Source organism: Lissotriton vulgaris, chromosome 5, assembly GCF_964263255.1.
Source record: "Lissotriton vulgaris chromosome 5, aLisVul1.2, whole genome shotgun sequence".
Lineage (NCBI taxonomy): Eukaryota > Metazoa > Chordata > Amphibia > Caudata > Salamandridae > Lissotriton > Lissotriton vulgaris.
In genome coordinates, this window is record NC_141693.1 from 1953063052 (window position 1) to 1953207230 (window position 144179).

General features: G+C 45.8%; 1 long non-coding RNA gene across 1 annotated transcript; it reads left to right on the forward strand.

Annotated features, from left to right (window-relative positions):
• Positions 1–23012: 23012 nt before the first annotated feature.
• Positions 23013–118058, forward strand: LOC147717848 (uncharacterized). Its single transcript, XR_015295824.1, has 3 exons — positions 23013–23427; positions 95788–95904; positions 117293–118058. It is a non-coding gene; the product is annotated as an uncharacterized LOC147717848 (long non-coding RNA).
• Positions 118059–144179: the final 26121 nt, after the last annotated feature.

Sequence of the window (144179 nt, forward strand, 5' to 3'; positions counted from 1 at the left end):
GGGTCAGACCGGATTCCTTGATCCTTTGGAGGACTCCACTCAATCTCTGGTGATGATCTTCTACTGATGACGCGTAGATAAGTAGATCATCGCTCACATTTAAAACTCCGGGGAGCCCGCTGAGGACTTCACGGATGGTGTTTTGGAACACCTCAGCGGCACTCGAGATCCCAAAATTGAGGCGTCGGTATCTTCTGAGGCCCACATGCGTGGAGAAGGTGGTTATGCACCGAGAGTCTGGGTGTAGCGGTAGCTGGTGATAACCGGACCGGAGGTCCATCTTCGAGAACCACCTTGCGCCATTCAACTCTCCCAATATGTCATCGATGGTTGGGGTTAGGTGACGTTCCCTCTTCACCGCTGCATTTGGGAGACGCATGTCCACACAGATGCGGACTTGTCAAGGCTGCTTTGGCTTTCGGGCCACTACAATTGGGGACACCCATGGGGTGGGCCCACTGACTTTCTCGATAATACCTTGTTTCTCCAGCGCCTCCAGCTCTTCTTCGACTTTCTTCCTCAAGTGGAAGGCGTTGCGCCTATGTCTCAGGGCCACTGGCTGGACCGACGGGTCAATGTGGAGGGAGACTTCCTTCCCTTTCAGGCATCCAATGCCCTTGAAGATGTCCCCGAATTCTTCTAGGATGGCCTCTAGTTCCTCTTATAGTACTGCCATGGCGAATGATATGAGTCTCAGCTCTTCCGCTGATTGACCGCTTATTAGCATGCCGCTGCCTTCTTTCGTGACGTGCACAGTGGTGGGTACTTTGAGGCCCTGGTGTAGCTATTCGGTTTTGAAACATCCTATGAGCGGAATGGGGGTCTTCTGGCCATACGCGAATACTCTGATCTTTGCTTCGTGCATGGGGGGCGGCTGCTCAGCTGGTTGTACACGTTGGCCGCCATCAGCTCTATGGACGCTCCCGTGTCGATGGTGGCCCTCACCTCTTGCTGGTGAATTTTGATTCGGCATATTGGCAGACGTCGCTTCTTCCGTCGTGGCTGGTCAATTGCGAACACATAGTGGACCGGGTACTCACTCGTGTCATCATCCATGTCATCGCTGTCTCGTTCCTCCACTACTGCCTGAGCGACTTCTTTCTTTGACTTCGTTGACCGGTATACCGCTGCGTAGTGGTTCATCCACCCACACGCACTGCACCGGTTCCCTTTCGCCGGGCAGTCTGGCATGCGGTGGGGGGTGCCTCCGCAATATCTGCACTCCTTCCGCTTGTCTTGCTGTTTCTTTCTGAAATTCGGCCTACTTTTGGTCTTACAAAGAATTATTTGCCTGCGCACACCCTTTTTGAATGCCAAGTACTCTGTTAATGAAAAAAGTTTAAACTGTGTGTGTGTGCTGTTTGGTTGGAAGGCAGCCAGCCCAATTCAATGATCAACCACTGGTGAAAACTCCACTAGTATACCAAACGCACTACTGTAGTTAAAGTATAACAGTGATAGAAACTTAATCTATTGTTGATTAAACAGCAAGTAATCACTCAGAAATCTCTTTGCAAAAAATGGTTGTGTATTATTTAAATCTATGCATTTTCATTGCAATTTCAAAAATCTCTCAAATGGAAAGAGAATCAACAATCATGAAATTATAGAACACAACTTAGAAAAGCCTTTTCTAAGTTGTGTTATATAATTTCATGATTGTTGATTCTCTTTCCATAATTAATTCAGCATGACAATCATGTGACAATGTTTTTATAATAGTTATATGACAATGTTTTTGTTTCTGGATTTATTCATAATCATGTATGAACTTGTTTTTGAGGGATTTTTGAAATTGCAATGAAAATGCATAGATTTAAATAATACACGACCATTTTTTGCAAAGAGATTTCTGAGTGATTACTTGGTGTTTAATCAACAATAGATTAAGTTTCTACTTTTGGTCTTACCACATTCACTTTTTCCGCCATGTTGACTTGTTCCGTTTTGACAGGTCGGTGAAGGGCTGCTTCCATGTGGGAGGCTCTGGCCTGCGACAACTCTTTGGAGCGGCCCAAGGTAAGGATGTCCGCTAGTGGCTTGCCATCCTCCTGAAGGATGGTGACTCGCTGTGGCAACTTCTGTTAAACATACGTAACGGACAATGTAGGCCATTGTTACCGAACTCTGCGCCGGGACACTCTGGGGCAGATTTACAAGCCCCTTGCGCCACATTTGCGTCACTTTCAACATGGGAAAAGTGACGCAAAGTGGTGCAAGGAGCTTGTAAATCTGCCCCTCTCTGTGGAAGCTGTGCGCAATATAAGTGCTGTATCATATCATACTTTTTTATTTTTTAAAAGGGTGACCAGTTCTCCTCATCACACTTCTCTCTGTTTCACCTGCACGGGGGCTTGCTTGTGAACTGTTCTACTTGCTAATGTTCCTTTGCTTCTCTTTCTGATGTGTGATCGCCGTTTGCTGTACTCCCGACGTAACTAGAAAATGTATTCGTTTCATGAAGAGAAGTGACGGTGAAGCTAAAAATAAACATTGTGCTCCCAGCCCAGCCCTTGCCATTCTCACTCCTTCCTTTGGGATTTCAATGGTTAGTTTGATAGTCCTCCAGGGACATGCCCGCAGGCTGCCAGTTGTTTTGTGCCCCGACTCTATTTTGCAGATGCTTGGAAAGCGCACGGCACTAGATGGGCGTGCGGGGAATCCTTTGTCACGCATAGCCTTGCAGAGCTGCTTGCTTCTATTTTTCGGCATTTGTGGTTCTGCGTTGCTCGATTCTAAAGGATTATTCTGGCTGGGAACCCATTCTGAGGCTCTCGAGGGCACCCGCTGGGCCCTGCTCTCAGGTACCCGCACGCAAGGCTCTTTGTTGGCAGGCGTGTTTGGGTTTCATTTCTTTCTCTACTCCAGACAATGACCTAAGGATTCGAATAATGGCTTCCTAAATGCTGTTGGCAGATTGCCAGGCTATAAATATTCCTGCCACTTGCTCTGGCTCCTTGTCTTAGCACGATCGAAAGGAGTTGGTGGGATGTATGTAAACAAACGCATAGAAAAGAGAATCCGTGACTGTTTCATAATGGGGGGGGGGGGGATATGAACTTTTTTTCTAAGAGGGCAGCAGTCTGCACTGCATTTATCTAAGTCGTCTTCAAACTTTTTTATGTCGTGCCCCCCCAGTATAAAATAAAAAATCACTTGAACCCCCCCAAACATTTTCACAATTATTCTATGAAAGTGGCAATGCTTCAATATGTCTAGACTTATTAAAACATTACAGTTAAGTTCTGTTAAGCCTTTAAAAATGCTCCAAACATACTATTCTGCTTATCTAGGCCATACTGACGTGTAAAAGTATCCACAGAGTGTGATTATTAGAAATGGGGGCGGGTAGGTTTGAAGAATATTTGGAGACATTTCCCTTTTGAAACATACTCCTTGCCAGATATAAATTACAAAATATGTTAGCAATGGCCCATTACAAAGTGGCTTACTGAGCATTTTTTAATCAGCTTTAAACAAAGCACTACTGTCAGCATGATGCATCTTTTAGCCAGAACAAGGAGCCCCCCCATGCCCCCCTTCGCATCAGTTAAACTCCCCCTAGCCCCCTCCCTCAGTTTCACGACCCCGGATTTAGCTTGTATAGTTCTGTATTCCAAAATATTTAAATGGCATCCCACTTATTTCGAGTACTTTTTCCATATCTTTATTTTGCTAGCATTTCCTGTAGGTGTCATTACTTAAGTCTACGTGCAAGACACGTTATGAAAAAAAACAAGGGGGCAGATTTACAATAACTGGCGCATCCCCAGGGATGCGCCAGTTATTGTGCGCCGCAGCTCCGCCACCCATGGTGCGCCACATTTACAATGTGGCGCTCCATGGTGCAAAAACGGCACAGATGCGTGACGCATCTGTGCCGTAAAGGTGACGCATTGCTGGAGTTGCGTTGCAAGCGCGACGCAGCTCCAGCAAGGCTCGGGGGTGCCCTATCTGTCCAATGCTGCATCAAGCAGGCGCAGGGTTTTGACGCAGAATTGGCCTAAAAGCGACTGAGTGAAATCTTGTAGATTTCACTCAGCCACTTTTGCGAGGCACACCTGCCCCGGAACGCCCACCCTGCGCCGCAACGCCCACATGTGGCGCAGGGTTTTACAACGTGACGCATCTGCCTAGATGCGGCACGTTGTAAATAGGTCGCAGGGATGCGCCACGTTTACGCCTCCATTGCATGATGCAAACGTGGCGCAAGTCCAACATAAATCTGCCCCAAGTTGTGTACGGGAAAAATACAGAGAAGTGTTCCTGGGAGTGCATCCTCAGGCCCGGCGCTCTTCTTGGGATGCGATTCCTAGAAATGCTGTCACGTAAGGAATACGCGGCCAAGCGTAGTTCTGCCTCTCAACCTCCTGCTCTCAGAAACAGTCTCGCTGAGGGGCATAAATGATTGTGAGAAGAATCGCTGAATTCACACCGACTAACAGCACTTTATTTTTTTTCTTTTAATGCTAGGCTTCTAGGTCTTCAATGTAGACGAGACTTCTGCACGAGAGAATGCAGAAGTGCATGTTTTCACACAACAGGGGTTAAAGTTAACCAACTTGCCTTTATACACCTATTTTTCTTTTACATAGATTTTTTTCACCCACAACACCCTTTCGTGTACTTTTATTTTTTTGTTTACTTATTGGAAGCAAAGTCCATTAGTCCGTCTGTAAAAGATGCTTTATCCCTTGAAAAAGAATGACCTACTCAAAAAGCAGTGCGGCCCAAAAATGTCGCAACTATATTAACCCGGCTTTTAACTTACACAGTTTGTATCTGATACGTTTTCAGTAATTCTGATTAATCAGCACTTAGGGCCTTATTACAAGGTTGGCGGGGTAGTAGTGTGCCAAAGTCAACCACCCTCCGGATTAGGAGTTTTCATATGTGAGCCTTAGCACGACATCGCCGTGGGACCGCCAAAACGCATTCCTGCATCGGATGGACTGTTAAATCCATGTTGTGCATGATCTGGGGGTGCATGCATACAGGGGGGTACACCATGCGCCCCCCCTGCATGCATCCCCTGGCCCTGCAGCACCAGGGGTCCTGTAGGCCTCCCTTAGTTTCCTCATTGTCACTTTTCATGGCAGGCTCACCGCCATGAAAACTGTGGTGGTGAGGAAACTCAGAATATGCTTGGCGATGATTGCGGAACTCTGGTGGTAGGAGCGGTCACATGGCGGTCCAACCGCCCAACTCATAATAGGGAACGTCGGACCGCCGGTGAAACAGTATACGCATTGCCACCGTGGGTTTGGTGGTCCATCAGACCGTCAAACTTATAATCAGGCCTTTAGTCATTTCTAGTTCATTAATACAATTAAGAAGCCTTCTCACAGAATCCCATTTAACCTGTTGGCTGCTGCAGTCGGCCAACAGTCGTCGCATGCACTACCTTGGTAGTGCTGCGCACGTCCGTTGGCCGACTGTGCCCCACCCGTTTTTCGAACGTTCAGCACTGACGCAGCCAACGGGTTAAATGGGATATGTATAAAAAGTCACAAAATGCCACCAAGAGCATATTATTGAACACTCGGATAAAACCTTGAGTTATTTCCAGTGTGTAGTCATTTAGGATCTGTAAAACGGTCCAAAACGTGGTATGATGATTTATATAGCGCTTAATATCCCTGAAGAGGTGGTGAGCACTTTGTATATGGGTAGCACTCTACTTTTCGGAAACCATGGATGTACACATCCAACAGGGCCAGTTTTCTGTTCGTCATTCTTGATCACATTTAATGCGAGTGCTGCTTTTTGCACAATCGACAATAATATTTACACAGTAATGCACTAATAAGAAGTACGGCTCCACCCATTTTTAATAATGCTTCATATGGCCACCCTCTTTCTACGCAGCCACGAGCTAGTTTTTACAAGTCGTTCACAAGGATCAACAAAAATATATTGTAAACTATGAGCAACTAAAAACAATCTTGTTAAAATAAAGTCCTGTCTTTGGCATGCTTCTTCTCAGTCTATTAAAAATGCAAAATCTTTGTAATTTTTAACAATTGTATTAAAAAGAAACTATTAAAAACCTAGATGTACTGGTACTTCAGTGTTTTAATGAAAGCCCAATGTCATAAATAAAGAGTAAGTACCTTATAAAGTATTTAATATCATTGAATATTATGTTATGAAACCGCCTCTCTATACGGTGTACTAAAATGAAGTACACTATGTAGAGAGTGCGGGAAATTCCCGAAGGGCAAGCAGAGGTTAAAGTAGATAATACTAACTCTGATTTTGTGGTAGTGTGGTTGAACAGTTAGGCTTGTGAGAGGGTAGTGTTAAGCATTTGTTGTATTCACTGAGGCAATAAATGAGACACACACTTAAGAATAAATCCAAGACCAATTTGTAAAAATAACATTGATTTTTATATAACTTTTAAGACCATAAACACAGTTCTAAGATAAATACTTTTCAAGTTATGAAATTTCAAAGTTTGATAAATATATCACTTCTATGCGCAGTGAAGCACCTTAGGAAGCAATGGGGAAAAAGCAGAGAAATGCATGGAAATTCAGGCAATGCTTTCACAAAGGTCACCTTCTCATTTTAGGTCGATGTCAGGACCAGGTCCAAAGTTCCAGCAGGAGACATCCAGGACCGTTCCAAATCAGCCAGGAGCAGAGTGCTGAGATCTTGGAAGTTGGTGCGTAAAGACGAAGGAGGCCACTTGAAAAAACACTGCACAGAGGGACTTACAGGTGGGTCTGGTGGGTCTCTTTAGAGGGGGGAGGTTCCAAGGGCCTGGGAACCAAAGAATCAGGGCTGGTTGGTCGTTGCTGGGGCTGGCGAGGCCGGGTGCAGAGCAAACAGGTTGTTGTGCATCTCGAGGTCCTTGCAGTCAGGAGCTGGCAACTCGGAGATGTGATCTTGCCACAGCTGTGCCACTCAGGGAGTGGGTCTCAGGTGTCTCAACGCCCCTCAGCGGGTGGTTTTTCTGGTACTTCGGGAGTCTGGTGGGAACTCTTCTTCTTGGTTTTTGCCATTGGGGGTCCGGTACCACCGGGTATTGCTACGCTGTGGCTCCGGTAGGTCCTGATGCCTCCAAACTAGGTGGAGAGACAGATTTGACCCTCTGGAGCTGTTGTACTTTTTCTTGCTGTGGTGCTGCTTCAAGGTTGTCGTGGAGCAGCAAGCCATAAAACCAGACTACACGAGACTGGTGCCTGTGGAGTGCAGAGGAGTGATACCCTGACTCCAAGGGAGCTTCTTGGTGATTTTCTTGTAGGCTGGAGGTGCTCCTGGGTTCTTGGATTCCTTTCAGGTTGACCCAAGAGCACTGACTATTGAGTCCTTGGAGCAGCTGCCAGAGTTTGGCACCTTTTTCTTCTGCAGCAGGGTTTCATTTCTCGTGCAGAGGGTCTTCTTTATCCTGGTCTTCTCGTGCCCATCAAATTTAATGTTAAGGTCTTGGGTGCAACCTAAATACTGAATTTAGAGGCATTACAAGGGGAGACAGGTAGTAGCCAATGGACTTCTTATCTTAAGGTTATCTACGCCCTCTAGTGACAACTTCACAAGGGAAGAGGCACTACCCTAGCCCTGATTGGACATTTTCTCACCATCTCAAGATGGTGGAATTTCAGGAGAGGGGTTCACATTGCCTAGTCCGCCCTAAATGTGGTGCAGGCCAAGTGGGGACCCTCCTCCTAATCTAACTAATTTTCCTGCCTTTCCACCTGCCAAACGTGTGGCAGGAAAGGGGGGCTGCCCCCCCCACTATCTGAAAGTTCCTGGGTTGGATTTCAAGGGCAGCATTGCCTTTGAGGCTTCTCATCCAGGAAGGCCATCCTGTCCTGGAGGAGGTGTGAAGCACCTCCGCCCAGAGCATGCCTTGTCTCTATCCTCTGAGAGCGCTCGCTCTCACTCCTTGAGGTCAGAAACATGTCTGGTAGTGGAAGGCTGGCAAAAAAAGGCCATGAACCACACCAGTGCTTGGTAGGTTTTCAGGGTCCCTCTAAAAGGGACTCTTGTGTGTATGTATTATTAATGGCATCCCTGGCATCAGTGAGGAATTATTAAGAAAAGTTGTTTGGTACCAAACACTTTAAAAATCAGTGAAGCTTCCCTGTTCACTTACTACATCACAGAATAGACTAGACTTCTTAGGAGCATAGCTGCTCGTGCTGATATGCCCACACATAGGATATAGCGCACCCTGCCTTAGGGCTAAAGACCTGCAGTAGGGGTGACTTACCTATATCCCATGCAGTGTATGAGAGGCATGGCACAGCAGACTGTGTGCTATGTCAACTCTGTGGATGTCTCTGCACCAAGACACGAAGCCTGAAATAGCAGAATGCATAGCCTTGGTGAGGGGTCCCTGGGTTGGCACAATCTGTGCTGAAGCACCAGAGGACCCTCTCCAGTACCCATGCCCTAGGTACAAGGGGTACCACTTACTAGGTGTTCTACGACCAGTCGTATCCTCAGGGTTGGTTCGATGCTCAAATAGTGCCATCTCTAAACCGCCCCAAATCTGCTATGTATAGTACGCAGACTAAAGGATGGTTAAGCGAGGGAAAAATGGATATAGCCAGGAAGGAAAGGATGGGAACAGCGGGGAGGGAGACCTTTGAAGACACAAGGAGAGAGAAGAACAAACAATTACTAACCACTCTAAGCGTGTTCTTTCTTAGTGACAATGTGTATATATTGGAGCTACCACTAACCTGTAAGAAAAAATAAATTGGAATTCACATAGGAGTTGTGTATCAGAAGTCTTCCAACTTCGGGATGCTGTAACAACAATGAGGGGTATCAAATTGCGCTCTACACATTATACAATATCACCTTGAAACATAGAGTAAGCAACTACCTGTCTAACATAGACGCCTCTCTTAATTCATACACAACTCCTGTAAAGAAAAGAGAAAAGCATGTAGTGCATGAACATCATATGTTGAGCCAGGCATTTTCCATAATCCAAAGTATATAACACGAGTACTCCATGTAATGACTGAATGTTAATCTGAGAGTTACGTCACTCTCCACCACAGGTCCATGGAGAATATAAATCACACAAAACTTCTACGAATTGACAATCACCAAAGAAGTCAGGAATAGCTGAACAATCCGGGACAATGCAATTCACTCCTTGCCCCCAGCTATCAACTTGTAAATCCGGCAACAGAATCCCAATAACCAAGGGAGAGATCCCCTTGTCTTCTCTGCTCAAACACAAACTCGAACAGTACCAGGGTATCACAGATTCAAAGCACGATCCCGTGCAAACAAAAGGAAAGCGCCGTTTGTTAACCCCACAAACGCGCTGAAACGAAGCTTAGGCAAGTACTCCGAAGGTGGTGCCACAGGCACCCTTACCAGCCGCCAACAACTCTGGATATCCAAACTCCAGCCTCCGGTGCACAAAATAATCGGCAGCGTCCTGCCCGATCTCCGTGCAGATATGCTCCGTAATCACGTGACCCGGAAGTGTTCCGATCACGTCGCGCATGGCGCTACTGCTGCTGGGCAATGTAGTCTGTGGCGGCTGTGCCCTCTATAGCTCAATGCCCCCTAACACTAGGGACTTATAGGGGTAACTGAAGTGGTGCCAATTGTGGTTTAGTTTTAGGGAAAGAACAATGGTGCTGGAGACCTGGACAGCAGGGACCCAGTACTCTACAGTCATAGTTGCATCAAAAGCCAGGCAAAAAAGTGGTGGTGGGGAGTACTGCAACAGAAACTCACTTTCCTACAATCTACAATCATTCTTTGATGCAGTTTGATATTCAATAATTGGTTTGTTGACTAATATTAGCTGGTATAGACATTTACCATTCCATTCCATGCTTTTCTCTTTCTTTATTTGAGAACATTCTGCTGTCAGTAAGTGGATTTTTTAATAGACAGCATTATAGCCCTTCTGCCGCAGGCTATTCTGGGTGTTCAACGCCCTTGCCCTCATTATAGTCCCTAGCAAGGAGTCAGACCTGTAACTCCGGGAGAGGGCCTTTAGCCCTCGGCAGTGGGCTATGGTTCTATTATTGCTACAACAGCTCTTACCAGCCCATCAACACATTCAATATTTCAGCAGAAATATCAAACATAAATTCAAAATCTTCTTTAAGGTACATAACACAAAAGAAAACACCCTACTCAGGAACGGTGTTATCAACTTATACCCAGCACAAGAGGAACCTGCTGAAAATGTATACTATTAACTATATACCTTGTAACCTCAGGGGCAGAAAACACGCATACCAACTTTTTGTTTTTGTTGTATGTATATGAAATTACAAAAATAAAAATAAATGAGATCTAAAGGGAAAAAAAACAACAGAAAAAACTGCATGTGGGTTAAGATGCGTGCCCTATACAACAATGAGCCCCGCCACACACACAACACAGGCCTGATTCACAGAGGTAAATGCACCTTTTTGTGTATGTTTTCTACTTTTAGGTATTCACAAACTAAGTGAGCAGTTTTATGACTGCGCTCCCTATAGTAATGCCTGCTTAGCTCCCCCTAACAGGAGACTCCGCAATAAGACTGGAGAACTCTGCACACATAAGAATAGGTAAGATAAAGTCATAAAACTCCACACAAAGTTTGTACCTAAAAGTAGGAAAGGCCCAGACATCATTCTTAAGTAGAACTGTATATGAAGTTGGTGCAGCGCGGCTCCTGAAATTTTCCATAAACCATCACCCTAAGGAGCTATTCACAAATGACTCATCAGTTGGCCCATAACACTGCAATTCATTCATACACACATTTACTCTACTCTGAGGATTCAGTGAAGACCAAAGGAGAGCCGCTGGATTATAGTGGAGTGTCTAAAGCTAATATGTTATACATTATTTACATCTGCAGTTTAATCCTGATACCATGATTTTTTTAAAGAAAACATTAAAACACCCCACCTCTCATTGCGTCACTGGCAAGGGCGCCCTCTCATCGCGTCACACCATAGTGCCCGGAGGCGCTTAAAAGAACTCAGCGCCTTCCGCAGCGCGGGCTGTTTTTCATTTTGCCGGGCGAACTCTGCTGACATTGCTACCACGGACCTACCTGCCCCGAGCACACCTCACAGTCACCGGAGCGGCTCCCTGCTCATTACGCCGCAGCTGGGGGTAGTCTTGTGTGACTAGGGCACTTCAGTTCCCGGCATCCCTGCAAGGGCGCCCTCTCGTCGCATCACACCATAGCGCCCGGAGGCGCTTAAAAGAACTCGGCGCCTCCCACAGCGCGGGACGCACGCAGGCGTCGCCCGGGCCAAGGGCGGGCCCATTTGAGCCTGTTCGAGACTGTGAGAGGCTGGGCTGGGCCTCCTCTCTTAGCCCTCCAAGAGTAACGGACATCTCGGCTCGCTAGTAAGTGAATATTTGTTTTATTTAGCGGGCACTTTGCGATTTTAACTATATTGTGAGCAAAAATTGGCATCACGTAAGGGGCGTACAAGGAAAGCTGCTGGAGTGGGCTATGTTGCAGGAACATTAGATCAGTTCATCACGTGGGCATCATCTGTTCTAACCCACGAGATAGCTATCACCGAACGAAGACTCTCGATGGATCCTACATTCTCGAAGCGGTCGTCACTGGGGGGGATAATGAATGCTTGTTCACCTCAAAATGCTCCTCAGCCCCTGCTTCCCCCTGTTACGCAGGTGTTGAGTCCAGGTTTGCAGCAGAATGAGATTTTGACTACCACTAAGGAGGGAGATGTACTACACTCTACGGTGCTCCGTAGCGAAGCACCGCAAAACCCCACCAATAACATAGTCTCATGTACTGCTTTGGTTCATAATCAGCCCGTTAAACCCAAGGAATGTGTACAGGGGACAATTTCCAAAAGGAACCGAGGAGGAACCCTGCAGAAGGGGAAGAACCCCAAGGTATCCATATGGAGGAAACAGGATGAAAGCTCAAAGGTGGGCCCGGAAATTACTGAGGCTCCACCTTTACCATCTCCAGTGGTAAATGATGGTAACCTAGATGACAGTGTTATCGGACTGCCAAGGACTGATGACGAATACTGGCTAAAAAGAGGTGCCCTATTGAAATTATATTTGGATCCTATATTAACGAGAGTCTCGTCGATTGAGAATAGGCTTATGGAACTTGAGTCTTCATTAACCAATGTTGCTAATGATGTCAAGAGTGTTATAGCGGGGGGTGTACAGGATAGCGACCCCTTGGTGGAGGGGAGGATGAGGCCCCAATAGGTACCAATTCAGCCATAGCTGCTGGCTTGGGACCCGGGCAAAAGCCCATAAACACTTTGAGGCCGGCAACAATTACTAGAGAAATATTGCCAGCTGGAGAGTGACAGGGTGGGTGTAGTTCCTCCTTTGGAGAATCCCAGGGCCACTCCCGGACAACTGGATCTATTCATAGGGGGATGCAGAAGGATAAAGATGCAAAAGATGTACACCAACATTTAGATCTTCCCCCAGAGTGTACACCCTATGTCACTGTTTTGACTGGCATCCCAGAACTTAAGCAAGGGCAATCTGAAACATATGAACATCTAAAAAATAAGACCATACACTGGTTAAATATTAATAGACCACCTCCCTGCAAGGCACAGTTTAAAATCTTATTTGTAAGAAGCGTGACCTGGGTAGGATCTAAACAAAAAAATATACCAGGAGATTATATTGTCATTAATTTCAATGATTCGAGGGCCGTTGAATATGTTTGCTGGGGTGCATTGGTAAACCAGCAAACTCTTATACAGGCTAGGGACCTGAGCTACTTTTATACCCCCCAGACTCCATGTTTAATCATGGGTACTACGAGCTCGTGAAGGGTAGGCGGGGTCAACCAGCGAGGTCGAGAATTTGCCCAAGCAGGGAAAATGGTGGCCAACTACCAACAGTTCCTCTGTATAATAGATTTAGTCTACTGGATACAGCGGATTGACTGACCCAGGGCGATATTGATCAGGCTCCAACCTTGGGAGAACAGCGGAGATGCAGACCAGCCACCTAGTATATTGAGTGTAGAAGAGTGCAACAAGACTTTAGTGCTTAGACCTGGGGGAAAAGGGGGGGATTTTTTAGATGCCACTTGTGTAAAGACAAGAGATCACAACAGTGGAGAAGTTGTCTGTCATGTGACAGGAACCATGCCTATTACCCCTGGATATAGCAATTTTCGGATTACCTCTAAATTTAGCAACTCTGGGAAATCATGTTAAAAATAATTTGTTAATGTTATGTTATGTTAAAAATAATTTGTTAAGCACACTGCCACCGATTGGTTTCCTGGCGCTGATAATAGACAGAGAGCGAAGCCTGAGGTCATGAAATATGCTGGGATTACTGGTATGCTTGTCTGAAGAGCCAGGTTTTTAATGCTTTCCTAAATGACATGAGATCCGGACAAGTCTGAAAATAGTAATCCTGGGGTCACTGGTAGTTCCTTGGTAGAGGGAGCGGGCAGGCCAATTGTACAACCAACTATTGGTGGCTCTAGAATACTATCATGGAACATTGTGGGCCTTGTTTCTAAACTAGACCATGTAGACTGGGGGGAATATATTGATTCCCATGAAATATGCTTGTTCCAGGAGACTTGGGCGGTAGAGCCACAATATAGGGCAGGCTATGTAGCATATTGTGAGGGGGCGGTGAAGGGATCCAAAGGGAGACCATCAGGGGGTCTATGTATATGGGTTGCTTCACATCTAGAATGCAAGGTTAAACAAATTGAGACAAATTCTCCAGACATAAACTGCATCCTTTTGTCACATAAGAATTTATCAAAACTCGCCATTATTAACATTTACTCCCGTCCGGTCCAGCATGGTGGGACATCCCCAACGATTGATAGCTTAACAAACCTTTTAAATAGATTGGCAGGGAACCTAAGTTTCATAATCTGTGGAGACTTTAGCTGCCATTATGAGCCACTGAATGGAGTTATGTATACAATTACTGGTGAGGAGGACTCCATTTGGTCAATTCCCCCTCCCAATATGTATCCTATTAATCAATGGACTCCTTTAGTCCTACAGTTGACCTCCTTGACATTGTGTTTCTCATTAAGGGCTTGTAATGGCCGGTTTTCTGGTGACAACCCCGGGTGCCCGACCTTTAAGAGGCCTGGACAGGCCACGGTTATTGATTATATTTTAACCAGCATAGAGCTGTGGCACAATGTTGTGGACTTTGCTGTAGGGGAACGATGGGAAAGTGACCACAATCCCATACTCATGGTATGGGACTTTCAGTGGTCCGGCCCAAGAGGAGATAGTGATGAGCCATTCCAAAACGATCTGGCGATTGTAGAGGGAGGGAGGCGGATCAGATGGTCCAAGTTAAAGCAATCGGAGGAACTAATGTCCAAACTTTATGCCAGTATTATACCTTTACTAGAGAGAACGAGTGCTGTAGTGGCAAAACTAACATACCTCGGCTTTGATAGTGACTTAGGTGCACTGCATCTAGAATAGACTGAGGCCTTGGATGCCTATTTTTACAAAAACAGTACTCCCAAACGCAAGCTGGCGGTCCCAGGAATCCTTGGTATTCAAAAGCTTGAAAGGTAGCAAAACTAACCTTGTTGTCTGCTTTAAAAGGGGGCAATTCTTCCCGTATTAGGGAGGCTAGGGCGGCCTATATGGTATAATTTTAACTGCAAAAACTGAGTGGGAAATGGAAAGATGGTATGAGATTAAGATGGCTTTGGACCGAAAAGATAGTAAAAGCTTTTGGAATTTGGTCCATTTTGGGAAAGTGAAAGGTAGAACCACACTTGACCCCAACATTGATGAGGGAGCTTGTCTCTCGTATTTTAAGGAATTATATTACAGTTCCCATTCAGATGCAAGTCTTAATAACTCTCCAGTGTATAATTTTAACCTTCAAAACCTATGTGATGCACCGCCATTCGTTATGGGAGAGCTGATATCTGCTCTAGCTAAATTGCAGCCTAACAAAGCCCCAGGATAGGATAGAATTCCAGGTGACTTATTTAAAAGTGAGCAGTCAATTTGGGCCCCATACCTTTTCTCTTTATTTAATGCAATCCAATATGGCCTCCCTGCACCGCCAACGTGGGCGGGCGCAGGGATTGTTCCAATCTATAAAAAGGATCCCCATTGGAACCGTCAAATTATAGGCCTATCAGCCTCATTGACGTTCCTTTGAAACTGTATATGAGATTGAGAGAGATTGCAGGATTGGATGGAAGATTGTGATATACTTACTCCATTACAAGCTGGTTTTAGAGCTAAGATGTCTACGGTGGACCAGTTGTTTAGGTTACAGCTGATTTACTGGAAGCATGTGGTCTTGGAACAGGGGAGTCTCTATCTTACTTTTGTGGATTTGAAATCTGCGTTTGACTTGGTTGATCGGGACCAGTTATGGGTTATCCTACTATCCATGGGGGTACCACCCTATCTTCGTTTACAACTTCAAAGTCTCCACGAGGGCACTTATGCCAGAGTAAGATATGGGAAAGATGTAAGATTGACGGCCCCTTTTCCTGTTGATAAGGGGGTTAGGCAGGGCTGTGTGCTTGCGCAAACCCTCTTTTCACTTTTTTTCAATGGATTAATTGAAGATCTGCTCCTTGTAAAAGACCTGGATTCCCCAAAAATAGCATCACGCAAATTCCCCGCATTAATGTTTGCGGATGATACCCTGCTCCTCTCAAAGTCACCGATTGGGATGCAGCGAGTATTAAGGGAATTTACCCAGTTCTGTAAAAGGAGAAAACTCTTAGTTAATATTAGCAAAACAAAATATATGGTATTTAGTGCCAAACCTTCCACCTATCCACACCCAGTAATGGACAATATTCCGCTAGAGCGAGTACACATTTTTGACTATCTGGGATTGACCTTGAATGATAAAATGACCTGGGGCCCACAAATTGACAAGGCGAATTTGAAGCTCACCCAGGCAATAGTGGGATTACGGAAAGTGCCGAATGGCTGTGCCCGGAAGGCAATTAGCCCTCCCCTGGAAATGTATAAAGTGCAAGCACGCTCAGCTTCCATGTATGGGGCGGAACTCTGGGGGCATAGCAAAGCAGCGACTCTGACCCTCACTGAAAATACATTTCTCAGAAGTATTACAGCTCTGCCAATTAGGATGGACCTCTGTATCCTCCTGGTAGCGGACATAATCTCGAGCCAACCACTGTTATATCGGCGTCGGCTATGGAGTACAGTCGAGTTGAGACACTACAGGGAGGAACTCAAGGCATTGCTACTGTTACCAGTGGGGGCTGTTGGTAGTATTCCATGGCTTTCCTTTGTGAGGGATTCGTTTCGTGCCATTTGCAGGGAGGATCTATGGGTCTCCCCGGAGGAGGCATGCCTAGCTACCCCCAAACATTTTTTAGCAAAAGAGTTGAGAGATTTTAAACTAGCAAGTCTAAATCAAATGGCTAGTCCTACGAGTCTGATTTACGGGTTTTTGAATTTTAAATCACATTATTAATTTGAACAGGTTTTGGATACAATTCATCCCTTGTCTACAAGGAGACTTTACCTTCAATTCAGATATGGGACCCTCCCACTTTTTGTAACAACTAATAAGCGGTCGGATGAAGCTTCCTATCTCTGTCCTGGATGCCGTGTGACGGAGGAAACTGAAATCCATGTATTCTTCTTCTGCCCGGCCGATAAACAGGCTAGGTCCAAATGGATTATACAACTGTGTAGGAATTTGGGCATTAGGGATTACTTCGCTTTCTTCAGAATTTTTAAATCTGACATGGACACATTGTATGCAATTGTAATTGTAACCTCTAAATTTCTCCAGACAATGTCGCTGAAACGAAGGCATCTTCTGGAAATTTATATCTAGTTAATTATGATTGTGTTACTTAGTTGTAACCACTCTGGAGCTTTTTTCAACAAATCCTTTGAAATGTTTAATACTTGTCTTAATGTTTTTTATTCTAATTTATTTTTTTTTAAATGGGACTTATACTCAAAGGTGTTTTATTCTTTTGAAAATCCTAGGAAGTTTTGTATCTTACAATTGTCAATGCCATCACCGGAATTCATGCTATTTGTGTATAAAATTGTACTGCTGTTTCTTATTAATTTCTGTGCTTTTATGACTGTAATAGTCGCAATAAAGTTATGATGATGATGATGTGATGAAAACACCCCACCATTATTTGACGATGGATCAGCTAGTAAAAGTTAACTAAAGGACAACAAGACCTGCTTAATTCTCCATTTATTTAACTTTTATTTAGAGATTAAATCTCCTAGCATGACCTCTATGTTTTATTTCAAGGGAAAAATTAAATTATGCATTAATAACCGGAAAGAAAAGTTAAATTTAAAACATTCATTTATTAGCATGACAGTTTAGAAAATAAGCAAAGACCATATTAGCAAGATGTAGAAACGCAGACACCAGCATAAGACAGAATAGTTCCCAAAGAATACCTCTCTATCTCTCTCGATGTTCCCCTCTCATAGGACTTCGCACCCATTCAAAAGTTAATGTTCAGAAAAATGTCAAAGTCCCTGCGCCGTAGGAAAATTGCGCAGACCGACAGCATCTCAGGGTGCAAAGATTAAGTCGAAAAGCAAGCTAATTTCATCATCCCAAATGTCCTCTTTCATACCCTTTTTCACTAACTTATCTATCTAAATTCGTAACTCTTATGTCCTACAGTGTCCGTGATTGGTCAATTTAGGGGTGGATGAGCATCACCTTACTGTTCAATTTCCGCAGAGTCATCGTTCTAATTGAAAACAATAGTAAGCCCATTGTTCACGTCATGCTTCTTCCGGTGTGTCCTTTAATTTGTTATTCGAAGCCCCATTCACACGTTTAAGACGCTGACATTCGAAAAAGTTGGCATCCGTACCAAGTGGCACGCCACACTGTCCTTGACCCATACTGTACAGGCACAGGCAGCTCGTGCTTCTGCTCGGCGCATGCATTCTTAGACCGCCACCTCAGAGTCACAGTCAGCTTCCATTTTCTTTGGCCACATAGGCCTCAATTTAGGAACTATTATAGAAACAAATACAAATAAACGTAAATTTTAGAAGTAAAGCCCTTCTGTTTACCTCCCCCCTTTATAATAGTATCCCAGTTAGTATTTGCCTAACTTTAAACAACACATATGCGTGATTTCACTTACCAATCTTCCTGATATATGCCACAAATAAACAGACAAAAAAGCACATTCATGCAGTTTCTGATTAATATACGACAAATGTGTACTTTTTATGACGAGATGCATAACAAATTAGTAAATTACGCTTGGCTATTACATGCAATTTAGTATCCCACGTGTATTTGTGTAGGTGCATTCTATTCTATGTTGGTTAATTTCAAAACCACGCGATTGATATAGGTTACTGTTATGGAGAATTGGTTTCACAAGGGGTATACAAAAATGTTTGTTTCCACCTTGCTCCATCAAAGTCCTCTCTGTTTATTCTTAACATGGCCTCGCTGTCTTTGTTTATCAGTCAGTATTAATTAAGACAGCTGTAGAAAACACTTTAAAGTGTTTTCTTCTAGCATTTACTGTTTAAAGTGTGCACTGATAAGGGGAACAAATACCTGCTTCAGGTGATTTTTCTATTTTTCATAAATGCAGGCATAAGCAAATGATGATATAAACCGTCCAGATGGCTACCCTAGTGCCACCCCACACAGGTGAAGTGTGCAGCTCGCACCCCACCTTTCAGAGGGCCGTCACTCCTTTGAAGACCCCTGTCTGTCCATGAGTCGGTAGAAATGAAAGAGCTCCTTACTGCATTTGGCAAATTTGCAGGTTGGGGGTAGTGGAGGGGGGGGGGGAGGGGGAGAGGTTCATTTTGATTTCCACCCAGGTGTGTTACTGCAAAAGGAACACAGCTGAAACATGCACTGGTAAACCACTCAGTCTTGCCTTGCCAGTGCTTTTTGACTGATGCTTTGGGCTTTGCCACTGCTGACGCTATTCAAAAATATTGTCCACAGTCCAACTCACTAGTAGTAGCCGTCTTGAAAGTGTATTTTGTATACTTTCAAGATGGTCACTACATTGCGGCTGCCCAAGGCCACCCTGTGGCCATCAGGAGGGCTGGCCCTTAGTCCCAGAGGGCTTCCCCCGCCCCCCCACCTACTCTGGTTCCACTCCTTCCCGGGCAGGAGGCGCCCAGCTGGAGGGTGGGCGGGCTCGTGACGCGTGTCCGGGGCGGCAGGCAAGGCGAGGGGTATATATCCTCCCCTCGCCATTTTTCTAGCCTCTTTGCCGCTCCGGATGTCGCGCGTCGGGTCTCGGGACACTCTTTTCCCCTCCCTACCTCTTACCCTGAGTGCCAGCGAAGGGGGGAGTACCTGGGGGAACTTTAATGTGTCCTTTTTCGTTGCAGGCAGAGTTACAGGGCGATCCGGAAGCAGAGAGGTGCAGCACTGTACTTCAGCTGGCACATAGGGGTGCCAGAGCCTAACCTGGAACCTCATGGGAGGCCGGGAACCCGTGTCGGCGCCCCAGTGGTCCTTCGGACGGTTGTGTGCCTGTGCAACTGGGGGTTTGCCTAAATACGCCCCGCAAGGGGCGTGAGTAGAGTAATTACCATAACGGCGCAGCAGATGGGTGGTTCGCCACTGTGCTGCTTGGCTCATCAGGCGGGCAGGTGGCGAGAATGCGGCCTGCCCTTGGATCACCCGTAAGATAACCCACCGTGATCAATCAATCAATCAAGACATTTATAGAGCGCACTACCTACCCGTAGGGTCTCAAGGCGCTGGGGGGAAGGGGGTGCCGCTACTGCTCGAACAGCCAGGTTTACGGCTTCTTCCGGAAGGAGAGGTGGTCTTGGGTCAGGCGTAGGTCGGTCAAGAGGGAGTTCCAGGTCTTGGCGGCCAGGTAGGAGAAGGACCTTCCTCCTGTTCTTGCTCTTCGGATGCGGGGGACGGCGGCGAGGGCGTGGTTGGCTGAGCGGAGGTGGCGTTTGGGAGCGTAGAAGTTGATTTGGTTGTTGAGGTAGCTCGGGCCTTGGTCGTGTAGGGCTTTGTGTGCGTGGGTGAGGAGGCGGAAGGTGATTCTTTTGTTGACGGGGAGCCAGTGCAGGTCTCTGAGATGTCCGGAGATGTGGTTGGTTCGTGGGATGTCGAGGATGAGTCTGGCTGAGGCGTTCTGGATCCGCTGGAGTCTCTTCTGGAGCTTGGCGGTGGTCCCGGCGTAGAGGGCGTTGCCGTAGTCCAGTCGACTGGCGACGAGGGCCTGGGTGACGGTCTTCCTGGTCTCGGTGGGGATCCACCAGAAGATCTTCCGTAGCATGCGGAGGATGTTGAAGCACGCCGAGGAGATGGTGTTGACTTGCCTGGTCATGGAGAGGGAGGAGTCCAGGATGAAGCCCAGGTTGCTTGCGTGGTCTGTCGGTATGGGTGCGGTGCCCAGGGCGGGAGGCCACCAGGAGTCGTCCCAGGCGGAGGGCGAAGAGCCTAGGATGAGGACCTCCGTCTTGTCTGAGTTCAGTTTCAGGCGGCTGGTCGTCATCCACTCGGCTACCTCTTTCATCCCTTCGTGCAGATTGGCTCTGGCGGCGGCAGGGTCGTCGGTCAGGGAGAGGATCAGCTGGGTGTCGTCGGCGTAGGAGATTATGTTGAGGTTGTGTTGGCGTGCGATGGCCGCGAGGGGGCTCATGTAGACGTTGAAGAGGGTGGGGCTCAGTGAGGATCCTTGAGGGACGCCGCAGATGACTTCGGTGGCCTCTGACTTGTACGGTGGTAGGCGGACTCTCTGTGTTCTTCCGTCGAGGAAGGAGATGATCCATTCCAGAGCCTTCTCCTATATTCCGACGTTGTTGAGGCGCTGTACTAGGGTACGGTGGCAGACAGTGTCGAATGCCGCGGAGAGGTCTAGGAGGATGAGGGCCGCTATTTCTCCGTTGTCCATCAGGGCTCGGATGTCATCGGTGGCGGCGATGAGGGCGGTCTCGGTGCTGTGGTTGGCTCGGAAGCCAGACTGTGAGGGGTCGAGGGATCCATTTGTCTCAAGGAAGGCGGACAGCTGCTTGTTGACGGTCTTCTCGATGACTTTGGCTGGAAACGGGAGGAGCGAGATGGGGCGGTAATTCTTGAGTTCGGTGGGGTCCGCTGTGGGTTTCTTGAGTAGAGCGCTGAGTTCGGCGTGCTTCCAGCTCTCAGGGAAGATGGCGGTGTCGAAGGATGAGTTGATGATGTCTCGCAGGCGGGGTGCGATGACAGCGTCGGCTTTGTTGAAGACGTGGTGGGGGCAGGGGTCGGTCGGAGATCCTGAGTGGATGGAGTTCATTGTGCGGACGGTGTCGTCGGTGCTGATCGGGGTCCAGGCGCGGAGGGTGGTGGTGGGTGGTGGTGGTTCGGTCGTGGTGTGCGTTGGTTGGTTGTTGAAGCTGTTGTGTATGTCCGCGATCTTGTTGTGGAAGTATGAGGCGAAGGAGTTGCAGAGGTCTTGCGATGGGGTGATGTCGTTGTTTCCTGCGCTGGGGTTGGAGAGCTCTTTCACGATGTTGAAGAGTTCCTTGCAGTTGTGTGCGTTGTTGTCCAGCCGGTCCTTGAATGCAGTTTTCTTGGCCGCGCGGATCAGCTGGTGGTGGTTCCGGGTGGCAAGCTTGAAGGTGGTCCTGTTGTCCGGTGTTGGTTCCCTTCTCCAGACTTTCTCGAGGGCTCGGCAGTTCTTCTTGGAGCTTTTGAGTTCGTCGGTGAACCATGGGGCTTTCTTGCTGCCGGGTCTGCTGGGCGGGGTCCTCAGTGGGGCGAGCTCGTCCGCGCAGTTGCTGATCCACTTTGTGAGGTTGTCTGCGGCCTGGCTGGGGTTCGCTGAGCTGGCCGGAGGGTGCTGGCTCAAGGAGGTGGCGAGCTGGTCGGCTGTGATCTTGTTCCAGCTTCTGCGGGCAACCTGTTGCTGGTGGTGGTGGGTCGTCGTTCTTTTGAAGGTGAAGTGGACACAGCTGTGGTCCGTCCATTGAAGCTCTGTGGCGTGGCTGAAGGCGATGTCTGTGCTGGATGAGAAGACGGCGTCAAGTGTGTGTCCGGCGAGGTGGGTGGGGGTGGGTGGGGGTGGACACCAGCTGTGATTACATAATGTTGTATGTAATAAACCTGCAGCAACTTTTCTCAATCTAACACTGGTGTCTGTGTGTTATTTGCGGGATGTTGGGTATGTTGGGGCGGGGTGTTCCGTTGACCTGATGGGACTATGTATCAGGTTATACAGCGGGCAGCCATCTTGAGATGATGAAAATGTATTTTTCTAATTCTTTCATGGTGGCTGGCACGTTGCTTCATGTGTTTGGGTGTGTGTAAGGTTGGGTAGGATGAGTGAGTGTTCTGTTTTGTGAGGGAAGATGCAGTTGGGGCTTGTGCTAAAGGCGAATGTAGAAAGGATCACATCTGAAGCAGTATCGTAGATGGAAACAACTATTCAGGTCAAGTTCACGATGACCCACGGCAAGGAAACAGCTGATTAGGTGAAGCCCTCACCAGGCAACGGGAGCGAACGTTCCAATGCACAGGAATACTCATTTACATACACAGATTCAATTTCCAATTTAAAGTGACAGTACACATACTACAGGGGTGGAGTGAGTTCAGAGGGCCTGAATGAGCTCTGAGGGAGGAGTAGGGTTGGTGGTAGGGTGGCTGTGGTTGGGGCCAGGGAGATGATCGGGGTGAGAGTGAGTTCTGGGCTGGGGTTTGAATGGGAGTGTTGTGGTTTAGATATGGGTTGTGGAAGAGTAGCATTTTTAGATTAAAGTCAGTTATAGCAGGATTGCTCAGCGCCCCCTTCCCCCCCCCCCCCCCCCCCCCCCCCCCCCACACACACACCTCTCCCTCGTTGTACTGTGGATGGTGGCGGGGTGGGTTCCCCTCTCTGGAGATCCCATTATGTCTTTTTGTATTCTGGCTGATTTCCAGCCTTCCCTGATGGGAAACCTGAAACGAAACCTCAGCTGAGGCGGCTCCTCGTGCGTGCCAAGCCTGCCCAGGTGTGAGGGAGGGGGTGGCTCCTCCACGGGGGCGCGGGTATAACTCTGTGCCCAGCTACTCGCGGAGATAGATGCCCTCTGGACTCCACTGCTGCACTGACTGCGCCCCGAAATCCTCGCTGACATCGGTACTGCCCCCCAGCTCGAGAGACTATGACCCTAGATTCTGAATGCCCCCCAGGGAATATTAACAACTCCCGATCACCGCTATAACACTTATTTCCACAGCACTCCCCCCCCCCCCCCCCGTATAAAGACTGACCCCAGGTTTCACGCCCCGCCCGATTATTGCACGTGTGCGTCCCCACGTTCGCTGACAGCACCCCCTCTTTTTTAGACTGCACCCCCGATCTGAAGACTGCACCCTCGATTTTAAGACTGCACCCCCAGGCGGGTGACATCCCCCCCACCCCCATCTCGATCCCTGGGGGACATCCGGAGCCGAGGATGGACCGGGGGCTCCTGGTCGGACTCTGCCTCCTCTTTTACTTCTCAGCCGGTAAGTGGGGTACACCCCCCCCCCCTCCCCGCACACGGGGTGCTTTGCGAGCTGAAGCCCGTTTCTTCAGATTTCTAAATGTTTCTTACGTTTTTCCATGTGTTTCCTCTATATTTCACCCAAAGCCCCTACATGTTCGTGGTGGGCGATTCCGCAGTTCCTGCATGGACTGGGCACGCGCGCACACACATTCTCACGCAGACATATGATATTATGTGAACTTTTTCTCAAGTTGTTTATCACGCACACGGCTCTCTTAACACACGCACCTAAGTTCTTTCACGCACGCATTTCTCTCTCATACTCATTTCTCCAAAACACATTTCTTTCTCACACACACATGCTTCCAGACACCCTCCCTTATAAGTTATCTCACAGAGACTGTTTCACCCTCGCACTCTCCCTCGCTCGGACTCTCCTCTCTCTCGCACACTCTCAGCTTGCCCTATCTGATGCGTTGCATCCCGTGTGACCCTGGACATTTTGAACAGGGGCTGCTTCAATTACCAATGACCTGCTAGGTAAGGGCGACGTCTCGGTGCTCGGAAAACCAAAGAATAAACACGAGCCCCAGGATTTTGTATAAGGTGCCCACATTTCATTTCCCCCAGTTTCCCGATTAAATATCAAATTGATTTTGAAATCATCATTGCATTGATTTTGTGCAGATTTGTATTTTCAGATCTTATCATCAGGGCCGCTAACCCTGTTGCCAAGTCGTGGGTCCTAGAATGTAAAAAAAAAAACAACTGACCGTTCAGGATTCAAGCAGCTGATAAGAAACATAAAAACACAGCCATCCATGAGTGTCTGCATTTGCATAAGAAAGAGAACAAAAAACTGAAAGTGTTTGTGAGAAACGGGAGAGGATGTGGTGTAATGGCCAGCGCTGTCTCTGGAACTCCCGAACCAGTTTCGAGTCTCAGACAGTGTCCCTTAACATCCTGTGTTTCTGGGCAAATCACTATGGGGTAGTTTTACAAACATTTTGCGCTGGATTAGTGTCACAAAAGTGACATTTACTTCACAAAATGTTTTTTTCCTAGTTTACTTTCCACACAAAACTGGAAGGTACCCTAAAAGTAACACAAAGCAGCGAGAAGCACTGCTGTGAGTCACCTAGCACCCCTATCTACAAACAATAGCAGGCAGGGTTTAGCGCCAAAAGATAACTTCATTTGAAAGGAGGTGTTAAAAGAAGAGATGTTTTTATTTCTCGTTTCTTTCCCGACTTTGCATGCATGCTGCACTCTGCAGTGCACACAAAGAAGGAACAGTTTTAAAGTGTGTCCAAGCATGGTATTTTGTGCTGGAAGGCTACCCTTTCAGTCCTAAACCTATGATAGACTCACGCACACACCCGCCAGCTCCGCTTCGCCGACCTCACCACAGTCCCCCGCTTCCGAGGAGCGACCTCCGGCGGCAGATCGTTCTCCCACCTCGCCGCCAAGACCGGGAACACCCTCCCCATCCACCTAGGGCAGACCCAAGCCCTGCTGACCTTCAGGTAGCAGCATTCCCCACCCCAGCGCCTTGAGACCCTCACAGGTGTGCGCTTTACAAATGATATGATTGATTGATTGATAGCACTATGGCGCAAAGGAGTGTGCCTGGAGCACAGCAGCTCAAATCTGAGCCGGTGCTTTGGAGGGGGGAGGATATACAGTGCACTCCCGCACCCTCCCTGTCACACAACGCAGGACAGCATTTTTGGCTGCTGCACTGTGTACCATGTCTGTTTTGAAAATGTGGGCCTTAGGGCCGTATTCATGGGCAAGTCATGCTGTGCTGCGTGACAGGGAAAGAGCACGAATGCTTATTTAAGTCAGTACAGCGCATTCCTGCCTTTCCCCCTGCACGCTACCCTTTCTTTCCACAGGTGGCCCGCCCGGGGCATCAGCAGTCCACGCTACCCTTTCTTACAGAACAGGGCCATCAGGAAAATGCAAGATTCTGTCCTGCACAGTGGGATGTGCCAGCTGAACACCCAGCTGCGGGCACATCTGACCACAGTTCACGACTTACACAGCTGCCGATGCCGTGCATTCTGGGATTGCGTCACATAGAGCAGGCCCATTACAATTACTATGGCGTGTCGGAGCCAAACCAGTCAAGATGTTTCTTTTAGCATTTTAGATATTTGTTGGACCTGCGATGGGCAAGCCCAGCACAAACGGGGGTAGCTTGGCTCAAGGGTCAAGGCAGTGAAGGCTGTAGTGCTAAGCCGGCTCTGACCCAATAATAACCCCCTGCACAGTTACACTAAAAAGAAGGACACCACACCACTGCTGTAGAAAAATACGATTCCTTTATGTAAAAGTTTTCTGCTTGTGAATAGGGATCAATTGGAAAGCACAGTTACATTTCACTTTTCACCAAACTCTGGGATTTAGGTTAAGAATAAATACATGGAATAAATACAATACATAGGAATTCAGGAATACTGGAATTGCATGAATATTGAGAATAGCTTAAATAACAGGCTCAACTGTCACCATTACATGAATTAAATACCACTTGTACATAGCGCATTACTTTCTAGTTCATTTAGTCTTCCAAGCCACATTTCCAATTTAATAACGCTGCCACCAATTAGAGAAAGTCATACAGTTAACTCTGGTAAATAACACACTTTTAGTAAATAGTTGTTTACAGTACTTGTGGAGTTCTGAGGTCTGCCTGCGGTCACACAGTGAGCGGGGACTCCTTTTAGTTCACTCGGGAGCTATGCGCGTATGACTGGAAAGACAAGAAAACCCAGTAAGTCCTTCATTCGGCCCTACGCGGCTACCAGGGAAGGATGTCCGCTGTCGGTGAGGGGTTGACTCGAGCCTGCAGTGCTACTGCGGGCTCCTAGGTGGCTCAATTCAACGTTGCTGGATGGACGAACGGCTGCACACAGGGGTTCTTGCCACTGCAACAGTTTCCCAGGTCTCGGGAAGGGCAGGGACGCAGATCCCGCCCAGTAAAGGCCGGCCTCTCCCCGCCCCGGCGCACCACCTCACCTTCTCACTTTGGGCACCAACCAGGAAGCGCGCAACCCCGGTGGGGCTCGGAGACGTCCGAGTCCCCCGCGCTTGGCGCTACACGTGAAGGGGGCACAGGATGAGGTCACGGTCACGGGGATCGGGCACACGCCTAGCGACCCGACTTCTTCCTCAGTCTGATGCCACCGGGGGGTGGGGGGGCGAGGAGGCACACAAACTCGGCCACAGTCTTCTGGGGCACAGAGGCGCTAGCTGGGCAGGCGCTGTAGGCGCAAGGGTTCAAAATTACGCCTGACTGGAACGCCAGTCAGTATCCACAATATTAACCCTTGCCACACTACTGCCTGTACTCTCAGCCACCTCAAGGGTAAGCAGGGCAGGTGTCTTCTCTGGTGTCAAGTCAGGAATAGGGGTCACACCTCTTCAGCAGCTATCAGCATCTAGGTGTAGTAGTCTAATCAACTCCCCTGTATTGGCATTTATATAGCGCACTACTTACCCGTAGGGTCCCAAGGCGCTTCGACCGCTGCGAAACCCTTGTTGGCTTCCCTGAGAGATGGTCCCTTAATGGGTATCTCCAGGGTGAGACCAGGCATCCCCGGCGGTCTGGTGGGGCCGTTAGTGAAGATGAGGCAAGCTAATGCCCAGAGTTGCCGAGTGTGATCGCTGATCAGAGTGGGCACCGAGGCGAGAGAATTATCGAGTCCGCTGACCCTGGTCCAGAAACCTGCCGCGCCGGGAATCGAACCCTGGTCCCGGGCCGTCCTCTGCTCTCGGGTCTGCCGCCTCTAACCAGTGAGCCACACTACTTCACTTCAATAAAATGGCCACCAGGTTCTGGACTTTATATAGCCAGAGCCCTGAGGTACTGGTACCAGCCAGAAGGTTCTGGAACCTTCCTTGGCTGTGCCAATGGGTTGACACATTCTAAGGTGTCTTATGGTCACTCACAGCCACAGTACTGGGGCTCTGGAGCGGCCATTTTGTGTACCTGAAGAAATCTTAAGAATTCCTGTCAGGAAAGCGCGCCAAAACCTCAGAAGGTCAGGGTTCAAGGAGGCTCCAATGGGAGTCACTCTCATGAGGAAAATATGTGTCCACCATTTTAAGGTTAAACACACACAGGTTGCCAACCTCAGTTTTAATGGCCACAGGTTTCGCCAGGCGCCTTGTACATAGGTGCCAGAAACCTTGCGAGCAACTGGGTGTCAAGGAACACCTAGCCCCATGAAACAACACACAAAAAGGTCCTGGTAGACAAATAAAAAGCGATAAATTTTGGGAGGTACAGGGGAACAAAAGAAATTATAGTGGTGAGGGGACTCTCAGAAGCAGACGGGTCCAACAATATTAATAACAAGCTGATTACATTGGTCAGGCCCGAGCCAGGTGGGGGAGGCCTATTTACAGTGTGTGAAACTCACGGTGCATTCACCACGCTGATTCACCACACTGGTTTGGGATTTTAGGCACAGAGTCAAATGTATTAGACTTGTGTGGACGATGATACGTGTTTGGCAACATTTGGTAACAGAAAATAGGGAGTTTTAAAAAGCATTCAAAAAATAAATGTCCCAGTTGACTTGCTTTGAAGTGGGGGATTTTCTAAGCGGAAGAAAGCTGACATAAAACTATTAATGGGTACATAAATCCAGAACCTCCCACGTAAATTAGGGTGTAGGCTTGTCTACCACCCTTTGGCATCAGATCAGAAGAAACCTGTGGAAAATAATCAAGTTGATAGGTTTTCCCCATTGTCTTCAATGGAGTACTTTTTTGACAAAAGAAAACTAAAATGAAGCCTTTTCTGCTTATAAACCAGTGACTCTCCTACCTATATTGGGGAAGTACAGCTATTCATGTGCTTGAGTAGACATCTTAGGGTCAGGCAGGTCTGGGTTTGTTAGCGAATTGAGCTTGTACTGGAAATAAAGGCTGAATTTCATGTAAGACAACTGAATCTTTTGTATGCCTTATTACCAACTTTATAGAGCTCACTCTTGGTGGTGAGATAGTAAGATCTTGCATCATTTTCTGTCAATGAATGTTTTTCTCCTTTTTATTTGCTATCTGACATCCTATTCACGGATCAAATATCATTTTATATTGTGCCTCTAGATCTCTAGGTCAGCCAGGGACTCAACCTTTCATGTCAGTCCTTCCTCTTACCCATGGTGCGGTACCAGAACATCCTGGCCTAAGTATCGTTGGATAAACATGTTATGGCCCATATATTGATACAAAAATATCACCCATTGCGGTTTATAGTAGAGAATATACACCCAGCAGAGCAAAACTATATTTATGTCAGATAATATTTTATTATTGATATTCTGATACAACTTTTATCCGTTATCCTAGAATTGTCCTTCACTCGCACTTTTGTTGTAGAGGCTCCCCTCTAACACTACCCCCAATACATACTTTTAACCTCTTCCGTGCACACTACGAGACCAGCTCGTCATGCGTCACAGTGGAGCTGTGCTCATGACGAGCTGGTCTCATCATAACGGCTCCGCGCCACCCACGCGCGATCGATTCCCCGCCTGTGCGGGCAAATTAATCAGACTGAAGTCCTTATCCTCGGTACCTCCCCCTCCGCCTGGGATGACTCTTGGTGGCTAGAGGCCCTTGGAAAAGCACCCATCCCGACGGACCACGCACGGAACTTAGGTGTCATCCTGGACTCCTCACTCTCTATGAACAAACAAGTCAACGCCGTCTCATCTTCTTGCTTCAATATTCTTCGCATGCTCAAAAAAACATTTCGCTGGATCCCCACCGAAACTAGAAAAACAGTCACCCACGCACTGGTCACGAGCCGCCTGGACTACGGAAACACCCTATACGCCGGTACCACCGCAAAACTCCAGAAAAAACTCCAACGCATCCAGAACGCCTCAGCCAGACTCATACTAGACATCCCGCGTAAAGACCACATCTCTGGACACCTGAAAAACCTCCACTGGCTCCCCGTTAACAAGAGAATTACTTTCCGCCTCCTAACCCACGCACACAAAGCACTCTACGAACTTGGACCCGAATGCCTCAACTCACGACTTTCCTTCTACACCCCCTCCCGCCACCTACGATCCTCCAACCAAGCCCTTGCAACTGTACCTCGCATCAACAAAACCACCATGGGAGGCAGATCCTTCTACCTGGCAGCTAAAACCTGGAACTCACTTCCCACTCACCTTCGCCTCACTCAGAACCACCTTACATTCAGAAAGCAACTTAAAACCTGGATATTCGACAAATAATTCCCCACCCTTCCTCAAGCGCCTTGAGACCCTCTAGGTATGTAGCGCGCTATATAAATCACTTGACTTGACTTGACTTGACAGTGTGCGGGGTCGTGACGAGACCAGCTCGTCATGAGCACAGTTCCACTGTGAGTCATGATGAGCTGTTTTTCTCGTGAGCATCAAGGCACCTCGCTCACCCCTGCCTCCTCTGCACCGTGGGGGAATTACCCCCGCAGGGAAGGGGTTAAAAGTATGAAAAATAAAACCTGTTTCATTATCGTTTTATTATTACTTGTGCTGAGGCTTGGGGGCGGGGCCAGGGGGTGACAGGCTGAGGGGGGTGCTGGGCACTTCCTTCACTGCACATGTCTCAGGCTGGCCAAACCCATATGCATAGTGACCTCTCTCCAACCCCAGCTACATGGCTGGGGTTGGAGAGAGCAGCCACAGGCTCCCAGTCTGCCCTGGAGTGCAAATCATCGGTGCTCAGGCCAATCCTGAAGTTGCTCTCATGAGGAGAGCAGCTTCAGGATTGGCTGCAGGGCAGGATGGGAGCCTATGCGTGCCTGGCAGTGGAAAGGAGAGATCAGCAGACGAGAACGACGTGATCATGGGGGGGTCCAGGTAAGTTCTTTTTTCATTGTGTTCCATTTGTCTCCGTGGTCTCTCATTCCCCCTTTTACTGCCCGCCTCTTTTCCCCGATACGAGCCACGCCTGCCCCAATACTGCTGTTAAAATGTTTAGTTTGAGGACCATTGTTCTTCTATATTGAATGCTACCCCACAAACTCGTAACGGGATACCCCTTACCTGTAATGGCTGCCCCAATACTGCTGTCACCTGGTTTGCCATAAAGTAGAGATCCTTGTGAATTGATGTATGAATCAATAAATGTTTCACTACTGTTCTATCCTTTAGTTCTCACAAGTCTAATCTCCACCCATCCGACTCCCCCACATTGTTTTCCAATGTCATTCAAAGCATAGAGTGACCCAAAATGGCCCCCACCAAAATAACTCTCTTCTAGAATCTATGTCCCATATTTAGAAATGAAAAGTGATCCAATCTAGAGAAGGAATGCTGCACCCCTGAGTACAACGAGCACTGCTATGCACTAACCTCCAGGGAATACTTCTGTACACCTCTGAGACCCAGAGCTTCTACAAGCGCCCTTAGGTTTGTCAGACACGTGATCCGGGAGGAGGATCACCAGAAAGGGCAGCACAGATGGGGTTCACACACGTGCTGCTCGGCTCATCAGGCGGGCAGGTGGGGAGAATGCTGCCTGCCTTTGAATCGTCCGTAAGACAACCCACCATATTACATAACATTGTTTGTAATAAACCTGCAGCATACAAAATCTGTATGGTGTCTACTTATTTGCATGCATTCTATGTGTTTGGGGGTGGGGAGTGTTGCCATAATGGTACTATACTTCTGTACACCCGTGAGACCCAGAGCTTCTACAAGTGCCCTTAGGTTTGTCGGACTTCCGGCCTTATAAACAATAGTCCTACACGCTTCCATAGCCAATTTAAAGCCCCCTCCCTTCATTCTCCCCTTTTCTGCTTCTTGCCCCTCCTAATATGCCTTTTCTGGTCTGCCTTCCCACACACCCAAGATCCCCCTGCCTGCTGTATTAAAGGTTTGCCTTGCAGCATCTGTTGGCAGCTCTGGTGTAGTGCTCATATTGCCTTGTGACAATGACTGCCACACATGTGAGTTTTAGCACCTGCTCTTCCATGCATCCTGGAGAATGTGTTATTTTTAATGTTAGAAACACTCCGAGGGATGAGGGCTTCCTCATTTGACTACGGCAAAATTGGACAACGTAAGGAGTGGGTTGGTGGGTTTGACACTCCATTCCTTTGCCTTGCACGGACTGCCACAAAATGATCTTTCTTCTGTGCATTTTTAATTTATTTCTGGCAGCTACAGAGGCCCACACACATGCCAAAGATCACACAATGTGAATAAAAGATGAAGCTATGATTAGAACTCAATGCTACGTAACAGCAGGGTGCCTGGAATATGGTGGTTGTGGGGATCCAAACTATGCACCAGGGTTGGCTCAAATATGCAGGTTCTTTTGCCATTAAAACAGCTCTGCAGACCAATATAGTATATTTCCTACCATGTACGTGTTTCCCGAGGAGGAAATTTAGAATTCAAGACATGTGTCCTTACAAATATGCAATACATTTGTGATTCTTCTAAAGTCTGAGTACCTGGTGAAGTAAATGCATCTTTGAACAAGCATTGGCATAGCCAATAGGTCTCACTTTTGGGACCTTATAAGTGTTTATCTATGCAACGGTTGATGTTGTTGCAGCAAGGATATTGTGCTTCATAACTCAATACTTATAATGCCCCAAATGCGAGACCTATTGGCTATGAGAATGGATAGTTAATAGGTCAGGCTTTGAAACCACGTTGTATCCAAAGCACACTGATTTATCAAAAACAATGGGTGCTGCATAAAAATGGCATTCGTTTACAGTGGGACAGGAGAATGTTCATTGGAAATACTGGTGTGGTGCACAAGGAGAAGAGACAAACTGGGTGGTGTATTTATTTATACATGGAGCCATTAGCCAGGAGGTAGGGTCATTTCAGGAGACTGCTCAAGAGAATGGTAGATTCCAGTAAAGGAGAGATTACTAGAAAAATGGCAGAGGTCAACAAAGGCGTGTGGTCAGCTGTTTCCTCCATAACAAAGGAATGTCTTCAACTTTGCGCTCAACACAGCTGCCAGATGGTACAGAACAGATGTCTTAAATCATATGTCAAAAAGTCCCACAGTTCCAAAGGCGACAGATATAGAGTCGCTCCATTAAGTCGAGCACCAAGAATGTCACTGCTGGAGTGCTAGCAGGAGAGAAAACCATGTCCAGGGGTTGGGGAGGGGGGCATGTTGGAGTGGAGACTGAAGGCTGTGTCGCGACTATATGGCAGCTAAGTAGCTCCCTGCCAAGGGGCAACTAGGCAGAAAGACATATCACCTGTTCCAGAATGGTGGGAGAGAAGGTTAGGGCTCCATGTCTAGAAGGGAGGAGTTCGCAGCTCTAGGGCTTGTAGTCAAAACATCACATCTCTAGGACTATTAGAGAACGAGGTAAAAGTTCTGGGTATAGTAAGTTGAAGGTCACAGCTACAGTGCCATTAGGAGGTAAAGTCTTGATTCCATGGCTGTAAGGCTGTAAGGCTGAAGGTGGTAGCTCTGGGTCTTGTAAGGAGAATGCCACAGCTACAGGATTAGTAGGAGACAAAACCAAAGCTACAAGGACACAGCTCTGGGGCGAATAAGGAGAAAACAATAGCTACAAGGCAATTAGGAGGCAAGGTCACAGCTCCATGGATCGGAGGCTAAAGCTCTGGGTCTAGTAAGGAGAGAGTCTCAGCTACAGGATTTATAATTAAGAGGTAGCTGAAGATGACAGCTGTGTTGCTAGTTACGGAGAAAGTCTTAGCTAGAAAGCAGTTTGGAGACAGAATCACAGTTCCACGGCTTGAAGGCTGAGGCTTTGGGGACAGTTTTGTAAAAGTCACATCTCTAGGGTCATTAGGAGACAAGGTTATAGCTCGGGGGTTAGAGGCTTGAGGTCTGGAGATAGGGTAGATAGAGAAAGTCACAGCTACAGGACAATTAGGAGGCAAGATCACAGTTCTGTGACTGGGATGCCAAAGGTCAGAACTCCTGGGAAACAAGATGAAAATCAGAGCTGGAAGACTTTAGTAGGCAGGGTCAGTGCTCCGGGGCCTGGAGGAAGGAGGGCACAGCTCTGGGGTTAGTAAGGAGCAAATCACAGTTACAGAACTGTTGGCCGAAAATGTGACACTTCCCTTGTACGTAGGCTAAAGATCGGCGCTCTGGGACGAGTAAGGAAAAAGTCGCAGGCAAAGACATGGCTACGGGGCTGGGAGGATGAGGTTCACGGCACTGGGGCTAGTGAGGAGAAAGTCACAGTTACAGAACTATTAGGAGGAAATTTCAAAGCACTGGAAATGAAAAGCTGAAGGCCACAGCACCGGGACTAACAGGCTGAAGGTCACTGCTCTGGGGCGAGTAAGGAGAAAGTCACAGGTAGAACATTTTAGAGACAAGGACACGGGTGCGGGGCTGAGAGGTGGAGGTTCACAGCACTAGGGCTAGTAAGCAGAACGTTACAGCCCAGTCCTGGTGGATCTCACGCTGCACCGGGTCCTCTTGATTTAACATCTTCTCTCTCCGACTGCTTCTGTTTTGCGACTGGGCGCAGCAGACAAGAGGAAGTACTAGCAACGGCACAGAACTCGACACACTGCCATCTGTTGTCCAATACCCGGAAGCGATACCAGTGAGCAGTGCTCGTACAACGGTGGCAGCAGCTGGCGAGATAGCAAAATCTATACAGAGCTCTCAAAACAGCACTCTCTGCTGTTACTGGAGGGCCCACGTAGTACATTTCGGCGTTTGTTTACTCGGGCCTGCCCAGTTGACATGAAAGGTGGACAATACATTATGTAATGACTACAGAGTGCAAGAAAGACTGGCAAAACAAACATCAACACGGAGAAAGGGCCGAAAGGAATCTTGCGGGAATAATACAGAACTCTGGCAGACAGTTTTACATGGCTCATCGACCATTTGGTACTTTACCTCGCTGTTTAAATGTATTTACGTACTTGGTTTGAAAAATAAAGGAGTGGCATTGAAAGATTCGGGTGTTAGAATATGTAAGGAAAGTCCATTTTCTAGAATGTTGCATTGCTTTTGGAGAAAGAAGAGAATGAAACAAGTGCCAAGACGCCTGAGGGTATTCGTGCGCTGTACAAATTTTATTAACATTAACATTAAAAAAACGCAACTGGTGACGTGAGTTGTGCGCATGCGCGCGCGTAATTGGGGGAAAAGTGTTGTGCACATCGCGCGCGCTTGTGCGTGTTCTAGCAAGCTGGTGGCCGGCAAGGTAGTTCTTTTTGAAGCAGCTACTAAATGTCTTGCCAGAGCAGCGCATGCGCTGGATCAGGCGAGACCTAAAAAGCATCTGTGACATGGACATAAATCTGCAGCCGCGGTCCGTGCAGGTAAGAGTGGTGGGGTGGTGCGGCCCGGTGGAGGAAATTTTGACATAAGACCGCAAGGTAACATAAATTATTTATTTTATTTTCCCTCGCAGTCGTATGTTGAAATACCCCCTGACCCAGCCCCACGGCTCTTACCTGCACGGGCCGCTGCTGTAAATCTGTGATACCCGTGAATTTTAAAAAAAACATAACAATGAGAGGAACCATTTAGCCATCCTGTTTGAATCATGTTTAATTAGCTAAGGCTTTTGAATGCTGCTGCTGACAAAAGTCCTGGGTCAGCCAAAGAGTGAACACCTAACTCAGACAAAAGTATCTCAAAGCTAGTCAGCTTATTTTGTACTTATTTTGTATTTTTTATTTCTCATGATTTATTATTATTATTATTTGTTCTTTTCTTGAAATTCAATAATTGAAATTTAAAAAAAAGCTTTCTTTATCTTGAGAGGTTTGAATACTTAGGACCAGAGGATTATGATCTGACACTATTCTGGGAAGCCATTCTATTCTGGAACTACCTACGAGTGAGCTAGAAATGAAGAAGTAGTCCAATCTCGCTATCGACTTGTGTGGGGCAGAATAAAAGGTGCTACCTGTACCCAATGGATTCATTTCCGCCCACATATCGCTTAATGCATTATGACGAGCAAGGTTTTGTACTGATCTGCATATCTTTTTCTTCCTTCCAGCGTATCTCCCCCTTTCCTATCGAGCAGACCATTTAAACCGTTAATGTTAAAATCCCCGCAACATATCACAGGTTCTGGCCATAATGCTAGTTCTCTATCCACAAATTCAAAAACCTCAGGTTCATCGTCGTTTGGGCCATACAATGAAATAAGTGTGCAACTTCCTGCAGATGTTTCCAGCTCAAGCGTTACCCATCTCCCATCACTGTCCTCCTTTTTCTTTTTAACTTTTGTGCTACCTTTCCTTGCCAACACTGCAACTCCCTTACATCTTTCTTCCTGACCTGTGTAGGCAAGAACCTCAAAACCCATTTGCTCCAACAGATACTTCTCCTTAACGGCTACATGCGTTTCCTGTAAACAAATTATATCGATTTTCCAGAAACGCAGTAGTGCCCCCAGCTTTTGCCTTTTTTCCCTGTTATTTAGGCCACATATATTCAACGTAATTATCCTAGTTTCCATATAACATTTTTTCCTTTTTCCAGCATTTCAATTGTCCGCGCCCAATGCTTCCCGCATTTCCTCTCATCATTTTTACAAAGCTGTACTGTATTACTGCTCCAACCAACAACCGTGTCCCCCCCCACCACCACCCTCCCCTTTTGTAGCCCCCCTCCCCAACTGCTGTCCCACCCCCCCTATGACAGGCAAATAGGTCACTCCTGACCTATGCGTGTCCACTGTGCATTGCAGCGTCGCCCCCCTCTCCTCCCTTTCCAAAACAAAAGAAACTACTACTCCTGATAAATCCTACCGCCCAGGCACTTATGTGACTTCTCCACTTTCTCTTTACCACTCTTTACATTTTTAATCTTCTTTTTATCTTCTTTACCCTTTCCCCCCCCCACTTTACTAGTACACCCCTTAATACTACATTCTAGCTCCCCCTTTCCCTTTTAGCTCTTTTAGCTCTTCTAGATATTCTCCAGCCTCAATCTCTGAGAAAAACATTCTGACTCTGCCACCAAAAATGACTTTTAGTTTTGCTGGGAACATCAAATATGCCTCAGCGCCTTGACTCTGAAATGCTGATATCAATTGTCTGAGTCTCCACCGCCTCTCCACCGTGACGTGGCAGAAGTCAGGTCTTGCGAAGAATGTGATTCCATCCACCGTCTTCTTAGAGTCAGGTCTGGCTTTGTCCATCAGATCTTGTCTCGCCAGGAAGTTTCCAAAGAATACTAGCATAGCCCTTGGCAGTACACCCTCGCCTCTTTTTTTCTTTGTCGTAAGCGGAAACCTGTGTGCTCTCTGCACCTCGTGCTCCCATTGCCATGGTGCCTCTGGAAAGGCGCCCTTTAACAGCTTAATGACGAAGCCTCTGGGGTCTTGCCCCTCTGCCCCTTCCTCTATTCCAAGGAGTCTGGCATTATTGCGCCTCTGGCGATTCTCCAAATCCTCCACCTTCCATTGTAAGTCCTCCATTACTTTCAACTGCTCCTCTCTGCTTGCCTGCCAGTCCGTAACTTCCTCCTCTATTCTGCCCGTCCTTTCTTCAACTTCCGTGACTCTTTCTTCCACTTCCTCACATTTTTTGTTTATTTTCCTGATAGAAGCCTGGATTTTTTTGGTGTCATGCCTGGCCCTTCTACTTTCAGTTCTAGCTTCCGTTTGAATTTGCTTTAATGTTGCAAATATCATATCTAGTTTCCCGTCCTCAGCTTGGGTGTCTTGCCCGTCTTCCTTATAAAGATTGGAGGTAGCAGAGTAGTCCCATATCAACTTTTTGTGAGTGCTCTTATGCGAACTTATGGGAGAGCCTAATTTCCTGCCTGTCAGCTTGCGCTTTTTTTGTGTTCCTCTCCCTTTGGAACCTCCTGTGTCGCCAGAACTAGAGCATGAATCTACTGATTCTCTCTCATCTTCGCTGCTTGTTATCGTAGAATCTGATTCTTCTGGGACTGAGAAAAACCTATCCCCCTCAGCCCCCTCAGCCCCCTCAGCACCCTCTGCACCTTCTGTGGGATCAATGTCTAGCTGTTCCTTTTGCCCTTGCCGTGGTCTAGGGCTCATAGCAATATCCTTTTGTGTATTTTTCCCAGCTTGCTCTTGCTCCTCTAAGATTTCAGCCTCCACCTCCTGAAGCGCTTCTAACATTGGGTCTGTGCGCAATGCCTCTGATATTCCAGCCCCACCAGCATCTCTCACCTCTTTTTCCGCGTCAATGTGTTCCTTTTCCCTCTCGGCGGTAGTAGACCAGCTTGCCGCTTGATGTTCCGCGGGAAGCGTGAGCTCTGTTTGTGCTGTTTGTGCCGGTTGCCTGGTAACGCTTCCGCTTGCGTCCTCGAGGACGCTGCTCCCAGGGCCGGCTGCCGGCAAGCTTACTGTGTTTGGAAATGCCGCTGTGCCTTCTATTGAAGCCGCTGAAACGACTGTGCCTGCTCCAGAAGCCCCCGGGGGTGCTTTGATGCTGAAAACTTCTATCACCGAAGGCTGACGGAAGGTGAGGTCGCCTTTCTTTTTCTCCGTTGTGGTTCTTCCCGTTTGGCTGGCTTGATTGTTGTTACCGCCGCGAGTGTCCACATTTGATTTAGGCTCTTTGTCTTTCTCGGCGGCTCTCTCACTCTTCTCGATTTTCCGCTGCTGAGCCCTGGAAGCCGTCGATATCGTGGGTGTAGAGCGTTTGCTGGGGGGTGGCATTTTAGTTTTGGGAATAGTGCCAATCCTTCCTGGGTCCTTTTGACACGTTTCTTTAACTAATCCGAAGCTCGAGGTCTGTTTGTCTTTCCCTCGATTTGCCATCTCTGTCTCAATAGCTTTTCGAAGTGCATAGAACAAAGTCTTCACTTTATCAGAAACTCGTTTCAGGCTGTAGGATCCGTCACTTTGTTCCTCGAATCTCAGCCAACAAAACCTCTGTCGCATACTGTCTTTCTGAAGCCGATCAGGTGCCTGGCCCATCCATAGGTCGGAGAGGGGTCTAGATGCGACTTGCACCTACAATGCTACAGCGGCCATCTTGCCTTGCTGCCCTTCCCCTACATGGACATTTGAAAGAGGGTTGCTAAAAGATGAGGAATATATTATAAGAATGAATGCATGGATAACACAATTTTGGGATATCAATAGATATTCAGCCTCGGCGGATGTGGTATGGGATAGTTTTAAGGCAGGCATAAGGGGGGAGACATTAAGCTATACAATTGCAAGAAATAGAGGAGAAAAGGAGAAAACGGAAGAAGAGATCAGAACCCTGTGGGCACTGGAAGAGGCTCTAGTAGAGGCAATAAGCAAGCATGAACCTTTTGAACAGATATTACTGGATTTGGAAACTCAAAAAGCAGAAACAGGTGTTATTTTAGCGCAGAAGCTAGCTAGGAATTACCTAGCAAAGAAGGAGAAGTGCTACGAATTTAATGAAAGGGTTGGGCACCTTCTGGAAATTAGAACCAGACACACGTTAGCAGCAGGGGAAATAAAAGAGGTCAGGGATAGCACTGGGACAATTGTAAATAAGGTGGAGGATGTACAGGAGGTGTTTAGGAGGTTTTATGAGGTTTTATACGAACAAGATACAAGTACGGGAGCTACTGAGGAAGAAAGTATGGATTATCTAACACCAAGACCACAGACAGAGCTTAGTATAGACGAGAGGGATAAATTATACGAGTTGCTAACATTTCAGGAGCTAAGAGATGCAGTAGCTAATCTGCCATCGGGCAAAGCAACAGGACAGGACCAGATACCTGTAGAGTTTTATAAAACCTTCTGGGATGTCATAGGTAAAGATTTGTGGGCAATCTGTTGTCTAGCACAGGGAGGTAGAATTGTTCCACAGTCATGGGCCAAAGCGGACATTATTGTGATCTTAAAAAAGGATAAACCGCCAACAGAGCCAGGCTCATATAGGCCAATTACTTTACTAAATGCTGATGTTAAGATATTTGCCAAGGCCTTAGCTAATAGGCTGAGTAAGGTCATAGAGAAAGTGGTATCCCCGGAACAACATGGGTTTATACCCGGTAAAGGGACCACCCAACATACCAGGCAGATGATTACTATCTTAGATGCAGCAGAGGCCTCTGGAGATCCTGTCGCAGCGATCTTTCTGGACGCCGAGAAGGCCTTCGACAGGGTCTCTTGGGCTTACTTATGGAAAGCGATGGAATGGGCAGGAATAGGTAAGGGATTCATTGTAGCAATACAGGCACTTTATAGACAACCTACTGCTAGGATAAGAATTAATAAATCCTATTCAAAAACGGTACAGATCGGGCGGGGGACGAGACAGGGATGCCCAGCCTCCCCCCTGCTGTTTGCCATTTATCTGGACCCGTACCTGAGAAGGCTATCAGCTAATTGTAAGATCATGCCAGTTGCATTGCATGAGAAAGATTTCAAATTATTTGCTTACGCAGATGACGTGGCTATTATAACATCAGTACCGGCGCGAGCATTGTCTGAAATTGAACAGGAGGCGAGGAAATTTGGCATGTTCTCAGGGTATTCAATAAATAGAGGGAAGACACAGATAGTGCAGAATAGATACTCTACTTTTGTAGATGCAAGATTAGTCCCGGAAGCAACATATTTGGGAGTTAGGGTGACTGCTGAGCTAGGAAAATTGGTAGAGATAAACATGGAGCCATTGCTAGGGAAGGTTAAGAGAAATTTGGAGAGGGTTAACAATTTACATCTGACACTAATGGGTCGTATTAATTTCATCAAAATGGTTACTTTTCCTAAATTTTTATATTTGTTTCGGGCAATCCCTCTATTATTTGATGGCATATGGTTTAACAAGATAGAAGCAACACTGAATAGATTAATTTGGGCACAAGGGAAGACACGTAGAGCCTATAGATTTTTGACACTACCAAGGGAGAAGGGAGGATGGGGGGCACCAGATTTCAGATTTTACTATTGGGCGGCAGTTTTGCAGTATTCCAAAGGACTTTTAGGAGGCAGCGATCATCAAGAGGAGGGGGTAGGTATAGAGAATGTTTATAAAGCACTGCTGGGGGAAAGGGCAGAGAATGCTCTAGTCAATACAGTAGATTTCGCCTATTTTAAACATACTAGATTTAAGACCTTGGGCGCAGTATACAAAATTTGGAGGGTTATTATGAAGAAGGTAGGATTAGGAAGATATAATAGATATCTGAGGTTATACTTGAATGTCGATCTGCCAACAGAAATTTTTTGGGATGCTGTTAAGAAAGAGTGGAATGATAGAGGAGTTAAGAAATTAGGAGACTTGCTGGATGTGGAAGGGGGGTTCCTACTATTTCAAGAAATTCAACATAGATTTAAAGTACCTGGGAACAATTTCTTCAAATATCTACAAATTAGAAGTTATTTTCATACAAAACAGGGGGGTCCAGTAGGAATGACAAGCTGCAGGATTATGGATTATTTGGGGAGCAGTTTAAGGGGATCAATTAGGCAATTGTATATAGAATTACAGGCATATAAAACTGATGATAGAGAGAAATATAGCAACAAATGGGTCGAACAAGTAGGGGCCCACCCGGAAGCTGTGCAAGCTTCATTAGACTTAGGAAGAACCATACTTTGTTCAGCTACCTTACAAACCCAACATTATAAGACCATCTTTTCATTATACCACACACCAGCTAGAATTGCACAATGGGGGGGGGGGGGGTAGCACTGGAATAACTTGTCCACGTTGTAACTCATCGAGCGCTAATATCACGCATATGTTTTCACAGTGCCCACAGCTTTGTACCTTAAAGGTGGCAATAGAGTTATTTCTGGAGAAATCTTTGGGGCTAAAAGTGAAATTAACGGACGATCTGATAATATTAGGCATCAGTATAGGTGATAATAATATCCATCCAGAATTTCTGTTTGTGGTCACAGCAGTTTTCAGACTTATTATTGCGAAAGCCTGGAAAGACAATTCTGCACCGACATTCCAGATATGGATGGCAGGGATTTTACACATATATAATCTGGAGAAAGCCATTTACGATAGGAAAGGCAGAAGGGCAAGATCGCTGGGCGGAAAGATTTGGCGCCCTATTGAAGAGTGGAAGAATAGTAAGGCATAAAAACTCTTTTCTGAGTTATGTTAGAATATGACTTACTCTGTTTTGATTTTCAGCCTTTGTGTTTTTCATTTTGTTTTCTTTTTTTTTTCTCATAATCTTGGTTTTGTTATGGGTATTTAGTTGATGGTATTGTATATGAATGTATAATGGTGTGAAAATCCTGTACTGTAAATACTGCATCGTAATTAACAGAAAAAGTGAAAGAAAATAAAAAATATTTAAAAAAAAAAAAGAAATTTAAAAAAAAGCTAGTTAGCATTGCAGTCTGTCATCCCAGCCGCCACAGTTTGATCTTCCAAAGTTTTCAGTTCCTTCTCCACTAGAACCTGTGTGTGTGGGTCTGTAAGTGTAAGTGTGTTTGTGTGTGTGAGTATGAATGTAGGTACTGAGAGTGTGGTAGAATCTGCTTCCACTCTGCATATTTCACATAGTTCTTACCCTGAGTCCTGGCTCTCACATCTGGAGCCTAACTTAATACATGTTTTGAGAAGCAGCTGTAGGCTAGTTGTGAAAATGAACTGAACACATTCATCCAATTCAAATGTTGAATTTAACACTGTGTGGGTCCGCTGCCAGTGTCCCTTGTAAAAGATGGGCCCATCCTCAGAGTGCTCAAATTTAAGACACTTCTCAGTGCTTACTTGCATGCCTAAAAGGGTCACCTTGACTGATATGCTACATGTGGAGCTGCAGTTTGCCTAAACACGTTAGAGCTTGCAATTTCCATTGTAAAACAGATAAGAAAGTACTTTTGCTACATATAAATAATGAAAATAAAATTCAGTCGTCAACATGAAGTTTTATTCAAAATGTCATAAGACTGACATTAATAAGATTGTCTAGTTCTAAGCTATTAAAATTTTAGTTTGGCCGAGTGACTTATCAGTCGTGCCTCTAGCTGTTCCCCTACAGTTCACCTGATACAGGTCTTGTTCATATCTTCTTCTTCAAGAACCGGCTTTGTGCTCCTCAGCCCCGTCTGTTTGGCAGCCAACTGTCAAAGGAAGCTTGCAACTAAGGGCCTGATTCTGATGCGGGTTGGAAAGCTTCCCGACGGAATCAGTTTGGAAATGGTTTCTGACCCACTCGGATCGGTAGAGTCCGGACTACGGAGTACGATGCGTCCTGATGCTTCCAGATATGATTTGGTTGGACTCCTATTGACTTTAATGGGAGCATATGTTCTTAACCGCATCATAATTGGGCCTTGGGTCGCTCCCGATCCTATTTGGAAGGAGCAAATGCCATAAGGATGCCTTCCTAACCGCATCAGAATCGGCCCTGGGTGGGAATGCTTTCCTAACTGCATCAGAATCAGGTCCTAAGTAAAGCCTTGATCAGAATATTGTCATAAGGGCTGTTTTATGCTTGGACGTTTTATTGAAATAACTTTCCGAAGTGAACAGATTCTCTGACTAAGGTCTGCCTCTTGTCAGCGACTTTCAAGGAAATGTTGACATTATTGAAGTATAGTTTCAACAAAGACTTTCATGAGCCTCTTGTCACTTGCCTTATGCTTCGACAACTATGGGTCAAAAGGAAGGCTCTTTTGAGTCTCCTAGACTGGAAGCACCCCCATTCCCTAAGTCAGAGGAGGCAGGGGTACAAGACTGGGTGAGTGTTGCTTTGATGTTAGCAGAGCTGTTGAAAATGAACTTTGAGACCGTTCGAAAGAGAGAGAGATAAAAACTTGGGACCTCATTTATGAGAAGAATTGCATCGCTGCAACACTTCTCAGTGCGCCCTCCTTGCGACACCAAGGATGCGCTGTATTTACAGTATGGCGCATCATGTTGCAAGGAGTTACAGATACGTCAGTATTACTGATATATCTGTAGGCACAAAAGTGGCGCATTGCTGGGATGTGTCTGAAAAAAAGATGCAACTCCAACAATGTGTCCTTCCAAATGGGGAAAGCCCCATGTGAAAGGGCCTGCGTCACCCTTACGCCTGCCATGAGGCATGCATAAGGTTTTGACACAATGCAGTCCTAGAAGTGGCACACTAAAATCTTATAGATTTCATGGCGCCACTTCTACTAGGCTTTGATGCCGGGGAATGCCCACCCAGCATACATTGGTGCACAGACAGAACATCAAGTTTTAAATCTTGACATACATAAATATTGAGTTGGAAATATTGTGATACAGAAATATCAACAGCAAGAATATCGTGGTCAAGAATATCGACTTTAAGGTAAGAAAAATTGTTTTTGAAAATATCTGAGTTAGTAAAATCATTTGCAAAAATTTAGTTGATTAAAATATCGATTTTTAAATTAGTGTTATGTATTTTAGTATGTATTTTAAAAGTAAGTGATCTATTTTTTGTATAAGTATTGCTTTTGCTTTTTAATATATGTGTTACATTTTTAGTAATGATTCATTTTATGTTAATTACATTTTGCGTTTTTTAGTTCTGCAGCGGGTTGTGGGTTTATAGGGAAAGAGGGTGGAAAGTGATTTATTTCTAATAAATTAATATTTTTATTTATTAGTATTTAATTAATTCAGATTTCATATTGTTAATTGTGGGAATTATTTTACATTAATTAATTCTTAATTGGTTGTTAATTATTATTAATTAATTGGTAATTATGTTAATTGTGTTATTTTTGTAGGAGCGGGTTGTGGGTTTTTAGGGGAATAGAGTGGGAAGTACATGAATTTGAATGAATGTAATAATAATTTTGATATATTAATATTTACTTAAATTATCATTTATAGTGTTAATTGTGGGAATTAACTTATTAATGCTTATTTATATATGGTGTGTTAACTAATATTAATTAGTATTAATTAATTGGTAATAATCTTTTAGGAATGGGTGGTGGGGTTTATAGGGGAATAGGTTGGGAAGTAATTTATTTAAAATTAATTAATAATTAATTGTTAATTAATGGTAATTAATTAAAAATTAAATATGCCAATTGTGTAATTATTTTGAGATGTGAGTTGTGGGGTTTATAGTGGTAAAGGGTGGGTTGTAAAATCTTTTCCATTAATTAATAAATTGTTGTTAATTTATAATAATGTAATAATGTAAAATGAGTTATGGAAATTCTGTAAAGATTTTTATGTGTGTGTTGTGGTGTTTATTGGGGTCGAGGGTGGAGAGTATTTTAGATTTTATTAATTAATAATTAGTTGCTCATTATTATTCATTCATTCATTCGTTCATTGATAAATATTTATGGTAATTGTTTACTTTTATTTTGTGTGTGGATTTTTGTTTTATAGGTTTGATGAGTAAATACATTTTTATAAGTTTTAATTTGTTTTTTAATCAACATTATTTGTTTAGTTGATAATTAATTATGTTAATTATGGAGGTACATTTTTTTAGAAATTTAGATGTCTTTTGTGAATCGTGTGGTGTTATAGGGTTGGAAATAAGAAATATAAATGTTATGTAACAATTAATGTTTTTGATTATAATTAATTTCTATTAAATATAGTTATTTGTTTGTAAATTATTTTTTACATTTTTATAAACTTAAGGTTGTAGGTAATTTCTAGATTTTTTAAACATTATAATATGTTTCTATCTTTTGTAATTTTTATTATTTTTATATATGTTTTTTTTTCTTATTTCTAAAATTTGTTGCACTGTAGTTGATATTTTGTTTGTTTTTAAATGGTATAGATCACTTTCTTAAATTCAAAAAGCGGTATACTTTGTGCGGTGTGTCCCCAAGTGAAACATGGAACCATAAGTGACTATATACAGTGAACAGTTTTAAAAGAGGTTTCCATAAATACAAGAAGCGACCATTCAGTAATACATGGTGACAGCCTAAGTGTATGGTGACACTGGCTATGTAATTGTCCTTTCTGTAATCTTGACAAGATTACAGAAAGGACCATTACATAGTGAATTTAAGAAAGTGTTCTATACCCTTTCTGTGTGTATCTATAAAAACGTTAGATGAGCAAACTGCGCAGAGAGTTCTTTTTGTCCCCAGACATTGCTTGGTCCCTTACAAATGTATAGCCATTGTGCGTGTGTATTGCTTAAATGGTTGGTCCATTTTCCCTTTAGAAATAATCCTGGCACGTGGTGCTTGTTAAAGCACATTGGGCCAGTAGCATTTTACAAAACAGGATATAAGTTTATGGTATCTTTAAGGACTTTTGGCAAATGGTACCTTAGTGAGTCCACTCTGCCCAAGGGCGAGCGAGAGTGTGCATTTCTTTTCTGTGCTACTCCACACCCATAACCTACTCAGCTCTACCAGTAGTAATCTACTTAACATTAACAGTTTTCCTGGCCCACAAAAACACCATTGAGACACGGCCTCCATTGTGTGTGTGCACTGTGGTAGGATGATGCATCTGGCAAAGCTCAAATACTTGTGACGTGGCCACTAGTGTATTCGGTACAAGATGCACAGACATATGTGTGAGCCTGTGAGTAAAACCACAAAAATGAACTAATCAAAGTAAATTGATAACACTGTGTGCCTGGAGGCCATCACCTGTCCTCCATATCTCTGCAATACAGATTGGAGGCTTCTGAAAATAGTTTTTGGTCAACATATCACTTGCTGCACTGAAAAAGTATTCTTGAGTTTAGGAAAGGAGTTTCAAAATTCCTTAATAGTTACTTGTAAGAAACATAAGTACTCCATCTTCTATCCCAGCAAAAGTATTGCACAGAAACATGTTTGCCTGCCAAAGTATGATTAAGATAGGGCACAAAAATAAACAAGCATTGGCACAGACTTATGTTTCATGTATGCTCTTTGGTGTAAGAGCTACATGACCAATGCTTCAATTACCCAGCTTAGGGCGAGGATCTCAAGTTGCATCATCAGCATAGATGCTCCATGTCAAGTGTTACACCTTCAGCCAGCGGCATGTTGCATTCTGGGATTTCTGATTCTGTTTCAAAATTGCAAGCATTGTCTTGAGGAAATGCCTGACCTGGCTGAAGTAGTCATGTTACATTAAAGTAGATTTTTATGAGACCATGCTTGTTCTTTCAAAGATCTCTTGTTCCTACCAAGGATTTTTACATTCAGAAACTGAACTGGAGGTTGAACTGGTAAGCCTTGAGTTTCTATCCGAAGGGAATGAGGGGCTGCAGTCTGGTGTTTAATGGAAGTGGCATCCAATCGGAGTGAGCAAAGTATGAGAAAGAGTGGCCTCCTGCTCTGGATTTGGGAATATAAGGCATTTTTAAAAGATGGGGATGTGAAGAATGCAGACTTCTTATGGGAACTTAAGTCAAATCTATCTCTTGAAACAGAGAGACAGGAGCAGTGCTGAGAACTATGTGGTGCACTGAGCAGAGTTATGAATGTGGTCATGGAGTGAAGACGCATCCGGTGGAGCTGGTGAAGAATTAGCAAAGTCCTACTTGATCAGGCGTTGATGGTCTACCGCGAGCCTCATGGCTTTGAAGGCACTGGAGATGTTACGGTAAAGATGTGTTAACGCATAAATAGAATATATTGAGTAGTTGAGGTGGGACCCCATGAGAGCAGATACTGTTGCTTTCACAGTGAGTAGAGGGAGGATAGCTCATAAAAGGTATGGGAGCTGAAGTGTCCACTGCAGATATGGGAGCTGAAGTGTCCACAGCAGATATGTGAGCTGAAGTGTCCATAGCAGATATCTGGGCTGAAGTGCAGACTGCCGATATCTGAGCTGAAGTGTCCACAGCAGATATGTGAGCTGAAGTGTCCATAGCAGATATCTGGGCTGAAGTGCAGACTGCCGATATCTGAGCTGAAGTGTCCACAGCAGATATGTGAGCTGAAGTGTCCATAGCAGAAATCGGAGCTGAAGTGTGCACAGCAGATATGGAAGCTGAAGTGGCCACAGCAGATATGTGAGCTAAAGTGTCCACAGCAGATATGTGAGCTGAAGTGTCCACAGCAAATATGTGAGCTGAAGTGCTCACTGCAGATATCTGAGCGGAAGTGTCCACAGCAGATATCTGAGCTGAAGTGTCCACTGCAGATATCTGAGCTGAAGTGTCCACTGCAGATATTGGAGTTGTAGTGTCTACTGCAGATATCCGAGCTGAAGTGTCCACAGGGGTAATCTGAGCGGAGAGTGTCCACGGCAGATATGTGAGCTGAAGTGTACACAGCAGATATCTGAGATGAAGTGTCCACTGAAGAGATATGAGCTGTAGCGTCCACAGCAGATATCTGAGCTGAGAGTGTCCACTGCAGATATGTGAGCTGAAGTGTACACAGCAGATATCTGAGATGAAGTGTCCACTGCAGATATATGAGCTGAAGCGTCCACAGCAGATATCGGAGCTGAATTTTCTTCAGTAGATACAAGAGCTGAAGTGTCCACAGCAGATGTCCGAGCTGAAGTGTCCACTGCAGATATGTGAGCTGAAGTGTCCACTGCAGATATCTGATATGCAGTGTCCACAGCAAATATGTGAGCTGAAGTGCTCACTGCAGATATCTGAGCGGAAGTGTCCACAGCAGATATCTGAGCTGAAGTGTCCACTGCAGATATCTGAGCTGAAGTGTCAACTGCAGATATTGGAGTTGAAGTGTCTACTGCAGACATCCGAGCTGAAGTGTCCACAGCAGATATCTGAGCGGAGAGTGTCCACTGCAGATATGTGAGCTGAAGTGTACACAGCAGATATCTGAGATGAAGTGTCCACTGGAGAGATATGAGCTGTAGCGTCCACAGCAGATATCTGAGCTGAGAGTGTCCACTGCAGATATGTGAGCTGAAGTGTACACAGCAGATATCTGAGATGAAGTGTCCACTGCAGATATATGAGCTGAAGCGTCCACAGCAGATATCGGACTGAATTTTCTTCAGCAGATATCTGAGATGAAGTGTCCACTGCAGATATCTGAGCTGAAGCGTCCACAGCAGATATCGGAGCTGAAGTGTCCACTGCAGATATTGGAGCTGAAGTATCCTCTGCAGATATCTGAGCTGAGAGTGTCCACTGCAGATATCTGAGCTGAAGTGTCCACAGAAGATATCTAAGCTGAAGTGTCCATAGCAGATATCTGAGCTGATAGTGTCCACTGCAGATATGTGAGCTGAAGTGTCCACTGCAGATTTCTGAGCTGAAGTGTCCACAGCAGATATCTGAGCTGAAGTGTCCACTGCAGACATCTGAGCTGAAGTGTCAGGCCTCAATCTATCTTGACTCCCAGGTTTTGGTGGCTGGGAGAAGGCTAGGCTAGGGTGCTCGTTCTAGTGGCAGAGGGTGGGGCTTGGAGGTGAGTCCAAAAGTCAGCGCTACTGACCACCACACAAACCTACATTTTATCAATGCTCAGTATAAGTCAGTTCCTTGCCATCCAGTGCCTGACCTCGAGCATGCATCAATGAAGGGACGAATCTTAGAAGTTCATCCACTGAGGTGGAACAGAAGCGCGGTATCATCAGTATACATGTCATGCCACAGGGGGCTTGGCAGCTATGAACCATGTCTGGCACTTGTGGTCCTACATCTAGATTGGTAACAACATAACTAGCATACTAGTGTAAGCTGGTAACGATAAAACATAGCGACACAAAAAGATTATGGCTGGAATGTCAAACATTTACCCCCAGTTGCAGATCTTGGTTAAACCCATATTTTTTTTCTCACCATGCCACAACAGTTCATACCCAGCCATAACCAAATCAGTCTTGACCCTGGGCCTCATGGGAACAGTCCAGCCCAAACTGCCAAGCCAGGTCCTCCCTGACCCGGACACAAGCATCCTGGGACCGGTTTCGGGGTATCCCCCCTCATCAGCCAGGCTAGCTTGAATCCAGTGGCATAGCGAGCAAGGGACTCATGTCTGGGAATACACTTCCCACTGAGGGCTACCATAGACACACAAAAAAAGATGGACGGAATGCTGAACATTGTCAAACATTCACCGAGTCATGGATCTGGGTTTCCATTGCTTTTTGCTCACCATCCCACTCCAGTTTGGACTAAGCCATATGCAAATTAGTCTTGAGCCTACACCCCACGACTGATTTGCATATGGCTAAGTCCAAACTGGGGTAGCATGGTGATCAAAAAAAGGATGGATTTAACACAGATGTGTGACTGGGGTGAGTGTCTGACAGTGTTCAGCATTCTGTCCATCATCTTTTTGTGTTGTGGTTACAATAAAACTATAGGTAGCAGAATACAAAGAAGGAAGGACTTTGTGGACGGCTCACGCTTGGAATAACACTGGAGTACCTTCAGATCTCTGCTTATTGATACCCGTGCAGTTAAACATCTCTGTTTTTTTTAATGTTCAGACCTGCAGCGTACATAAATTTACTTGAAATAGGAGCATTAACCCACTGATCTACATCAATAGAACTAGATCATGCAGGTGAATTCTAGATCATTCCCTGCTATGGGACCTTTGCACACTTTGGGGCATATTTGCAAGGACCTCGTTAAAATTATCGCTGTTTTAGCGGCAGGAATCTGCCGCTAAAACAGCGATAATGGGCTTGCTAACATGCGTTATAGAATTCCAATAGAAGCCCAGGTTAGATGTCCTGCAGTTTCCTGCCGCTAAAACGGCGATAATTTTAATGAGGTTCTTGCTAAATTGTTTTTATGAGAATGCTATATTTGTCTTATCGGTTTGAGCAGAAATTGCACAATTAGTTTGCTATATTTGTGGAGGGAGAAGGGACATGAATTCCACGTTTACCGGTGGTAGTCCAAGCTATACAAAAGAAAAAAATCAGTAATTATTGATAAGTATGTACACTTTGGTTCCCAAAACTGTAGCATGTTCCAGCTTATCTAAAAGGTGAGTAGCTTTTTTAAATATAAAATATACAAAATTACACTGTTTCAAACACTTTCTACAGAGACCCAACATTATGGAGGATTGTAACATTAATTTCAGGCTGTGGCAGATAAGTGCTTAAAACAGTGTAGGAACTGTGATCTTGAGTGCAATGGGGGTGGGGGGGGGGGGGTCAGTAGATGTGGGGTGGGACCAGAGACATGTCTCAATAAAAGAAAGAGTCCTGCCCTATTTTTTGGCCTTTCAAATGTTTATTTATAGTGCTGCGAGGACCTGACCTGTGACTGAACACCCTGTGGATATGCAAGTCATTATTTTAAAATTGTATCAGACAAAGTGTCAGTTAGGCTGCTGCAAATGAGCAGATTTTGCGTTTAACATAAAACAAACACCTTCAAAATATATATTTTAGTGCTAGGCAATCTCACTGTGCCTAATGCTAGCGACTGTATGAGTTTCCTTTAGAGGACACACTCCAGAACTTAACAGGGAGTAATCTTACAATATTTCATAAAGAATAGATCTCTGTCAATGTGAAGTCTCAAGTGAGTCAATCAATTAAAGCCAGGTGCTGGCTCTGAGCAGCTTTTACATCTGCTGATTAACCAATTGCACACAGTTACATTTCTTTCAGGTTGCAGGCACCCGCGGGAGAAGGCCAGGTTGTTTTTACTTTCACTGTCTGCCTGTCCCTTGGTTTCACAGAATAGGAGACCCCTCCCTTCCCTTTCAGCCAGAGGCACCATAGGTCGAAGAACATTCGGGAACATCCCTCACAGTAGATCCGGCCATCCAGCCATTACAGGCTGAGGGTGGGGAGGGAGTGTCCTCGCACTGCCCACTGGGGGAGGTAACAATAAAATGTGGTGTCCTGGCAACAGCTTTCTGGTTACAGGAGAAAATGCATCGCCCTGGGACAGAGACAGACAGGTAATGGAACCACACTCCAGGAGGCAGGCCGGGGCAGTTGTTGTTTGTGTAACAGGATGCTTTGCCAAGAGGCAGGAGCGGGCAAGTAACAGCACATCTCTCCCATGGGCACTGCTAGGCTGCACTGAAAGCATTATCCCCAGGCTGTATTAAAGAAGTGTTCTCAATCTCAATCTGTGATGCGGCACGCCCTTGCCTGGATAGTGTGCCCTATTACAGCAAGTGCACTCTTTGCATTAGTGCAAGGCAGGCTGGCTGTTCATCCTTCACTGGAGGCTGAGACCCGGCCTCACTGTCCAAGAGGAAGAGGAATCCACCTGCAGGTGGGTGCAGTGATATCCCTGCGAGCCTCACTCCCTCTTCTAAGAGGTGCCCTCAGGGACAGCACTGTGTGCCCCCTTATATGCGGCATGCAATCAGTGCCCCTCCTGACGGCTTCTTTGCCAATGCACCCCCGTCTGTAATACGGCATGGTCGGAATAGCAAAGGGTTCCCTCGCTGGCAGGGAGCCACACCCTGTACGAATGAGGGAACGCCAAGTGTGACTGTTGTTCCAAAAAAGGGTCGGCGCGAGCATCTGCAGCCCCCTTCTGCAGTACCAAAGTGCCTCAGAGGTGTACACAACAGGTGCACGTCCCTGTTGTGCTTCCAAGGGCACACTGTATTGGGGGTGTCCAGGAGTGGACGCCTCACAGGGAAAGCCAGGATGGGTTCCACAGCGGTATTCGTACAAGCGCCTTGAGACCCTTGCGGGTGAGTAGTGCGCTATACAATTTACACTCACAGTGAAGCGATCCGGTTGCAAAACAGGGCTGACCCATTGCCCATATCGTAAGCTGTGAATGGGCGGAAGGAAAATGTGAATGACAAGTACACAGACCAATGGATGAAGAGGACTGAAAGAAACGACCCCATATGTGTGTATATTTTTATTATGCTTTTGAAAACATGTGGCTGGTGAGACTGCTAAAATTACCTGTAGCCGAGACCAAAAGAGCTTCTTCCTCTGCAGGCGAACTACCGGCCAATAAAATGACCGGCAATACATAAAGCGGAAAGCTCTATGATTAATGACTGATAATTACAGCTCCTAATGATTGTAATGTGGGGTAATCCTACATTTACATTGCACCTCCAAGGGACAGGACCTGAAGGACACTTTATCTCTTTTGCTCATTGATTGTATATGCAGTAGTCAAATGTAAAAACAATGTTTACAGGAAGTTTAAATAATATTATTTAGAACAATAATAATAATGGAATAACATTTACTTTCAGCAGGCCTGGGCGCAAACACTTATAATGCATTTTAATCGCAGCCTCAGCCAGCTGGTCTCAATTAGAGTTTCAGAGGCTGAGGGGTTGTTACCTCTTTAGAGGTATGTTCATGGTAAATGTTGTGCTTATGAAGGTTCTCAAAACCAAAGCAGTATTTTGTATCTTTTCAAGAGGGAAGAGATCTGTTAGGTACGTAGCACATTAAGGTGGGCGGTGTAAAATTTCAAGGTGCAACCGGGAGATTTCTCCATTAATGTCAGCAGCTGCTCACCCTGCCAGCAGTCGAGCAGCCTGGGAAGTCTGGGGGCAAGCAGATCAAACTCAACAGGCAAAATTCCTGTAAGAAAGGAGGGATACATGGCAGGTACACGAGGACACATTTCTAGGCTCATTGGATGGTTGAGCCTTTACACATCCTAGTAGGAGTGTCACCAATGCGGAACAAGCTATTGGGTGTGCCCTGCCAGGACATTGACACACACTTCAAACAAACTGGAGCCTCTATAAAGGATAAATGCTGAAAACATGGACTGGGGTCCGTTTGGCCCCAAAACCCTCTTCACCAGGCTGCTTCGTCATGTTGTTGCCAGGTGTCTTTGATTGACAGGCAAGTGCAGTAAGGGAGCTTGTTTAAGTAACAAGGTTACTTGTAGTGGGCAGAGGGGTCCAAGCGGACCCACAAAAGGTGGGTTGCGGCAAAAAATGAATCTGGGAATCTTAAATTCCGACATTATCATTGGTTAATAACACGCAAGTCTCTCTGGCTATACCGGGAAAAAAACGCTCCAGCATGAATTTCAAGGTTACTAGAAGGTAAGCCGATCCCGGCTTTGATTCTGTGGAGGGCTATCAACTCCGGGGATAAAGAAGTGAACTAGTTCTATTGCTGGTATAACCCCTTCCGTGCGGGGGTAATTCCCCCGCTGGGCTGGGGGGGGGGGGGGCGTACGCAGCGCCCCAGGGCTCATGACGAGCTTAGCTCCAATGGAACGCTCAGCACAGCAGGGGAATTATCCCCCCGTGTGAGTGTTCCACTGCTCATGACGAGCTGAGCTCATCATGAGCACCGGAGCGCTGTGCCTCATGACGAGCTCAGCTCGTCATGACCATGGAAGAGGTTAAGCACCAAGGGTCACAGCTGTTTAGCAGGTAGTGTGTACCTGTGATCCCCCCCGTGTGAGCGTTCCACTGCTCATCATGAGCACCGGAGCGTTGTGCCTCGTGACGAGCTCAGCTCGTCATGAGCATGGAAGAGGTTAAGCACCAAGGGTCACAGCTGTTTAGCAGGTAGTGTGTACCTGTGATCCCCCCGTGTGAGCGTTCCACTGCTGGTCATGAGCACCGGAGCGCTGTGCCTCGTGACGAGCTCAGCTCGTCATGACCATGGAAGAGGTTAAGCACCAAGGGTCACAGCTGTTTAGCAGGTAGTGTGTACCTGTGATCGGACTTCTGTTAAGCAAGCCTTGTGAGCTGCGTAAGTTATCACTCCACAAAGGGTGCAGCGACTGCAATAGGGTGCACAATACAAACATTCCCTCAACCAGATTTGACACCAATCATGTGTTCACCATGGGTTAGCAATCAAAAAGGTCTGGGCAAATGTCTGGTCAAATACAGCAAAGTATGTGCACTATGGAACCGAGGGCATGTTACAGGTTGCTTCAGTTAAGCAAAAATGTCCCCGCCTGATAGCCATTAGAGCTAGGTCGGTTGTGGAAGCTGACATCTAACAAGTGTGCTGCTGTCTCAATAGTTGGGGAAACAAGGTGTTAAAGCACAAAAAGGCTACAATATTTTAAGAACATTTGGCATGTTCATTACTAAGAAAAGGCAGGTACTGCACTTATTGCCCCCCTCCCCCCTATCCCCACCCTCTGGTCTGCTCTATGGTACTCATTAGCAGAAGTTTGGAAAGCATGACTTGCTCATCAGCATTGCGTCACGCCAGCTATATAGATTGCAGTCAGTAAGTGAGGGGCTGGCAGACAATATGGTCGGGTAATCAAGCGTATCACGGGAGTCAGGAGCGACGCTACAGGCGTCGCATGGGCCATACTTGGGCAGAAGGGTGCAGTGCCAGGAACCCGCAAATAGTGGGTTTTCAGAAAGGGGTTGCGTAGGATTGCCAGTCCAAATAAGGGTGTGCTACGACTCCAGTGAGGGTTTGGTGCACTTATGCTGCCAGGTCTAGAAAACCGTGTGCATTCCTTTAAGGAGCAGGTGAATTTCCACTGCTGGGGCGGTACACGGTTATCAGTTTGAACCCCCAAATCTGTGGAATAGTCAGGAACAGAGTTAAACAAGGGCTTAGTCAACCCTTAATATAAGGCACATATTGCACGCAGTGCGTAATGGTTGAAATCTTCATAACCAGCGGTTTTGCATTCCCGCTTGGGTTAGAAGTATGGCCGGCGTGGTACTCCTATACACGGGAGGCCAGCTGGGGGAGTCGGGGGTATGTTGTTGGCCACAAACAATGACCTGTTAACAATTACACTGTTGGCCTGGGAGGCGAACTCCAATAAGTTTTCCAGCATACTCTGAAATCAGTCACTAGGCAGTGACGGGTAATGCTTGACCTGGCAACACCTAACAAGAAGGCGCTCTTTGGCACAGTGCACCATAGGGATTTCACCCTTAACTGCGGGTAAAGTAGAGAGCAGTTGTTTCAATTCCGGGCAGGCCATCGAACATGCCTACGTAAGGTTAAAACAAAACTGTGGTTAAATCGAAGAACAGTAGTTCACATTTTAGTGGAGGCCATCAAACCTGCCTACTACAGGGTAAATAAGCCATGCACAAGCACATCAAGCAGTAGGGCTTGATTCAACTTCATTCAAAAGCAAATAAGCAGGCTTGGTAAATAAAGCGTGGCCTCTTGAGTGCATAAGCCGCAAGGTTCCCCAGATAGGGGCGGAGAACAACTGCGGACTGTTAACCTCTCAGAGATGGATAGGAACTGTTCAGCTAGAAGGACTGGTACCAACATGTTGCAGGAGGTTATGGAGCCTGCCTTGGTGGGGTGGGGTCTCTGGATGTAATGCTGTCCAAATCCAGGGCTGTGGCTGAGTTACAGGGTGAGCCGGAGGCTGATTGGTACGAGGGGTACCATATCAGGGTAACAATAAGGGTGCATTATGCCAAAATCCCAGGAGTCTTTACAGCAGTACCCTGGTTGAAAGTGACGGTGCCCGCTATTCTTTCTGGTGGTTGTAAGCCTGAGCAACCGGGGCCTTGCCTGGTTACGCTCCACCCCTAAAAAGGTGTGAGTAAAAAGTATGGACTGGTGGTCCATGATATGTAAAGGAGATAACCCCCATATACATAGTAGCACCGATTGGATTGGCCACGGTGCAGTTTGGCTGATCAGGTGAGCAGGGCAGCTTACTTTAGTCACCGCCGCCTGCACTTGGATCACCCGTAAGTTAACCCATCAACTTGGCATACCCCTTGTATGTAATAAACCTGCTGCAAACTTTCTCCAACAAAATCTTGTGACTGTTATTTTGCTCAGCTGACTAATTACTGCTGAGCAGGGGGGTTGCAGATATTGGCACTATGAGAGATGTAGGTAGAAGAGATAAGCATGGACTGCCACTGGGTAAAAGTCCTCTACTGACTGACCAATCGCAGCTTTCACTGACTATATCCACAGATCACCTTTGCTTTGTCTTTAATAAAGATAGGACTATACAACAAAGGACACCGGGAAGTTTGTGATATGGTGGACTGGTCCCTTTTGCTCACTTGTCTTTAAATACCTCTTGCTGATAGCATCCACATTTTCAAAGATATGGGATTAGATATTTCAAGGCAGAACTGATAAACCTGTGGGGTAGCATTGGGATTCAACAGTACAGTGGTATATGCGTTACTCAACAGATGGGGGTAGATTTACAAGAAAGTAACACATCTGTAGAGATGTGTCACTTTCCCTGCGCCACCCTGAGAAACCCTTGCGCCACCATGGATATGCTGTATTTGCAATATTGCGCACCATGGCCTGAGGATTGACAGATGCGTCAGAAATTCTGATGCAACTCCAGCAATGCATGGAGAGACCTATCCTCATTGTGCTTCATCTCGACGTACACCTGCTCCAAGCAGGCGTAAGGTTTTGACGCAGTGGCGCAGGGAAATCTTTCACTGAGTCACTTCTACCAGGCGTATTTACATGGGAACACCCACCCTGGGTGCTGAGACAGAATATGGAGTCATAAATATCGAGTTGCACAAATTTCGAGTCAGTAATATCTTGGGTCAGAAATATCGACAGCAAGAATATTGATTTAAGGTAAGTAATATCGAATATTGAAGTGTTTAATATCGTTTGCAAAAATATAGTTGTTAAAAATATCATTTTTATTAATGTTATGTATTTTAGTATATATTTGTATATGAATGTGATGTATTTTTTGTATAAGAATTGTTTGTAATATAATCTTTTTTATTTGAATTTTACGCTTTTAGTTCTGTAGCGTGTTGTGGGTTTATAGGGGAATAGGGTGGGAATTAATTTAATTTAATTACATTTAACTTATTAATTCATTTTTAATGGAATTTAGCATTTTTAGATCTGTAGCTGGTTGTGGGTTTATAGGGGAATAGGGTGGGAACTAATTTAATTATATTGAATTTATTGATTAATTTTTGTTTATTAATATTTGTTTAATTGAGGTGTTATAGTGTTAAATGTGTAAAGTAAATTATTATTAATTAATTCATAATTGGATGTTAATTAATTTTAATTAATTATGGTAATTGTGTAATTAATGTTAGGTTTGTGTTGTGGTGTTTGTAAATGTAAAGGGTGGGAAGTAATTTATTTTTCATTTATAAATTAATAATTGGTTGTTATTTATTTTAATTAATTATTGGTTATTAATTTTGGTAATTTTGTTAATAATGTTAGGTGTATGTTGTGGTGTTTATAGGTGTAAAGGGTGGGAAGTAATTTATTTTAAATTTATGAATTAATAAGTGGTTGTTAATTATTTTTAATGAATTAATTTGTAATTAATTTTAGTAACTGTATAATTAATTTTAGGTGTGTGTTCTCGTTTGTACAGGTGTAAAGGGTTGGAGGTAATGTATTTTTAATTGATGAATTAATACTTTGGCCCCCATTAGGATGGCGGGCGGACTTTGCCCGCCCGACATCCTCGCGGTACTAGGGACCGCCCGCCATAAGGGCGGGGTCCCGTGCATGGGATTAGGATGCGCCCGCCACAGTGGCATGCCTTTCCGCATTGACAAATGCCCATACTAATATGGCTGGCATTGTCTGATAGACACCGCCACCATATTAAACCTTTTCCGCCCGGTTCGCAAGGCGACCGGTGCGGAAAAGCGGCAGACGGTCTTTCCGTCCGCTGCGGACCCACCGGCCATCTTAATATGGCGGGCCACCCACCATCCTAATGGGCCCCTTGGTTGTTAATTTATTTGAATTCATTAGTTGGTAATACATCATAGTAATTGTGTAATTAATTTTAGGTGTGTGTTGTGGTTTTTATAGGTGTGAAGGGGAGGAAGTAATTTATTTTTCATTTATGAGTTAATAAGTGGTTAATTATTTTTTATTCATTTGTAATTATTGGTAATTGTGTAATTAATTTTAGGTGTGTGTTGTGGTTTTTATTTTTAATTGACAAATTAATTATTGGTTGTTAATTAATTCTAATTAATTAATTTGTAATTAATGATTGTAAATGTGTAATTAATTGTAGGTGTCTGTTGTGGTGTTTATAGTATAAAAGGGTGGGAAGTAATTTGTGTTTAATTAATTATTATATAGGGCCCGATTCTGATCTTGCTTGTAAAGCCCTCCATACAACTTGGATCCGTAGGGCTTTACGAGCGAATCGTGCACCTGGAGTCCGAGCAAGCGAGTGCGATGCATTCACATGCTTACAGACACGGTTCGCTCGGACTCCCATTGAACTCTATGGGAGCCTGTGTACTGGACGCGTAGACAGGGGTGGGTGAGGAAAAGCGTACACCCTGTGGCAGGCACCCCATGGTGCCCGCCACACTTGGCATGCATGGGAAGGGGGGACCCATAGGTATCCCCACAGGTCTGAATCGGAGGGCTCCAGGTGATGAGGGGGCCTGCTACGGGCCCCCGAAGAATGATTCCGGCAGCTTTTTCGATCCGGACATACCGAATCGTGAAGGCTGTCCGAATCGTGCCTTGTACTTCCTCGCTTGGAAACAGACTCCATAGAGCTGTACGAAGCGTCTGCGTTTGAGTCGTGCGGACAGGATCGGGTTGGTAAACAATTCGGTCAGCGCGTACCCAATCTTTGCATCGTACATGGTTGTTGAGACCTGTGTACGATTCGGTTGGAAAAAAGACCTACGAATCGGATCCATAAACGCCAAATCCGATTCTTAGGCCTTCTGAGCGAGACGGGAATCGACCCCCTAGTTGTCAATTAATGTTAATTATTTTATATTTATTTTGGGTAATTGTTTATTTTATATATGTTCTTTTTACTTTTAAAGTGATAAAGGGTGGGTATTAAATGAAATTTAGTTATTTAATTATTAGTTGTTAATAGTAATAGTTTTACATTTTAAAAAAAGGTTTTAATTGTGTTTTATCACTCTAAAGTTTAATTTAGGTGTTTGTTGTGGATTTTATAGTGTTAAAGTTTGTGTGGTTAATACATGTTTTTTTTATTATTAATAATATATTTGTAATTGATTATTAATTATGTTAATTATGTAAATGAATTTAATTTAAAATGTTGAAGTGTTTTGTTAATGGTGTGGTGTTATAGGGTAGGAAATAAAATAAATACATTTATGTTTTAATTAATGTTTTTGTTCGTAAATATTTTTTAGTTTAAAAGAATTTTTTTTGGAAGTGTATTTATTATTTTATTTTATATAATATTTATAGGTTTAAGTTATATATAATTAATATTTCACATGTGTTCTTTTTATATGGTTCATGTTTATAATATGTATTTTTTAAATATTTTTTATTATTTTATTTTTTCACAAATTCTTTTGTTTTAAGTGTTTGAGTGTGAATAGTAATTTTCTATCTCCATTATCCTGCACTTTCCCTACTGTTGTACTCACTTGAGTTGGAATAGTAATTTTTACCTCTCCGCTATACAACACTTTCCCTACTGTTGCACTCTCTGAAGTGGGAATAGTAGTTTTTACCCCTCCACTATCCAACACTTTCCCTTGTGTTGCACTCATTGGAGTGGGAGTAGTAATTTTTTACCCCTCCGCTACCCAACACTTATCCTACTGTTGCATTCAGTGGAGTGGGAATACTAATTTTTACCCCTACGCTATCCAACACTTTCCCTATTGTTGCACTCACTGGAGTTGGAAAAGTAATTTTTACCTCTCTGCTATCCAACACTTTCCCTACTGTTGCACTCATTGGAGTGGGAATAGTAATTTTGACCCCTCTGCTATCCAACACTTTCCCTACTGTTGCACTCACTGGTGCGGGAATACATTTTTGTACCCCTCCACTATCCAACATTTTCCCTATTGTTGCACTCTTTGGGGAGGGAATAGTAATTTATGCCCCCTGCTCTCACTGGAGTTGGAATTGTAAATCTTACCCCTCAGCTATCCAATACGTTGCCTACAGTTGCACTCACTGGAGTGGTAATAGTAATTTTTACCCCTCCTCTATCCAGCACTTTCCCTACTGTTGCACTCACTGGAGTGGGAATAGTAATTTTTACCTCTCCACTATCCCATACTTATCCTACTGTTGCACTTAGTGGAGTGGGAATAGTAATTTTTATTCCTCCACTATCCAAGACTTTCTCTACTGTTGCTCTTACTAAATTTATACTAAAGTGGGAAGAGTAATTTTTACGCCTCCGCTATCCAACACTTTTCCTACTGTTGCTCTCACTGGAGTGGGAACACTTGGAAAGACATGGCTTGGCAGTTCGGGCTGGACTGTTCCTATGAGGCACAGGGTCAAGGCTGATTTGCATATGGCCATGTCTGAACTGCGGTGGTGTGGAGTGCAAGAAAACGATGGATTTAGGCCCAGATCTCTGTACTGGGGTAAATGTATGACATTGTTCTGCATTCTGTCTATCAACTGTTGTTTTTGCAGCTTTATGTTAGGTAATCTTCTGCCCAAGCACCCCTTCCATAAGTCTCACAACCACCGGTCAATACCTCTGGATAACAGTGCACTCCCAAAGTGTATGGATGAAGGTGCCCTCCTGTCCACAGTGGCCAGAACAGCCACCATCGGAGCTATGTCCCATTCGGACCAATAATGGACTAGATAGGTAGGATCTATGTAGGAGCTTCAGGTATACTAAACGCAGTCTGGAGTAAATGGCCACCTCCCGAGGAGAAGCCATGGCTGCCAGCCATTCCTTGTCCTCCAATCCTGCTACATCCAAATGCTAAGGCTTTACATCCAAGATGGATACAATGGGTTAATTCTCTTGCTGCAACAGACGTTGAATACATTTTTGACCCCTACTTGAAAACACAAGAATTTCTACAATACGAACACGAATGTCCTCTGCCGACCGAGATTCTGCCTCTAGAACATTACGGATGTATAATTTATACAGACAGATCAGCACAGCCCGCAATCGGGGGTAAACAAGCATATAGTGCTGCGTGCGCGATTGTTAAAGGTCGCTGGCACGAAGGTAAATTCAGACCAATGGTCACTAAAACTCAATCACTGTACAGCTCAGCGAGCTGAACTACAGGCTTTCAAGATGGCACTTGAAAATACCGATCGCGAATTCCCCACACTCATAGTGTGCGATTCGTATTACTGCGTCCAGTCTTACAATGAATATCTGCAGGTTTCAAAGACACAAAAGGTGGCACAATTAAGCATAAAATGCTTTGGGAACAAGTAGTTCTATTACAAAAAGAACTACAAAAGACTCACGTGATTCATACACTGAGTCATCAACGTGATGGTGTTCACGTTGCAGGGAAATCATTGGCTGATGAAGCAGCGAAGGCAGGTGTGCAAACGGCTTCCATAGCTGCAATTACTCGTTCAAAAATGTAAATAGACAGCGAAATAATGCAGGCTGTCACCGCTTCAGTAAAAGACAGTGATAAAACACTCCCGAAAGGCTTTCCAGTAAAGTACTCATATATAACTGATGCAAATAATGTTCCTTTTGCTTGAATCCCTTAAGTGGGGGATAAGGCAATTCCAAACATGGAACATGGAACATGATCGTAGCAGCACATAAAGGGCTCGCATCTGCACACGCAGGAGTTTCCGACACAGTATCATTATTGAAACAACGATATTGGTGGCCGCGTATGAGGAACAAATTAGAAACTATGTTCTAGAATGTGAAATCTGCCAAAAAATGAAAGTTTCAACAGTGAAACGACCTGCACAGACGCCCCTTCTGATTTCAGATAAACCATTAGCGTGTGTTTACCTGGACCACTGTGGTCCCTTACAAAGGGATGGCAACTATAAAAATATCATGGTCGCAGTGGATTCCTACAAGGCGGTTACATGCCTCTACTCCAGAATGTTGAACGAAACCCTGCAGCCTCGGACCACTCTGAAGGCCAAATGGGAATTAGACCTGCAGACAGATATCCCTGACGCCACGTGGATGCAGTTGGTGGGACGCGCTAGAAAGAGCACGAGGAACGCACGTTTCCACCTAATCCACTTTTATATTCTCCACAGGGCCTACCTTACCCCGAGCAAAATACAGAAATACTTCGGAGCGGAGGAGGCAGCTTTCCCCCGCTGTAACACACTAGGGGCGGATCTGACTCGCATGCTCAGAGACTGCCCTCACTTACAGGACTACTGGAGGGAGATTGGCGACACACTGAACGAAACAGCAGATAGGGACCTCCAATACACTACAGCCGTCAGTATTCTGCACTGGTTCCCGCACACGCCCAAAAATAAGATGTCAAGCAGATTCATTGATATGGGCCTCCTCTTGGCCAAACGAGAAGTGACCATGTGGAAAGTGAGCCCATAATTCTATCGATGCCCAGGCTGCTGGCGCAAACCGCCTCTTAGTTCCCATTCTGAATAGTTACCAAATAAAGAGACGGGCGTTGGAAGCAGGAATCAAGAACAGAGTTTATTTCTCATGAGGAGAGCCAGTCAATTCGGACACGAAACACAGTGTCTTTCGGGAGGTGCTCTAACAAGTGAGCTTGAGACTCCTGCTTTTATACCTTGCAAAACATTTGATGGTACAATCAGGACAGTATGACGCAAAAGGAAGACATCCCTATAATCCTCGTGATGATCCTACTCCACATACGTTCACAATGGGGACCCTTGACCTGCTGATAAGAGGGGAGGGCAATCACGCAGCTGAGTGTTTCGTAGGATGTGTACGCCTGATCATGGCCCAGGGGGTGGGGTGGCTAGGCATACAATAAGGGCAGTAAATGGTATCTCCTGGCTTAGGCGATGGCCTCGGACATGTGTGGTCAGCCGGACTCGGGGGAAGGGGTCATCAAAGGAGTGGTATTCATGCCTGCGTGGACAATCGAGCGTGGAGGGAGGGCTTGTCAATAGAGGGGCATTCATGGAAGGGAAGGAGGTGCTGGTCAGGCGCGGCCGTGACTCTCAAGGACAGGGCCTTGCGGAAGAAGAGGGTTTATGACTTGCTCATATGAGGAGAAGGAGGGGGGTCAGGGTGCGTGCAGGGCCAGAGTCGCGCAGAGAGAGAGAGAGAGAGAGAGAGAGAGAGATCTTATGACCTGTACATGAGAGAACAGGGGCAGTCAGATACAACTGGGGGGGGGGGCTATGTCAGCTGAGGCGAAGGATGCTTCTTCGAGAGGGAAATGGGGAAGGCCTGGGTCAAGCAGGAGGGTTACCTTTCACATCAGGATCGGGCAAAGGGAAAGGGTTTCATGGTCTATACATGAGAGAGGGGGTGCAAGATACGCGCAGGAGGGAAGCTGGGGATTCCAATGGGTAAAAAGGCCATGGTGCCTAGAATGGCTGTACATATGCATAGGGGTACGGGTTCTTACTGGCAGGGTGATACGGTCAATAATTTACAGTATCCATGGTGCCCACAGGGAGAGGAGTGGGAGAAGAAGGGAAATGAATGCTGTCTATGTACATCAATTTCGTCAGATTTCACAACCAAGGGGTGGAAGTCGAAGACGGGTCCAACTCATCCGAGATGGCTAAATGAGTTTTTGAAATGGGCAACAAGCGAGAGCACGATCAGGTACCAATTAGCACGTAGAAGGGTGGACGAGAGAGCTTTGGAGGCGGCGATGGAATGGGAACTCTTGGTGCAAGCACTGCGAGATAGCACGATCGAAGAAGAGGAGGACGAAAGGGAAGCACCAACTGACACCACTGACATACATATGGTGACAGCGCCCTCACCAATCACACACACTCAGTAGACGATTAAGACCTCCTGCTAGCGGTCATATAGACCTACATTCTTGGCCGGGCGCGAATGGTGACACTTGGGGGGAGGGGGGATCTGAAGGGGGTGGAGGGGACTCTTACTAACGGTAGTATAGATGAGGCGGTCATTTCTAAGACACCAGTGGGGGGAGGGAAGGGGACCCCCCAAAATGACCTACACAGCGACTGACGAATGTAAGGATTGTCTAATATGTGATTCTTGCCGCCCGACCTCCGGGATGTGGGCTGAAAGGCTGTGTACAATATGTGGGTACATGAACAAGGGAGTGAGGACTCCGCATTAATGATAAATCTCCTGATTGAAATGCTATGTATTTGGTTCTGCAATAAAAACGGTTTAACAAAAAAAAAATGGTCGCAGTGGATTCCTGCACAAGATTCATTTGGATGTGGCCACAGCGCTCGGCTGACGCCCGAACTGTTATAAAAGATTTTGCGAGTCTTTATCGGCACATATGCAATCGGCATGCTACATTCAGACCAGAGTCCTGCGTTTAATCGAGGTAGGGAGCTGATTAGACACTTAGAGAATTCTTGGATAGATTCTTGGCAAAAGAATACGAAAACTAAGCTATGCCTCACTTACTTCTTCCCTTGCACTAGACCTAGGTTAGGTACACCGGGGGTAGGCGTATTTTTGAAGCATCAGTTGAGTACTTGTAGTCATTATTTATTAATGTATGTATTTTATGTTATTTTATATGGCTTAGAAACCATACCATTATTTTACAGTATTATTTTATAATACTCTTCGTATTGTACGCATTGTACTTTGCAACTAATATTATGATTGTAGCAGTTCATTTCCTCTGCATGAGAAAGAAGACTGTTCAATAAATACTTTTATTGAAAACGCCTGTCTCTCTATTTCTCTTCTTTCTTTCTGATCGCACTTTTCAAGTCTTTTCTTCTACTTCTGTTTCTTCTATATTCCCCTCCCCTCACGTTGTTCCCCAGGGGTCTATTCTTAGCCCTCTTTTCTTTAATCTGTATGTGAGACCCCTGGCATTCTTGGCAGAGCAAGCTGGTCTCACAATCTATTCTTACGCAGACAACACACAAATCGTCTACTCTCTCTCCACCAATAAACATCTTCCCACGTCTTCCCTACAGTCCGGATTGAAACACATATCTGACTGGATGTACAAACATAAATTAAAATTAAATGGGGACAAAACCGAGCTGCTCCTGTTTGGTCCTGATACTTCACTCTGGGGCCCGCAACATTGGCCTCTTCAGATGGGCCCTCCACCAACTCCATCTGTGACAGCCCACAATTTGGGGGTCCTCCTTGACAACCAGTTAACTTTTAAGCAACACGTTGTAAAAGTCTCCGCCACCTGTACCACCATCATCAGGTGGCTAAGAAAAATCACGTGGATGCTTCCAGCTGACACCCTGAGGACTGTAGTCCAGGCTCTCGTCACCTCACGTATGGACTACGGGAACATTCTACTTTTGGGTGCCTGTAAGGAGGTAATAAAGAAATACCAGGTGGTACAGAACATGGCAGTTCGCCTTATATGTAACCTTCCTGCCAGATCATCGGCCACCACCCATCTGCGCAAACTTCACTGGTTACGAATCGAGAGCCGAGTAAAATTCAAAGCACTCTGTCTAATGCACCATATTAAGACCAGCAAAGCTCCGAAATATCTATCCTCTTTTGGTGCAGCAATATGTTCCCCCCCGCACACTGAGGTCCTCCACTCAAAACAAATTTAGGATACCTCGTGTTAACAGAGCTAAAATGGGCGGTCGCTCGTTCTCCTTGTTAGCACCCTCTTTATGGAACTCTCTACCCCAAACTCTGCGTTCTGAAGGCTGTTATCTGACATTCCGTAAAGGAATTAAGACCTGGCTTTTTAATACCTAATCTGCATGTCTTTTATTCCTCACACCTAGTTTACCTTGTGTTTGCTTTAGCGCCGGGAAACCTCCGGGTAGCTGCGCGCTTAATAAATGTAATTATAATAATAATAATTTCTCTGCAACTCTGGTGAAACGAAGCATGCACGATTGATTGAGTGAATTAGCTATCTATTGTTTCCGCGACTCTGGAGATACATTTCTTATTCTTGGGAAACAAAGTTGTCATGTTTATGCTGTTGTCAGAAACTAATCCCTTCTTGTGAATTCGAGAAAGTTTCTAGTGACCTCTGAGCTAGCTGACACTCACAATTAAGTGTAATATATTCCATATAGACCTAGTAGACATAAGTCCTACGTCAAATCTATAGTATATGTTATCCCAATGCGTAGAGCCTATTGGGAATATAGGAACTACACTACAGTTTAAACACTTTATCTATGTAAATTCTTATTTGCAAGAGTCCATAAAAGTTCAGTTAAAGATTTTTCAAGTAAGAGAACAATAATCAAAGAGATAATTTGTCGAAATATTGTGAAAGTTCTATTAGACATTGATGCCTGGGAAGGGTGATAAAAGAAAACAATACAAGGACATACTCACAAAGATTTATGTTTACCTAGAATGGTGTGAAGACCAACCCTGGCCACGGGCTGGGACAAAGAAACAGGACTCCCCGAAATTCAGATGCTGACAGGACAGGTGCAGCTCAGGACAGGACAGGTGTAGGTCAGGACAGGTACCCTCAGCTACATGCACGCCAGCGTCACAATCCTCTCTCTGCGGCTAACAGTCGGACCCCGATTGATTTATCGATATCTTCTCCCTCAGCAATACCCGATTCTTCTGACAGAGTGCTCCGACAGCACCTCTGCTCTCGATCTCCTACAGCATAAGTTGGGTCAGTGACAGGTCAGCTACTCAGACAAGTTGGACAATCTATCTAGCTAAGCCTACCTTAGTTATACCATTTTCCAGGGCAACATACCACCCCCCAGTGTTGCAAATTCATGTATACCGTTGATTTAATTGGTCAAAAGGCAAGGAGAGGCCATCATCACACCATACCAGTATGAGATCATTTTCACTCAATAATTTAGATCAATGTTCCTGTCCATAATTTTATTTTCCCATTAACTTTTATTCCACCCAGCAATAAATGTTTCAATACTGTATACAATGTATTCGATCTGTTCATATTTGCTTCCTCTAAAGAGAGGTCATAAGGTAAGGTTCTCATGAACATCGCGGGTAAGTCAGGACTTGGCTGCGTTTCAATGCCAATGCTTCAGGGATTTAGAGTTCCTCTGCACAGACGCAGCTCTTTGAAGATGGAGTTCAGAAACACCCGTGAGGCCCAAATACAAGCTAGCAGCAAAGTCAAAGAGAAACAATTTAGAACAAGGAAATACATGAATGCACTGTATCCCACTTATCTCTACTCTATTCCCATTACTTTATTTTATCTATAGCATTAATGGTTAAGTAGAATGAACAAAGTTTAACCCCTTGTGTGCTGTTGACGAGCTCAGCTCGTCATGAGGGGCGGTTGAGCTGCCCTCATGACGAGCTGAGCTTGTCACAGCCGTTGGAACGTTCGCACACAGGGATAATTTCCACGCTGGCTGAACGTTCTAAAAACGGGTGTGGTGTTACGAGCTCAACTCGTCACGAGGGCAGCTCCGCTGTGCCTCATGACGAGCCGAGCTCGTCAACAGGAAAGCGCGGCCACCCTCCCCCCCGCACAGCGGGGGGAAAACACCCCGCAGCCAAGGGGTTAATTAAAGACGCAGCGGGTGCTTTTGTATGTAAAACATGAAGCAGCCATCTTTAATACTGGTGCCAGCTGCAAGAAATTCCCACCAAGCGAAAGATATGTCACACCACGTGAGTGTGGCAGACGCACGCGCAGTAAGTTTCCAGTGTTTTCGGCAGCCATTTTAATGCATTTGAGTTACTGTTAGTAAAAGCAAATAGGCAAGCTTCCCCTAGATACTAGTATGTTGTGTGGGGTAATTATTAGTAAGAAATGAAAAATGAAATGAAAAATTCCATTTATATAGCGCAGACTACCCGGAGGCCTCGTAGCGCTAGTGACTGATTACTGAGTGCGGCTGCAGGAAGAACTAGTACGCTTTTGAGAACAGATAGGTTTTTAGGTCTCTCCTAAATGACATCAGATTGTCGATTTGTCTAAGGTGTAAAGGCAGGGAATTCCATGCCTTTGCCGCTGAGCAAGTAAATGAGCGGCCACCCCAGCGTGCTTTCTTGATTTTTGCCGTAGTTGCCAGATGCAAAGAAGCCGAACGAAGAGTTCTAGGCGGCACATAAGGCAATACTAGGGGTTGGAGCACTGCCGGGCCAGTTTGATGAAAAGATTTGTGCAAAATGCACATGGCCTTGAACAGAGTTCTGGCAGCCACTGGGAGCCAATGAAGCTCTTTTAGGGCGGTTCTCGCTGACTGCCATCGAGGGATATTAAACAGTAAGCGCGCGGCACAGTTTTGGGTGACTTGAAGTTTTTTTGTCACTGTTGCCAGAGCCCCTAGATATAAAACATTTCCATAATCCAGGCGAGAGAGTATCAGGGCCTGTACCATGACCCTTCTCGCCTGGAATGGAAGAAAGGGGAGCACTATCCTGAGCATTTTCATCAGCCCCATGCATACAGAGGCTGTTTTAGTGGCTTGAACCGAGAAATCCAGTGCACTATCCAACCAGATTCCTAAGCTCTTTATCTGGTCCTTTGGGAGAGGAGGAGCACCGAGACTCGAAGGCCAGTTCAAAGACAGAGAGGTAGGAGGGGGGTTACCTAGTAACATAATCTCGGTCTTCTCCCCGTTGAGTTTAAGATGGGAGAGTTGCATCCACTCAGCAACAGCCTCCAGACACGGGCCCAGGGTGTTAGACGAACCCTCCTTGTGGTCCAGAGAGACCACAAGTTGGGTATCGTCCGCGTAGGTGACAATCCGCACACCGAAAGGGAGGACTATTTTCTCTAGGGGCTGCATGTAAACATTAAATAATGTGGGGCTCAGGGAGGAGCCCTGAGGGACCCCACAGCTGAGCGGATGTTTAGATGATACCACCTCGCCTTCAAATACCTGAAAAAAGCGTTCCTCTAAAAAAGAGGTCAGCCACTTCAGGGCCGCGCCCGACACCCCCATGCCCTTCAAACGATGTAGTAGTGTGGCATGGTTAACAGTGTCGAACGCGGCACTGAGGTCCAACAGTATGATGGCAGTTTTTCCACCTTGGTCCATTATTGCTCTGGCAGCCTCTGTGACCGCCAGAAGGGCGGTCTCAGTGCCATGCTAAGGACGGAACCTGTTTGGGAGGCCTGTAGAAGTTTATTAGACTCCAGGTAGTCCCCTAATGTTTTGTTGATATGTCTCTCCAACAACTTACTCATCCACGGAAGCAGCGAAATAGGGTGAAAATTGGATAAGTTGTTGGAATCCAAGTTTGGCTTTTTCAGCAGAGCCCTAACGAGTGCACACTTCCATGTGGAAGGAACAGAGTTGGAGGTGATGGAGGTGTTCAGAACCTCCAGCATAGACGGGCGAATGGCGTCCATTGCTTTCACCAGGGTCTTAGGCGGGGCCGGGTCATTAGGAGACCCTGAAGTGACCTTCTGGACCAAAGTATCTAAAGCACTTGAGTCCAGAAGTGGAAAGGTGGCCAAAGAGCATGGTACCTGCGAATCTGAGTCTGAAACAAAAGGGGAGAGTATACCATTGCTGTTTGTCGCGAGTTGAGAGTAAATGGCCTGAATCTTCTGTGAGAAGAAGGTGGCCAGATCCTCACAGCGGGCCTGTAGACCCTCTGATGGTGGTCTTTCAGATGGAGGGGATATCAGAGATTTTGCGATTTTAAAAATTTCCCTCGGGGCATTAGCTGCCATACCAATTTTGGTTTCATAAAACTCAGCTTGGGCAAGTTTTATCTGGCTCTTGTAGTGCCTTATTGCTGATCTGTATTCTGAACTCTTAAGTTGAGAGTGGTCTTTTCTCCATGCTCTCTCTGCTTTCCGGCAAGCTTGTTTTAACAGCCTAAGGGCAGGAGAGTACCATGGGGCGACTTTAGGTCTTTTTATTATTGGCAAAGAACACTTAGGAAGAACTACATCGAGAGTACTAGAAATCCAATTATGAAAATTAAGCACTGCTAGATCAGGATTCGTCGTTTTCCGGGGCGGCTGTTCAGAGAGAGCCTGTTCCCATGTAGAAAGCGGAAGAGCATTCCATTTCCTACCCCAATGCCTATCTTGAATTTGACCAGTAGTAAAGGTGTTTATAGACCATGTAAGGGGGACTAAAAAATGGTCCGACCAAGGTAATGGCACCGGCGTATCCACTGATAGCTTATCTAAGTTGCTAAAAATATGGTCCAAAAGATGACCCTTGTTATGTGTCGGCTGAAACCCCTTTTGAGTTAGGTCAGTAGCCTGAAGGTTTAAGCGAAGGTTGTTAGCAGCGGTGTCAAGAGGATCATCTAAGTGCAAGTTCAAATCACCTAGCAAAGTGAAGTTGGCTGAGGTAAGCACAGAATTAGCGACCAAGTCCGTAATGTCGGAAATGAAGTCACCGGGAGAACCCGGTGGTCTATAGACCAGGATTCCAGAAAAGGTACTTGTGGGGGAGAAATATAAAGAAAAGTATAGGCTTTCACAAGTTAAGGAATTTGAGGGGGTCACACGGCAGCTATAAATGTCCTTATAGATAATAGCCAGTCCCCCGCACCTGCCTAACTGGCGATCAAGGCGTTTGATGGTATAGCCTTGGGGGATGGACCAAACTACAGCAGGATCGTTTTGGAGCTGCAGCCACGTCTCAGTTAAGAAAAGGGCATCAGGCTTATATTCCTCAATCAATAGTGCCAATTCTATGTGATGTTTGGGGAGTGAGCGACAGTTAAGAAGCAACATTTTGATAGCATGTGAAGACTGAGGTTTACTAGTTTGTTTGCCTATGCTAGAAGAAGGTAAGCTCCAATTACAGGATTGACAGCGTATTTTAGTGGGATAAGGAGGGACTGAGTGCCTACAGCAGAGATTGGAGGTGGCTCGTAGAGCGTACAGCGAAGAGGCACTATATGTGATACGCAGACCTACCATAATGCCTAGCCGCGAAGCCCGAAGCGTCTGAACGCGGACTGGCGCAGACTGGCTTCTCTTTGGCGCCTCTTCGGCGCTCCCGCTGCGCGTCACCGCTGCGCTGGGGATGGAGGCTTATACAGATTAGGAGGTGTGGGGAGACTAGACCGTCGCCCTTGGTGAAATCTCCACCCACCAAGGAGCGAGCCGCCAACACTAGCGCTTTCCTCCCTCCACTCAAACAGCCTAAGATCGCTGCGGTGGACCGGGGAGTAGCGCCAACAATTACAGTAATTTTGTTTGTTCAAATAAAGTGCTCAGACAAATTTAATAAATTTCTGTATTTAAAAGTTACTATGTTATAAAGATAAAACATGTTGATTAATAGATTACTTATTATTTCGAGAAGATTGAATCTGAGCAAGTCTCTTTACGTATGAAACCTTGCTCCATCAGCTTCCCAAAGGATCTAGGCCGATTCATTAAAATAATTTTCTATTTACTGAATAATATTTGATTTAATCTTGGGGTTTCAGAGGTGCCAGGGGTTAGTTGGAGCTACTCTGGTACAGCAACCCTTCCCAAACTCCATTTGCATCCATATTGAGTAGTGATGTGAAATGCCTCTCGCTAAATATCTGATCTCCTTAACATACCCAGTGAAGTAGTGTGGCTCACTGGTTAGAGGCGGCAGACCCGAGAACAGAGGACGGCCCGGGACCAGGGTTCGATTCCCGGCGCGGCAGGTTTCTGGACCAGGGTCAGCGGACTCGATAATTCTCTCGCCTCGGTGCCCACTCTGATCAGCGATCACACTTGGCAACTCTGGGCATTAGCTTGCCTCATCTTCACTAACGGCCCCACCAGACCGCCGGGGATGCCTGGTCTCACCCTGGAGATACCCATTAAGGGACCATCTCTCAGGGAAGCCAGGAAGGGTTTCGCAGCGGTCGAAGCGCCTTGGGACCCTACGGGTAAGTAGTGCGCTATATAAATGCCAATACATTTACATTTACATTTACATTTACCCAACGAGCGCCGCTGAGGATATAATCTATACGTGAGAGACTGTTGAGGGCCCCAGAGAGAAATGTGTATTTTGTCTCTGTGGGGTGATGCATTCTCCATGCATCTACCAATTCCATGGCATCAAGGAAACTGGGTATTGTTAGCAACACTCTCCCCAGATCTCTAAATATGGCTTCCTGTAGTCCCGGCGGTAAGTACAACGACATAATCATCATCGACTCACCCTCCCATTGGCCAGACTCTGCTGCATATCTCCCCAAGTCATCAGTGTGGACCTGATCTATGGTCATTGGGAAAGTGCGTTTCTTCAGTATACCCACTCCCCTTGAACCTTTTGTAAACCCAGAGTGTGCCACTAATCGATAGCCCCATCTAGCTAGGGCCTTACACACATTTCCAATGAGGTGTGTCTCTTGGAGCAGAACCACCTCTGGGGCATTTCGTTTGAGAAATTGCAATACAATTCCTCTTTTGAGCTTGTCCCGCATTCCATTCACATTCCAAGATAATAGCTTGAGTCGTTTCTCAGTTGTAGCGCTCATAATGTTGCTTGGTGCTCACTACAAGGGGCAGTTCCCAGACTCCTCCCCATTACACTAGTAGATAATCCAGGGAACTGGCCAGAGTCAATTATACTCATTGAATCAACTTCCCACCCACCAGACTTCTCATGCCCTTTGTCTTTGATTGCGAATCTGTGACAAATTAAAAGTAACACAACAATAAAGACCCTAAAACCCCCCTCCCTGCATCCCTCCTTGCTTCCCCGCACTCTGGGCTCAAAACTGCCCATATTCCTAGCAGTGCAGAGTGCTTGTCGTCCTAACTATAAAGTAACTAGAAAGTCTAGGGGGAGGGTTGGCAACTCCCCCCTATTGGTCTCAGCGTCGCCTTTAAGGAACCCCAAATACCAGAATTTAAACAGTATCATACACAAACAAAATCACTTAGTGCCTAGTATGTCCCTTTAGCCTGCTCAGTACGTCCTCTCAATATTCCAGCTATAGGGAGCAGAAATTCAGCTCAAGACATTCTCGGTTAATAGTCCTCACTGTGGTAGGACGGTGTACATGCAGCTTCAGGAGCCTCTTTATCACCGTGCATTGTGGTCTTTCGCAGGTCTTCAGCCCTCCAACCATTCTAGCGCCGCTTCCGGGGAAACAAAAAACCAAGATTTAGCTTCTGCCTCAACTCTCAGCTCTGTGGGCAATAACATTGCGTATCGCATACCTTTGTCTCTTAGCAATTTCTTCACTCCTAGAAAGGTTCTTCTTTGGCATTAGACCGCAATGGTGAAGTCAGGAAAAAAAGAAAGTTTGCAGTTTTCGAATTTAAGGGGAGGGTTAGCACGAGCCGTTTGCAAAATAATGTCCCGGTCTCTGAAGTTGAGGGGTTTTGCTAGGATTGGCTTTGGGGGGGCCCTGGCTTCGATCTCCCCCGGCACTCTGTGAGTTCTCTGGACCGTGAAAACCTTTGATAGGGTGTTAGGTCGAAGAAGATTCTCTATCAAATCTTCCACGAATAGGTTGACGGCTGGACCCTCAGCTTTTTCAGGAACCCCAGTAATTCTGATGTTGCGGCGTCTCGCGCGTCCTTCATAGACATCCATTTGAGTGTCTATTCTTTTCTGAACGGTTTGTAGCTCCTTGATCTCTTTACGCATCTGTTGCGTGTCACTGCTTCGTTCAGTGGTCACCACTTCAATGGCATTCACTTTCTCACTTGTTTTTTGCAGATCAGTTCTGATCAGCGCCATTTCAATAGATATGGTGTCCAATCTATGTTCCAGTGAGGCACGTACCCCAGCTATTGCAGCCATAACATCAACAAGCATCGGCTCAGCCTTAGAAACACTTGATGTCTTCTCCTACTCCCCTTTATTTGCTCCCTCCATCTTACCTACTTTTTGGGTGGTGTATTTATCAAGCTTGGTCTGGAGCTTACTTCTTTGCCCCTTTGCCCCAGAAATGGCACCGAGCCCAAAGAGGAGTATCCCACTATGTTACTTTGTTCCTGCTACCAGGGTATGCTTTACATTCCACTCCAAGTGAGGCCACTTGGGGAGTATTTCTCCACTCGGAGCTCGTGTCTCTTCAGGAGCAGGCTCTACCTCTCAACACCACTGCTACTCGTGCCCAAAGGCCGCACTCAACCAGCCGCCGAATATCGCTTCAGGCGCCGGACTAACCAGGATTATTGTTAGCTGCGTCTCCAACGTCCACCTTTGCTGCTATCTCTAGCAGCGCAGCCATTCACCACAGCATGGGGGCAGGATCAAAGGGAGTCTTGTCCCCAGCCCAGTAGCCGCCGGGGAACCAGCTCTGCGGTGTCGCCTGCACTCCCCTGGGGCGCCGTCAAAGCCAGAGAGCAGTGGCCCCCCTTCCTGGAAGTCCCGGTCAACCAGGTACAAACTAGAGCCTGGGGATTCACAGGCTCAATCGGCGCATGGCTCTTCTTCACCACAGTGATTTTGTGGGCCTGGAGCCACAGTGTGTACTGAGATGCCACTCTGCTGCACTCCTGGGGTTAGGAACGGATGTGCTCGGATATTTAGGCGGATTTAGGCCACCGGCGTCGGTAGATTAACCGCAGCGCTGCCATTGCGCTCAGAGACCAAGCCACGCCCCCAATATTTAATATATTTAATATATATTATTTTATTTTATATATATTTTTAAATCAATATTTTTTTACATCTATATTTTTTACATCGATATTTTTGATTCAATATTTTTGTACTTACCTGTTTAGGTATAGGAGTCGATATTTTTGTATTCTATATTTTTTTTCTCGATATTTAGAACATCGATATTTGTGACATCGATATTCTATCAGTGAACCACCACCCTGCAAACATTAAACCTGACAGTTATAATGTGACGCAGAGCTTTACAACGTGAAACATCTCCATAGATGTCACATGGTAAATGTCCGCATTTTTACGTTGCTGCTGCGTCACAAAAAGGGACACAAAGGTGGCGCAAAAATGATGCAAGGGGCTTGTAATCTGCCCCATAGTGTTTTAGTTAAAAAAACAGCTGTATGTTATATTATGCTAATTTGTGAGTCGGAAATTTCCCTTCATTGTGAAGACAATCTGAACACAAAAGATTGCCAAGAATCTGTATGCGGGTCAGTGAATCTCATAAATGAATCCTTGCTCCTTAAATCTCATAAACATCTTTGAATGAAAAACAAACTTCGGCACTTGCCCTTGTTAAATTTTATGTATGAGTGCAAATGGTAATTGGAAAGCGCGAACCTAGCCAAAAGGTATTGCGCTGCTTTTCAGGGTCAAAGACAAGTATAAAGACGACAAGAGATGGAAGGGATAGCTGGTTTGTAGACTGTTAATGTAGTGTGATGTAGGGTTCTTTAAAGTGGTGGCTCTTCAACTCTTTCCGAAATTGGAGCAGCGTTGGTGCAGTATGATGGATGTGGGGATGTTGTTCCAGATCCTGGGTGCATAGAGGGAAAAGGACTGTAGTCTTGGTTTTTCTTTTATACACTTCTTAGTCTGCAGTCTGATGGTGTTGTGGCTGCTGCTGCGTGGAAAACCATCAGAGATCAGAGTTTATCTGCAAGATAAGCGGGGTGCTGTGCGTGATGGATTTGTAAATGACATAGCTGGTTTTGAAGATGGTGCAGGCTGGCAAGGGGAGCAAGCAGAGTTCTATCAGGGTGGGGATGATGTGATCATATTACTTCAGGTCCTGGATGAGACCTGTTGAGGTGTGTCGGGTGCCATTAAGAGATACCAGTGTGGTGTCTTGGATTCCTTGGAGCAGGGTGTTAACACTATCCAGATACAAAAGTATGAGCCTTGAACAGAAGATCTGAAGCCACTTTCTGGAAGTAACAGTTTCACTTTCCTTAAAAGAATGAACTAGTACCAGGCCATCTTTGTCTTTTTGGCAATGTGCTTCTTGAGGGGGATGTTGGGGTCCAGGATAAATGCAAGTGAATTGACATTCAGCAAAAGTTGAGGTTCGATGCTGTCACGGTTCATGTAATTGAGCCAAGTCAGTAGTTTCTTGCTGTTTGTTGTTGGCAAATAACAAGAATTCTGTCCTAGTTGGGTTATGCTTCAGGTAGGCGCTGGACATCCAAATCTGGGTGCAGGCAGTGTTAGAGGAGTTGGATGTTTGAACCAGAGGAGACTTTTAACTAGAGTTGTGTATAATTGGCATATTGGTGAATCGTGATGCTATCTGTGACTAGAGCACCAAGCTGCTCCAAAGTAAAGGTTAAAGAAGACAGGCGACCGTAAGAAACCCTGGATATTCCAGATGATAGGGACCTTTTGGGACCGGGAAGTGCCCATGTGAACAAAGTGGTGTTGGTTGGAACGGTAGGAGACGAACCAGTGAAGGATATTTCCTTTGAATCCCATTAGAGACTCCATGGCATATGATGGTGGGATGGTCTACTTTGTCAAAGGCAGCTGAGAGGTCCAGTAATATCAGGAGGCAGGGATCTTCTTCATCTGTGGTCAGTAAGGCATCATCTGCAGTGTGTAAGGTGGCAGTCTCTGTGCTGCAGCATGATCTGAAGTAAGAGTTGTAGTCATTCAGGAGATGCTAAGCATTATTGGTTTCTTGCAATCGAGCATAGGCTGCTTTTTCAATGATCTTGCCGATGAATGGTAGTTGAGCTATGGGCCGGTTGTTGGTGAGGTCATCAGAGTCTGAAGTATGTTTCTTTAGGAGTGTTAGGAGTGGGTGGATCTTGCCCATCTTGGGAGCTTCTGGGAAGGTGTTGAGAGAGAGTCCCTAGAGGGAGCTTTGGTAAGACATCATCTGTATATGCAGTGGATTTGAGGGATTTGAATATGTCAGCAAGGTCTGTGATAGATAGGGCTTTAAAGGCTGACCACTGCAGGATTCAACGGAAGGGGATGTGGGTATCAATTGAAGCAGGCTTGATGTTGTCAATATACTGTTGGATTCTCTCTTTTTTTATTGAAGAAGAGGTTGATTGCATTCTATTTTTTTGTGGATTAAGGAATAGGTGTACTTGCTTGATTGTCTCAAATAGAGTTTTGCTTCTGTTTATGGCTCACTGAAGGTGCTATTAAGGTACTTTTCTTTGGCTGATGTGATGAGATGCCTGCATGTTGAACAGAGGGACTTCAGTATCATGAGGTCATACTATCAAAATGGCCACAAACCGGAGCACCATTATCACTCCATGCTCGTCATGCTTTACAAGCAGGATCTCATATAAAATGGCAATGGTTGATATTTTTATTCTCTTGCATCGGGCGTGTATTCTCAGAAATACCTAAAATCTGACAGACAGGAATGACTGCCTATGGTGGGCGGAAATATCCCCAATGGAATTTACTTGTTTCTCTGTGACCTGTTCCTTAGTCAATTATTCATGTTTGTACATGTTTCCCATCATAAGTTCGTAAATTGAGATGGGTAAAATGCTGCAGAATGCATGGCGTGGGGTGGAAGGTGCGGGTTATGTTGAAATAAAACTGAAAGCTAACAAGAAGCCACAGAACTGGGCAGACAACATCCATGAGGGGGCTGTGGTTCTTTCTTGGACAGCAGCCCATGAACCAAACATGAAAACAAGAAAATGGTAACTTGGCAGTACTTGAGTCTGTCTAACTCCTAGTAAGAGGTCTGGTTGCATTCCATTCCATTGCTTTTTAACTCACCTCTGCTGTTACAGATTCTTACAATTCATGCCTAAAGCCTTCGTCCTCCCACCCCAAAAGGGGCAGTCGAGCCTGAACTGTGTGTTCACAGCCCCTCTGAATGAAAACCCAAGCAAACCTACATGTATTTCAGCTGCTAAGATAACATAGTAAGTGATGTACAGATTGCAAGAATCCTACCAAGGTTGCCTCAGCCATTCATCGTTCCATGTTTCCAAGGTAAAAAAATCTGTACCACGATAAGTGGGGGGTTTGGGTTTGCTCCTAGAGAGGACCAGCAAAGAGGCTTCAGAAGTCCTTGATGGAACTGCATAATGACATCCTTTATTTATCTGGCAAATCATATAGGAAGGAACTCCTGGCACCTTCCTGAACAGCGATGGAGGCGTGAGATAAAGCAGTTCGCTGTGTTGTGTGACAGGGAACACACAGTGGGATGACCCCCTTTGGAGAGGTGACAGGTTGAGGGAAGTGCGTAAACTGGTGGGATACATTAAATGGGATGTCATTGCTATCACTACACTGGGTGACCTTGCCGGAGGTATGGGATTGAAACCATTTGCAGCCTTTCGGGAAGAATACTAGGTGGATCCCTCACAGGAGTTTCCCGGTCATGGATCTATCAACTTGGACAGCCAAGAGGAATGGAACCCTATTGAAAATCAGAGAGGGGATGCCTGGGAAAGTGGTCTCTCTCACTTACCGGATTCTGATTAATAATAGACCAAACAATTTGATTAGACTGCCTGCTAAAGGGGAACAAGATGTGGGTGCGATGGAAGACGTAGGCTCGGAGAGGACACTGATGCATGCTCTGGAAATTGCGATCAAAATAAGTTTTAGGCTTATTCATCTGGAGATGCTCCCCAGTCAGCAGTGGCCCGTGCAGGTAAGAGCGGTGAGGCCAGGTTGGGGGGGAGGAGGTATTCGACAAGCGACCACGAGAGAAAATTAATTATCTATTTAATTTTCCCTTGTGGTCTTCTGTCGAATCCCCCACCCAGCCCACCCGCTCTTACCTGCATGGGCCGCCGCTGTCCACACGGTGTACTACGATCATAGCCGCTCGTTCAAAATAGGGAGGCGTTCCCCCTCAACTGCCTGAGATGTGACGACACTGATGGCACTTTTTCTAAACACTTTGGAGGTGCCCCCTCATACGAAACTACTGGCAGGAGGTTGCTGAGGAACACACATCAGTTATAGGAGCATCTGTCTCATACACCCAACAATTCTAATATTGGGAATACCAGGGGACGTCGACTTACTATGGGGACAATTCCTTTTCTACAATGTATATAGGGAGTTACCCTTTCTAGCAGGAAAAGGATTGGGTCAACAATCTAACAAAAAGAGGGTTCCTTCTCCTGGAAGTCAGTAATGCTTAAGATCCCAACTGGGGGATGATTTGCAAAAGAGGATTGGGTTGCAGTGTTACAATGATTACCAAATTTACAACTCAATATGTATGGACCATAACGATATCATTAAAACCATGAAACATACTTGTTGGTTAAAACATTTTCACACATTTATTAGAATAAGTCTTAAGTGGTAGTATCTACAGATCATATACACAATTTTATTCACACATTTAAAAAAGTTTTCCAAGGAATAATTAAAAAACATTTAAACCTTCACTGATTTGGTACTTCAACATAAACATTACATAACCATATTCATAAAACAATGAATCTTGCAACAATTCATTTAATTTCATTTAATTCAATTAATGATATCTTTATGGTCCATACATATTGAGTTGTAAATTTGGTAATCATTGTAACACTGCAAGCCAATCCTTTTTTGCAAATCATCCCCCAGTTGGGATCTTAAGCATTACTGACTTCCAGGAGAAGGAACCCTCTTTTTGTTAGACAATTCCTTTTCTACACATTAGGGTCCGCAGGTGCGAAGAGAGATAGAGCGAAAGAGTGGGGAAACCCCCCTCCCCAAGTCCCCACTAAACATATGTGGGTAGTGGGTATGACACTGTATGGAAGTAGAACAAGTAGTGTTTCAAGCAGGGGGTGCCCCAGGAAATTCTAAAGTGTGTGGGATACACTTTGGAATTGATGGGGATGACGAGTGACCCTGGAGCACTCCGATTTGAACATTATCACGCACCTTGGAGCTGTGGACGATGAGGATGGGTATGTAAGTAGATACCCTAAATGAATGGGGGAGCCCAATGACCCCCATTAAGAGTGGGGCCTTTCAGGCTTCTGTGCCTTGGGCATTGGGTCAAGAGTGCCTTTTGTGGGAGAACAGCTGTTGTTGATGTCATGGACAGTTGTGTGCTGTGTTTTAACTCAAAAAGCAAAATAAAAAGTTAAGTAAAAATAAAATAATTGCACATGAACGCATTCTATGAAAAGCGCTATGGCAAATGTGTTATTTAAATTCCACATAGTCTTCAGTGAGGCTCAGCTCAGGCCCCTAATGTGCAGTCTCACCACGAGGCAGGGTTGGATTGGGATCACCGTTTGGCCGGGGCACAGCCATAAAAGTGGCCCACATTCGCGGGGCAGGCCCTTTCATGAAATACCATTTGGTTACTCTCAGAGGTCTCATTTATAGAGACACGTTTGATAAATTAAGCATTGTAGAGATTATAGAGCCAGTAACATTCGTAAAGACTAGGAGCACTGCAGTTCTGAAGACTGAATACTCACTTGCAGTCTTAACGCCCTGCACAATGAAGTAAGATACGTTTTTCCAACCAGCTATGTCCTAGACTCAGATCATCACATGAATCAGAAATCTAGAACAAAGTCAAGGGGAAAGAGTTAGACTGGAATCTCTGGGAATAGAATATGTAATAACAAAAGTAAGAGGAAGAGCAGCTCGTAATCCCTGCCAAGGAGAATAGAACCTCTAATGACAAACAGTAAAGAAATACATTTTGAAAACCAGCCATAAAAACCTTTTTCAAAACCCGGGAATAAAAAATCTACGGCCCTCACAAATTTTGAGAGGTGAAGCAGAACCAGAAATCAGGTAGTGATAGGTGTGATGGGGAGAAACATCAGGGAAAGACCAACAGAATGAGTAGCCAGAAGAAAAGGTACATAACTATAGAAAGAGGAAGAGGTAGGTAGATAATGAGTGTAAGTGACATAGATAATACTTTATGGTCATAGAAAGCACACGCAAACCTGCAAAGTGAAACTTCTTCACTTTTCCAAAGAGAATATGTATCAAATGCCAATCAGAATTCAAAAGAAGCAATAAACACCCTCTGTTCTCAGAATCATGGTTAAAGTGAACTGAAGATAACTAGTGATATTGATTTAAATAGTCCATCTGTGAAACAATAACTCACAATTCTTCACATGCCCCTTCATGTGTAAGACACATTCTGTAGCACCAATTCTGAAGCACGGTCTGTGGGTCACATGCATGATAACAAAACACAACCAATCAGAAACAGTTGTGCAAAACCAATTGTCCCTCTTCTTGCGGGCAGAATAAAGCTACATGTTTGGGCAAAACAGGGCCCAAGCCCTTAAATTGACCCACGGCAATTATCTTTCAGAAAAACTTGTCTATGGATGGCAATAACAATGAAAAACATAGAAAATCAGCAAAAAGGACATATATAAGCTCAATATGCTAGAAAGGGCAATCCTGCTGCACAGAGAAAGAAGTGTCAAGTTTGCAAATGTTGCTTAGGACTCGAACAGGATCTAGCTTAGAATGACACTCGAACAGTTCTCTTTTGAGAAAGCACATTACACAAAGTCTTAGACTAAACCTGAAATCAACACAACCCCATGTTGGCACATTCCAGTCTAGCACCTAAAACAGTCCAGTCAGAATGACCTACAGACTACAGCCAAAAACTAACCAAAAGTTACTAATTAATATTCCTGGCATGCTGAGAAATAAGTCCCTTTTGGATGAGACCTTTAAAATAGAGCTAAAAGATTTACTGGCACAAGAATGAATCAGTTTAATTGTGCAGAAAATTGGTTAAAAAAAATCCATAAATGGTGGTTCTTACCTGTTCCTTCTTGCTACAGAAGACGGGATCAGCTAGAAACTCACTGCATGATTGAGGGCTGGATGTGGTAAGTCAGTAAAGCTTTAGGGCAGACCTATTGCACTGAGCCTAGTGAAGGATTTTCTGGATGTAGTGGGACCTCTATTGAGGAACACAAGATGTAGCTTTCAGTACTGCTTTACACAGCCTGCATTGGGCAGACCTGTAGAGAGTGGGGTGCCAAGTAGATTAGATGGCCCTCTTAAGTCTGGCCTGTAGTATATCAGGTTAGAAGAGTAACTGAAAAGAAAGGCTTGGTGAAAACTCTGTAGTTCTGTATGGCAGGCTCAGGACTGTCTTCTTCTTAAGACTCAGGAATTGGACAGGGCCACTGAAGGCCAAAGCATGGATTCCTTCCTTCTGAGAATGATAGGAAAATGTTGAGGCCTAAAAAGATGAAAATGTATGCTGAAGCAGGTCTTCTGGGCACCTGGGTGTTGGGCAGGTCTTCGCTTTGACCTCCTGATGCGACTTCTGGATACGATCCTCCTACCGGTGGGCGCTGGAGAGTCCAACTTGAAGTTGTCTGAATCAAGCTTCTGGCCAGCTGCTTTTATATCCCTCACCTGGCTAACGTGGGTGTCGCACTCAGGAGGCGGGAAGAGTTTTATGAATTCTCACCCCCACTTCAATCCAGAACCCGCATCTCACTGGCTGACTTGAGAAAGGGGTTGTGGTCAGAGCAGTGAGACAGATACCCATAGACCTGCTGTTTTCTGACTCATGCAGGCAGTGAGGGAGGGGTGTGGCCATATGGAGGTCAGGCAGGACATTTGAGAGTCCCTTTATGCTGGAGAGGGAAAGCCACAAACATCACCCAACAAGATCCCCCCTTACAGATTGAGGAGAGACTCACTTGAAAATATGAACACAATGAAATGTTATCTTCGTGCAATCTTAGACTCTCCCTGAATTACAAAACCAACATATAAGTAGAATGGTGCATCCAACAGGAGGTACAGATTGGCTTGAGTCAGAACGCAGCCTCCACAACATAAGAAATCCAGACAGTGAGGCACTGAAGGGAATTAAATGGAAATTTTTCATCAGTGTTCACAGAAACACTTAATTTGTCCCAATGTGAAAAATGAGACATTAATTACCTTTTGGTGAAATGGCCACAATACCTGGTCTGGGTACGTTTGTTCCATGGATGGTCAGATACTAGCATGGCTTGCATTTTTTTTTTCTGGTGAGTCCAAAATTAACTTAATCACTCAAATCCTGTATTTTTTCAGTGTGTACTTTTACCAGTAAACATAAGGGAAAGCATCTTAAAACGTGTTCTGACTAAATGATCCATGACTGATAGTCAAACTAAACAAAGGCAAAAAAGCTCTGTTATGAAATACGTTTTTGTAAAGCTTCCTCTTTAATTATCATGTTCCCTTTGCAGAATCATGAAGCAAGAACAAACGGTTATTAGGTCGAGCCAAGGCAACGCGCCTGCACGGTTTGCAAGACCTGCTGTATTCACTATACAGAGTGTAATCCCGCCTGCTGGTTGCCATTGCTTCACTCCTGCAGTGCTCTTCTTTCGGTGCTCATTATTGGTTGGTGCTCCTGATTCATCATTTCCATATTATGCCAAGGAGCACTGACCAACTACAGTTTACTTACTTACACTATCCGGAGGAGGAACGAGTTGTGAGCTAAGAGGATCCTGCCCTCTGTGTGTCAGCAGTTGGAATGTGGAGCCGGTAGCTACTCTGCCTTGAGCACCCCTTTTCCTGTTATCAGGTGCCTCTACACCCCCACCTGACGTGAGGGTGGGGGGGGGGGGTGTGGTCCCTACCAGGCCTTGACACCCATTTCCCTCTCAGCCACTGATGCCAGCCCAGGTGCTGGAGCCCCCTGAGCATGCAGCATGTCGGGCAGGCACTACAAGGGGCCCGAGGTTAGCTGCAGGGTTGCTTTAACATGTTCCAGACCCTGCCTTTCTCTGAGGCTAAGCAACTTCCAATGTAAAGCCCATGGCGGTAAAGCCACAGTCAGGCAAGCCACATTGATGAAGGCAGTAAGTGACTGCAGGCAGGCAGTGAGTACACAGCTGTGCTTGGTGCACACATGGTGCTTTTTCTTACTGAGACTTGGACTCAAGCAGACAGCGAGGTAGAACTGGGGTTGGCCTGCCCTTTGGGCTATAAAATCAGGCATAACCCTCGCTCGGGGAGTAGAGGGGGAGCCATAGGATTTTTCTTTAGTGATACTCTGGCCTTATCCCAGTTTGAGGTAAAGGAGTTTCCAGGATTTGAACTGCTGGGTTTCTCTTTAAAGGGACTAAAAGGAGTCCTGCATTCTAGTCTGCTATGCTATAGACCACCTGGTAATGCACTACCTAATTTATCTGGACTGATTGACCTTATTTACGATCTTTCTAACACACATGCCAGATTAACTATTCTGGGGGACTTCAATCTGTGGCCTAATGGGCCATTGGATACTGCCTATAGGGAGCTATGCCAGGCCTGCAGCAATTTACAGCTGCAGCAGTTGATATTGTCCCAGACGCACCTGAAAGGCCACGCCTTAGATCTAGTGTTCGCGGAGGCTAACCAAGCTGTGATCAGGGATATAGTCTTTCAATGTTGGACGGATCATGCCCTTGTCTACTTCGCTCTACTATTCCGTCCGACCTCTTGAGAGATAGGGGCCCGGGGCCTACTAAATCTAGTAGGCAATGGTCCAGACTTTTGAATAGCACTGGTCCACCTACCCTGCTTCCTGGTGGTTTTTCATTGAAGGGAAATGTGGAGGAGAGCTATTCAAGTCTGTGCCAGCAAATTACTAACTCTCTGGACAAAGTGGTTCCTTTACGGAAATCGAGAGATAGGCACAGGCCTGCTATGCCGTGGTATTCTAGCGACCTTCTCCAATGGAAGCTACGGTGTAAACAGGCAGAAAGGGCCAGGAGAAAGTACTATTTAGAGTCAGCTAGAACCCTTTATAAACAATCACTGCTGGTGTACAAAGCTCAGATTAGGAATGCTAAAGCCAAATATCTTGAGGATATGCTGATGCAGGCATCTAACAAGTCACAGACTCTGTTTAAAATCGTCAATGATCTTTCCCGCCTGGCGTGTGCCACGAACAACATCCCGGCCTCCCAGTCCCTATGCAATTCCTTGGCAGCAGCTTTCGAGGATAAGATCGCTAACATTTTAAGTGGACTTTCCAGCTCAGGTTCTCCCTGCTCTCAGTCTTTGGCAGCTCCGACACCTATTCCCATCACAGGTGATTTAGGAGGATCGAGTGGTCAACTACGGCTGGACAGCTTTATGATTCCCCCGTTTGCCGACTTTTGCAAGCTGGCAAATGGTGTGTCCTCAGGTTCTCTGTTGGATCCGCTGCCCCATAAATTCTGGAAATTCTTTCAGGAGGAACTTTTTCGCCCTCTTTATTCCATCTGCAACCAGTCTTTCAGTACCGCCAGGGTTCCGGAGTGTTGGAAGCTGGCAGTGGTTTCCCCTCTTTTAAAGAAGCCTACACTTGATCCTATCTGTCCGGCGAACTATCGAACAATCTCGCTGATTCCCTTTCCTGTCAAAATCACGGAGAAACTCGTCACCCGGTCTCTCTCCAGCTTTCTGGAATCTAACACCTGTTTGGATGTGGCCCAGTTCGGCTTCCGGCCAGTGCATGGCACGGAGTTGGCGTTGGTGGTCGTGCTGGATGACCTTCGCTCGCGGGTCGACATTGGCCGGGCAGCCTTTTTAGTGCTGCTCGACATGTCGGCCGTGTTCGACACGGTCAGCCACACCACTCTTATCAGCAGGCTGGAGGAGATTGGGGTGGCGGGGTTGGCGCAAGACTGGTTTGTCTCTTATCTCCAGAACAGACATCAAGTGGTGGCCCTGCCGCCTTTTAGATCTGGCATTAGAAGAGTAGGGCAGGGTGTGCCTCAGGGGTCGGCGATCAGCCCTATTTTATTTAACTTGTACCTCTGCCCGCTGATCAGCCTGATTAGGTCCTTTGGAATCTCGGTGATCAATTATGCTGACGACATTCAGCTTATCTTTTCCCTTGAAGGCAAAGATGCAGTGTCCAAAGAGACTTTTCATCGCTGCATGTCAGCTACTGCAGACTGGTTGAGACACAACTCCCTTCAGTTTAATGGCTCCAAGACGGAGGTGCTGTATTGCTCATCTGACCGTATCTCACGCCCTCTGCCGGAGAACTTTTGGCCATCTTCTTCTTTTGGTACTGTGGTGGAGGCGGAGTCTGTTTGCAACCTGGGGGTCATGTTCAGCCCCAATTTACAACTGGATGCTTTTGTCAATAAAACCATCGCCACTTGCATGATGTTGTTTCGCACCTTGCGTAAGATTCTTCCTATGCTTCCAGTTCAGGTGAGGCCAGAGGTAGTGCGTGGTATTATTCTCAGCAGGTTGGATTACTGCAACGCACTGCTTTTGGGTGCACCTGGCACTTTGATTAGTAAGCTACAGCGAGTACAAAACATGGCAGCTAAGCTTGCTTTGTGTAGGCCGCGTGCTGCTTCTTCCTTTTTGGCGCTAAAAGACCTTCACTGGTTACCTGTCTTGCAGCGTATTCACTTCAAGGCCTCTTGCCTGGTCTTTAAGGCCCTGCATGATCAGGGACCAGTCCTGTTGCAGAATCTTTTCTCCTGGCACCGCACAGCCAGGCCGTTACGCTCCTCTACGGCATGTTTGGTAGCAGTTCCTAGAGTCCAGAGACTACGGATGGGTGGTCGTTCCATTGGATATGCTGCTGCCAAACTTTGGAATTCTCTCCCCCTATTCTTAAGGAGCCTGGGGGAATTTCCATCTTTTGAAAAAGGGCTGAAGACTTACCTCTTTCCCAGGGTAGAGTAATTCTGTGATTGTGTATCTGGTCAGGTAGAGTCAAAGCGCCAGGATACCCTCTGGGTGATAGTAGCGCTATACAAGTGTGCAATACATACATACATACATACATGGTGTGGCTGTTTTCACAGCATTGTGCCAGGTGCTGTAGCCGGGTATTGTGTCACCTTGTTGTGGACTGGACAGGCAGCGGCTTCTACACGAGCTGGTCGGCAGTGTTACAGAAGAACCATGTACTGCACCACAACTGCTGCATGCACATTTGAAACACACACTACTTAGACAAATCACAAACTAGGCATTCATACACAAACCATACACAAATTTGTCCAGGCCTCCCTCTGCCCCCTGTCCCCTGTCCAGACATAGAACAATTGTCTTTCCTGACCCCTACAGCGTCCCGTCACGCCCCCACTTTTCTTCCCTCCTCACTCAGACTAAGGGGCATATTAACAAGGACCTATCGTCACTTTTAACAATGTTCCTGTGGCGATAGGGACTTTGTGGTTTAACACTGCCTTGTAAATAAGGCACCCTTTCACACCACAACACCCATTGATTTTGACTCTGACCACTATTTACAAGGGTAGCGTAAATACTAAGCAGTGCTAAAGTGAAGACCAGGGAAAACCTGGTGTTAACATGATGAAATGAGGAGAAATGCTTTATTTACCTCTGCTGCTCGCTTTCCGCCCACGCAATCCAAGGGTCAGGACTTCCCCGCGCAGCTGATTGAGCGCTGCAGCGGTCTGTAAACTGCCGCCATTTCGCCAGCTAGGCGACGCCCATTGATCTGGACACGCCCCCCGCCGACACCAGTTAAAAGCGCTGAATGATAGCGTATCTGACAGTGTTGCTTAGAACTCCTGAGGCACAGCCGGGAGCACTCCGTTTTTAATGCTAAAATCTTTTAAAATTTCTTGTTGTGTGATACTGTGTATTTACCTCTGCTGCTCGCTTTCCGCCCACGCAATCCAAGGGTCAGGACTTCCCCTCGCAGCTGATTGAGCGCTGCAGCGGTCTGTAAACTGCCGCCATTTCGCCAGCTAGGCGACGCCCATTGATCTGGACACGCCCCCCGCCGACACCAGTTAAAAGCGCTGAATGATAGCGTATCTGACAGTGTTGCTTAGAACTCCTGAGGCACAGCCGGGAGCACTCCGTTTTTAATGCTAAAATCTTTTAAAATTTCTTGTTGTGTGATACTGTGTATTTACCTCTGCTGCTCGCTTTCCGCCCACGCAATCCAAGGGTCAGGACTTCCCCGCGCAGCTGATTGAGCGCTGCAGCGGTCTGTAAACTGCCGCCATTTCGCCAGCTAGGCGACGCCCATTGATCTGGACACGCCCCCTCGCCTCCCCCATATATTATGTGCAACCCCCGGCCGCGCAGCGGACGAGCGCAGCGGGCGCGCCGTCAGCGCGCCGAAGGCGCGCCTAAGGCAAGCCCGTCTGCGCCCGTCCGCGCCTGGACCGGGCCTAGGGCCACCTCCCCTGCCCGAACCGCCATTAGATACAATTCCCTATGCCTTCGTGCGCTAAACCCCACCTCCCACCATTGCCAGCGTATTAATCTAGCAATTCAACCACGCCACCTTCCGTACATTTGTCCAAAATGTTCGTTTGTCATTAATAATTCTCGACCTATACCTACAACATGTACAACCAAAAAGGTATTACCTAAACCTTATCTAGCCGCTCTGCTAAATGTACGCTCCCTCCCAAAACATAAATATGAAATTTGCAATTTTATCGAGTCACAAAACATCGACCTCCTATTCATTACTGAAACGTGGGGCGATCTCTCCTGCGGACCAGATTTCGCCACGGCCACTCCTGAAGGATACTCCACTGTTAGATTGGACAGACCTCCTCCTAAAAGGGGAGGCGGACTAGCCATCATATACCGTTCAAATCTAACAGTACGAATAGAAACTATCCCTACATCTAGCTGTGAAGTTCTGTCCTTCTCGATTGCTGTCCCGAACGCGCCTCCTTTCAAAGGTTCACTTATCTACCGCCCACCAGGACCTCGCAGTCCTTTCCTTACTAATCTACCCATGCTCCTGGAACCACTGGCAGGTGAAGATCATTACACCATTCTGGGTGATTTTAATTTTCATCTCGAGCTCCTGGACAACCCCGATACCTCTGCTCTGCTATCAGAACTTATGAACATAGGTCTCCCTCAATTGGTCACAGGTGCCTCGCACATTGCAGGACATCTTCTGGGCGGTCTTTTCTCTAGTGAGAAATCCCTAGTGATAAAGGATCTTCTCCCCGTCACCTGGTCGGACCACTCTGCCATTCTTTTTAACTTTTTACTTCATCCTATTTCCCCCAGAGCCCATACCACACCTCCAGTGAATAAATTCAGAGCCTGGAAAAGCATCGATATTCCTGCTTCCCAGTCTTCACTCTTAGCATCCCTACCACCCACAACGGAGGACCCTGAACTAGCTGCTAACAACTACACAACTTGGATTCGAAACACTGTCGATCAGACAGTCCCACTCAAGAGACAATCCTCCAATAGAACCACTAAATCCTCACCCTGGTTCAATGACACTCTAAGACTAGAAAGACAAAATTGCAGGCGTCAAGAACGCAAATGGAGACGTGAATATGATCCAGAACAAAAAGCCCTCTATAAATCCATGTTGCTGAAATACAAACAATCAATCATCACAGAGAAAAGTAATTTTTACACCCATCAAATTAATCTTGCTCAAGATTCAACCAAACAACTCTTCCAGGTAGTGACGCATCTCTCTGGACAAACTATCTCTACCCCGGTCACGTATACCCAAGAACTATGCAATTCCTTGGCAAATCATTTTCAAAAAAAAGTCACTGACATCTTCTCCCAATTTCAAGCTCATGCTAGTGACACTGGACACTCTTACTCCGTCTATAATGATCAACCTCCTCCGGCCACGAATTCCACCAATCCCCCTCGAACAATCCCTTCCAACTCCTTCCAAAAATTCTCTCAAATCTCTTCTGAACTGGTGTCCCACCTCCTAGGCACCACGAACTCCGGTTCCCCAGAAGACCCGTGCCCTCCCTCCATTCTCAAAAATTTCCCTGAAATCTTAAGCCCTAAACTCACCGAGATATTTAACGCCATGTTCCAGTCCACTACTTTTCCCTCCATTTGGAAAAGAGCCATCGTCAAGCCTCTCATCAAAAAAAGCTCTCTTGATCCTACCATAGTTGCCAACTACCGTCCAATCGCTTGCCTCCCGCTCCCTGCCAAGATTGTAGAGAAAATCATGAACAGACAAATCTCCGACTTTATAGAGCAAAACAACTGCCTGGACGAAACACAATTTGGCTTCCGTAAAGGACACGGGACGGAAACTGCGCTTATCAAAGCCACGGAGGAAATTAGGAAGTCTTTGGATGGTGGAGGTGCGGCGGTGCTCATTCTACTGGACCTGTCTGCGGCCTTCGACACGGTCGATCACTCTATCTTGATCGACCGTGTCGAATCGACGGGCATCACGGGTTCAGCGAAGAATCTCATTGCCTCATTTCTCACCAATCGTGTTCAATCTGTTACCTTCGGCAACTTCAATTCACCTTCCTTCATTCTTCCTTGTGGTGTACCCCAGGGATCCTCGCTAAGTCCAACATTATTCAACATCTATGTGTCGGACTTGGCGAGGACCATAAAAATCCATCACCTGGCGGTTACATCCTATGCCGACGATACCCAGATTGTCCTATCCATAAATAATAACGGAGATGAAGTGGCTTCCAACTTCAATCTGGGAATGCTGGCAATAAGCAATTGGATGACACGAAACTGTCTGAAGTTGAATTCCGATAAAACGGAGGTGATGCTATTCGGCAATCTTTCCCCAGCCTGGTCTCCCACATGGTGGCCTGATGCCTTGGGACCTCCCCCCCTCCCCGTAACCAAAGCCAGGAACTTGGGCGTTATACTGGACACCAAGCTCACCCTCATGCATCACGTCAACGCGGTAGTATCTTCCTCATTTTACACTCTGAGGATGATAAAAAAACTTCTACCTTACCTTCCGATGATTATGAGAAAAACTCTAATCAGCGCACTCATCATGGCCCGCATTGACTATTGCAATGGACTGCTAGTCAATGCTCAAGAAGGTGTCCTAAAGAAATTACAACTGGTGCAGAACGCGGCGGCCAGATTGATTACTGGATGCCCCAAGTACGCCTCTATCTCCGGAACACTCCGAGAGCTCCACTGGCTGCCAGTGAAGAAGAGAGCCAAGTTCAAGGCTCTCTGCATTGCCTACAAGGCAATTCATGGTCAAGGACCAACGTACTTGAAAGACTCCTTTCGTCCTTACGAACCCACCAGATCCCTACGATCCTCAACTGCTGGACTACTACAAGTGCCTAGGACTAAGAAAGTCTCCTGGGGAGATAGATCCTTCATAGTCACCACCACTAAACTTTGGAACAGTCTTCCATCCTTCATCAAAACCTCCACATCTCTGCTCTCCTTTCGCAGACAGATAAAGACCTGGCTGTTTAAGCAATAACTCCTCATGAACTAGTTCTCTCACTCAGCGCCGAGACACCCACGGGTAGTTGAGCGCTCTACAAATCGCCTAAAATAAATAAATAAATTATTTCTCCTTGTTTTTGCTGTTTCTATGTGTGATGCATTGTGCAGCACACATAGAAACAGCAAAACGCCATGAGTGATTGTTTATCTGCAGGAAGGTGTCCTTTCCTGCACATAAACAATCCTTAAAAAATGACAATTTACAACTTCTATGCAGCACACATAGAAGTTTCAAATTGCCATGTATGATTATTTACAGGAAGGGACACTTTCCTGCACATAAACAATCATTCCCTCAATGCAGGCACCCTTGCACCATGGCGCAAGGGAGCCTGCATTGGCTCTAGGCAGCCTAATTTAGCACCAGCACCAGGTAAAATGCAGGGATGTGCCATATCTTTTTAAATACGGCTCATCCCAGCGTTTTAGGCATGGCACAGCGAGGCATTAGCATTTTGTGCTTAAAGCCAGCCTCCTCCATTCCCTTCTAAGTATGCCGCTAAATCTGTATACCACCAAAATTCTTTCCGACCACTCTTCTGGTCTTCCTTCCTACGGACCTTCCCTCACCCAGAAACTAGCCATAACTCTCGCTCTGCCTTCCCTCTTCCTGGAGGCTAATTTTATACCTCAGTCTAAGGATACACAGAGCGAAGGATCCTGAAGCCCACCCTTGGGTAAGTCCCTGTCATTCTCAGCTCCTAGTCCTGCAGGTAGTAGGTAGATATCATTGACACACCACATAATTCACCTCAACAACACATTTACACAACAAACCACATACACCCAATCTACAGCACACAACACTATATCATGCCACAAAATTCAACACCCCACCACATATTTGAACTGCACAACATACCACTACACAACACAAAATACCATTACACATAATTAAACTCCACGACAGACAATCCCACTGCACATAATCCCAGTACACTCAACCACATAATTACATTCTACATAATTCTACTGCAAATCTTGCCACATAATTCTACACCACACAATTCCACTACTAAGAATTCCAACCCAACCCACATAATTCCACTCCACACCACATACCTCCACTCCATAACACATGGGTAAACCACATTGTCATTTACAACGCCAAAATCTCTAACTTTCACAAATGCAAGACCTAGCGGCATTGCCAATGCTTGTTTTTTATTGCTGTTCTTCCATTTGACAGCTGTATATAGTGTTAACAGCTATTTGAGCGCTATTCATGAACACCAATTTCTGTAGACAAGATCAGATGTTTAGGTTTCGCCTCGCCGAAAGCTGCGCAGCAGACTTTCGCGCAAGGCGAAAACTTTTGTTTACTAGTATGGACAAAAGTCCCGCCTCTCTGTTCCATTGGCTAGCTCCATAAATGGAGGCTAGCCATTGGAAGAGAGAGGTGTCCGTCTTTCAGCGAGGCGATTGGTGGGCGTTCCCGGCGATTTTTCTCATCCTGCCCCTTTGACAACGTCATTGCGGCAGTGGGCGTTTACTTTTTTTTTTTGGGCCGCCTTTTATTTTGTCATTTGCCCCGACCTCTGGTGAGTGCTTGCTGCTGTCCTGCCTTCCTCCGTCCCCCCTCCCGCTGTCCGTGTGCCCGCCCGCCCCCCTCCCGCTGTCCGTGAGCCCGTTAACCCTACCGCTGTCTGCCCCCCTACCCGCTGTCCGTGAGCCTGTTCATCCGCCCCCCCCTCCCGCTGTCCGTGTTTCCCCCGCCCCCTCCCGCTGTCCGTGTTTCTTGACCCTGCCTCGCGACGAAAGGGCTGGCGGCTTTAAGGCGCCAACCGCTGAGTGGCTCTCCTAACTCGCCTAACTCTCCTAACTCTGAGCTCTGGTCTCTGCAGGCAGCCACTGGAGGGCGGCAGCAGAGGGGTGATGTGGTCGAATGTCCTGTGACGGATAACAAAGTGGGCTGCAGCATGCTCTGAGCGGGCCTGGGTGACCTTTGGGGTGCCTGAAAGAGTCGGGTCCCGTTGCCAATTCTAGGTTGAACCCTCTCCTGCACTGCTGACTTTAGGTCCTGTGCTGGGGTGAACCGCGTGTCCACTCCAGCAGCATTAGCTGGAGCCGCGCCATGCGCCGAGGCTCCGATCGGTCTTTGGAGGGTGCACCGGGGGTCGAGGGCGGAGGCATGGACTTGGCTTGCTGAACCCTGGAGGGCTCTCTTCATGGTAGGGGGATATCATCCAAGATTGGCTTTCTAGGAAGATATAAGAAGGACTTCTTTTTTCGCAGGGTTTAATGTAAGGTGGTGTTTTGGCGGGTGGCCCCAATCTATGCGCTTAGAAGCCACTGAGTAGCTGGAACACATCACTTCTGCAACTGTGCCGTCTTCAATCCTCAGCTGGGGCGTGCAGGCCTCACATTTAAGAATTGGCTGATACCAGGACAGTGCCCCCTCAAACCGAGCCCACAGTATACCCCGATGCCAGGAGGCGCCCACAGAACCATCCACCCTCGCTGGGGGCAGGGGCAGGTGCCAGCTGCCCCTGGGCAGGTTCAGATTCAATACCAAATAAACAGTTAGAATCCACTCCTTGAGATTAAGGGTGTCTCCTCCACAGTGGGGAACACCTTTATGTTTTTAGGTCCCCTCACACACCAACAGGCCCCTTGGTGTCATGCTTCATCATCGGGGTCATCGTACCCCTCTACGGGGTACGGCGTGCTGCGACCTACGGAGACGTGGGAGCACTTGTTAGACTATGTGTGGTGTTGGTGAGGGGCTGTTTTGAATAAATGTGAGTGTATTGTGGGGTTTGGGAAATAGTGATAGTTAAAAAGAACCTGGCTCGTGGGGTGACTAAAAATTATTTAATAAGCCCCCGGTCTGGTGCTGTTACAAAAGAAAGTGGGAGGTCACTACGCTGACAATGTGCGTTACCTCCTTTTTGTGTGCGTCGACACAAAAGTGGGAAGATATTGCTCTTGGGAAGGACACTGGGGCCAAGGTGACAATGCGAACCAAATAACACTCCCACCTGACCTATATTACTTCTATATGGGCCTGCTAGGGCTTCGTGGGCTGACCATTATTATATTCATTAAATCATAAGCATATACATACTGTTGTTTATATTTTTATTAAATTGCAAAAATGTGTTAATATACTTTACCAAAGATAAATTATTTTTTCATTTCATTATGCAAAATTACATAAGGTGACAATGGCCTACAGCCTGAGCAACAACAACTGCGAGGCACCTACAATTACTAAATTATTCAACCCCTCCCTAGCCCTCCACTGCCTCTGGGCAATGGCCTGGCAGGGGAGGGGTTTAAGCATAAAACACAGCTGCTGGGTCATCCGTAGGGTCGGGGGAGGGGGGAAGCTTAAGTGAAGATGGCACAAGTCCACAACATCCCCAGTCCCCCACAGTGAAGTCCCAGCATAAATCCACCCTCCCACGCCCACCATGCCCTGAGTGAGAAGGGTGGCGGGCGAGGTGTCACATAAAAACACAGTTTCTGTCCTGCGTTGGCCCCAGGGGGCCAGGGGGAGAATGTCCCAATAAAGCTTTGAAATATATCTTGAGCAAAAAACAATGCACTTAAATTAGGGGCATATAACAATACACTGGTAACTTAATCGGAGAATACATCAATGATTAATATGATACAAAAATTGTCTAGAACTGATTTATTTTATATTCAAAGTAGCAACTTTTTTATTTGATATACTATTAAGACAAATACTAAAATATTATTAGAAGACTTTCCACTCAGCTATTCACAGACTTCTGTTGTGGTGAATCTGACAGACATTCAAAACCATATGACAGTAAATCATGATATTGATGCAATGTAATGTTGCTAACAGCTGTGGCAATGTCCTAGGCCACACCTGGCCCCCAGGGAGGACGATTCTTGCAATCACCTGATCCCCAGCCAACCGTCAGGGCGATTGCTCGGCATGGCAGGGGATCAAGGATAGGCCATAGCTGATCACCGTCCAGGGGTCATATCACACGGAACCCCCAGCGAGGCTGCTTTACTCTCCCGGTCCTGTACCCTCTGTGGGCTGGGAAAGAAAACAAGCATTTGAAATGCAATAGGTCTCGCAATACTGATAGTTTGAGGTATTGATGTTGCAAAAAATAATGCAACACCAATAGCTCATACTTTCAGTAATGTGAGACCTAGTGCATTGTAAATGGTTGCATAGTGAGCCAGGATCCAGCACTGTATGTCTGAGTGCAGTACCACAATCTGCTCCTAGAGCTCCCTAGTGAGCAAGGCACCATCACTGCATGTCTAGGTGCAGTACCTCAAGCTGCTCCTAGAGGTCCCTAGTGAGCAAGATACCAGCACTTCTTGTCTAGGTGCAGTACCACAAGCTGCTCCTAGAGGTTCCTAGTGAGCATCATAACTTTTTAGTCACATTTGGTACGGCACCCTGCAGGAGATATGGTAAATCCACTCTACTCATAATGCATTGCATGCTAGACTGTACCACAAGTACATTCAAATTGCTATGTCCATATGGAATTAGTAATTTTGAAATGTGACAAACAAATATTATATTAATTCCGGGTTAGGTTGTACTCTATGTGGAGTTGATGAAGGGAAATTTAAAGAAAATGCGCTGCCTGGGCAGGACCTAAAAAAATGGGCCACAGAGGGCCCTGAAACACCGGCCCTTCGGCCAATGCCTGACTGCCCTTTGTGCCAATCCGTCCCTTCCACGAGGCCATTGCTCATGCAGAGTCCTACTTGGTGCACAAGGGATGTCAGCCCCCGGTCAGTCCATGGGCCAGGCGCATTCAGGAAGGCAGAGGGCGAAGTCTGGTATAATTTTGTCCTGCCCACCCACCTTGCCACCACCCTTCTGGTTGCTTCCTTGTCTCACACAGCTCTTCTTTCTCTTGCAGGGGAGGCGCTGACATGCTACTATTGCCCATTGGGCCTCTGCCTCCTACCCACCACCGAGACCTGCTGGTTCGGGCAGTTGTGCGGCACCGCCACCGCCTCGGTGTCATCCGGCATTGGTGAGTAGCGCGAGACAGGCGAGCGCGTGCGCACATAACACGTAGGTGGCGCATGCACTCGCAGTCGGACACACACTTCACGCCTTTATACACGTGGACTGGCCACTGACATTTAATGGAATGCATTTATACTGGAATTGCGCTTCTGTGTTTACCTAAACACTCTACTGGGACTGGTCTCACAGAGATGGCGTCTGGGTTTATCTCAATTTTATTTTGTGCTTGAAAAAAGGGGCTAGATGGGTTTTGCGATATCTAGACTGCTTCATCCTGGCCCATATATAGTCTAATTGTTGGTTGACCTCTAAATGTCATTAAATCTATGCATCCTTCTCATCTTCACGACCATAGCAGCAATATTAATGTGCAATTATGAACCTATTCAATTAGAATGTTCCGAAAGTTTAGTTTGATAAATCGCACTTAATGATGTTACATCGGCATGATAACCTTCCCTCATGTACACTTCAATTGTTAAGGTCAATTTTACTCTCTCTCTCTCTCTCTCCTCTCTCCCTCACTCTCTCTCTCTCTCTCTCTCTCTCTCTCTCTCTTTCTCTCTCTCCTCTCTCCCTCTCTCTCTCTCTCTCTCTCTTTCTCTCTCTCCTCTCTCCCTCTCTCTCTCTCTCTCCTCTCTCTCTCTCTCTCTCTCTCTCCTCTCTCTCTCTCTCTCTCTCTCTCTTTCTCTCTCTCTCTCTCTCTCCTCTCTCCCTCTCTCTCTCTCTCTCTCTCACTCTCTCTTTCTCTCTCTCTCTCTTCCCCCCCACGCTCACCCACAAGTCCTCTCCCCCTACCCGTTTCCCTCATTCGTTCTCTGCGGTAAGCGCTCGGAAGAATCCACTGAGCTACAAGCCGCTATATAAATGCAATTAAAATTCAGTCAATGAAAGATGGTTCACTCGGGGTGAGCGTTACTCAGCAGCAAAGCAGACTGTCGCTCTCTTTCTCTGGCTGTCTCTCCAAATTCTCAGAGTTGCAGGAACTACAATCTCAGAAGTGCAGAGTGAGAACCCATAGACACAGACACGGAGAACGGGTCATCGCCTTAAGGTGACGACATCCTGACAGTAGGCGGACGCAAGGGTGGCTCCTTCGCAGCCACTTTGGGACTCTACCGATGCATCGGTTTGTAGGTTTCAGGAGTGTGCACCAGTAATCGAAGAAGGTACACGCATCTGCAATGTAATAGGTCTCACATCTATGTGAGTTAGAGCTATTGCCATTTTAAATGACCATGCCTTTTATATGTGTTTTGGTTTTAAAAACATAAATAAAAGGCATTGTCATTTACAATGCCAATAGCTCTAAGTAGCATAAATGAGAGACCTATTGCATTACAAATGCTTTTTAGGTCTCGGCTTATTCCATTCCGCTGGAATGAATAGGACGAGTCTATTGCGGTGAAACCAAGAGTTAAACTAAGCTCTCCAAAAAAGCGGATTTCCACAAGTGCATGTGCTCTCGTGCAACAGCTTTTGTTCGAGCCGCCTGCCTCCAAGAGCTTCACATCCAAGCCATCTGTTACTTCCCCAGCGTGGTGCAGCCAGCAGCTTCACTTCAAGGGGTTCCGCTCTGCCCCCTGTTGCATCAAAGGCTTTCATTTCACGGACGCAGAGTTTTTTTTTCATGCCCCTTCAGGCCACAGACTTGCTCCATTACTTGCGTCCTATTTTTTATGTGATACAAGTCACATCATAAGTACAAAGTGTGGCGCCCGACTTTTATTTTGCTGTTTCCGTCATTGCATCTAAATATATGATACAAGTTTCATGCTTTTAGTAAAATGTATTTCTTTTCCTTTACTGCGCGCAAACACGCAGACTACAGCCTCTCTCTGTCAGCTGCACGTTCGTCTGTTCCACCCCCCCCCCCCCGCTCATCCACGCTCTTCGCTCTCCAAATCCATTACTCAGGCCACAGACTCCATTACTTGCGTGCTATACTTTTAGGTGATACAAGATGCATGCTCTTCGCTCTCCAAACCCATTACTCAGGCCACAGTCTCCATTACTTGTGTGCTATTCTTTTAGGTGATACAAGTCGTCATTGCATCCAAATATGTGATACAAATCACACAAGTACAAAGTGTGGCGCACGACTTGTATTTTGCTGTTTCCGTCATTGCATCTAAATATATGATACAAGTTTCATGCTTTTGGTAAAATGTATTTCTTTTCCTTTACTGCGCGCAAACACGCAGACCACAGCCTCTCTCTCAGTCAGCTGCACGTTCGTCTAATCCACCCCCCTCCCTCTCATGCACGCTCTTCGCTCTCCAAACCCATTACTCAGGCCACAGACTCCATTACTTGCGTGCTATTCTTTTAGGTGATACAAGATGCATGCTCTTCGCTCTTCAAACCCATTACTCAGGCCACAGACTCCATTACTTGGGTGCTATTCTTTTAGGTGATACAAGTTGTCATTGCATCCAAATATGTTATACAAGTCACACAAGTAAAAACTGTGGCGCCCGACTTGTATTTTGCTGTTTCCGTCATTGCATCTAAATAGATGATACAAGTTTCATGCTTTTGGTACATTTTTTCTTTTCCTTTACTGCGTGCAAACACCCAGACCACAGCCTCTCTCTCAGTCAGCTGCACGTTCGTCCATTCCACCCCCTCACTCTGTCTCATGCACGCTCTTAGCTCTCCAATTCATTTTTATCGCAAACCCCATTAATCAGGCAACAGACTTGCTCCATGACTTGCGTGATAGTCATGATTTTTTAAAGTGACATAAGACCTACTCACTATAACCTCTAGACCACTAAACATTTATTGAAGCTAAATATATGATACAAGCTTCATGCTTTTGGTAAAATGTATTTCTTTTCCATTACTGCGCGCAAACACGCAGACCACAGCCTCTCTCTCAGTCAGCTGCACGTTCGTCTATTCCACCCCCCCTCCCTCTCATGCACGCTCTTCGCTCTCCAAACCCATTACTCAGGCCACAGACTCCATGACTTGCGTGCTATTCTTTTAGGTGATACAAGTCGTCATTGTATCCAAATATGTGATACAAGTGACACAAGTACAAAGTGTGGCACCCGACTTTTATTTTGCTGTTTCCGTCACAAGTTTCATGCTTTTGGTAAAATGTATTTCTTTTCCTTTACTGCGTGCAAACACCCAGACCACAGCCTTTCTCTCAGTCAGCTGCACATACGTCTATTCCACCCCCCCTCCCTCTCATGCACGCTCTTCGCTCTCGAAACCCATTACTCAGGCCACAGACTCCATTACTTGCGTGCTATTCTTTTAGGTGATACAAGTCGTCATTGCATCCAAATATGTGATACAAGTCACACAAGTACAAAGTGTGGCGCCCGACTTTTATTTTGCTGTTTCCGTCATTGCATTTAAATATATGATACAAGTTTCATGCTTTTGGTAAAATGTATTTCTTTTCCTTTACTGAGCGCAAACACGCAGACCACAGCTTCTCTCTCAGTCAGCTGCACGTTCGTCTATTCCACCCCCTCTCCCTCTCATGCACGCTCTTCGCTCTCCAAACCCATTACTCAGCCCACAGACTCCATTACTTACGTGCTATTCTTTTAGGTGATACAAGATGCACGCTCTTCGCTCTCCAAACCCATTACTCAGGCCACAGACACCATTACTTGCGTGCTATTCTTTTAGGTGATACAAGTCGTCATTGCATCCAAATATGTGATACAAGTCACACAAGTACAAACTGTGGCGCCTGACTTTTATTTTGCTGTTTCCGTCATTGCATCTAAATATATGAGACAAGTTTCATGATTTTGGTAATTTTTTTCTTTTCATTTACTGCGTGCAAACACCCAGACCACAGCCTCTCTCTCAGTCAGCTGCACGTTCGTCCATTCCACCCCCTTCCTCCGTCTCATGCACGCTCTTCGTTCTCCCATTTTTTTTATCGCAAAACCCATTAATCAGGCAACAGACTTGCTCCATAACTTGCGTGATAGTCATGATTTTTAAAATGTGGCGCCCGACTTTTATTTTGCTGTTTCCGTCATTGCATCTAAATATATGATACAAGTTTCATGCTTTTGGTAAAATGTATTTCTTTTCCTTTACTGCGCGCAAACACGCAGACCACAGCCTCTCTCTCAGTCAGCTGCACGTTCGTCTAATCCACCCCCCCTCCCATGCACGCTCTTCGCTCTCCAAACCCATTACTCAGGCCACAGACTCCATTACTTGCGTGCTATTCTTTTAGGTGATACAAGATGCATGCTCTTCGCTCTTCAAACCCATTACTCAGGCCACAGACTCCATTACTTGGGTGCTATTCTTTTAGGTGCTACAAGTTGTCATTGCATCCAAATATGTTATACAAGTCACACAAGTAAAAACTGTGGCACCCGACTTGTATTTTGCTGTTTCCGTCATTGCATCTAAATATATGATACAAGTTTCATGCTTTTGGTACATTTTTTCTTTTCCTTTACTGCGTGCAAACACCCAGACCACAGCCTCTCTCTCAGTCAGCTGCACGTTCGTCCATTCCACCCCCTCCCTCTGTCTCATGCACGCTCTTAGCTCTCCAATTCATTTTTATCGCAAACCCCATTAATCAGGCAACAGACTTGCTCCATGACTTGCGTGATAGTCATGATTTTTAAAAGTGACATAAGACCTACTCACTATGGCCTCTGCACCACTAAACATTTATTGAAGCTAAATATATGATACAAGCTTCATGCTTTTGGTAAAATGTATTTCTTTTCCATTACTGCGCGCAAACACGCAGACCACAGCCTCTCTCTCAGTCAGCTGCACGTTCGTCTATTCCACCCCCCCTCCCTCTCATGCACGCTCTTCGCTCTCCAAACCCATTACTCAGGCCACAGACTCCATGACTTGCGTGCTATTCTTTTAGGTGATACAAGTCGTCATTGCATCCAAATCTGTGATACAAGTGACACAAGTACAAAGTGTGGCACCCGACTTTTATTTTGCTGTTTCCGTCACAAGTTTCATGCTTTTGGTAAAATGTATTTCTTTTCCTTTACTGCGCGCAAACACGCAGACCACAGCCTCTCTCTCAGTCAGCTGCACATACGTCTATTCCACCCCCCCCTCCCTCTCATGCACGCTCTTCGCTCTCGAAACCCATTACTCAGGCCACAGACTCCATTACTTGCGTGCTATTCTTTTAGGTGATACAAGTCGTCATTGCATCCAAATATGTGATACAAGTCACACAAGTACAAAGTGTGGCGCCCGACTTTTATTTTGCTGTTTCCGTCATTGCATCTAAATATATGATACAAGCTTCATGCTTTTGGTAAAATGTATTTCTTTTCCTTTACAGCGCGCAAACACGCAGACCACAGCCTCTCTCTCAGTCAGCTGCACGTTCGTCTATTCCACCCCCCCTCCCTCTCATGCACGCTCTTCGCTCTCCAAACCCATTACTCAGGCCACAGACTCCATGACTTGCGTGCTATTCTTTTAGGTGATACAAGTCGTCATTGCATCCAAATCTGTGATACAAGTGACACAAGTACAAAGTGTGGCACCCGACTTTTATTTTGCTGTTTCCGTCACAAGTTTCATGCTTTTGGTAAAATGTATTTCTTTTCCTTTACTGCGCGCAAACACGCAGACCACAGCCTCTCTCTCAGTCAGCTGCACATACGTCTATTCCACCCCCCCCTCCCTCTCATGCACGCTCTTCGCTCTCGAAACCCATTACTCAGGCCACAGACTCCATTACTTGCGTGCTATTCTTTTAGGTGATACAAGTCGTCATTGCATCCAAATATGTGATACAAGTCACACAAGTACAAAGTGTGGCGCCCGACTTTTATTTTGCTGTTTCCGTCATTGCATCTAAATATATGATACAAGTTTCATGCTTTTGGTAAAATGTATTTCTTTTCCTTTACAGCGCACAAACACGCAGACCACAGCCTCTCTCTCAGTCAGCTGCACGTTCGTCTATTCCACCCCCTCTCCCTCTCATGCACGCTCTTCGCTCTCCAAACCCATTACTCAGCCCACAGACTCCATTACTTGCGTGCTATTCTTTTAGGTGATACAAGATGCACGCTCTTCGCTCTCCAAACCCATTACTCAGGCCACAGACACCATTACTTGCGTGCTATTCTTTTAGGTGATACAAGTCGTCATTGCATCCAAATATGTGATACAAGTCACACAAGTACAAACTGTGGCGCCCGATTTTTATTTTGCTGTTTCCGTCATTGCATCTAAATATATGAGACAAGTTTCATGCTTTTGGTAAAATTTATTTCTTTTCCTTTACTGCGCGCAAACACGCTGACCACAGCCTCTCTCTCAGTCAGCTGCACGTTCGTCTAATCCACCCCCCCTCCCTCTCATGCACGCTCTACGCTCTCCAAACCCATTACTCAGGCCACAGACTCCATTACTTGCGTGCTATTCTTTTAGGTGATACAAGATGCACGCTCTTCGCTCTCCAAACCCATTACTCAGGCCACAGACTCCATTACTTGTGTGCTATTCTTTTAGGTGATACAAGTCGTCATTGCATTCAAATATGTTATACAAGTCACACAAGTACAAAGTGTGGCGCACGACTTGTATTTTGCTGTTTCCGTCATTGCATCGAAATATATGATACAAGTTTCATGCTTTTGGTAAAATGTATTACTTTTCCATTACTGCGCGCAAACACGCAGACCACAGCCTCTCTCTCAGTCATCTGCACGTTCGTCTGTTCCACCACCCCCTCTCATGCACGCTCTACGCTCTCCAAACCCATTACTCAGGCCACAGACTCCATTACTTGCGTGCTATTCTTTTAGGTGATACAAGTCGTCATTGCATCCAAATATGTGATACAAGTCACACAAGTAAAAACTGTGGCGCCCGACTTGTATTTTGCTGTTTCCATCATTGCATCTAAATATATGATACAAGTTTCATGCTTTTGGTAAATTTTTTCTTTTCCTTTACTGCGTGCAAACACCCAGACCACAGCCTCTCTCAGTCAGCTGCACGTTCTTCCATTCCACCCCCTCCCTCCATCTCATGCACGCTCTTCACTCTCCCATTTTTTTTTATCGCAAACCCCATTAATCAGGTAACAGACTTGCTCCATAACTTGCGTGATAGTCATGATTTTTAAATGGGACATAAGACCTACTCACTATGGCCTCTGCACCACAGAACATTTGTAACAAAGACTAACACAAAGCTCTGAAATTGTGTGTACCATCATGTTTTTTTTTCGTGGAGGGGGGGGGGGGCATCTGGGGACGAAACCGCACCAGGATACTGGAGTGCTTTAAGCTCAGCCATAAAGATTCTTATCTGTTGCGGCCATCTGCTGTGAAATGCAAATCTGAGCTAAAGGAAACAAAAAACACAACGGCCCATCCACAGTCACATCATAAGTACAAAGTGTGGCGCCCGACTTGTATTTTGTTGTTTCCGTCATTGCATCTAAATATATGAAACAAGTTTCATGCTTTTGGTACATTTCATTTCTTTTCCTTTACAGCGCGCAAACACGTAGACCACAGCCTCTCTCTCAGTCAGCTGCACGTTCGTCTATTACACCCCCCTCACTCTCATGCACGCTCTTTGCTCTAAACTGTTTTTTATCTCAAGCCCCATTACTCAGGCCACAGACTTGATCCACAAATTGTACTTTGCTGTTTCCGTCTTTGATTTCAATTATGTGATACACTTCATAAATACAAAGTGTGGCGCACAACTTGTATTTTGCAGTTTACGTCATTACATCAAAGTCACACTAGTACAAACTGTGGCGCCCGACTTGTATTTTGCTGTTTCCGTCATTGCATCTAAATATATTATACAGGTTTCATGCTTTTGGTACATTTTTTCTTTTCCTTTACTGCGTGCAAACACCCAGACCACAGCCTCTCTCTCAGTCAGCTGCACGTTCGTCTATTACACCCCCCTCACTCTCATGCACGCTCATTGCTCTACATTTTTTTTTGATCTCAAACCCCATTACTCAGCCCACAGACTTGATCCACAAATTGTACTTTGCTGTTTCCGTCTTTGATTTCAATTATGTGATACACATCATAAATATAATATAAATTTGGCTGCCCCTTCACAAAAGAATCCTTTTCAAACTCCTTGTCACGGTTTTTAAAGCCACCAGGAACACAGGCCCTTCCTATCTAGCCAAGCGCTTCCAGCGCTACACTCCATCGCGCTGCCTGAGGTCATCAGGAGCTAATCTGGTTATCATACCCAGGTTTAAGCTCAAAACGAAAGGTGGAAAAACGTTTTCATTCCTGGCCGCTAAGGCATGGAACGGTCTCCCCTTTAACCTCAGGCACGCCCCCTCAGAAAGCCTTTTCAGGAAACTCCTGAAGACCTGGATTTTCCCTCAGCCCGATTCTTCGGTTCTCGCAGCCATTTGATCTCTGTTTCTCCAAGCTGGTTTCTTCTGTTTGCTCAGCGCCAAGATGCTCCTTCCGGAGCGATAGCCGCGCTATACAAATTCCAATAAATATCAAATATCAAATACAAAGTGTGGCGCACAACTTGTATTTTGCAGTTTACGTAATTACATCAAAATATGTAATACAAATCACATCTCAATTGCAAAGTGTGGCAAAAGAATTGTATTTTGCATGTTTACATCATTGCATCACAAAAATATACAAGTCACATCATAAATACAAAGTTTGTCGCCAGACTTGTATTTTGCTCTTTACGTCAATCCATTCAAATATATTTGACAAGTCACATCATAAATACAAAGTGTGGCAACAACTTGTATTTTAATGATTACGTCAAGACAGCAAAATATGTGATACAAATCACATCATAAATACAAAGTATGCCGCACAACTTCTAAACATTTACCAATGCTGTTCACTTTTTTAACGCAGGCCATTTAAGTATGCCTTTCAAGTATGAAAAAGTCCTAATGTTTCTCAAAACCGCCCACTGCTTCACAATTTTAACGACTACCAAGCCATGTCTCAGATTTCTATTCCCCCCCCCCTCCCCACAGCAATGCCAAGAGCTTATTGTACTTCCATCTTCCCAGTCTTGTTTTCTTCACAAGGATTATGTTTTTTTTCTAGTGAAAAAAATAATTGTAATTATCTAGTACAAAAAAATGTGGTGTTACTTTGACGACAATACCTACATTTACAACACAAGCATTTTTTATCACTTGTTTTGCTGACCTTCTGCCCTCTGTAACACCCTTTTTTGTGCCTTTCTAGCTTCAGCATCACCACTTCATCACTCAGCGCTAACCCAGCATCACTCAGCACCACCACTTTATCACTCAACACCACCACACAAACACTCATCAACACCACAGCACCACTCACCACCACCACAGCACCACTCACCACCAACACAGCAACACTCAGCACCACTCAGCACCACCACAGCATCACTCAGCACCACCACAGCACCACTCAGCACCACCACAGCATCACTCAGCAGCACCGCAGCAACACTCAGCACCTCCACAGCATCACTCAGCGCTACCCAGGTTATAGGTGTCACACTTGCAAAAGTTATAACTATTAGCATTGTAAATGACAAATATATTACTTTAACTACTTTCAAAACAAAAACATAACAAAAAATTGTCATTTACAAAACCAATAGCTCAAATTTACCTATTGCGAGACCTATTGCATTGCAAATGCTTGTTCTTATTAGTGTTACCTATGGTATAGGAAACACATGTTGTCTGGTTCTAGCTGTTGTCTGCCTAGCTTTTTTTTCTGTCTTTCTAGCGTTTCTCTCGATAGTTTTATCTCTATCACATTGTCTTTCCCTCGTATTTCTCCCCCCATCTCCATCTCTCCCATTCTTGGTTATCTCTGCTCCACCGTCTCTCTCTAACTCCCTTATTCTCTCTCCCTGTTATTTTCAACCCCAATCGCTCTTAGTTCACGCCACGTACTTACGCTCTACTCAAGGCAACATAAATACACTCCAAATAATACCACACAGGGCCACATAATTATATGCTACATAATTAAATTGCACTCAATGCAACATACACTCCTACTACCACTCAGTGCCACATAATTACACGCAACATAATAGCACTCTACTAAATGCAATATACACTCCACACAATACCACTCAGTAGCACATCATTATTTGCTTCATAATTACACTGCACTCAATGCAACATACACTCCAAATAATACCACTTAGTGCCACATAATTACACACCACATAATTACACTCTACAGAACACAACATACACTCCCCATAATACCACTCAGTGCCACATAATTAGACGCCACATAATTACGCTCTACTCAATGCAATATAAATACACTCCACATAATACCACTCAGTACCATAGAATTACACGCCACATACTTACACTCTACTCAATGGAACATAAATACACTCCACATAATACCACACAGTGCCACATAATTATATGCTACATACTTACATTGCACTCAATGCAACATACACTCCAAATACCACTCAGTGCCATATAATTACACGCCACATAATTACACTCTACTGAATGCAACATACACTCCACACAATACCACTCAGTGCCACATAATTATTTGCTACATATTTACACTGCACTCAATGCAACATACACTTCATAGTGTGTTAAACTCCATTTTCTGTTTTCACTCTTTGGGGGTCTGTTAGATCTTTGTGGCTGTTGTGCTTGGGCCACGCGCTTTCCCCAGTCTGGGCTCTAGTCGCTGCACGCCCTCCTGACACCAGCCCATTTAAAGGCCACAGTTCGGGCGCGCAGCGGGCACACCCAAGGCGTGCATAAGGCAAGACCGTCTGCGCCCATCTGCGTCCCCAGCACGGCCCCGGCCAGTCATGCTGCCCGTTTGGATTCTGCAGTGAGGGAGACACTCCAGCTTTCTGGTGAGTCCTTAAGATCTCTTCGCATTACTCACTGCCCCTCCCATTGCAGCTGGGACTCATCCTTTCACCCTGATTTTGTGTGCTCAGTGTGTGGCTGTAGGCCTCTTCATGATCCCCTAGCTAGGGAACCTAGTACTTGTTTAGGAGCCCCCTTTACCATTCGGGCCGCCCTTATCAATGCCAGATCTCTTAAGAAGCATTATGCTGATGTGTTCGACCTGGTTTTAGATAACTCTTTGGACTTGTTGTTCATTACAGAGATATGGTTAAATGCGACATATAATCTAATTGTCGATTTGGCCACGCCAGGCCGGTTATGAGCTCTCCAGAGTAGACCGCTCAGTTTGTAGGGGGGTGGAGTAGCCATTTTGTATAGGGATAAGTGGGCTCTCCACAAGGAAGATACTACAGGGGGCATTGCGAAGTCTTGGACTTCAGTATTCAACTGTCTGCTCTTTTTACACTGGGCGGGTCCCTTATCTACCGACTTCCCGGATTGGCTGGGCGCCTCACTGTGGATGTTACGCTTGCTGACACCCCAAAGATTTCAGGGCTACGACATTGTTTAGAGAATTTCTAAACCCAACATATTCAGCCACCAGAGTCAAAATAGGGCCAAAAATTATCATGAACATAAAAAAAGTTTACCAAGGTTGTGAATTATGACCTTTTGCACCTCATTGCTTGGCTGGGACCTTTGGGGCGCTGAAGAGAGGCAGTCAGAACCGCCAAAGAGGATGGCAGGGTGATCAAAAGGCAGATACCATGGATTAAGGGTGGGATGAGGATGGATGATTATAAATATTGAAAAATAGCACACATGTAGTTCTGATCCTTACAGGTGTTCTGAGTGGCATTTTACACAAAGTATTAACAAACATTGGCAAAGTCAATTACTCCGGCATTGAACGACAATTTTCGACTTTGCCAACGTTTGTGAATGGCCTTTTTAAAACTGGGTAAGGCTACTATTATGTGTGTGTAATTGTGCAGGAGCAGATTGCCATCACTGATAAAGAGGTAAACTAACGACTGAAGTGGGCTGACCCTGTGCCCGATGCTGTATGCTGTGGTGGGTGATACAAAAATGTGAATGACACACTGATAGATCAATGGGTGAAAAGAGGGGGCAGAACGTTCATACATAAGTATATTATATACACAGTTTTACTCAAATGGTCCTGACTAATGAGTGGGCTAAGGCCACATGCCTCTCCATTCAACAACGCAGTATCCTTCTCCAACAGGATATTTAATGACTAAATATAAAACGGGCGAAGGGTGTGACGCCATAGGGTCATTTGTTACAGAGAGGACTTCGGGTCCTTTCTCTTCCATCACTGTTTATTCTGCACCTCTGTAATTCCTGCCTGATGGTAACATTACTTGGAGTAGGGGAAACTGTCACTGTATTTTAGCCCTCTGCCTCCTAACAATAACCCCATATCCAGGTGGACCACGGGAGCACAGCAAGGCCTGGCCCAATGAAACCAAGATACTGTGTTTGAGGTGGAGCAGCCCAGGCAGGTGAGCCACTAACCCAGCGGTGCAAGGTGCAGGGATGAGAGCAGCCAGAGTCGGTGACCATGGCATAGTCTACCGGGGACTGGAGCAGCAAAGGGGGATTATTGAAAAGTGGTAGCAAGAGGTGATCCATGTGAGTAGAGAGGATGTGATTGGGGCATCAACATTGGGAAGACTGGTGAGTCCTGTCGGTACAGGAAGCGGCCGGTAAGATAGTGATGGGTTTTGAAGCCTGGACTAGTAGGTGCCATCTGAGTGCTGGAGGACAGTACTGAGTCCTGCTTGCCAAGGAGAGTTGCGGTAAGGCAGCTATAGGTTTTAAAGCTTGAGGGGTAGGGGCTGTGCGAGTGCTGGAGGACAGTGGTGGCCGTGTGAGTGCGGGATGGCCAGTGGTGAGTCCTCTGGATTCAAGAGGGCGGCAGCAAGGCAGCGATGGGCTGTGAACCTTGGGTGTAGTTGCTGAGTGAGTGCTGGAGGCCAATGGTGGCCTTGTGAGTGCTGGAGGGCAGGGGTAAGTCATATCGCTCCAGGAGGGTGGAAGTAAGGCAGCTATGGGGTTTGAAGCTTGAAGAGTAGGCGCTGTGTGGGTGCTGGAAGACAGAGGTGAGTCCTGTGGGTCCTGGAGGGTGGCTGTGAGGCAGCGATAAGTTTTTTTTTTATTTCAAAGCATTTTATTTTATAAAGAAGTGACAAAGAATAAAAAGGTACATAATATAATAAAAATGATACAATTGAGGCAAGATAAACAAACAATCAGAGGCTAAAATTGAAGTGTAAACATAGTAAACGCATTCTAAAGTAAAAGTAGCCTGTTATAAATAAAGGCACTAATTAGGTAAAGGCTAACATCAAAGAAATAAACAAATGTATCACTATCAGTTGTTATAATCGGGGTCAGGGAAGGATATAGAATTAAAGTAAGAAGAAAGAAAGAGAGAGCGAGAGAAAAGATGGAAGGGGACAGAAGACAGGGAAGAGAAAAAAGAAAAAGAGAAAGAAGGATTCCCACCGGACTAACCCAACACGGAAAAACACAAGACGCCAATCAAACAGACACATCAAAAGGAAACTGAGCAACCAACCCTTTTGATGACAAATCCATATAATCATCCAAAGCTTTCCAAACCCCACTAGAGATAGATGGAGAAAGGTGAGCTTGATCAACCGAGATGTGAGCACTACGCAAAAAGGAGACCCAAGCCCACCATGTATGATAAGAAACAGAGGAAAAGGATTTCCATTCCATAAGTATGACTTTCACCGCAACAGTCAAAAGGAGATCCATCAACTGTAATTCCATTGGATCTAAGGGGAGAGGGGCAGGGGCAGCCAATGGACCCAATAAAATTAAAGGAAAAGAGAGTTGGAGCTCAATACCAAAGATGAGAGAGAGATGTTTATGAATGAGGTTCCAAAAAGGCTGAGGAAGGGAACATTCAAAAAACATATGCTGAAAATCGCCCACGGACAATCCACAGCTCCAGCATAAATTGTCATCTTTAAGATTGAGCAAATGGAGACGAACAGGCGTCCAATGAAGGAGGTTGACAGAGAAAAATTTAGATTGCATTAATGATGGGGCGATTTTATTGCGAAGAGAAAGTTTGCCAATCAGTTGCCAAGTATCTGAGGAAATATGATCCGTAACTCCATGATCAAAATGATGTAACCATTTTTGTTGAGCAACCGTATGTGCAGGTAGTGAAACAGATGATAAAAACTTATACATTTTAGAGGCTACGTGACCAGATTTAGTCCAGATATGAAAAAGAGAAATGGTAGAAGAGGTAGGATGAAGACGTACCTTAGCAAGTGCCACTTTAATTTTAAGAAAAGTATAAAAATCTAGGTTAGTTAAAGAATGCTTTTGAGCCAAGGTGGAAAAGGGTAATGGCTCATCATTAGCACCATAAAGATGTTTAACAAGGGAAATCCCTTTAGCCGCCCAATAGGACATGAGGGTGGGAGTAATATTGAGTTTAATTTTAGAATTCCGCCAAATAGACGACCACCTAGTTTTATGTAATGGGATTGCCACTTTCTTGTCTATTCTCCGGACCGCAGCAATTGTATCAAGACTAATAGAACGAGAGAACAGGATATGCAAAGTAGATGTGGTGCAAAAAGAGGCAGTTGGCAAAGGAGATGCAAATTCCTGTTCTATTAATAGCCAAGATGGAACATGAAGAGGTGGAGGAGAGAACCATAAGGCACCTTGAGAAGCCAAAAAAGCAGTTTGGTACTTTTCCCAATCAGGAAAATTGCAACCTCCCATATCACAAGGTCGTCGCAAGAATTTGTAAGCAATTCTAGCACGTTTGTCATTCCACAGAAATTTAGAGGTCAGAACGTCAAGTTCATGAAAAAAGGAATCTGATAACTTAACCAGAAGCATGGATGAAACGAAATTAATAATGGGTGTGATCATCATGTTAAGAGTCTGGAGGCGACCCCACCAGGAAATATGTTTCGGGGACCATGTATCCAAAAGACGACCCACTTTAAGAAGAGTCTGGGATTCGTTATAGGCAGTAGTGGCGTATAAGGTAGAACAGAAAAAAATACCTAAGTATTTCAAATGTGTAGACTGCCATTTAAAACCCGCAGAGCCCATATGTGAAGGGAAACAATAGGCATTCAAAGGGAACATTTCCGTCTTATCTTTATTTAAGGTATAACCTGAAACCTTTGAGAAGAGGGAAATGGTATTTGAAATAGCAGGAATCGCCAAGGTGATATCGTCTGAAAAAATAAGAACATCATCTGCGTAGGCAGCAGTTTTAATACAGTGAGGCCCAAAAGAAAAACCTTTGATGTCTGGGTGTAACTCAATTAGTCTGAGAAGAGGATCAATAGATAATAAAAACAAAAGTGGAGATAAAGGACAACCTTGTCTAGTGCCCTGACGAAGATTAAAAAATTAAGACGTAGCACCATTAACTCTAATGTTAGCTCTAGGTTGAGAATATAAGGACATTACCATATTAATGAAGGAGTCACCAAGGTTGTGTGCAAACAAGACAGCACGAAGAAACAGCCAAGAGACCTTGTCGAAGGCCTTTTCAGCGTCAAGGGCCAAGGCCGCGGCAGAGAGTTGAGACCGTTTAGCTGAACCAAGAATATGACAAAAAGTGCGTATATTATCGCGCGCAAGACGACCTTTCACAAAACCGGTTTGAGAGGAATGAACAAGATGCGGGATAAAGGATTCTAATCTTTTGGCCAGGATTTTGGCAAAAATCTTAGCTTCCATGTTGAGAAGAGAAATAGGACGGAAGTTTTTGGGATCCGAATGATCCTTCCCTTCTTTTGGGATCACTACAATAGTAGCTTCAGCCGCAGTACCAGAGACAGACCCATCTTTAACAAAAGAATCAAAGACAGATTGCAATTTGGGAACAAGCGCAGGGAGAAAAGTTTTATAAAATAAAATAGGGTAACCATCAGGGCCCGGGGCCTTGCCAGAACGAGTAGCTTTAATTGCGGTAACAATTTCCTCAGGGGAAATCGGCCTAGTTAAAAAAGTACGATCATCTTCAGAAACCGACTGCACCGGAACCGATTTTAAGAAATCTTGACACTGCTCAAAAGAGGATTGATTAGAAGGAGTATATAAGTTATTATAAAAATCACGAAAAACTTCAAGAATTTCCCCAGTTTGGAATTTTTTAGATCCCGAGTGGTCAGTAATAGAAGAAATTTGAGAGGACTTAAATGAGAAATCTTGAAATTTTAATGTAGCTGCAAGAATCTTCCCAGCTCGATTCTTTAACAGTAATTTTTTGGATTTCTGCACTTGTACTCCAATATGGGCTCTTTTGGTAACGATAGTATTATATTTGTATTTTTGTTGTTTTATTAATTGTAAACAGGATGCATCCTTAGATTGCCTAAAGGTGGCTTCCAGAGTTTTAATTTCAGTTGATAAATCTGTAAGCTCTTTTTTAATAGCAGAATTCCGTTTGGACATACATTTAATAACCTGACCACGGAAAGTGCATTTAAACGAATCCCAGAGGACGATTGGGGAAGAGACTGAACCTTCATTCTCATGGAAAAAAGTTTCTATAGCCTTAGAGAATTCAGAAACCTGAGTAGTATCATGCAAAACTTCTGTATTTAATCTCCAGGAACGAGCACGTGATTTAGGAGCAAAGGATGACAAAGTAAAAGTAACCGCAGCGTGATCAGAAATCAAAATAGGATGAATAAGCGGAGAAGAGGAGGACAAAACAAGAGAAGAGTGAACAAGTAGATAGTCAATACGAGAAAAGGAAGAGTGAGGTGAAGAAAAGAAAGAAAAGTCACTACCAGTGGGATTGTGAAGACGCCATATATCTTGAAGCTGAGTGAAGGAACACATGTTAAGCATTTGTTTGTGGGATTTTGGAGGACGAAACTAAAAAGCTGAATTCCTATCCAAAATGGGATCCATCGGTAAATTAAAGTCACCACCAACAATAAGATTCCCAGAATGCAGGGTATCATTTAATTTTTTGGTAATCGACTTCCAAAAGGTCGGATCGTCAATGTTAGGGGCATAAATATTCATCACATAAAGATCATTATGTCCATCAGTCAATTTAGTTAACAACCAACGACCTTCAGAATCATGATCAGAAGAAATTATAGATAAACCTGAATTCTTCGAAATTAATGTAACAACCCCATTTTGTTTGCCAGAGGCATCAGAGCAGCAAATATCAGAAACCCAATCCTTCTTCAAAAATAACGCCTCTCTGGTAGAGACCTTGGTCTCTTGAAAAAGGATCAGGTCCGAAGAAAGAGATTTACAATAATCCAAGACTTTTGACCTCTTCACCGGATGATTTAAACCCTTAACATTAAGGGATAAAACATTCAAACCCGGCATGGAAGTACATAAAAAAAGAGAAAAGACACCATGGAAGACAGAGAAACAACCAACCTCACAGAGACAAGGAACCAACCAGCAAACATAAGGAACGAAGAGGGAGAATCCATGTGGGGGATCCGAAATAGAAAAAAAGACAGAAAAGAAGAAAAGAGAAGAGAGAGAAGAGAGAGAAGAACCAGCAGGGGAGGCCTAAAAAAGACCAAATTCATACTAGGGAGAACGTGGAAAGGCGAGCAAGGGACCCGTAAAAGGAGGAATAATAATTGATATCAATAGCCCCAATAAAGTACGTAGTTGATGGCATTACAGTAGGAAATGGGAACAATAAAAATAGAAACGAATATCAGCATAATAGGATAAACAAGAACAATGCAACAAGTAAATCCATACAGTCACACTGAGTTAATAAACCAATATTAAGAGTCATACCTATACTATGTATTAATACTAGACAATCTGATAATGAATAAAAACAATGTGGTAAAGTATGAAAAATACACAATTCCATGAAGATAACTAAGTGCATCCTAAAAGGAAACATTCAATTAATGAACAATCCTTAATTGCATAAAACTTACAATATGTAATTGAAATTGAAAGTGCAGGAACATATAAAAATATAAGAAAAGAAAGGAAGAAAATAGGAGAATAGAAAGCGAAAAAGAAAGAGAAGAAATGATACATATCAGAAAAAGGCAACTATTATTAATAGACAAGCATCAAACAATGAAAAACTGTTCTGAGATGAATATTGACATGGAATATAGACCACTAGAGCTGAAGACAAAATAATGAAACTGAAATAATGACTGACTAAAAAGCCAGCAATAGAGACAGAGTAGAAAGAGTACAAAGAGGAGAAAATGAAATAGATAAGTAGAGTAAACCACATGACTCTGAAAGAAGAAGAGAATACAGAAAGAAGATATGCTAAGGAGAGGGGTGAAATAGAAGACAGAGAAATCAATAGAAAAATAAACAGCAACAATGAAAGCGGAAACAAAGAGAAGACAGTGCAGACATGAAGCAGAATGGAAAAGCTTCAGCAACGGAGTTAGAAATCAATAACGTAATATAGGATCAGCAGGAGAGAGATGAAGAAACATAGGAATACAGAAAACCACCATCAAGGAGACAAAAGGAAACAGTTCAAGTGTCCGAGGCACCAGGATCCTGCGATGTCGCTCTTTGAATCTCCATCTGTATCTCCATCTGGTTGTCCAGGAATGTAGCTAAATCAGCCGGCTCATTGAAAATTCTGGAACGACCCTTGAAAGTAATGCGGAATTTCGATGGACCAGAAAACGAAAAGGGAATGTTCATCTCAGAAAGACGTTTCTGAAGATTAAGGAAGCCCTTCCTCCTTATGACTGTATCCCTGGCAAAGTCCTGAGAGATTGAAATTCGATGTCCTTCCCAGACGACATTTTTAGCCTTCCGCATATGAGAAAGAATTTGTTCTGTATGTTGATGCCGCAGTGGCTTAAAAATTACTGCTCTTGGCTGGGTTGCCGACTTAGAACGAAACGTTGGAACACGATGTGCTCTTTCTATCTCAAATTCTCTCTGGAATGAGATTTGTAAGGTGTCAGGAAGCCAATGATATAAGAAATCAATCATAGACGAAGATGATTTCTCTGCATCCTCCGGCAGACCAAAAATGTGCAGATTAGATCTACGATTACGGTCCTCCTGCTCAGTGAGATCTTTTCTCAATGCCGCCATTGAGCGCTCCAAGTGGCTGAGGGACTTGGATTGTTTCTGCATACTATCTTCTGCACAACTGATACGTGACTCCGTGGCCAGCACACGAAGAGAAAGGGCTTTGAAATCATTCCTGATAGCAGACACCTCCACTTGCAGTAAATCCGTATTAGTCTTTGTTGACTGTGCAATATCATGCACTTCATTAAGGCGCGTTAATATTGTGTCAAGAGTGGAGTTAGTGTCTGACTGAGCGGACTCAGGCGTAGGGGACAATGGCTTAAGTCTTTTAAGCGAAGTGCCAACATCCTTTGAGTCTTTGTTATTTGAGGAACGACCCATAGTTGCAGCCATGAAGTAACAGCCTTCAAGAAAAAATGCACAGCCACTTGAGGAAAAGAGGAGGACAAAAACTGCGTAGTCTGCACCAAAAAAAGGGAAATACAGCACACTGAGCGTAATGAGCGCAAAATAAATGACAGCGGCGGACTTATATGAAGGGTAGGCCCAAAATTGTAAATCAGAGCTTCAAATATAGCAAGAGGTCACAGCCAAGACATCGTGAGGAAAAAACAAAGCAGCACCAGCAACAGAGACCTGCTCTGAGAAAATCAGAGCGTGGGCAACATAATATCCAGCCAAGCAGCACAAATAGCAGAAAAAAGAAAGAAATGTTACCAACTGCAGACACCGTAGAGAAAATGTCCTGGAAAAACCACCACAGCCGGCAATAATGTATCCAAGGCGGCACCTCTGAAGAGAAGATGCCGGCTCCGTCAGAAGCGGGAAAATGGCGGCCGTCCGTGAGGGAATCGAGCGTCACAGCAGCTTGGCAGAGAAGACATGCAGCCGTCGGCAGAATTTGCCGAAAATGCCTTCAAGTAACTCCTTGCATGTTCCGGCGGAAAGAAATGCCGTTTCTTTGAGAAGGGGCAGTCAGGAAGCGGAGGAGAAACTCCGACGGGACACTCTCGCCTCGGAGCTCAAGCGCGACACGCCATGCTGAAGCGGCGCGCAAGCCACGCCCTCGGCAGCGATGAGTTTTCAAGCTTGAGGGATAGACGGTGTGTGTGTGAGTGCTGGAGGACAGTGGTGAATCTTAGAGACATAAGGAACAGGCAGACAGCAACAACAACATCGTTAAGGTAGCTTCTGTGGTAGAAAAGGGACAGGGGAAACAGCAGTTGAGTTGGAAAACGGTGTAAAAGATGAGGCCAAGAAGCAGTTGCACAAAGAGGAGGGGCGCAGTGGAAAGTGGAACGGGAGAGAGGCGGGCAAACATCTGAACTGACCAAATGCGGGGTCAGCGTTCTCATATCATTCAGTCACCGCCACGCCCCACAGGCAGACAGCCAATCAGAGCACCCTGCTGCCTCAGCTACAGAGGCTGCAGTTACACCATCAGGGGTACACCAGATGTGGCACTTGTCTTGCAGCCCCCCAACTCATTTACAGCAAATCACACTCCCACAATCATGCTCAAACCTGAGACCTCATTTCCTGACACAAGGTCACTTGGGGGTCATAGATCCCTGCTCATATTGTATATTATGGCATACAACAGTATTAGAGAAAGAATGATCAGTGATAAACTGCAGCTGTGTAGACATGCACTTGTGCCTAACTGAACTTGTTAAATTAGAAGTGATGTTTTCTGTTGATATAACCAAGTGTCAGGGCCAATGCTTCACTAAGGGAAGTAAGTGAAGTGTCCACATCACTCCAGTGTCACTATGGGCATTGTTTTGGACCTGGACTTTTGTGTGCTTTCCTAATGCATTTTGGGTGTTGGAGTCTTGCTTTGCTTTCGCTAAATTAATTAGACCAACCCACATGAAATCAATGCTTCATAGGTGAAAAGTTCAGGACTGAAGCTTGTGGCTGTTATGATCTGGAGTAAGGTTGTCACCCTAAAGACAAGGTGACACAGCAGACCTTAGCCAGAAAGCAGCCTTTTTAAGCAACTGTGGAGCACTCATCCTAATTTACTTCATATTGCAACATGAAGAGTTAGCATTTACATTTTGTAGTTGTTTTTGAAATTCCTTATTTCTTTTTCATAACTTTCTCTCTGCATGTACAGCAGTCATTCTTTAAAATGCTGACTGGGTCTTCTTTCTCAGATATATACTCTGGCTCAAAAGATGACTGTTTTTTTTAATGAATTAATTTAAATAAATGTTTATCTCTTCGGACCTTTGCCTTTCAAAGGGACAATGCACATTATATAATGTGAGATTAAACAAGTGAATGTGAAGCGACTAACTGTGGCGACTGATGTGACTGATTCTTTCCTAGCCAAAGTATTTCTCCATGACAAAGGCATGTGGTCCCCGTATTGTCGCATCCCAATAAAGCAGAACCAATGCCTTGTTGTGAAACCTCAGAATTGATCATCTCTTTTTCTCTCCTTTTGCACTAGTCGGCGTCAGTGTAAAGGGTAAAGGCTGTCTGGGTATCTTTACCTGTCTGTCCTCTGCCACGGAATCCTATAATGGGATAGAGGTTTCTGTTTCCAACTCCTGCTGCTTGGGCAGTCTCTGTAACGCCGGCTCCTTGACAAAACCCTCCCTGATGGTGGGCTTGGTGACCCTGATGGCTACACTGCTGATGACATTCCTCTGAGGGATCCCCATGCTGACACCATCCGCCCTGCTGGCCTCAACAGTGACAAAGAAATCAGTGATTTGTTAAAGCTTATTTGGTAGCTTTCTCGTTCGACTTGACATTTTGGAAACAATGTAGCTATAAGGCAGGGGAGAGCTGAAGGGTGGCTGAAATGGAGCTCAACTCATTAGACTACCATGGGGCTAGCCTTAGATCCCACTGAAGTTACAAGATATGCTCTCGTGTTTCTTAGTTTTGTCCACTTAGCTTCGAAGACCACAACACTGACAATCCAAATGCAATAAAGTAGTTTCTTGCATGCCTCTGTTTCTATGTCAAATATATCATTTTGACGTTGACATCCTATTTGCACTTAATATATTGTTGTGCAGTATTATTAAGTAGTTTGATTTTCCAAAGCTCCTTATAGACCGGGACCAAAATGCCTTGTTCTGCACTATTACATTATTGTAATGTTACTCACTGTATGCTGCATTTTCAAAATATTGACCTAAATATTAGAAATGTATTTTATCCAAAAGAGCATTGAAAAAGTATTAAAAGTAATACTTTGCTAATTCAATAAATAGTGTTATTCTCTTTTTTTCTTTAGTAACTTCTATTTTTAGGAGGAAATCAATATGTAATACTTTGTTTTAACTTTAATGGTTCTTATTTCAGTGTGGGACCCTTCATTGCGGAGTTACATTTGGATGTATATTGTTTTGATCGCAGGTGGGAACAATTGGTCATTGTGCCGTCCCTCAGTGCAGTATCTCACCCTCCTTTCTCCCCTAATATTTCAGGACAACATGTCCCCTCACCCCTCAATGAATTATTTGCGATGGACCCATGCACTTTGATGATGCATTCCCACCCATACACATTATTTTGAATTTGATATTCTTCCATAAAATTATATTCTATGTTTTATATTTTGAATTAATCTGCTTTCTATGTCTTGTTTCAGCACTTAATTAAATTGTCAAGTGTCAAATGCTCAATTTCACAGACACCCCATCTCCCTCTGCTTTCATCTAACGCCCCAACTGTCTCAAATTTTAGGTCTCGCCTAGCGACGCAGTGCATGTGCTGCTCGCCTTGGCGAGATACATTTTTGTGGATTTTGCGTCCGAAGGGGGACAGGAGATGTGAACTTGCCCAGACAGTCGATGTGCCCGCTCACGGCGTGTCTTCTCTGGCGATCTCAGCTTGAGCCCGGACAGTCGATGTGCACGCTCATGGCGCCCGCATCTTTCTTAACTCATCAGAAAATGCAAGCATTTGTGTGATTGTCTAGCCATCCCACAGACCATAGTGTCTTTTAGTGGAGCAAATGTATCATGGAATCATTAAGGTTAAATTGTTAAGTTGCTTAAATTTGCCTGTCTTGGAAGGTGGGAAAACTTCAAGTAGTCTGCACGAGGTGGTGGTAGTCGAAAAGCAGTCCAACGTGGTACTTCTCTCATTATTTTGTGTATTTTATTGGCCTCGGAAGGTACCAAATGACAACATTGTTATTTCTCTTCTGTACATTTACATATGATGTTTGTGCTAGTGTACACGTATAGTTCCATGCCCAGCAGTAACATAGCCAGTAAGGCTGTTAATTTCGCACATATTGCTTTACAGAGTCGGTGTAGAAAAAACTTCAGGAAAGACTGTTTAATGCACACTATGTGCTCTGCACATGAGATAGTCAATTAGCGTCTGTAGGTGGTTGTGGATTTTGTTTGTTCGAGGTGGGCTTTTTGTTCCCACTGAGAAGTAGATAGAAGGCCGCTGCTGAAATGGACTGAGATTCGTCTCTGTAACCTACTCCACCAAAATACTTCTTATGGTAATGGATTTCAGTCCATTCCAGCACTTGTCATTCTCAGACAAAGGCATTGCCAGGTGAAAGACTGATACAATCCCGTTAAAAGCACACATTGCATTCACGCTCATAGTTTTGGAAGAACTTGTTGCTTCATAGCTGTTAATTAACTAGTGAAATGATGCTGAAATCTGACCATCGACAAGCAAACAACATCCATTACCGTAATCTTTCTTATTATAAATATTATTTAAAGATATTAATTTCAAAGCAAACAAATAGTTTTATGTATATATACTCTTGTAGAAACTCTATGAAGTGCTGCTAAACGATTATTCAAATCATGCAGAGAAGAGTCTATCAGGGAATTACAATCAGAGCTGTGTTTATTTCTCTTTTAGCATATTTCATTGATTTTTGCACCAAGGCCACGTACATAAAGTTCCCACCCAGTCCCTGGCTCCTACAGCAGGGATATCCATAAGCATGGGCGGAAAATCCGTTTCGCTCGCGGATTTTGCGGATTTTCGGTAAATTCGCAATCCGCGAGATTCGCGAATCTCCCGCAAAATCCGCAAATCCGCGAGCAGCGGATTTTGCTCGCACTGTTCGCACTGTTCGCGTGAGTTAGCGGCTTCCCAGTACAACTTCGCGCCCCGCGAATAAGTGCAAAATTGCAGAAATACGATCTTAGCAAAACTGAAACTACTTACCAGGTTTGTCAGATCTCATAGCGGAGGTTAGGCGCGAACCCTGCCTTGAGACGCGATCTAACACCTATAAACTACATTTCCCATGATTCCAGGTCCTACGCGCGCGACGCCCGTGTCATGACGTCACACGCGCAGAGAACATTACCGGAGAAGAAACCGAAGACGCCGCCGTTGATTCTGGTTCCGATCCTGATCTGGGTGAGATCGTGAGTTTCCAGCGTATCCTTTCGAGTGTACTCTACCGGCTGGTGAGTACAATAGAAGCCTTCCGCTTCTGTCTAGGGGTGGCGTCGGCTGGCGCTTCCCTTTTCCGTGGAGTTCCAGCGTATCCTTTGCGAGCGTACTTTACCGGCTGGTGAGTACAATAGAAGCCTTCCGCTTCTGACTAGGGGTGGCGTCGGCTGGCGCTTCCCTGTTCAGTGGAGTTCTCGGCTGAGGCTCTAGCGTCTCACTGGCTAGTGAGATGCCGGTACAGAGCATCGTGAGATCCTGAGGACCGTTGGACGTGACAGAATCAACGGCCCAAGACATATTGTCCTCCCGATTTCACGATACCATGTCCACAAACGAGGATATTTTAGCAGCCCTAGCGCTGGTCCAAACAGAGTTGCAGGCATCAAGGGCTGAGACTGCTGCTTTGCAGGCTCAAGTGGATAGGTTGAGTCGTAACCCATTTAGTGCGGGTACTCAGCAGGCCTCCTCTGTAGTAGTGGAAGTTCCCACTCCGATCCCCCTAGCCCCTCCAGAACGTTTCCATGGGGACAGCAGCAAAGTGCAGGTGTTTCTTACACAGGTGTTATTGCACTTTTCCTGCAAACCCAAAGTATTCAACACCAATCACGCTAGAGTAGCTTATCTACTCTCATATTTAGCAGGGGATGCTGCACAATGGGCTGTGCCACTGGTAAAAAAGGATGATCCTTTGTTAAGGGACTGGGAGGCTTTTAAGGCGGAGTTTGAAAAAACATTCAATCGCAGGTCAGCCACACTAACAGCAGATAGGGAGTTGTTAGGACTAAAACAAGGTACTAGAGACCTGATAACCTATCTCAACGATTTCCGAAGGCTTATCGCGGAAACGGATTGGCCGGAAGAAAAAAGACATGCAATATTTTATAATGGCCTCACTGACGAAATGAAGGATGTACTTGCCCAAATCGATCCTCAGCCTACCACATGTGAAGACATGATCAGCCTAGTCCTGAGATTAGATCATCGTCTGAGTGACCGTAAGGGTGACAATCGTAGAAAGGATCGGTTAACCCCAAGATATGAAAGTCCCAGGGGGTCAGAAGGGGCAAGCCAGTCTACACCTGAACCCATGGAAATAGGAGCAGTGAGGTCACCATTAACCACGGAAGAAAGAGAATACCGAAGAAAGAAAGGCTTATGCCTGTATTGCGGTAGAAAGGGACACTTCATTAGGGAATGCCCTAACAGAAACAAAACCAGAACCAATTACAAAAAGGTGTCGGTGGTGGCAGCTGAAAAGGAGTCGGGAAACGAGAATGCTTGAAGGTGGAGGAAGGGAGACCTTCAAGTACATTCATCATCCCTTCATTGGACGGAACGGAGAGACAGGACGCTATGCAATTTTTCGTGGATGTGAGGCTGGAAGTACAAAGGAAGACACTAAACATAAAGGCCATGTTGGATTCGGGAGCCACCGGGTGCTTCATGGATCATGCCAAGGCCATAGGGTTAGGCTTAGCTCTGGTAGATAAAGAGATACCTGAGGCAGTATATGCAGTGGATGGCAGAAAGTTGGATTCAGGTCCTATTCGACTGCAAACCCGAGAGCTTAGCATGACAATGGATGCTGAGCATCAGGAAGAAGTATGCTTTAACATCATTCATGCACCTCAGTATGGAATGATTCTGGGTCTTCCATGGTTGCGTAAACACAACCCCACCATAGATTGGGAAAACCAAACCATACATTTCGCATCAGAGTATTGTCATCAAAACTGTTTCTCTGTGAAATCAGGACCAGCTTATGGTTTAGCTGGAATACATCACATCGCTACCGCGGCGGAACAAAATGTAGAATTACCATTCGAGTATCGCGAATTGGCGGAGGTATTCAGCGAAAGGAAGGCGGAATCATTACCACCACATCGGTCGTATGACTGCCAAATAGAACTGATTCCAGGCGCGAAGATCCCAGCAGGGCGTGTGTATGCACTTACTGAGCCAGAAACCCTACATCTCCGTGAGTACTTAGACAAGCTCCTGAAGATCGGTTTTATTCGAGAATCTAAATCCCCAGCAGCCTCCCCGTTGTTTTTTATTCCGAAGGCTAATGGAGAACTTCGCGCTTGTGCGGACTATAGGGCTCTGAATGCCATTACAGTCAAAAATAAATATCCTCTGCCACTCATCAATGTACTATTAGAACAAGTTAAAAATGCGGTGATTTTCACGAGATTGGATCTCAAGGGGGCTTATCACCTGGTTCGGATGCGTTCAGGCGATGAGTGGAAGACGGCCATCAAGACCCGCTTTGGCCTTTACGAATATCTGGTGATGCCCTTCGGGCTCTGCAATGCGCCGGCCGCCTTCCAATTTTTCCTAGACGATGTACTCAAAAGATATTTAGACCATTTCGTTGTGGTTTACATAGACGACATCCTGATTTACTCCGACAACACCGAACAACATGTGGAACATGTAAAGACAGTATTGAAAACTCTATTGGAACACCAACTCTACTGCAAACTCAGCAAGTGCGAATTTCATTCTACGTCAGTGGAGTTTCTAGGGGTGGTGCTCACTCCACATGGGCAGGAAATGTCTGAAAGAAAGATCCTAGCGGTAAAGAACTGGCCCATACCTAAGTCCGTAAGGGACATTCAATGTTTTATCGGATTCGCGAATTTCTATCGCAGGTTCATTGAAAATTTCTCAGCTCTGGCCTCCCCAATGACAAGGTTATTAAGAAAGAAGGTGCCATTCGAATGGACGGAGGAGGCCCAGAAAGGGTTCGATGACCTCAAGAAAGCTTTTGTTTCTGCCCCAGTGCTGGTGCACGCGGATCCTGGCAAACCTTTTATCGTTGAAGCCGATGCTTCTGACACAGCGGTAGGAGCAGTATTGTCCCAACGTCACTCTGAAACGGGCCAGTTACATCCTGTTGCTTACCTCTCTCGTACCCTAAATTCAGCGGAGCCAAATTATGTGATTGCTGAAAAGGAACTGTTGGCTATAAGAACTGCCTTCCTGGAATGGAGACATCATTTAATGGGAGCAAGACATGTAGTAACTGTGTTTACAGACCATCGTAACTTGCAATACATGACTGCTGCCCGTCATTTAACCCCTAGACAGATGCGTTGGATGATGCATTTTGCAGACTTCGACTTCATCGTCACATTCCGACCAGGAAAGGATAACAGAAAGGCGGACGCTTTATCAAGACAGTTCACCAAAACAGAGCAAAGCAGCGCCAAGGAGGAGTCCATAATAGACCCAAAAAAGGTGATCGGAGTCACCTGTACCCAAATGTTCCTCAGAAGCGTAAACAGAAACATTCAGAATGAAGCATGGAAGAAATGGTTGAGTGAACACAACGAGTGGAAGATGGTTCAGGGTCTTCCAATGAGACAGAGACAGCTGCTGTTGCCCATCCAATCCTTAAGAAAACAGGTGTTCCAGTGGTGCCATAGTACGCCGTGCGCTGGCCATAATGGTTTCGGTAAAACCTTGGAGAGGATTTTAAGACAGTTCTGGTGGCCTAATATTCGGAAGGACGTGGCTGAGTGGGTGGCTGAATGTCCTATCTGCAGTCAAATGAAGGCGCAACACTCTAGACAGGCTGGTTTGCTACAACCCCTTCCCACTCCCGAGTTACCTTGGGAAAACATTTCCATGGATTTTGTAGTGGGCATGCCTATAGATCAGGGGTGTACTGCAATTTTGGTGGTAGTTGACTATTTAACTAAGATGGCTCATTTCATCGCCTGTAAACAAGTTCCTTCAGCTAGTGGGTTAGCCAGACTTATTCTTATCAACATAGTACGGCTACATGGGTTGCCCCGAGTGATAATATCAGATAGAGGCAGCCAGTTCACAGCACGATTTTGGAAGACCTGGTGTACAGCCTTAGGAATTGCATCTAGTACCTCCACCAGTTTCCATCCCCAGACTGATGGGCAGACCGAAAGGGTTAATCAAACTCTGAAGCAGTATTTGAGATGCTATGTTGAGGTCACCAAGGAAGACTGGGTTGATAGATTATGGCTAGCTGAAATAGCGTATAACAGCGCGGTACATGGCTCCACCAAGACCGCGCCGTTTTACTGCAACTATGGTTTCCATCCTAATTTCTTGCCATTTCACCATCCTGCACCAAACACCCATGTCCCAGAGGTACAAGATAGGTTACAGAGCATTCATACGACATGGCAGCATGTCAAGAGTCAGTTAAGGCAGTCCAAAGCGAGGTACAAGGCCTATGAGGATAAGCACAGACGAGCGGGGCCCGTATACACAGTGGGTGATTACGTTTGGTTGTCCACCAAAAACATACGCTTTAAGCGTTATAGTGTGTTCAATCCCAAATATATAGGCCCGTACAAAATCATTAAGCTCATCAATCCTGTGGTGGTTAAACTGGATCTGCCATCCTCCTTACGCATTCATCCTGCCTTTCATGTGTCTTTGGTGAAACCCGCGAGAATGCACAGAAAAATGGTGCAGGCTGAGATCGCTGTGGATAACGACGAAAACTATGAGGTGAGAGGTATCGTGGACTCTAAGATATACCGCACCAGATTGTGGTATCTAGTTGCATGGAAGGGTTATGGTAATGAAGAAAACTCCTGGGAGCCTGCCTCCAATGTCCATGCACCCAGATTTGTGAGCATGTTTCATCAACGCTTTCCAACCAAACCATGTCTCTGTCAGTGTTCTTCGGGAGAGGGATGTACTGTCAGATCTCATAGCGGAGGTTAGGCGCGAACCCTGCCTTGAGATGCGATCTAACACCTATAAACTACATTTCCCATGATTCCAGGTCCTACGCGCGCGACGCCCGTGTCATGACGTCACACGCGCAGAGAACATTACCGGAGAAGAAACCGAAGACGCCGCCGTTGATTCTGGTTCCGATCCTGATCTGGGTGAGATCGTGAGTTTCCAGCGTATCCTTTCGAGTGTACTCTACCGGCTGGTGAGTACAATAGAAGCCTTCCGCTTCTGTCTAGGGGTGGCGTCGGCTGGCGCTTCCCTTTTCCGTGGAGTTCCAGCGTATCCTTTGCGAGCGTACTTTACCGGCTGGTGAGTACAATAGAAGCCTTCCGCTTCTGACTAGGGGTGGCGTCGGCTGGCGCTTCCCTGTTCAGTGGAGTTCTCGGCTGAGGCTCTAGCGTCTCACTGGCTAGTGAGATGCCGGTATCCAGGCAGTGTTTACAGTGTGAGAAGGTCCAAGGATATTATTGGGAACACTGTTTTCTGTGAACTGCCATTCCGTGTTCTGGATTCAGATTTCCAGGGCTATTGATGTTTCTTACGTCCTATGCATTTGCTTTGTGCTTGAGGGGTGCAAACGAACTTACCTGCATTGAGACATTGTATTCCAAAGGTGCATATTCTGTGGTTCACCAGCCAAACGGATGACATTGTTGGTTTAGCTTCATTGGTGTACCTTTATTACTTCAGGAATCAGGACTTTGATATTACTTCTTGTGTTCAGCAGAGGGTGTTGTCAGGTGATTTAACCGGGCAATCACATTAGGGAGTGAAGACAATAACTGTTGTTTCCGCTTTTCTCCTCTCTGACAACAGGGGCTTATGAGCTTCGCCTGGCAGGCTAACTTCCATACTGACCCCTGTTGAAGCCCCATTGTACATCTTTGTTGGTATGTAGTAATGTGCAATCTGTAATGTATTATTGATCTTGCTGAGTTAGATACTGACCATAGGTTCTTGTGTTCTAGGCATAACATCCTATTCAACCTTTTATGATTGCCAGGCAAAGCCAACCACTTATTCCTACCAGGTATAACTCAGTCAATTCACACAAAGGAGGGGCAACAAGTTGTTTGCGCATTACATTGCATCTTTAGTCTGTGCTTGTCTCATGGTGCCTTGTTCTCGTTTCAGCTTCCCTTCCCCGCAGTTCCCACCCTTACCTTCCTGTTAATCCCTCGCTCGATCATTCCTGTGCGTCTGTTCCCATTCAGACCCAGGGGCTGTCGAGAGGTGGACCCAATAGAGCATCGTGAGATCCTGAGGACCGTTGGACCTGACAAGGTTCAAAAGTTCAGGCTCATCATTAGTAGCCATTTCCTGTAGTGCTTCCTGAGGGGCCCCTCCAGAGTTCAGTTGCCAGTTGCAACTATTATGTGACCCTGCTCTGAACCTCAGAATAGTTACACATATGCCACAAAGGTCCTGAATTACAGCTAAGGGAGACAAGCAGGAGCCAGGCTGGAAGTTCAAATCCATTAATCAGCCCCTAATTCATTATTGTCAGTTGGGGCAGGGCAGGTGTTGTAACTAATTTTGCAACAATGAAAGCACTTAGCAATTGCAAAAGATCACTAATCAGGAAGCACTAAGGAAGCAGGTGCCAGCTAAAAAAATATTCTGTGACACATTAATCAGCCCCAAATTAATTCAGGTCACTTGAGGCAGGGAAGGTGTGCTTGCGTTGCCACAATAATGCACACTGACTGGACAACCAGAGGGTGCTGTGATGAAACAGAGGGTGGCATGGGTGGGCCAGAGGGTGGCATGAGTAGTCAGAGAGTGGCAGTGGTGACAGAGAGTGGCAGTGATGAAGAAGAGTGTCCCAAACAGGCTGGACACGTAGAAACAACAAGTTCGCGAAACTTGCGACCCGACAGGTAAGTTCGCAATTTGCGACATTGTACAAAACCCTCGCGAACTGGCAGAAACCCGCGCAAACACACACAAAAAAAAATCCGCAAATTCGCGAGAATTCGCGGATTTTGCGGATTGTGAGTTCGCAAATCCGCAAAATTCGCGAACGCGAGATTCGCAAAATTCGCCCATGCTTAGATATCCAATGTAAGTCTGGGAGGGCCTGAAACATGAAATATATGCAGAATAGCCACTGACTATGTAAACTAGTAATTTAGGGCGAGATGTATCAACATACTCTTTTGCGATTTCCAAATAGCGATTTTTAAGGAATCGCGTATTTGGGAATAGCAAAATGGCATGTATGTAGAAATTCGCTATTTTTTAGCGATTTCTTAAAATTCCTTATTTGCGATTAGCAAATTGCTAATCGCAAATAAGGAATAATTTCCCACTCATTTCAGGAGGCCCATAGGAATGAATGTGAAATTATTCTCAATTTTGCGATTCGCAATTTGCTAATCGCAAATTGAGAATAATTTCAAGGGTGCAGGGGTGTCTCAAGGACACCCTGCTGCACCCCTGAAAATGACATGTGTGCGCATATGGCGCACATACATGCCCTGTATGAGCGTCTCATGGCACCTTTAGAAATGCATAAAGTGCATTTGTAAAAGAATTCGCAAATTACCACCAACTACAAGTTGGTGGTAATTTGCGATTTCTTAGCCAAAATTCGCTAAAATGAAATGTTTCATACATAGCATTTAAGAAATCGCAATTTGCGATTTCTTAAATGCTTGCGCAATGTTAAGGATTCGCAAAATTTGCGATTCCTTAATATTGCAAACTTTTTGCATGATACATCTCATTTTGCGATTCGCAGCGTTTGCGACAAGAAAAAAGCTTGATACATCTACCCCATTGATTTTATGTACGTAAATGTGGGTATTCCGAAATTTTGGCCAAAACTGTGCTGATCACTGCGAGTCTACCAGGTAACTCGATTCAAAGTGCAGTACTATTGCTCTAGAACCCTTTCAGAGTAATAATGGGATCCACCAAGCTCGACTCCAAGGTAATAAATGTTCATCCTCTCTAATGTTACTATTCTACATAACTTTATAATGGTAAATTGTTGTTAAAAAACGCTTGCCCCAGCTGCTATCTACAGTCTTGGAATCAAAGATGAATCATTCTTATTTTGGACAATTTTTGAATGGCACATGACTTGTTTCCCATTCTTCATTATTATTATTTCCAAAGTGAAAATTCAGTGCTTTTTTTCTTTCTTATTGTAGTTTTATTTTCGCGTAATTGCAATATCGACCACCAATCTCAATCCACAGATACTTGGTAATTATACTGGAACATTTACAGTAGATAAGCTCAAAAAAGAAAAAAAAACTAACAATAATAAACAAGAGTGACAGAATAGCAGAGAACCAGGAGCATAAAGACAAAAGAAAACAAGCATCTGCAATGCAATAGGTCTCGCATTTATGCGAGTTTCAGTTACTGCCATTGTAAATGACATTGCCTTTCATTTATGTGTTCATTTTAAAAACATAAATAAAAGTCATTGTCATTTACGATGCCAATACCTTAAACTCTCGCAAATGCGAGACCTATTGCATTGCAAATGCTTGTTTGTATAGTCAGTAACCTGTTATTGGTGTTAGCCCTCCTGCTTGCAACCAGCTGCATGATGTGGAAGGAGATTGACCACCTAGTGGTGAAGGGAATGTTTTACAGTCAAATGATCTGGGTTATGAAGAACTCAATCGTACCCTGGAACAGACTTAACCAGTGAACGCCTGGAGCAGGCTTAGTGTGAGTGAAAACCTCTGATATCTTCCAATGTCCTTTGGTCTTAAAGCCGCAGTCCAGAGTAGAGAAAACATTCTCTTTACCCAGTCCTGCATCTCTAACAATCACCAATAATCAGCTTTCTAGAATGATTTTTTAGAGTTCTATTGTGACACTCTCTGCTTGGCCCCTTTAAGTAGGTGCCGCAGGAATTAGGGAGACAAAATCCTTTATTTTGAGGACACTGTTTCATCCCATCCTGATTCAATAGCAGCCTTTAGTGTACTCTCACTGACATAATTCAGAGTGCTGCATTAGCATCTTTAGGTCTGGTGTTATGCAAGACCTTTTGATTTTACACAATTATGCATCTAACATACTTTTAGGAGCTTTCAGCCATCCTGTTCTCTGATAAAGACTTCTAAAGCGCATAGCTGCCCTGGAAACGGCGCTTGCCAGTGCTAGCCTGCCACCACGGTGGCACAACACAGAATTAACATAGAGAGGGCCTTTGCTGCAGGCAGCCAGGTCTTCAGCTGCTTTCTGAAACACAGATGGTTTTGAGTCTTCCATAGCTGTAAAGGAAGGTTATTCCATACAACCGGAGCTATCGCTCGAAGGAGCGACCTCTCAGACTTTGGTACGAGGTATAAGAGCTAAGTTCAGGTCGGCAGAGCGGAGGGCCCTAGTGGGTAGGTACTGCTCCACCAGGACAGCCAAACTCGGTGCCCCCTGCTTATTGATAATCTGATGAGTTACCCACAAGGCTTTAAACTGGAAACGTTTTTCAATTGGAAGCCATTGATGTTTGCAACGCAGCTTAGAGACAGAGCAGAATTTAGGCAAATGGAAGAGTAATCTGGCACCCACCTCTGAGCAGTCTGCAATCTGTTTATTACAGCCCTGGGGCCATACTATGCAAAGTGTCCCGGGTGCACAACAAGCATTTGCGCCTGCTTTGCGTGCCTCAGGGACACTGTTATAAAAGAAGGGGCTGCAGGCACTTATGCGGCACTCTCCTTGTTTGGCAGAGCGCACCTTTTGAAAGGTGCGCCCGATACAGACAAAGAAAATGTGCGGTAATGTGTAATACTGCCCCTGGCAGCGCCCAGACAAAGAATATTGCAATATTCAGGTGACAAGATGATTAAAGGCTGTACAGTAATTTGCCGAAGCAGGCGACTGAATAAGCCAATTAGCGATTTAAGGCTTTTAAGAATGCCAAAACACGTTCCTGATAATGCCTTGACTTGTTGCTCAAATGTAAGTGTTGTCAAGCCAGACACAAATTCTTCTTCATACATGGGTCTGTTGCAGGACAGGACTGGGAACTGAAAGCAGCCCTGGCAAATTATGCCAGACCAGCCCCCGTCCGACGTGTAGGGAGCGAGTGCAGCAAGCGAGCCCGGCCGCTAATAAGGGGTTTTGGGGGGATTCTCCCCCAAAGAAAAATGTGGAAAACAACAGACCAAAATGGTGAACTTTACAGCACATTTTTTATTACATATTCAATTGTATCAACTTTCAAAGCACAGTAAATAGTAGATGATGACCTTATAGAGCACCAGGTTACCCACCCAGTCATATACACCCATAGACATTCTTTCAGAGAGCACCAAAATAGGCACAAGTAGTGAATCAGAGAGAACAAGGTAAAAGTGCGGCCAGCCCCCACATGGTGTGTAGCGAGCAAGTTAGGGCAAGAGCATGGACAGTGGGAGGAGGAAATGACAGCAAACACATGCACTCTTATAGAGTGCATGACAAAAAGTTTTTTTAAATAAAGTACCTGCAGAAGTGTGTGGCCAGTGGATGGAGGCTGGCCACAGACAAGAAACTGTACTTGGTCCATGCTTCATGGCAGCGACAAACACTGAAGCCCCAGGAGAAAGCAGGAGGTGCTGACCAATAAGATGCAAGAAAACAAGAGTGTAGTCGAAGCAAACCAGCGGTAGTAATGGTAAGTAATGGGTGGGCTCTAAGCCATTTTTTATCTTTTTTCTTTTGTTTACAAAATATTTTGCCGACAACGTGTGCATTGTCTCAATAGAAACCTAAATAAGTGCAAAATCTTGTGTGACACAAACAGCCACTCCTATTCAATTTGTTTGTGTTCTTCCTCTGTTCCTGTGAAACGATGTTTACTCCGAAGCGAAGTCTCAATTTTATGACGTGGTGTACAATATTATTCCCAGGTATTTCAAGTAGCAAATATAATGTAAAATGACAGAAATTAGTGAGGTTTGAAATTTCGTCCAGGCCTAATGAAAACATGGCTTACTCTTCAGTAGCCAAAAACAGATAACTGCTCCCTCAGCATCAGAAAAGACATGACTGCCTTCTCAGCAGGTCATATACATGATTGAACCAACCACAGGTTAAAAACATAATTGCCTTTTCAGGAAGTGTAAAGCATGACTGACTCTGAAGCAAGCGAAAAATGTGTAACCCTCGTCATCCGGTGAAAATACATGAGTAATTCCACAGCATGCACCAGTACAACGCAATCCCCGCAGCAGGGAAGGCACACCAAAGCCACCTGCACAGGTACTGGCTAGAGGCTTGCTTCCTCAGCAGGTGAAAAGTAATTGCCCAGGAATCGGGTGAATCCCCAACAGGAGAAAAACAATAACTGCTCCCTCAACAGCTGAACAACGACAATTACCTCCACAGTATTGCCAAATACAATATTACCCCCTCAATAGGAAAATCACACAAATGCCAATTATTTGGCAAATTACAACTCTTCATCTCACATTAGGTGAAAACACACAACTGCCACCTACACAGGTGATCACTACAGGCCTGCTATTTACTAGGTGAAAAGTAATTGCCCTGCCACCTTAGACAGAAAAACACAGGATGACTCAAACGTTGATGGATAACAATACAACCGCTGCCTTCGAAGGGGAACACACAACCTACTCATCAGTAAGTGAAAATACCAAATTGCCTCCTCAGCGGGCTAGAACATTTTCAATTTTCTTTCCAGGTAAAAACACGACTAACTTCTGAAAAGTTGAAACGCGTCACACTCTATAATAACTCCCTGGTGAGATCACAATCTGTAATAACTCACTGGCGAAAAAATTATAATAGATTCAACCATTCATTCCTCAATACTCCAGCAGCTGTTAATACAAACCTTGATTCTCAGCAGGTTGGACTATTGCAATGCATTGTATGTTGGTCTCCCTGCCTATCTTATTCCGAGACTGCGGCTGATGCAGAACACAGCTATGTCTTCAGCCGCCGAGTGAGCATTCATGTGTTTTCATCCATTGGCAGAGGTGTGTATTTTCATCTCCTGGGGATGCAGTTTTGAGTTTTACCTGCTGAGAAGCCATTAATGCCATTTCACTTACTTGCTAAGACAGAAGTCACTTTTACAGTCTGCTTATGGCTACTCACATGTCAGAGGGTTTGTCATTCTGGCGAGGCAGATCTCTGTTCTCTCCTTTTGGGGAGGTAATCACATTCTTTTACTTGTTACTGGGACTGTTGGGTGCTTTCTGTTGCTGAGTAGGCATTTGTGTTTTTAACCTGCGCATTTAGGTACTCTCACCTGCTGAGCAGACAGTCTTGCTTTCACCTGCCCAAGAGATATTTATGTTTTATTCCCACAAGAGGAAGAATTATTTTCATTTGCTGAGGAAGTTGTGTGTTTTCTTCTCTCTTGTGGGCAGTTGTGTGTTTTCACCTTCTGGCGGAGGCTGAGCACAGCCGTCTAGACGAGGGGTGCCTTTTACGCATGCCAGAAATGGAATTGGTTGGAGATGCGGGATAAATGGCCTTGTTGCAGATGCAGAGAACCTTCAACCAACATCTTTTCTGAACGGGGAGCCAGTTGCACATAGGCACTATCAAATCTACGCATACCAAATATCAGTCTGGCAGCTGTGATGCGTGGACACATATAACTGCCTACAAACCATGAACACATGGATCCATACTGATTGAGTAGATAAAACATACAAATGCCAGTCAGAGGGCAACCATGTGATTGCATCCCCAGCAGTTGTAAACCTATGACTGCACATCTAAAGGTTGCATAGGATTGCCAGATCAGCAACAAAAAAAAACAGAATTGTACAGCATCATTTTTAGGATATTCTCATCAATTATCCGCTATTCCTCATTTACCATTTCCTGAATCATCACTCCTCTTCGATCACCTTCATCAGCCATCCGTCCTCCCTCAACCATCATGTGTCAGTGTCATCATTCTAAGCTGAAGGTGAATTTAATGCACGGCTGTTCTCTTGGTAAGTTAAAACACGTGACTATCAAAACAAGCATTTACAATGCAATGGTCTCGTCCTTGTTAAAGTTAGAGCTATTGGCATTGCTCATGACATTTGTTTTGTTTTTAAAACATTTAAAAAAATGGCATTGTTATTTACAATGCCAATGGCTTAATCTCTCGCAAATGCGAGACCTATTGCATTTGCACACACACACAGAGCCACACACAGAGCCACATGCACACACACACACAGAGCCACACGCACCCACACACACAGAGCCACATGCACCCTCGCACACAGAGCCACACACACAGAGCCACACACACACAGACAGAGCCACACACACACAGAGCCACACACACACACACAGAGCCACACACATACACACAGAGCCACACACATAGCCACACACACACGGACAGAGCCACACACACAGACAGAGCCACACACACACAGACAGAGCCACACACACAGATAAAGCCACACACACACAGACAGAGCCACACACACAGACAGAGCCACACACCCAGCTCTCTACCCAGTAACGCCTAGGGAACAGAAGCACAAAAAACCGGATCACAAGCAGGGAACAGAGGCACAAGCAGGGAACAGAGGCACAAAAACCTGATCACAAGCAGGGAACAGAGGCACGAACAGGGAACAGAGGCACGAACAGGGATCACAAGCATGGCACAGAGGCACGAACAGGGCACAGAGGCACGAACAGGGATCACAAGCAGGGCACAGAGGCACAAAAACCGGATCACAAGCAGGGCACAGAGGCACAAAAACCGATCACAATCAGGGCACAGAGGCACAACAAGCAACGAGGGGGCAGGGGCAGGAGAGCAAGCACAAGCAATGAGGTGGCAGCAAGCACAAGCAACGAGGGGGCAGGGGGGCACAGAGGCACAAAAACCGGATTACAAGCAGGGCACAGAGGCACAAAAACCGGATTACAAGCAGGGCACAGAGGCGCAACGAGGGGGCAGGGGCAGGAGAGCAAGCACAAGCAACGAGGGGGCAGGGGCAGGAGATCAAGCACAAGCAACGAGGGGGCAGGGTGGCACAGAGGCACAAAAAATGGATCACCAGGGGGGCACAGAGGCACAAAAACCGGATCACAAGAAGGGCACAGAGGCACAAAACCGGATCACAAGCAGGGCACAGAGGCACAACAAGCAACGAGGGGGCAGAGGCATGAGAGCAAGCACAAGCAACGAGGCGGCAGGGGCAGGAGAGCAAGCACAAGCAACGAGGGGGCAGGGGCAGGAGAGCAAGCACAAGCAATGAGGGGGCAGCAAGCACAAGCAACGAGGGGGCAGGGGGGCACAGAGGCACACAAACTGGATCACAAGCAGGGCACAGAGGCACAAAAACCGGATCACAAGCAGGGCACAGAGGCACGAACAGGAAACAGAGGCACAAGTAGGGAACAGAGGCACGAACAGAGCACAGAGGCACAAAAACTGGATCACAAGCAGGGCACAGAGGCACAAAAAACCAGATCACAAGCAGGGCACATAGGCACAAAAAGCAACGAGGGGGCAGGGGCAGGAGAGCAAACACAAGCAACGAGGGGGCAGCAAGCACAAGCAACGAGGGGGCAGGGGGGCACAGAGGCACAAAAACCGGATTACAAGCAGGGCACAGAGGCACAAAAACCGGATCACAAGCAGGGCACAGAGGCGCAACGAGGGGGCAGGGGCAGGAGAGCAAGCACAAGCAACGAGGGGGCAGGGGCAGGAGATCAAGCACAAGCAACGAGGGGGCAGGGTGGCACAGAGGCACAAAAAATGGATCACCAGGGGGGCACAGAGGCACAAAAACCGGATCACAAGAAGGGCACAGAGGCACAAAAACCGGATCACAAGCAGGGCACAGAGGCACAACAAGCAACGAGGGGGCAGAGGCATGAGAGCAAGCACAAGCAACGAGGCGGCAGGGGCAGGAGAGCAAGCACAAGCAACGAGGGGGCAGGGGCAGGAGAGCAAGCACAAGCAATGAGGGGGCAGCAAGCACAAGCAACGAGGGGGCAGGGGGGCACAGAGGCACACAAACTGGATCACAAGCAGGGCACAGAGGCACAAAAACCGGATCACAAGCAGGGCACAGAGGCACGAACAGGAAAGAGAGGCACAAGTAGGGAACAGAGGCACGAACAGAGCACAGAGGCACAAAATCTGGATCACAAGCAGGGCACAGAGGCACAAAAAACCAGATCAGAAGCAGGGCACATAGGCACAAAAAGCAACGAGGAGGCAGGGGCAGGAGAGCAAACACAAGCAACGAGGGGACAGCAAGCACAAGCAACGAGGGAGCAGGGGGCACAGAGGCACAAAAAACGGATCACAAGCAGGGCACAGAGGCACAAAAACCAGATCACTAGCAGGGCACAGAGGCACAAAAACCGGATCACAAGCAGGGCACAGAGGCACAACAAGCAACAAGGGGGCAAGGGCAGGAGAGCAAGCACAAGTAATGAGGGGGCAGCAAGCACAAGCAACAAGGGGGCAGGCGGGCAAAGAGGCACAAAAATCGGATCACTAGCAGGGCACAGAGGCACAAAAACCGGATCACAAGCAGGGCGCAGAGGCACAACAAGCAACGAGGGGGCAGGGGCAGAAGAGCAAGCACAAGCAACGAGGGGGCAGCAAGCACAAGCAACGAGGGGGCAGGGCGGCACAGAGGCACAAAAACCAGATCACAAGCAGGGCACAGAGGCACAAAAACCGGTTCACTAGCAGGGCACAGAGGGACAAAAACCAGATCACAAGCAGGGAACAGAGGCACAACAAGCAACGAGGGGGCAAGGGCAGGAGAGCAAGCACAAGCAACGAGGGGGCAGCAAGCGCAAGCAACAAGGGGGCAGGCGGGCACAGAGGCACAAAAACCGGATCACAAGCAGGGCACAGAGGCACGAACAGGAAACAGAGGCACAAGCAGGGAACAGAGGCACGAACAGGGCACAGAGGCACAAAAACCGGATCACAAGCAGGGCACAGAGGCACAAAAAACGGATCACAAGCAGGGCACAGAGGCACAAAAAGCAAAGAGGGGGCAGGGGCAGGAGAGCAAGCACAAGCAACGAGGGGGCAGCAAGCACAAGCAACAAGGGGGCAAGGGGGCACAGAGGCACAAAAACCGGATCACAAGCAAGGCAAAGAGGCACAACAAGCAACGAGGGGGCAGGAGAGCAAGCACAAGCAGAGAGGGGGCAGCAAGCACAACAACCAGGGGGCAGGGGGGCACAGAGGCACAAAAACCGGAGCACAAGCAAGGCACAGAGGCATTAAAACCGGATTACATGCAGGGCACAGAGGCACAACAAGCAACAAGGGGGCAGGGGCACGAGAGCAAGCACAAGCAATGAGGAGGCAGCAAGCACAAGCAATGAGGGGGCAGTGGGGCACAGAGACACAAACACCGGATCACAAGCAGGGCACAGAGGCACAAAAAAACGGATCACAAGCAGGGCACACAACGAACGAGGGGGCAGGGGCAGGAGAGCAAGCATAACCAACGGGGGCAGGAGAGCAAGCAGAACCAAAGAGGGGGGGCAGGAGAGTAAGCACAAGCAACGAGGGGACAGGGGCAGGAGAGCAAGCACAAGCAACGAGGGGACAGGGGCAGGAGAGCAAGCACTAGCAACGAGGGGGCAGGGGAGCAAGCAGAGCGAGGGGGGACAGAAAGCAAGCACAACGAGGGGGCAGACGCACAACAGAGGGGACAGAGGCAATAACACGGGCACAATCAGGGAAGAAAGGCAAGAAAAGCGAGCACTCGCCGGAGGACTCGGCAGCTTCTTGACTTCTTCCGGCGGCAGTCGGGCAGAAATGGCGTCAGAAAAGCACCACCATTTTCTCATTCGGGCGTGGTTTTTGCTGTTGAGGGACGGATGACGTCACTGAGATAAAAACTGCAAAAAACACGCCCCTGAATCCGAAAAAGACGGGGCTTGAATGGAGTGATGCCCCTCTCCTCCAATGGCTGGCCTCCGTTTAGGAAGCCAGCCAATGGAGAAGAGGGGCAGGTTCAAGCCCCCATACTTGTCAACATAAAATCTCGGCTGCGCGACACTGCTGCGCAGTGTACAATAGGCCGAGACCTAAAAAGGGGCAAAAACATACAAGTGACTGCCCCTTCGGCATCTGGAAACATATCAGCTCCTCTCCTGCTCCCCTCTCCCCACCCCCTCAGTGTGTAAAACACACGACTGCATACTTTACAATCATAATGTAAACACTCAGCACTGCGGATCCGGGCCGGGGCCTACTGCCGGTGCGCCTTCCTCCTCTCCCCCTTAGCCCCTGCTTACTGTAGTAACCTTTGTGTTCACTAAGGGGCCAAGGGCGGCGCTAGGCTCATGGTGGCCCTGTGCAGGGAGCGTAGGTGGGGGCCCAGGAAGAGGGGGTCCGGGCGGGGTGGAGCGCGGAGGCCAGTGAAGAGGGGGGGTCAGGGTATTTGGAAGTGGAACAGAGCCGGAGGCCGTCAAATCCCTGCCTGGGGCCGCCACGCAAATATGTATCCATCCTCAGAGGATTATTATATTAAGGATATATATAGGCATGGTGGCTCCTGGGGTTTGGTGGCCCTGTGCAGGTGCACAGCTTGCACATGCCTAAGGCCGCCCCTGAAGGGGCATATACACAAGGCAAACAACGCCGCTTTAACTGCCGTTTTCGGCCAAAAGACGGCAATTGAATTACCTCACTATCAGCAAGGACACCCTAATAGGCATCAGCGCGTGTTTACTTGTGTCAGCCGCCGTTCCACTAACGCCTCACATTGCATCTCTAATGAGATGCAAAGAAGGCGTTTCCTCTTAGAACAACATGGGAAATATCGCTTACTGCACTACTCTCTATCAACAAGCTTACCCAGGACACCCATAGCTATATAAAAAGCTACGCTAACCACGGTTATCACCATCAGCTAACGTCAGCAAAATTTCAGACTTAGCTATATTCAGAAAGGGAGGTAGATTCTAAGCCTGAGTCCACATCTCCCAATCACCAAGGATTCTATTAGCGCTGTAGTTGTATCGCTGGATTTCCAGCGATGTTCCCTCATTTTGCCGCTATCGCCGGATTTTCCATCGCCGTGGAGATAAGCGTGGATGATAACACGTTTTCTCGGCGATCAAATCCGGCGATAGCCGGCGTTGAGCAAATTCGCGCAAAGTGCGCTCTGCGATGTTTATCGCAGTTTATTGATGATATCCCACTGCACCCAAGCCTTCCTGCGCACTCCTCCTGGTATGTGTGTGGCCTTCATCCCACCACCTCTGAAGGACACTTGAATCTGTGCTGTGTCCTGTGTGCCATCTCCGGGTGTTTGTGTGCACCTGCATTGCCTTGATATGCCCAGCCATACCGCATGTTAAAGCAGCCCTTCCCGATCATGCCTACCCCCTAACCAGGCCTTTAGCTTTTAATTTCGAATCTGGCCGAGTCGCGATGGCGACGCGCCCCTACCCAGACAGTGCCCTGCCCATGAATCAGGGATTACAACAGTCAGCATGCAATTTAAATGACTGGATGGAGTGGACGGTCCTGACTAGATTCACCTGCAGACAGGGGCCGGGGTGCTAGAAATAATTACATTTTGTGCCTCGCTCTTTTTCTCAGTCGTTGACTCCTCTCTCTCTCTGGTCTCTGAGATCACGAGATGCCTGCCTCCTTGACCTCGCCTCACCATCATGCGCACTTTGCACGAGCCCGGCTCCAATGCGCATGATCAACATCCAGACCCCACCCTAAGGGGTGAACTACGCCTCAGCTTGCCGGCCGCGCGCCAGGCGGAGGAGACATCTGCGTGGTACGCGCGATTCGGCCTCTTCACGCCCCATGTCCACCCGTCTACGCGCATCTGTGCACGCAACCATATGGTTGTGCAAATCAATGCCGCCCGAAATCTAGCTGAGCGGACAACAGCGGGGTGCCCCAACCGCCCGTTGAAAAAGGCAGAATGCTCCTGGTAAGGGCCAACACAGTAAGCGACCTGGCTCCTCACAGGGCCTGACTACCTGGGCCAAGGGCCGCGTAGCCAACTCAGGCCAGCCCCAGAAAATCCACCGCACCGGGGCACCACTCAGCAACCCATGCCATAAAATTAAGGCACCGTGCTGCTGTTGACAAATAGCTGCTGTGTTAGTATTTAAGGGCGGGGAAGGAGTTGATACAACCGAGCCCTGCGCGATCGGTGGCGGGCACAAAAGGCCCCCGGGCTCGCATACTGCCATGAGCCTCCCTCCCCCTCCCACAGCACCGCCCCCATACGCCTGCAACCGACGCAGCACCTAGTATGATGCCGTCACGCTTCGCAGTGGAGCTGACGCGGAGGGGATAGGGGATTGACTGGAGGTATACCCAGTCTGTAACCGGCAGAGGGGTGCCTGTCTCCCGGGCATGCACCAGGGGCACCGAGGCCCCTACGCCAAGTTGTCGCACTGAAACAGCTGGCCCTCAACACCCAGGCCCCACAATGACGGCTCAGCCCGGTACCGTCAGGGTCCTAATAATGTAATTGCTCAAACCAACGGGGGCTGTGGGCTAGAGGCAGCACCAAGCCGGCTGACCCATCCCTCTTGAGCAGGCGAAGGCAGGGAGCAGGGGGTGATGAACGACGATGCTGAGAGAGCGCAATTTGAATGGAAAGTATATCTGTACCATATTTACAAGCATATCGCATAAAATTAGAACTTGTAACGTGAAGTAGCACTTGTAGTGTAAAGTTAACCGATGTAACCAATGTAGTAGGAAATGTACTTGTATTTACACTAGAATACATTAGTATTAGAAAGGCCCGTATATATAGGTTGGGCTAATATAGAAATGTGTAGAAATGCTTAAGAACAGTAGAACGTGCTAAATAGAGAATGTACGTATATAATTATTAAACGGAGAAAGCGGCGAAATGTAAAGTGATGAAATGTGCAGACTATATGGCACTGTATAAGAATAAGAGTATAACGTTGTATTTTATGTAACATGGATTCAAGTATAATTAAATGATTTTGCTAATTCAAATATATATGTGTGTTAAAAGTTATATTGTGTAGAAGAGTTTGTAGGAATGTTAGCATAGTGTGGTCATATGTGATTTTAACCTAACTGACCAAGGGTTCGCAAGAGTGTAGTCCGCTCCATGTAATTTAGTGGGCTCACAGGAATAGGGGATAGCTTTGATCTGAACGTGCGAGCCAAGAGTCAAAGGTCTTGTTAAATTTCAAGTGACAATGCTGGACGAAGTTTATGGCCTAAGTGAGATAAGAGACGCTTGGAATTTGGGGTCTTGTTTTAAGTGACCGTTCACAGGACCAAACGAGGTTATAATCACAACTGTAATGAACAGAGTTCTGATGATGTGATAGACTTTGCTCTGAAAGTGTCAACTGGAATGTCATGAGGTTACCAGCACGAAGATGAAGATGGCGCCTAAGAAGCAAGGTCAACTTAACGGACGACGCGAAGAGACGAAGCTATGGAAAGAACTAGAATGAGATCATGTGAATGTGTACGTGGTGGGCGTCAAAGGGGCGTTCCACCTATACAGTGATTGTGTATTTAGGGACAGCACCCAGGGGAGAAGTTAGCGCAGAACAGAAGATCAGAGAGCAGAGCGCAAGAGAGCAGTAGGCCGAGGACCCTTCGAGAGCGGATGGGTAGGCAGAGAGGGTACTGCTTCTCGACATGTAAATGTAAATGTAAATGTAAATGTATTGGCATTTATATAGCGCACTACTTACCCGTAGGGTCCCAAGGCGCTTCGACCGCTGCGAAACCCTTCCTGGCTTCCCTGAGAGATGGTCCCTTAATGGGTATCTCCAGGGTGAGACCAGGCATCCCCGGCGGTCTGGTGGGGCCGTTAGTGAAGATGAGGCAAGCTAATGCCCAGAGTTGCCGAGTGTGATCGCAGATCAGAGTGGGCACCAAGGCGAGAGAATTATCGAGTCCGCTGACCCTGGTCCAGAAACCTGCAGCGCCGGGAATCGAACCCTGGCCCCAGGCCGTCCTCTGCTCTCGGGTCTGCCGCCTCTAACCAGTGAGCCACACTACTTCACTAGGTTACCATTAGAGGCTAAGAGAGTTTGAACTTCTTTTGGAAGTCAAACTGCTGACACCTTTTTAGGGTAAAAGGATTTGCTAGTAGGGATGTCATCTAGCATAGAGTAGGGACAGATTTAACTTGTTTATTCTCTTTTTGTAGATGACGCAACGGATCCACTTTGTGTCTATGCTTTTCAATTTGCTGATTCTGGAATTGATTTTAATCGTATTCTTTTGTAGACTGAGATTCTTTAGGGAATTTATGTTCCTTTTAGTTCCTGTATACTTGTTGAATCTTATCCTGAGAGGATTGTATATGCAGTTGATTCTGATTTTATATTAAACTTTTTAAACTTTACCAGTCGTAAGTGGTTCTTCAGAGTTGCGTCAGTCTATGGGGTTGATTTAACTCATGCGGGGTTTGCCTTTTACTCAATGACAGATAATAATCGATCCAAAATTGGATGAATGAGATAGGTATCTAGGTGATCAGAAAAGGTATCAAAATCTCATTCCCCGCAGTTGGTAGCAGAGGATGGTTTTCTTCTTGAGGAAGGCAACCTAGGTCAGGTCTAGATTACCCCAAGGTCCCTAGTCATCGACGACCAGAAGAAGAATCCCTGCCGAAGAAGGTGCTGACGGTGCGAGAGAAAAGCAGCAGAGTCGGTCGAGAGTGAGTATAAGGGTCATGCGTTGCCAGATTGCGGTGTTTTGTGTTGTACCTGTGTTGTAATGTCAAGCGGAGTTGAATGCCTGTAGTGTGATTGAGGGAAGGTTGTGAGCGCGCGCAACCAGATAAAATCTTAAGTCCAGAGAAGGGCTTAAGTGGTTCGGGTGTATCGAACACCCAGAGTAATTGTCTACCATTGTAAAAGGGGGTCATGAGGTACCATTGATCGCCCGCAGGACCGATGATAGGGGGAGTGTAAGAGTGAGTGTATGAGTAACGGACGCTGGTCGTACGTTTACTGTGTGTAAGTAACCTATCAGTTAAGGCGAGCGTCTGAAGTGAGAGGAAGACGTCTCGCCAGTTGAGGTGACAATTACAGTTAGACTGTGGACGTACAGTCAAGAAAAGTGATCGCTTGGACGGAAGTAGTCATTTTTTCGGTGTGTGAATGAGACGCATGCAAGACCGCGAGGCAAGCTGAGAAAGGAGGGGAACTGCTGCAGAGGGGACGAGTGACGTCAGCGTAGAGCCGCGCTGGGATTGGCCGGTCAGCGTAGAACCGCGCTGGGATAGGCTGGTTAGCGAGAGCCGCGCAGGGATTGGTGGTTTGTCATCGGGACGTAAATAAGGAAGAGTAATTAAGGAAAATCGTAGATTCTTGAAAAATGAAGTGTTTTAAGCGTTTAAGGGCGATCTTTAAGAGAGATAGAGGAAACTTGTATGCAGGGGAAGAAGCCCCACCAGAAGGCACACCAGCTTATTATATGGCTGTGAATGTAGGCTTACACTCAATACTATGGATCTCCGAGTGGAGTAAGCTAACAGAAGGAAATGAGGAACTGACGTTCCCGAGATACGGGACGTTTAGGGTAGAAGCATTGAACCAACTGAAAGCGGTAATGCTCGCAACGAGACCTCTACCGAGGCCAACACAGTTCGAAGCCCTCAATGCATGGTTCAGGGCGGCACACGACAAGAGCTTGAATAGACGCCAAGAAAGAGTGAGACGGTCGGTAAAAGCAGTGCAGGATGCTAAATGGGACGATGAAGCTAAAAAGTGGAGGGTGCAAAAGATAGAAGCAGACAAACTGTACCCAATGCTAGAGGCTACGGGAGAAAAGAAACCTCTAGAAGAAGATGAGGATAGCGAGCCGGATGAGGATCTGATAGAGAGGCTATTATTAGATAGACCACCTCCGTACAACAGAGAAGCCGAAAGTCCCGAACTACAGCAAAGGGACGGGGCTAGGTGGGGTGAATATAAACCGCTCCCCACATCAGAGTGGGACCCCAAGAAAGGTGAGGAAGTACCTCAATCTAGTCCCGTACAGAGAGTAGTAGGACGATTCGTGGTCCAGAAGGTGCCAGAAACGGAGCATGCAAGGTCGTACCAATTGCCGGATGCTCTACAAGTACCTGTTACCATAGGTCCTATAGTGTCAATCTACAACCCAGAGGGAGCCCAGCAGGAGGAACAGGCACGGTGGACAGGGAAAGGGCAGAGATGGAAAGTAGGAATAATACGATCAATTCCCAAAGGCAGTTGCTAGGACCAAAGAGTCGGAGTACCCCATTGGATTCAGCAACGGGTCCCTGGATAGAACAGGGGGGTCAGAGAGGACAGATGGATCTGAGGGGACCGAAACCGAAATCCTTTAAGGAATTAAGGGAGTACTTGAAAGAATGGGATGCTGCCGTAGAGACTCAGAATAAAAAGATAGAAACAGAAGCAGAATGGAGAGATCAGGATAACAGGATCCTCTCTCACTGCGGAGCTGGCGAAAGCAGCCCGGAGTGGGAGGGAGGGAGTCAAGGAAGCAAAGGAGATACTTGCCATACCACCAGTGGCAGTAGACAAATGTGTCAAGACAAGAGTACAGGGTGTGGGGGAGTGCCTCGCCTCATCCTTAGTGAGGGAGAACGAAAGACGCAGGAGTACCGAGATAGTTTCAGGTGCACTCACCATGCCCCGGGCGAAAATGTGCGACATTGGAGTCACGAGAATATAGGGAGTCGCGAAGGGTCTCGCCATACATCCGGTGATCACGGACGAGATCGCGGGAACATGGAGGACCGTGAAGGACCTTATCGTTTATTGAGCGACACCAGACAGCAAGGGAGTTGCAGTGATATAGAACAGAACGGAGGATCCTATCTCGCATCTAAAGAGACAGAACTGAAAAGACAGGATGCAGTAATGGGGAATAGATCATTGTTCCACCATACCCCAAGGGAAGATGGGAAAGCTTGGGACCTAGAGAGGTGGGAACAAAGAGAGGCAAGAAGGACTCCTCATAACTCACCTGTGCCCAGACGTAGGACTCGTAGTGGGGGTGAGAGAGATGTAAAGGAACCACCTAGGAGTGAGGTACTGAGAGCTGAGATAAAAGCGAAACGGCTCGATGTAATGAGTTTAAAATCAGACTTAGAGGAAATATTAGACGGCACATTGCCAATGGAAAGGATAGAGCTGTACGAACCGGATGAAATACTGTTTATGTCTAAGGACGTTACTCGGAAAGCGAGGTCAGTTCATGAAAATTTATCCAATTTGGCAAACAGGTATATGAT